The sequence below is a fragment of the Macaca thibetana genome, chromosome 16 (genome assembly GCF_024542745.1).
Source record: "Macaca thibetana thibetana isolate TM-01 chromosome 16, ASM2454274v1, whole genome shotgun sequence".
NCBI classification, from domain to species: Eukaryota; Metazoa; Chordata; class Mammalia; order Primates; family Cercopithecidae; genus Macaca; species Macaca thibetana.
The window spans coordinates 2573366-2697753 of NC_065593.1; the positions used below are offsets into that span (position 1 = coordinate 2573366).

Here is a 124388-nt window from a genome sequence, read left to right on the forward strand (position 1 = left end):
TCAGCTCACTGCAAGCTCCGCCTCCCGGGTTCACGCCATTCTCCTGCCTCAGCCTCCCGAGTAGCTGGGACTACAGGCGTCCGCCACATCGCCCGGCTAGTTTTTTTTGTATTTTTTAGTAGAGACGGGGTTTCACCGTGTTAGCCAGGATGGTCTCGATCTCCTGACCTCGTGATCCACCCGTCTCGGCCTCCCAAAGTGCTGGGATTACAGGCTTGAGCCACCGCACCCGGCCGGGGAAAAGTCTTTTAAGATCCTTTGCCCATTTTTAATTGGGTTGTTTGTGTTCTAGTATTGAATTCTATGAGTTCTTGTATATTCTGGATATGAAACCCTCACCAGATTTATTATTTACAAATATTTTCTTCCATTCTGTAGGTTGTTTTCATTGTCTTGAAAGTGTCCTTTGATGAGCAGAAGTTTTAATTTTGATAAAATACAATTTATCCTTTTATTGCTTGTGTTTTGAGTATCACATCAAAGGTTCCATTGCCAAATACAAGGCATGAAAATGTACCCCTACGTTTTTAATTTTTATTTAATTATTGTTATTTGTTTGTTTGTTGTTTCTGGTTTTTATTCTTTGAGACAGGGTCTTGCTCTGTGGCCCAGCCTGGAGTGTAGTGATGAGATCTCTGCTCACTGTAGCCTTGACTTCTTGGGCTCAAGCAATTCTCCTGCCTGGGCTTTCCAAGTGCTGGGATTACAGGCGCAAGCTGCACACTCAGTCATTTTTTTTTTTCTTTATCAAGATTGTTTTGGCCATTCTAGATCCTTTGCAATTCCATGTGAATTTGAAATCAGCTGGTGAATCCCTTTAGTGAATGTTTTATTTCAGTTACTACACTTTTTTTCTTTTTTTTCTTTTTTTTTTGAGACGGAGTTTTGATCTTGTCGCCCAGGCTGGAGTGCAATGGCATGATCTTGGCTCACTGCAACCTCTGTCTCCCGGATTCAAGTGATTCTCCTGCCTCAGCCTCCCGAGTAGCTGGGATTACAGGCCCCTGCCACCATGCCTGGCTAATTTTGTATTTTTAGTAGAGATGGGATTTCAGCACGTTGGTCAGGCTGGTCTCGAACTCCTGACCTCAGGTGATACACCTGCTTCAGCCTCCCAAAAAGCTGAGGTTACAGGTGTGAGCCACTGCACCCAGCTATTTTAGTTACTATACTTTTCAACTTCATAATTTCCATTTGGTTCTTTTTTTATAATTTCGATTTTTTTTTTTTTTTTTTTTTTTTTTTTTTTTTTTTTTTTTTTTTTTTTTTGAGACACAGTCTCACCCTGTTGCCCAGGTTGGAGTGCAGTGGTGCGATCTCAGCTCACTGCAACCTCTGCCTCCCAGGTTCAAGAGATTCTCCTGCCTCAGCCTCCCGAGTAGCTGGGATTACAGGCATGTACCACCATACCCAGTTAATTTTTTTTTTTTTTTTAATCTTTAGTAGAGACAGGGTTTCACCATGTTGGCCAGGCTGGTCTCGAACTCCTGACCTCATGATACACCCTCCTCGGCCTCCCAAAGTGCTGGGAGTACAGTCGTAAGCCACTGTGCCCAGCAATTTCTATCTTTTTTTTTTTTTTTTTTTTTTTTGAGACGGAGTCTTGCTCTGTCACCCAGGCTGGAGTGTAGTGGCATGATCTTGGCTCACTGCAAGCTCTGCCTCCCAGGTTCACGCCATTCCTCTGCCTCAGCCTCCCGAGTAGCTGGGACTACAGGCACCCGCCACCACACCCGGCTAATTTTTTGTATTTTTAGTAGAGACGGGGTTTCACCGTGTTAGCCAGGATGGTCTCGATCTCCTGACCTCATGATCCGCCCACCTTGGCCTCCCAAAGTGCTGGAATTACAGGCCTGAGCCACCGCACCCGGCCCAATTTCTGTCTTTTTATTGGTATTCTCTGTTTGATGAAACACTGTCATCATACATTCCTTTATTTAGTTGTGGTTTCCTTTGGTTTTATGAACATGTGTATAATGGCTACTTTAAAGTCTTTTTCTGATAAATCAACATGTGGCCTCTCACAGGCAGTTTCCTTTGCCTGCATTTCCCCCCGATCTATGGGTCATGCTTTCCTGTTTTTTAAATTTTTTGCATGCTTCATATTTTTTTTGTTGGAAACAGGACATTTAAATAATACATTGTAGCAATTCTGGGTATGAGTCTCCCCTGCCCTGGGCTTCTTATTATTATTTTCTTGTTTATTTGTTTAGTGACTGGCTGGATTATTTTAGTGAAGTCTATTTCTTCCCTATGATGTTCAGCTTCTAAGGTCGTTCTCAGGGGGGCCCAGCTTTGAGTATGCCTGCAGTTACCCTGGGATGACAGTGGTTTTCGAAGGCTCTCTTCCTCTTTCCCTGACCATACCCAGCTGTTAAGCTATGCAAATTTTCTTTTCTTTTTTCTTTCTTTCTTTTTTTTTTTTTTGAGACCGAGTCTCGCTGTGTCGCCCAGGCTGGAGTGTAATGGTGCAATCTCGGCTCACTGCAACCTCCACCTCCTGGGTTCAAGCAATCCTCTGCCTCAGCCTCCCAAATAGCTGGGATTACAAGCACTCGCCACCATGCCCGGCTAATTTTTGTATTTTTTTTTTTTTTTTTGGTAGAGATGGGGTTTGACCATCTTGGCCAGGCTGGTCTTGAACTGACCTCGTGATACACCCACCTCAGCCTCCCAAAGTGTTGGGATTTTAGGCGTGAGCCACTGCACCCAGCCCTTCTTTCTTTGTTTTAATCCTTGCTTGGTTGAAATAAGCTCTACAAGTTGCCAATGGATTGCTTTATAATTTCCTGTAATGCCCCGCTGTACACACTGATCCTATCAAGTCTGGCTCCTTGGAAGGAATAGTGTGTGAGGTCCATGTCTTTTATTTGTTCTGACTTCGGGAGGGCTCCTTCTACTGGTGCTATTCCCTGTTCTCTCCTGCAAAGGAGCAGCCTAGAGTTCAGCTTGTGTCTTGAATCTTCTCCCAATTATCTCTCACTGTAATCTCTACTATTCTCAAAAGCACCTTTTGGGCCGGGTGCGGTGGCTCATGCCCGTAATCCTAGCATTTTGGGAGGCTGAGGTGGGCGGATCACCTGAGGTCAGGAGTTCAAGACCAGCCTGGTCAACATGGTGAAACCCCGTCTCTACTAAAAATTGAAAAAAAAATTAGCTGGGTGTGGTAGCAGGCACCTGTAATCCCAGCTACTCGGGAGGCCAAGGCAGGAAAATCGCTTGAACCCAGGAGGTGGAGGTTGCAGTGAGCGGAGATTGAGTCACTGCACTCTCAAACAAACCTAACCAAAATCAAAACAAAAGCAACTTTTGCTTTGAATTCCTTCATTCTCTGTAGCAAATGAGGTCAGTTGCTTTGGGAAGAGATTAGGAAGTCTTTTTTATGACCTGTTTCTTCATCAGGCAAAAATCTTTCTCGGAGCCAGGGCCCTGGAGCTGGGGGTGGAGACTTTGGAAAGCTTCTCTCTGAGTGACACCCTGCGCTAGGGGCTGAGGACTTGGTGGGAGTGGGGGCAATGGCCGAGGTCCTCGAAGTTTGCCTCTCCTGGTATGGAGTCACTTCCACATGAGCCAGGGCCGGAGTGATCAGGGCCCCAGCACCCGCAGCACACTGCACCCAAGGCAGAGCCTCTGTTCCATGAGCGGGGCTGGGTGCAAGAAGGAGCCCCCCAACTCTTGGCTACACTCACCCAGGACTTAGTCTCAGCAACAGATGGCTGGGGGTAGAATAGGAAATTGATGTCCTGTTCTTCCTGGAATGAAAACCTCCTGGCTGGGCGCGGTGGCTCAAGCCTGTAATCCCAGCACTTTGGGAGGCCGAGACGGGTAGATCACAAGGTCAGGAGATCGAGACCATCCTGGCTAACATGGTGAAACCCCGTCTCTACTAAAAATACAAAAAACTAGCCGGGCGAGGTGGCGGGCGCCTGTAGTCCCAGCTACTCGGGAGGCTGAGGCAGGAGAATGGCGTAAACCCGGGAGGCGGAGCTTGCAGTGAGCTGAGATCCGGCCACTGCACTCCGGCCTGGGCGACAGAGCAAGACTCCGTCTCAAAAAAAAAAAAAAAAAAAAGAAAACCTCCTATTGGGAGCTGGGGGCAGAGGGAGCCCTGTTTCCTTGGTCTGGAGGCAGCAGGGGACCCCATGTTCTTGCCTGCAGCTGTCCAGAGTGGAGTCTCAGCCTCACTGAGCTGAGAGGAAGGGCACGAGGGGCCATGATCTCAGTGCAAACACCATGGCCTCACCTTTTCAAACCAAATATTCATAGATGTTCACGAATCCATGTTTCTTCATTCGCATTTTCTTTTTTTCCAGACAAAGTCTTGCTCTGTCCTCAGAGGCAGGAGTGCAATGGTGTGATCATAGCTCACTATAACCTTGACTTCCAGGACTCAAGTGATCCTCCCACCTCAGCCTCCTGAGTAGCTGGGATTACAGGTGTGAAACACCATGCCTGGCCTATTTTTGTTGTTGTTTATTTTTGTAGAGATGGGGTCTTACTATGTTGTCCAGACTGGTCTTGAACTCCTGGGTTCAAACAATCCTCCTGCTTCAGCCTCCCAAAGTGCTGGGATTACAGGTGTGAGCCACCATGCCTGGCCTGTTTCTTCACTTTCTTTTCTCTTCTTTTTTTTTGTCTGAGACAGAGTATCCCTCTGTCACCCAGGCTGGAGTGCAGTGGCATGATCTCTGCTCACTGCAATCTCCACTTCCCAGGTTCAAGTGATTCTCCTACCTCATCCTCCCAAGTAGCTGGGACTACAGGTGTGCGCCACCATGCCTGACCAATTTTTGTATTTTTAGTAGACACGGGGAGGCGGAGGTTGCAGTGAGCTGAAGTCATGCCACTGCACTCTAGTGCAGACAGTAAAAGCAAAACTCTGTCTCAAAAAAAAAAAAATTTTTCAGGGAGTTCTCTCAGGTGTTTCAGCCAATCTCTGCTAACAAAAAGTTCCCCAGTCAGCCTCTTTGGAGTGTTCCAGGGTCTAGTAGTCTAGTCCAGTCTAATAACTACAGAACTCAAACTGCATTGAAATTGCAGTTTCTATCCCATCTCAAGATCTTTAACATAATCACACCTGCAAAGTCCCTCTTGTCATATAAGGGAACATTCCGAGTTCTTGAGGTCAGGACCTGGATGTCTTTGGGGCCGTTATTCAGCTGATCACAGGGGGTTAGGGTTTCAGCACTGAGACAGTGGCTGGGTCTGCCCTGGCCTGGTGTGGCCTGTGGCCAGTGATGAGTCTTCCTCCCGTGAGCAGCTTTTGAGGGACCTCCATAAACCAAAACCAAAATCCTAAGCCCCTCAACCATCCAAACGGACTCCTTCTCTTGGCAAGGGCATTCCAAAGTTAACCTGAAAATGAGTTCAGGATATGATGAGAAGGGAGAGCTGGACATGCCTCGTTATAACCTCCTCACTTTTGGAATTACTGATAGAACAGACTCTTTAAGTCTGATAAGAAACATTTACACTCTATTCTCTGAAGCCAGCTACCTGGAGGCTTCATCTACATAATAAAACCTTGGCTTCCAAAACTCCTTATTTTTTATTTATTTTATTTTTTTTTGAGATGAGGTTTTGCTCTTGTTGCACAGGCTGGAGTGCTATAAGGTGATCTCAGCTCACTGCAATCTCCGCCTCCTGGGTTCAAGCAATTCTCCTGCCTCAGCTTCCCAAGTAGCTGGGATTACAGGCATGCACCACCGCTCCTGGCTAATTTTGTATATATATTTTTTGAGATGAAGTTTCACTCTTGTCGCCCAGGCTGGAGTACAGTGGCATGATCTTGGCTCACTGCAACTTCTGTCTCCTGGGTTCAAGTGAGTCTCCTGCTTCAGCCTCCCAAATAGCTGGGATTATAGGCACTCGCCACCACGCCTAGCTAATTTTTTTTATTTTTAGTAGAGACGGGGTTTCACTTGTTGGTCAGGCTGCTCAAACTCCTAACCTCAAGTGATCTACCCGCCTTGGCCTCCCAAAGTGCTGGGATTACAGTGAGCCACCATGCCCAGCCTAATGTATTTTTGGTAGAGACAGGGTTTCACAATGTTGGTCAGGCTGGTCTTGAACTCCTGACCACAGGTGATCCTCCTGCTTTGGCCTCCCAAAGTGCTGGGATTACAGTGAGCCACCATGCCCAGCCTAATGTATTTTTGGTAGAGACAGGGCTTCACCATGTTGGTCAGGCTAGTCTTGAACTCCTGACTTCAGGTGATCCTCCTGCCTTGGCCTCCCAAAGTGCTGGGATTTCAGGTGTGAGCCACTGCACCCAGCCCATTCCTTTCTATTGATAATAACTCTCTCAACCAATTGCCAGTCAGAACATTCTTGAATCCACCTGTGACCTGGAAGCCCCCGACACCCGCACCCTTTCTTCCAGTTTCCCACCTTTCTGTACTGAACCAATGTACATCTTACATGTATTGATTGATGTCTTATGTCTCCATAAAATGTGTAAAACCAAGCTGTGTGGCTGGGTGCAGTGGCTCATGCCCGTAATCCCAGCACTTTGGGAGGCTGAGGCGGGTGGATCACTAGGTCAGAAGTTCGAGACCAGCCTGGCCAATATGGTGAAACCCTGTCTCCACTAAAAATACAAAAATTAACCCGGCCTGGTGGCCCACGTCTGTAGTCCCAGCTACTTGGGAGGCTGAGGCAGAAGAATCACTTGAACCCAGGAGAAGGAAGTTGTAATGAGCCGAGATTACACCACTGCACTCCAGCCTGGGTGACAGAGTGAGACTCCGTCCCCCTCCCAAAAAAAGAACCAAGCTATGGCCTGACCACCTTGGGTACATGTTCTCTGAGGGCTGAGTCCTGGGTCATTGTTCTCTCATATTTAGCTCAGAATAAATCTCTTCAGATATTTTACAGCGCTTGACTCTTCCCATCAACACTTCCCATAGGAACCCAGGCTGCAGCCCTGTGATGGGGCTTGATGCTCTGCAAGCAGCTAGCTTCTTATTTTAAAAAAAGAAAAAAAATTATTTAATTTTAATTTTTTTTTTTTTTTTTTTTTTTAAGAGAGTCTCATTCTGTCGCTGAGGCTGGAATATAGTGGTGTGATCCCGGCTCACTGCAGCCTCCGCCTCCTGGGTTCAAATGATTCTCGTGTCTCAGCCTCGTTGGGATTACAGGTGTATGCCACTATGCTTGGCTAACTTTTGTATTTTTAGTAGAGACGGGGTTTCACCATCTCTACTGGCCAGGCTGGTCTCGAACTCCTGGCCTCAAGTGATCTGCCTGCCTTGATCTCCCAAAATGCTGGGATTACAGTGTGAGCCACCGCGCCTGGCCTAAGCCTCCAGCTTCTGATGGCCCCTTGTTCCAGGCCCCAGCGTCTCCCTCATTTGGGGTCCTGCATTCAAGGGTCCTCTCAGTCAAGTCCCATTTGTGGGGTCCTCTCTGGTCTCCCAGAATCAGGGCAGATTTACCCTCCAACAAAGCTTTGCTGCTTACCTCACTACACTCCCTGAGCTCACTGTACAGTAGGCAGCCCAGGCTCCCAACTCTGGCCTGAACCACCTTGGGCAGGAATCCTCCGGGTTGAGGCCATGCGGCGAAGGAGCTGTAGGCATGGTTTGGCCCTCAGGCCTGCCTGGGTTTGAACCCCAGCCCTGCCACCTACCAACTATTGGTCACTTACCTCTTTGTGAAGGACTTGGCAGAGAATAAATACTTCTAAAACACATAAAAATAAACCAGGCGTCTGTCCCACCAGCCCCGGGGGACACACATTCAGCTTCATAAGGGGAAGTCCTTCTCCCCTCATGTGGTTGGAAGCACCTCAAAACTGAGGCGGGGGCGGATCCCAACCCCTCCATTGCATCATTCTGAGGCTTTGAAACCTCAACTGCAACAAAGCCGGAAAGAGGGGCCTTGTAACATCCTGTCACCCCTGGGGTCGGGGGCAGCCAGAAGGCAGGGGTCTTTGAGTAGAGGGCAGGGTGGAGGAGCCCTGGAATGGGGCTAGGTGAGGCCAGGGCCAGCTCCATCCTGCCTGGTTGGCTCAGGGACTCCACATTGGGAGGAAAGCAGCTGTCATCTTCCATTCTTTCCTCTCAACTTTTTTTTTTTTTTTTTTTTTTTTGGAGATGGAGTCTAGATGTGTCACCCAGGCTAGAGTGCAATGGCGCGATCTCGGCTCACTGCAACTTCCATCTCCCTGGTTCAAGCGATTCTCCTATTATTGGCCAGAAGGTCAGGGTGCATTCATAGAATGATGGGTCCATGTCAAAAGGATAAGGAGCCAGCTTGAAGGAGACCCCACTGGCCTAATCAGGGGCATTTTGAGCATCAAAATAAATGTGATAGTAGTGGATTATAATCCACTGGCTAAAATATGAAACCATGAGTCCATATTAATATAAATGAAGGAAGAAAAATTTCTTTACAAAAAAAAAAATGTGACTTCACACTGATTCATCCAGTGTCCATGCAACACCACAGGGCTCTGCTTGGTTTTCCTTCCACGTCTGTGTCTCCCTTCTTTCCCAGGGAGAACCCTGGTTCCAAACAATATAGCTGTGCTTGTCCATGCATGCTCTATCCTGCAACACTTACAAAACCGTTTCAGAATTGCTGCACCGATGCCCTGCTCATAACAAACCCATGAAGGAAAGGTAGAGATTTATTTATAATTTTTTTTTTTTTTTTTTTTTTTGAGGAGTCTCGCTCTGTCACCCAGGCTGGAGTGCAAGGGTGCAATCTCAGGCAGGAGGATCGCATCGCTTGAGTCCAGGAATTCAAGACCAGCCTTGGTAACGTGGCGAAAACCCATCTCTACTAAAAAGACAAATAATTAGTCAAACATGGTGGTGAGCACCTGTAGTCCGAGCTACTCCGGAGGCCAAGGTAGGAGGATTGCTTTGAGCCTGGATGGATCCTTGGCTCACTGCAACCTCTGCCTCCTGGGTTCAAGTGATTCTTGTGCCTCAGCCTCCCCAGTAGCTGGGATTACAGGCACGTGCCACCATGCCAGGCTAATTTTTTGTATTTATAGTAGAGATGAGGCTTCACCACGTTGGCCAGGCGGAATTCGAACTCCTGACCTCCAGTGATCCGCCCATCTCGGCCTCCCAAAGTGCTGGGATTACAGGCATGAGCCATTGCCCCAGCCCACAAGTCTTATTGACCTTAGAATTTAAGTTACACCTAAGGTGCCCGTGTTTAAACCAGAAGAGGTACATTCTGAGCTGGGCTTTGATGGATGAATATGAGTCTCCCGGGAGCAGAAAGAGGAGAGCACCAGGCAGAGGAACCGCATGTGCTAAAGTCTGTGGTTGAAATGAGAGTTTGGTGTAGCCCCTTGCTGTGGCTGAAGCCCCGGGTTTGTTTAGAGTGAAGGGGATGACAAAGGATGAGAATGGGGGCTGTTTGTAGGGGCAGGTGGAGGTGGTGGCTTGCAAGGGCCTTGAGTGCCAGGTGAAGAGCTTGGGATTGAAGGAGCAGGAGGCAGGGCATCACAAGAGGCACCAGGGTTTAGGAAAAGATGGAGGGTCATTGGCAAATTGGTGAAGTGGGGCCAGCATCTGGTGCCATGAGATTCAGTGCCTGAGCCAGCAGGACAGCTTCGGCACTTCTCCTCCAGGCACCTCACTTTTATGGAGGATAAAACATGGGCACAAGGGGGCCCCACTCCCAGAGCTTCAGGGAGACTCCCCAAAGGCCATTCCTGGCACCTGGGGTCTGAGGTAGGGACCCAGCTGGCTCACAAGCCCTCCCTGTTCTCTGACATGTCTATTTCCTGTTTCTCCCCCATCAGGAGCAGTTTCAGTCTCAACTTCAAAAGAACAAACACGCACTCAAAACAAAGGAAGACGGTCCTCGACTGCAGAGGAAGCAGGAAGCTGTCGGCCCAGCTCTGAGCCCAGCTGCTGGAGCCCCGAGCAGCGGCATGGAGTCCGTGGCCCTGTACAGCTTTCAGGCCACAGAGAGTGATGAGCTGGCCTTCAACAAGGGAGACACACTCAAGGTAGGGGGGCTGGAGCCTGCTGAGTTGGCCCCACACGGGGTGGGGGTGGATTTAGAAACCGGGGGCCTGGGATTGTCCCAAGCAGACGGTGGCCCCTGGAAGACAGGCCCAGCCTCTCCAGTTATTGGCTGTGTGACTCCGGACAAGCCACCTCTTCCCTCGGAGCCTCAGTTTCTCCATCTAGGAAATGGGGAGATAACTAATGACCCTCCTTTGGGGCTGCTGTGAGGATTCGATGAGATATTACCACAGTGTCTGGCAGGAGTTAGTTCAACCCCCAGTTTTCCAGGAAAAAGTTTGAAAAGAAAATTGTTGAGAGAGGGAGAGAATGAGAGCTAGAGAGAGAGACAGAGTATGGGAATGGAGAACAGAGGGAGAAAGAGGGAGAGAGAGAAGGTCTTAGGAAAGAAATAAGTACACATGCTAACCTAGTAGGGCTAAAATAGCTGTGATGAAGGCATCAAGGATGAGCTTCCCAGTAGTGTGGAGTAAAGGGAAAATAGGGTCATACCACAGTTCATTTTTCCTTGTCTGGGCCGCTTTTTGACAGACATTGCAGCCTTCCAAGACAGTCTAGACACATGGGCCTGTGGAATGTGTCTCTGGAAATGTCCTTGCTTAAAAGTTTGCATACGAAAGCCATGCCCAGGATTCTGGGAGTAGCCATGCCAAGACATGTGCACTGGAACTGCCAGTAAACCACGCTAGGGAAGTGACTGCCCTTCCCTGGGGCTCAGTTTCCTCACTGGAGCAATGGGTGTTAGTTAGACTGAACGCTCCTCTGCGCTGAGCCCTGGGCGCTGCTCTTGACCACAATCTTCAAGCACAAGACGGGAGAGCTCCCTGTGCCATCACCCTGCTATAGCCAGGCCTTGAATTCAGCAGCACACCCCATGTTCCATTTAAGCAATGGGGACTGGCACCCCCATTTCACAGGTGACTAAACTAGGCACAGGGAGGCAACATGACCTGCTCGGTATGGAGTCCTTTTGTCCCTTTGACTGTATCCCTTTGACTGTGGAACCTGCACTTGGTCTGAACAGGCTGGGCTGGGGGTTGGGGTCCAGAGGAGGACGAGCAATTCCTCCTTCTCTATGTTGGGGTGCTGGCATCTGGGGTCACTGCAGTGCTGGCTGTGGGCCTCGTGGACAGGGCCAGGCTGAGCACTGGGGCTGTGAGCCCAAGGCATGACCCTCTGCAGGGATCCAAGTCTTCGTTTCTCATCTGAGAGCACTTGGAGGTCTTTAGACCCAGGTGTGGTGTTGGGAGGGAGTGGGGCAGTGATGAAATAGGAATGGGGTGCGCGGGAGGCGCTGAGCCAGGCATGGAGGGATCAAGTGGCTGGGGTGGAAGCTGAGCTCCACGACCAGCCTGTCCTCTTGCCCAGCAAGTGTTTTCCAGCACTCCCTGTGGGCCAGCCCCTGCCACGGCACTGCCTGCCTACAGATTGAGTCCAGCCTGGGGGAGTGGGCAATGAAGCCCATTCTTCAAATCTCAACTTTGGTCTTGGATGAAAACTCTGGCTCATGGACTCACTCTGGACAAATGGCCCCAAACATCACCTCTCTGGGACAAAGCCTCCCTCCCTGATGGGCCAGGCGTTTCTGGGTGCACGCATCCCCCTGCTGCTGCCAGCTGGAGGGGGGCTTCACTCCCATCTCTCCACGAGCAGCCTGGATGACGTGACCCAGACTCAGGAAGCCCATGTCACCCTGCCATCTCCATGGGAAAGGGTGATGGTCCCTGGGCTCCCCGAACCTACTTTCTGCAGCCTGTCATTGTCTTGTCGGCAACTCTGGCCAAACCTACCTGAAGTCCCTCCTCTGGCCCAGGCCTCCATCGTCACTCACCTGGGCTTGTGCGGTGGCTCTCAAGGCCTCCCCCCGCCACCCCCTGCTTCCCAGCCCAGTCTCCATGCAGTGGCCATGACTCAGAGCCTGGCCCTCCCCTGTATATCTCATGACACCTGCTCCTCCCTCCTCGGCTCCAGGCACCCTGGCCTCCTTTCTGTTTCGGGTACAGAGCTTGCCCCCACCTCAGGGCTTTGGCACTGGCTGTTCCGTCCGCCTTGGACACTGTTCCCCACATTTTCTTACCGCTGGTTCCTTCTTGTAATTCGGGTCTCAGCTTCCATGTCACTTCTTCAGAAAGGCCTTTCTGGACCACCCCACCTGTCCCGTGTTGACAATCTCCCCGCTCCCACCCAACCAGACATTCTCCATCTCTCTCCTGATGGCCATTTTTCACAACACTTACTGCTCCATTAAACTACCTTGCTTACTTGTTTCTTCCCTTGTTTATAGTCTGTCTCTGCCTACTAGAATGTGAGCTTCTTGTTCCCTGCTCTGTCGTGGGGTGCCTGGAACACAGTAGGTGTTCAGTAAACAACTGTCAAGCAGCAACTGCATCAGGCTGGGATGGTAAAGTGGGGCAGCAGCCCAGGTGGAGGGCACCATGGGGGCAAAGGCTCAGGGGCAGGCCGAGGTCTGCCTTTCACCTTGAGCAGTGATACTCCTCCAGGGAGGGGTTGGCCTCTCTCCCTCCTGAGAATTCCCGGGCCTCAGAGGGTCTGGGGCTTTCGAACAATGTTCACAGTAAGAAATCAGTTAATGTGAGGTCAAGAGATCGAGACTAGCCTGGCCAACATGGTGAAACCCCGTCTCTAGTAAAAATACAAAAATTAGCTGGGCGTGGTGGCAGGCACCTGTAGTCCCAGCTACTCGGGAGACTGAGGCAGGAGAATCGCTTGAACCTGGGAGGCAGAGGTTGCAGTGAGCCGAGATCGTGCCACTGCACTCCAGCCTGCTGACAGAGCGAGACTCCATCTCAAAAAAAAAAAAAAAAAGAAAAGAAAAAAGAGAAAGAAATCACTAACTAACGTAACCAATGGGACACTCCTGGGTCCTCTGAGTGCAGATGACAAGGAGACAAAACAAAGCAGGGACTGCATGAGATATAGTGCATCCCGGCCGGGCGCGGTGGCTCAAGCCTGTAATCCCAGCACTTTGGGAGGCCGAGACGGGCGGATCACAAGGTCAGGAGATCGAGACCATCCTGGCTAACGCGGTGAAACCCCGTCTCTACTAAAAATACAAAAACTTAGCCGGGCAAGGTGGCGGGCGCCTGTAGTCCCAGCTACTCGGGAGGCTGAGGCAGGAGAATGGCGTAAACCTGGGAGGCGGAGCTTGCAGTGAGCTGAGATCCGGCCACTGCACTCCAGCCTGGGTGACAGAGTGAGACTCCGTCTCAAAAAAAAAAAAAAAAAAAAAAAAAAAGAGATATAGTGCATCCCATGTCCACACTGCTGCATGCAAGGCAGGCCACAAATACACCCACTGGACAGAAGAGGGAGGACACTGAGGTCAAAGCCACAGAGAGTCAGAAGCAGACAGAATGTTCTGGAGCCCCAGGCTTCAGGGCCTCCTCCTGGAATCCATGGCTGTGGCATGTGGCCTACAGGTCCTTGTTTTCTCCTTAGGTTGGGGGAGTTGTGTTGTTTTGTTTTGTTGTTTTGAGATGGAGTCTCACTCTGTTGCCCAGGCTGGAGTGCAATGGCACGATCTCGGTTCACTGCAGCCTCCACTTCCCGGGTTCAAGTGATTCGCCTGCCTCAGCCTCCTGAGAAAGTTGGGATTACAGAGGTGTGCCACCATGCTTGGCTAATTTTTTGTATTTTTAGTAGAGATGGGGTTTCACCATATTGGCCAGGCTAGTCTAGAACTCCTGACCTCAGGTGGTCCACCCTCCTCAGCCTCCCAAAGTGCTGGGATTACAGGCATAAGCCACCGTGCCCAGCCTGTTTTGTTTTGTTTTGTTTTGTTTTGTGTTGAGCGAAAGTTTTCCTGAGTCAGCCACCTGCTTCCGTTCGCCCCTGGGGCTGCTGACCTGGCCCAGGCTGCAGGGACAGGAAGGAAGGGGCTCAGCCAGCCTGGCCTGGTGGACAAAGCGGGGGTGGAGATGGGCGTGCAGAGGCCACCTGTGAGGGTGGGGCCTCAGGCCTGGGTCCTAGGAGGCCAATCCCAGCTACTCTTGGCAAAATGTCATTGCTGGAGTTGATGCCCCTATGTTGGCCTGCCTTGGGCCTTTGGTACCCCATGCCCATTTTTTTTCTCTCAACAAGCACCCCTGAAAGATTGAGCTGACATTGGAGCGTGCTCCAGGACTCCTCACAGGAGAGATGTCCCCTCAAGCTGGGGTCCAGAGACAAAGAGGACTGGAGGCGAAAATTGGTGGGCCAGGACCCCCTTGACCAGTGAGCCAAAAACCCCGGGCCTCAGAGTCCTAGCTGACCAAACAGGCTCCGCCTCTCCCCTGCTGTGTGGCCTTGGCCAAGTCACTTCCCCTCTCTGGGCTTCAGTTTTGTTATCTGTAAAATAGCATTTGGTGATGTTGACCTTGGGGGCTATATCAGAATCAGGGGGACACATGGAAGGCGTGCCCAGGGAATGGAGGAAGGACCCCCGGCCTTGTGCTGTGCCCCTCCCAGGCCCAGCCCCGCTCCGCCTTGGTCGCTTGATTGCTCCCCCTCAGGGACTCCCACCCCCGCTCTGGCTATTTCAGTTCCTCCTGGCCCACCTGTGGGGTGAAGAGGAGCCCGTGTGACTGAGCAGGCCACGCCGGGGCTGAGAAACAGCCTGTCTCAGACCAAAGACCCCCTTTTCTGCTCCCCAGAGCCTGAAATCCCCCCACTGAATTGTCACCCCTCAGCTGTTTAAATGCGAGGGACCCTAGGTGACCACTGGTGGCTGTGCTCAGGTTGGGCCCCCCGACTTTCACCCCAAGGCTCAGTGCATGGCATGTAGGTGCTGTGGACCCCCCAAACTCGCGGGCACAGCCCAGGAAGGAACTCAGGTCCCCAGTTCTGCTCCTGCAAACCCCATGGTCCGCAGGGCTCCTGCTGTTGGAGCCTGAGAGTCCAGCTGCAGCCACCCCAAGCCTCCTATGAGTCCCCGACTGTGCCTCCCTTGGAGTCTGTGAATCGCCTGAGGATGGGCTGTCCTGGGGCCAGAGGATGGGCAGGACTGAGGAACGAGGTGTTCTAATTCAGCCCTTGTGACCGTGGGCAAGTCCTGTCCCAGGCCCCCAGCCCTTCTCTGTGAGTAGACTCAGAAGCTGGTGCAGGCGAAGCCCACCTGGGGCCTGGCATGCAGTGGCATCTCCGGGGGTGACAGTTGTTCTTTCTCGGTGACTGAGTGGCTTTGTGTCTCCTGCCCACAGATCCTGAACATGGAGGATGACCAGAACTGGTACAAGGCCGAGCTCCGGGGCGTCGAGGGGTTTATTCCCAAGAACTACATCCACGTCAAGCCCCATCCGTGAGTGGACACCCCCCATCCCATCCCCGTGGCTGTATCTCTCCTGGCCATGGGACCCCCTCACTCCTGGGCCTCTGTCCATCTGTCTGGGGCCCCCAGGCTCCACAGAGGCCACCAGCCTGAGCAGGCACAGGAGACTGAGTTCTGAGGATTTACCCAGGTTTGGGGCAGAGTTAGGGCAAGCCCAGGCCTCGACACCGAGGACCTGAGCCAGTGGAGAATGTCTAGGAGGTCCCTGAGAGAGGACAAGGTCCTGGGCTTTTAGCTGGCTGGGCCACTGGCTGCTGTGTGGCTTCAGGCAGGTCCCTGCTCTCCGTTCCTCAGTTTTCCTATCTGTAACTCAAGGAGGGCAGATGCTCCAATCTGTTCAGACTGTGGAGGGTTCTAGAGCTCTTGCTGAGAGCTGGTCTGGCGCTGAGTAGTGACTGGGAGAGGGCTGGGCAGGAAGCAGATCCTGTAGGCCCTGCCTTTGGGTTGTGGGTGGAACTGGACATTGGCAGAGCAGAGTCTGGGACCAGGGTGGAGCAGGAACTGGGCCTGGGGCGCAGCTATCCTGGGGCCTGGGACCTGCCGGCCTAGGGATGTCCCAGTTGGGGCTCTGGGCAGGTGGCAGCCAATACTGCTGCCGTGAGAATGGCTGGAGCAGGGCCCAGCCCCAGAACAGGCATGGGGCCCAAGAAATCTATGCGAACCAACTGGATATGCTTTGAATGACAGCTGAGGCAGCCCCAAGATACAGCCACTTAGTCATTCACTAAACACTGGCCACAGCTCCAGGGGTCCCAGCCTGGGCGATGCTGGAGACACAAGGAGTCAGAGCAGCCGTGTTCTGGGGGAGACAGAGGACATGAAGGACATACTACATGGGAAGACAGTGAGCATTAAGGTGATTTCCCAGGGAAGGCTTCTCAGAAGAGGTGGCAATGAGTGAGGTTTTGAAGGATGTGTAGGAGTTGGCTAAGTAGAAAAAGAGAAAGGCATCCCTGGGAGAAGGTCAGGATGAGCAAAGGGAGAGCAATGAGAGAGAACCTGTGGTGTGTGGGACTGGCAGGAGGACCTCAAATGCCAAGCCATGTGGGGAACCACGGAGGTGTTATGTTAGGACCTAGTCAGATATGGAGACAGGTGACAGGGCCAGGCAGGCTAGAGGGACAGTTTGGGAGCTGAGATGTGTGTGCGGCTGTGGGGTAGGAAGGGAAGGAGGTGCAGGGCCAGGGTGGGGCCTGAGAGGTATTTCCTCTTTATCTCTCTTTAAGTTGGTTCCAAAGCTGCCACCACCTCAAGCTTCCTGTGCTGGGCGAGGCCCCCTCCCACCCAGGTCCTCAGCCACCTGCCTGGGCTCCAGGCACTCCCAGCCTCCCCCACAGCGGCTGCCGCTTCCAGTTGGCATCTGGGGCTGCAGCCTGGGTTCCAGGCCCCACTATGTCCCTCGTGGTTGTGTGACATTGGGCAGGTTTCTGTGGTCTTTCTGTCAATTAAGGGGGAGAGGGAAGGGGTACGTGAAGAGAGAGAGAGACAGAGAGAATCTGACCCAGGGCCACAAGCTGGAGCGAGTGCCCCAGGTCCCTGTAAGCCAACAGGCACATCCAGACAGGCCAGAGGGCGTGAATGGGAGCAATTCCCCTGGGCCAAGCTGTCAGGGAGGGGCCTTCAGGTGGAGGAAATGGCCTGGCAATGGCTGGAAGGCTGGCTGGCCTACAGCTGCTGAGAGGGTCGCATTTGCTCAGGTAGGGGAGAAAAGATGACAAAAGATGGCGGTGCCAGGCCAGGCCAGTCGGGGGGATGCCAGTGGTCAAGGCAAGACTCTAGCAGGGCAGTTGGGAGCCATGGAGGGTTCCAGCCTTCCATGCCTCTGGGGTCATCTCTGGCCACTTGTGTCTGGGACAGAGCAGGGATGGGGTCAGGCCCCTGACTAACCTGCCTGAAGTGGTGCCCAGGTGTGTCCTCGACTAACCTCAGCACCTGCTTTGCTCCCAAAATAACTACGGGGAAACTCCAACTCCACACCTGACTCAGCCCATAAAGGCCCCAGGGTGTGGGGGCAGAGAGAGAGCTGGGGCCTCAGAAATTCAGAGGTAGGCCTTGTGCCTGTGCCAGGCCCACTCCTTCCCTGGGCACCTCCTCTCACCCCTGCCAACCCTGGGAGCCCCTGGAGGAGGCACAATGTTTGCCAAGTGTTCCAGAGCCGTCCCATCAGCAGGGACCACAGCGGCACATGACCCAGCCTCATGGCCCATGGGAGTCAGGGATGGCTTCCTACGGGAAGGGTGTGGCCCGCTGGGCCTGGAAGTTCAAATGGACGCTGCCAGGGAAGGCAGAGACAAGCCTGGCAGGGGGAAGTGTGGGGGAAGCGGCAAACACCCGCATTCAAGCAGCTCCTGCATCCTCCCAAGGCCCTAGGAGCTGAGCACCGCCATCGCTGTCTTTGAGACAAGCAGACAGAGGCATAGAGTGGTTGAGTGCCTGTCCAGGATCTCACAACAGGCACGAGGTGGAGCGGGACTGCAGCTGTATGGCGTGGCCCTGGGCTGGGACACCCTGAAGGACAGCAGGGAAGGTCATAAGAACAGCTGTGGGACTGGGAGAGTCCAGACCATGCACTTGCTATGCAATCTGGTGGGGTGTGGGGGCGTCTCTGCCCCCATCTGGGCCTTGGTTTCCACATCAGTAAAACAGGGATGGTGCAAGGTGGCCACAAATGGAGTGACACTGGTGTGGGGGAAGGAGCCGGGCCCTGGGGGTTTCAGGAAGTGCTTTCTTCTTGCCTCCATCTGTCAAGCCATGGTGGGGGCAGGGCTGGCAGGGGACGTGGGAGACTCCTAGGAGGGTGTGACTGTGACACTCTCTGAGGGCAACAGCCGCCCACACACTGATGCCGCCTGAGGAGTTTTGTGGGTTCTTCGAAGAAACCTGCCCCTCAGGAAACTCCCGCCCTGGGCCGCTCTGGGCACGGTTCCAGGATGGAGCTGGGGGCCTCCTGGTGAAGAAGCTCTCTGCAACTCCCCTCCCTGGTAAGCCCAACCCTGGGCCCCCTGTGCTCTCCTCCTGCCGCAGCCTGTGGCATTCATCTCCGGCCTTGAGACACCCAGGCTGGCTGGGCACCTGCCTTCAGGTCTCCAAACCCCAGGAGACCCAGGCTGAGCTCTCCAGATGGTTGCCCCGAGCCCTGTACCCAGCGGCTACCTTCCCCACGCTCCCTCCCGGGAGGAAGCTCACTGGGACAGGGCCGACGGGTCCCCATTCGTTTGGGGGCAGCAGCGGTCTAGAATCTCATGTCTAGGGCTCCAGCTTCTCCGGAAGCTGTGCCTGGGACACGAGCCTGATCACAAGGAATTTATTTAGCAATGGGGAAGAGGACAGGGAAGAGGGGGAACCAGTGGGGCCCACTGTTGGTGTCATCGCTGCTGGGGGCAACCGGAGCTCCATCTGGCTGGGGATGAGCGCCAGCTGGAGACAGTACAGAATGCGCACCTGGGAGTTGTCCCTCCGGAGGGCTGGGCGCTGGGGTGTCTACCCCCCTGCTCCATCAGTCACTGCTGGGAGTCAGACCGTTCCTGGGAGCCTCAGCCTGCCCTGAACCCAGGCCAAATATGTCAGTCACCAGAAAAAAAGCCCCAAGGTCTGCGCTGAGCAGCCTTCATCCTGCCAAGGCCGGTGCCGGGACACGGCCAGGACACTAGCGGCATGTGCGGCACCACACGCCTTCTGCACTCAGCCCCGAGGGCTCATCAACATCTGAGACAACAGGAAAAGTCCCGCCTGGCTTCCACCACCTGTGCCAAGCTCAGTCTGACTCAGGGAGAGGAGCATTTATGGAAGGAGTGAAGGGAAACATTCTGTCATGATCCCACCATGAAACCTCTGGCTGTTCTGAGCCTCAGCTTCCCCATCTGAACAATAAAGGGGTCAGAGCCAAAGCTGGGCTAAAACACTGGAGTTAGGAAAGCCAGTCAGAGACCACGCAGCGCCTCCAGTGGTGGGTGTTTTAGTCCTGCAGGCTGCTGTCATGGAATGCCATCCACTGGGTGGCTTATGAACAACAAACATTGGTTGCTCACTGCTCTGGAGGCTGAAGTTCAAGATCAAGGTGCCGACACATTCGTGTCTGGTGAGGCTGCTTCCTGGTTCATAGACGGCTGTGTCTTTTAGCTGTGTCCTCACATGGCAGACAAGTGAGCTCTCTGGGGTCTCTTTCATGAGGGCACCAATCCCATTCATGGGGGCTGCTAGTCACCTCCCAATGACCCCACCTCTAACTACTGTCACATGGGGGATTAGGTTTCAATATTTGAATTTTGGGGGACACAAAGTCAGCCTATAGCAGTGGCTAATTCCTGAAGAGGTCAGGGGCTACCAGGAGCCACACAGCAAGATCAGCAGGACTGGAAAAGGAGTTTCACTCCCAGACCCTGGGGATCTTGCAAGAGTCTAAGCATTTACCAGGCACCTGCTGCATACCCAGTTCTGTTTGGTCAGCAGGAAAAGGAACTTGTGCCTGTGAAAAGAATCCAGGTGGTTGCCGGGTGCGGTGGCTCACTCCTGTAATCCCAGCACTTTGGGAGGCCGAGGCGGGTGGATCACGAGGCCAGGAGATCGAGACCATCCTGGCTAACACGGTGAAACCCCGTCTCTACTAAAAATGCAAAAAATTAGCCGGGCGTGGTGGTGGGCGCCTGTAGTCCCAGCTGCTGGGGAGGCTGAGGCAGGAGAATGGCGTGAACCCGGGAGGCGGAGCTTGCAGTGAGCCGAGATCACACCACTGCACTCCAGCCTGGGCAACAGAGCGAGACTCCATCTCAAAAAAAAAAAAAAAAAAAAAAGAATCCAGGTGGCCTGGAGTCTGTGGAATGGGTACGGAGAGAGATATTTCCTCACCAGATCAAAGCTACTATTATTTTTGTTGTCTAGTTTTATATTTTTTCAACTTAAAAAGTTGCTATGTTTTTTTGGCTGGGTGCAGCAGTAGTCCAGTAGTTCACGCCTGTAATCCCAGTATTTTGGGAGGCTGAGGTGGGCAGATCACGAGATCAGGAGACCGAGACCATCCTGGCTAACATGGTGAAACCCTGTCCCTACTAAAAATACAACAACTACAAAAAAAATTATCTGGGTGTGGTGGCACACACCTGTAGTCCCAGCTACTCGGGAGGCTGAGACAGGAGAATCGTCTGAACCCAGGAGGCGGAGCTTGCAGTGAGCCGAGATCATGCCACTGCACTCCAGCCTGAACGGCAGAACGAGACTTTTTTGTTTGTTTGTTTTTTGAGACAGAGTCTTGCTCTGTCACCCAGGCTGGAGTGCAGTGGTGCGATCTCGGCTCACTGCAAGCTCCGCCTCCCGGGTTCATGCCATTCTCCTGCCTCAGCTTCCCGAGCAGCTGGGACTACAGGTGCCCGCTGCCATGCCCGGCTAATTTTTTTGTATTTTTAGTAGAGACAGGGTTTCACCGAGTTAGCCAGGATGGTCTCGATCTCCTGACCTTGTGATCCGCCCGCCTCAGCCTCCCAAAGTGCTGATATTACAGGCATGAGCCACCGCGCCCAGCCCAAAGTTTTTTTTTTAGGAACGGGGTTGCGGGGGGCTCTATTCCCCAGGCTGGTCTCAAAGTCTTGGCCTCAAGTGATCCTCCCATCTCAGCCTCCCAAGTAGCTGGACTACAGTCATGCACCACCAAGCCTGATTTGTGTTTTGACTTTAAAGAATCTACCATCTCAAAGGGAAAGTTAGACTGAGGTTGGCTGGGTTGTGGCTCACTGGAGTGTGACTTTTCTGTTTTCATAAGGGTGTGTGTTTGCTGGCGTGGTTAGGTAGGCTGGCCTTAGGAGCTAAAATGCTGGGATTGTGTTCCAGCTCCTGCCTGCCTCTGCTGTGTGATTTTGGGTGTATTGCTTCACCTCTCTGTGCCTCAGTTTTCCCATCTGTAAAACGGGTACAATCACATCTCCCTTGTCTCAGACACTGAACACCTGGCACGGGGTGGGAGGCTGGCTGAGAGCCTGATCTCCCGCTGCCTTCACCGGCTCCCTCTCTCCACAGGTGGTACTCGGGCAGGATTTCCCGGCAGCTGGCTGAAGAGATTCTGATGAAGCGGAACCATCTGGGAGCCTTCCTGATCCGGGAGAGTGAGAGCTCCCCAGGGGAGTTCTCCGTCTCTGTGAAGTGAGCTCTGGCCCTTGGGGGTGTGTGCAGAGGAGGGTGGGCAGGGGATGGGCAGCATCTGAGCTGAGCCTTGGGGCCCGGGACGGGCTCACGGAGTGAGGGTGGAGGAATGGCATTCCTGCAGAGGGAGCAGCCCGGGCGGAGGCCTGGACACAGGTGATGGTCTGGGCACCCCAGGGTGCAGCCCAGAGCATTGGGGTGTGTCGGGAAAGCAGGCTCAGGCCAGCTGTGGAAGGCCTCAAGTGCCAGGCTGAAGGTCCAGGCTTCTACGAACATAGGAGCCATCATAGGTTCTTCATCAGGAGAGGGCGATGTCCAGGGTGGTGGTGTGGCAAGAGACTGAGGGCAGGAGAGTGCCGAAGTGCCCAGGGCGGGTGTCCAGGATGTGCTCCGGACAGGGTCCCACTCTATGTGATCTAGTTGGGAAGATGCATCCTGAGGCCAGGCTGCCTGCGTTGGAATGCTGGTTCTGCCACTTCCTGGCTGTGTGAGCTTGGGCCAGTCATTTACCTTCTCTATGCCTGTTTCTTCACATGTAAAATAGGCTATTGCATGGAAAAAACAAGTTAGTATATTTAAAGCAATTAGAATAGTTCCTGGCATGGAGGCAGGGTGGCCGTGCTGGGGAACATCTGGCATTGTATTAGGGCGGCCCTCAGCCGTGGTGTGGCAGCCTCTGGGCAGCACAGGACCCAATCCCAAAGGGCCACCCTGGGGTAAGGGCCACCCTGGGGGTGATCCAGGAATCCAGGCTGGAAGGTAGCAGCAGGAATGGGGGTGGGGGAAGACAGGGTCAGACTCCTGGCTGATCTCTGTCCTTCCCACTGTTAGGCCCTGGTAGAATCTAGATGATTTAATTCAAGGAATATTTACTGACTATGTGCCATGTGCCAGGATGCTCTAGGGGCTGGGGAGACCACGTGGGAAAAAGCAAAGTTGCTGCTGTCGTGGGTTTCAGTCTTAGTGAGTGAACAAGAAAACATGTAAATATGGAATGAGCCAAGGTGGTCAGGAAAGGGCTCTCTGAGGAGGTGGCATCGCAGCAAAGATCTGAACTAGCAGGTGGAGGCTTCCCAGATGCTCAGGAATGAGGAGGACCTGGGAGGAGAGGCTTCCGGGCAGAGGGATTAGCATTTGTAAAGACCCTGAGGTGGGAATGCGCTTGGGGTGTGTAGGAACCCGGAGGAGGTGACGTGGCTGGAGCAGAGTGAGCGAAGGGCAGGGGCTGGAGTTCCACCCACACATCCAGTGATCACGGAGGGCCTGAAAGGAGGTGGGGTCTTCTCTGAGAGCAATAGGGAGCCATGGAGGATCTCGAGCAGGGGAGAGATGTAATTGGACTCCATTTTTAGCAGATGACTCTGACTGCTGTGAGGAGAAAGAACTGTTGGGGGAAGAGTGTGGCGGCAGGGAGGCCTTTGGGGAGCCAGGAGGGAGATGATGGCCTCTGGGACTGTACGGGTAGGGGCTGAGGGGACACAGAGAAATGACTGGGCCCAGGCGTGGAGGTGTGCGGGGGGACCACCAGCAATACCAGCTCTCAGGGCTGCTGTGGGCACAGAGCCCAGAACAGAGGAGGCACTTAACGTGCCTGCTCTTACTGCCACCAGCAGAGCTAGCACTGGAGTGGCAAAGAGGCCAGCGGGGAGGAAGGGATGAAGGAAGGGGTGGCCCCAGAGGAGGGCAGCGTGGCCTCTCATGATCTCCTAAAGGATGAAGAAGGCCAGGTGTGGTGGCTCACACCTGTATTCCCAGCACTTTGGGAGGCCAAGGTGGGCAGATCACTTGAGGTCAGGAGTTTGAGACCAGCCTGGCCATCATGCTGAAACCCCATATCTACTAAAAATATAAAAATTAGCCAGGCATGGTGGCGAATGCCTGTAATCCCAGCTACTGGGAAGGCTGAGACATGAGCATCATTTGAACCTGGGAGGCAGAGGCTGCCATGAGCCGAGACTATGCCACTGCACTCCAGCCTGGGTGGTGGAGTGAGACTCTGTCTCTAAAACTAAAAATAAAAATAAAGGACAAAGAAACACAGGCCTGGGTTGACAGCTAACACTGGGGCTGGGTGTGGAGATGCAAGCTTGATGGGGCTTGGGGTCCGCAAGAAGCAGACAAAGGCAGACTTCAGACAGGCTGGGTCATGATGCCCCATGAGGGCTCCTGCTGGGGGAAAAGCATCCCCACCTGATGCCTTCCAGGCTCTGCCGGGTCCCTGTGGCTCCCGTGTGTTCAGCCAGCCCGTTTCGAAACAAGCTCAAGCTGTTCACTGTGTGGGATCAGCACATCTGCTGCTAGCCCTGCAGGGTGGTGAGCTCCCCTGGGCCTGGAGGCACCTGCAAGGGGTAGGAGCCTATGGTCAGGAGGGTGGCTCCAGGGGTGTGTTCGTCCCTTCATTGTTGGGATAAAGGAACACGTGAGGCTGGGTAGTTTATAAAGAAAAGGCGTTTATTTGACTTGGTGTTCTGCAGGCTGTATAGGAAGCATGGCACTGGCATGTGACTCTGGTGAGGCCTCAGGAAGCTTTTATGCATGGCGCGTCACATGGCGAGATGGGGGCAAGTCGGGGAGGGAGGTGCCAGGCTCTTTTCTTGTCTTTTTTTTTTTTTGAGACGGAGTCTCGCTCTGTCTCCCAGGCTGGAGTGCAGTGGCCGGATCTCAGCTCACTGCAAGCTCCGCCTCCCGGGTTCCCGCCATTCTCCTGCCTCAGCCTCCCGAGTAGCTGGGACTACAGGCGCCCGCCACCTCGCCCGGCTAGTTTTTTGTGTTTTTTTAGTAGAGACGGGGTTTCACCGTGTTAGCCAGGATGGTCTCGATCTCCCGACCTCGTGATCCGCCCATCTCGGCCTCCCAAAGTGCTGGGATTACAGGCTTGAGCCACCGCGCCCGGCCGCCAGGCTCTTTTCAACAACCAGACCTCATTCATTACTGCAAAGAGCCACTGATGAGGGTCTGTCCCGTGACCCAACACCCCCGACCAGGTCCCACTTCTAACACTGGGTGTCACATTTCAAGGTGAGATTTGGAGGGGACAAATCAGGGAGGCAGATCCTACGTGTTACGGGTCACAGGCCCCGCACCCTGAGCCTGGTCCCCCAATTTGTGGAACCAGCCATCAGTCTTGTTCCCTTCCCTCTTCTCCAGGGGGCAGGCTGGTGATCCTGAGGGGCAGGAAGGGCGCATGCCCCCTTTGAGCCTCTATTTCCCCATCTTAAAAATGCGAGTGCTATCAGCGTGTGTGTGTGTGTGTGTGTGTGTGTGTGTGTGTGTGTGTGTTGGGGGGTTACTGCGCGTACTTGGCCCTGACTGCCCAGCCCCGCGATGGTGTGGGCACCTGGAGCCTGGAGTCCCCGCGGGCTCACCTCCCAGCCCCCAGCCCCCAGCCCAGCCCCCACTTCCCTGCAGCCCCGGGGAGCTGCGGCTCCTGCAGAGGCAGGACGTGGCAGTCTTCCAAGTGTCGGCTGTCCAGGGTCTGGTCATCTCCTGGGAGTGGCGTCCGCCAGGCGGGCTGGCCTGGCTGAGTGGCTCCTGGAACCAACCCCAAAGCCCAAGGTCACCCAGCAAAGTGGGAGCACAGGGGACTCAAACTACGTCTGGAGCCCGAGTTGAGGGGGAGGGGCTGGCCCTCCCTCCGCTCTCCCTCCGCCCTCCGCTTCCTCCTCTAGCAAATCACGCGGCCTCACGCTCCAAGTTAGCGCCCCAGTGTGCTGCCCTCTTCAGGCGTCTCTCTGTAAGTGCAGCCACCTGCGCACACGCACATGATCAGACCTGAACACCCCAGCCGTGTGAGTTTGTTCAGCACGCATTTACTGAGCATCAGCTGTGCAAGAACCACAAGGCAGGACTGGAACAGGAGACAAACCAGAGGCATGTGAAGGGGAAATGGTCACAGCCTGGCCCAGGGGTCTCTATGATAAGCAAATGAATAAATGAAATTCAATGACAGTGGATACATTCCACATAGTGTAGGCACCAGGGAGGAAGTGACATCTGAGTTGGGCTCTAAAGCATGAGTAGGAGTTTGGTGTACAAGAAGAGTAGATGATATGCCAGGCACAGGAAACAGCGTGAGCAGAGATCTAGAGGTGGGGAAATGAGGGGTGTGTTTGGATAACAGGTGTTTTCTGACCAGGAGGAAAGATGAACAGTTTTAGGGAGTTCTTGAGCAGGTGAGCCAGGACTGGTGTTTCCTGGGAAGGGATCTGGAAGCGACCCTCAGAGAAATCCTGGCCTGTGCCCCCCAACCCTTTCTCCAAGGCACACTGGCCAAGTGTGCCCAGGTCAAAACTGTCAGGGGCTTCCTGGGCTTGGCTGGCTGTGGTTTGCACACAGCACCAACAGGTGGCGCCCTTGACCCTTGGTTTCTTCCTGCCTGGGCCCAGGCTCCTGGGTCCTGCTCCCACTGTCCATCATCTGTCATGGGGCCTCTCAGTGGTCCTTGGACAACCACCAAGCAGGGGTCAGAGTCGGAAGCTGAGGCTTAAATGGGGCATGTGGCTAAGAGCATGGTATTTTGAGCAACAGTCAGCTCTGACACCTGCTGGCTTCTTGCTGTATAATCCTGGGCAAGTTACCCCTCTGAGCCTCGGTTTCCTCATTAATAAAATGGACAGCTTTGTAACATGTTTTGTATGATGACTGGCACATGATAAGTGCCAGTTGTCATAATTATATTAAGCCCTAAAGGACCGCACACCAAGCTGGGGAGGAATTAGGGAGGCCCTTCTGGCCTGGAAGGCTGCCCCCCACCCCCTGCCCATGAATCCAACACTCTTAGAGAAGAGGCAGCAGCACAGGGAGGCAGGGAACCCAGATGCTGGGAAGCCGGGTGACCCGATGGCCATCTAGGAAAATGACAACCTGGCAGATTTGTGTGTAAGAGCTCTTCCGCCCTTGCTGGTTGGTACTTGTGAACTCTGATGCCACTATGCATGGCATCTCTGGCATACTAACACCAAGCCCCGTAAAGCTGTCAGAGGTGGGGTTTATGGGCCTCATGCTGCCTCCCAGAGCAACCATGGCCACAGCTAGCTGCCCTTTACGAGTTTACAAAGGGCTGTCCCCCTCCTCCTCCGGGGAGCATGTCTGAGCTGGCAGGCAGCGGGCCAGGGGCCAAGGCTGGCGTGCAATGTCTGGGCTGCCTACCTTTTGCCCCACACTCCTATCCAAGTTACTGTGGACTCTTCTGCCATAAATGACAGTTTGTCTCCAAGTGACATATTTGCCTCCTTTCTAGCCAGAGGTACCCTGGAGTCAATGCACATGTGTTTGCCCTGCCCAACTGGTCACTGAGCCCCTGCTGTGTGCCAGCCCTGTCCCAGGGCCTGGGGATTCAGCCACCAACAAAATAGGACAAAGCTCTCTGTCCCTCAAGTGCTCATATGCTACTGGGTGACAGACAGTAAGTGATTAGAAAATTATATAAAATCTTACACAATGACCAAGGCTTTGGAGAAAACGAAGCAGGGAAGGGGTGGAGGGGGGGTGCAATTTTAGGAGGAAGGGACTGGCTGCAGGCAAGGATAGGGAGGAAGTGAGGCAACCTGCATGATCCCCAGAAGTCCAGCTTGCAGGTAAAGGAAACTGAAGCCTGGAGAGGTACAGCAACTTCTCCAAGGTCACACAGCAAGGAACTTAGAGCTGGTGCCCACCGACCTCTGTGCCCTGACAGACCTGGTCTGTCCTCCACCCACCCTCCCTGAGCTCCAAAGACCCAGCAGGAGTCTGTATGCACCCGTGTCCTGCCCCTCCCAAGGTCAGCTTGACTCTGGTTCCTGTCTGCTGCCGGACAGGTTGTTCCGCCCCTCCTTTTCACAGATGGGCAAACTGAGGCCAGAAAGGGGCCATGCCTGATGGAGATCACCCAGCAGGCAGTTAGCATCCAGGTGGGCCCACAGGTCCACAAGCCCTGGTTGGCGTGGTTGGCGGGGTCGGGGGGGTCCTAGGGCTCCTGCCCCCACTCCAGCCTTGTTTTTCCTCTCTGGGCTGACACTGTTACCTTTGCTGCTGCTGCTGCTGCTGCTGCCACCAGGCCAGAAAAACTCGCTGGGCAGGACTGGCTGCTGCCAGCATTAGGCCTGACTTGGTCCTTGGGGCTTTTCTGACAGCCCAGGGGCCAGCCTAGCCCCTTGTTCCCTGGGTAGGTGGAAGTAGGGGTCACACAAAGAGACAAAGACACCCATGATTGCTCAGTGAGAGACTCACACATAGCAGTCACTCCACAGAGTGGGAGACACGCACAGACACACACACGCAAGCATCCCAGGAATGCACGCTCAGACATAATGAAGACGCTCTCACACCCCAGGCACTGCCCACTGGAGTGAATGGCTCCAGCAGCCTCTCCTCTCACCAACTCAGGCCCACAATCCCAGTGCCCTCTCCCTCCTCTGGCTCTGGGAGGCTCATGCAGCAGAGCTGGCTGCACTGGATCCAGCCCTCCTCGTTCCGGGGCCATCTGGACTCAGATTCAGTTCCTGAACCTGGGCCTTGAAGGATGGCTAAGGCCAAGACTAGACCGAGAAAAGGGAAAAGGCATTATTTCTGGTGAGGGCCATGAGCAAGAGCCCAACCACGTTGGGGAAAAGGGCCAGGCTGGGAGAGGGAGTGACTGCTGGGGTGCTGGGCTGTGAGACGGAGACAGCACCGCTTGGCCTCAGGCAGGGACTGGCTCAGCAGGAGGGGCTCCACCCAAGCCTCACTGTCCTCTGCTGTAAAGCAGGACGTTTGGACCAGGTGGGAGAAGGGACAAGATTTGCCATTTGCTGAGCACCTCGTGTGTGCCACACACAGACTAGGTAGGGACTGGCACATGCACATTTCCAGATTTGAGAATTCTTCAATTCCCAGGTTGGAAAGCCGTAGAATCCCTGGGTCCCTGGCTCCCTTTCTCTTATCTCCTGTTCTCCACTCCTTGACTCTACTACATGGTCAGAGAACTGCTCCAGATAACTTTCCAAGTATCTAAAGATGACCTTCAAATACCATAAAATTTAGCCGGGCGCGGTGGCTCACGTCTGTAATCCCAGCACTTTGGGAGGCTAAGGCAGGTGGATCGCGAGGTCAAGAGATCGAGACCATGCTGGCCAACATGGTGAAACCCTGTCTCTACTAAAAATACAAAAATTAGCCAGGCATGGTGGTGGGCGTCTGTAATCCCAGCTACTCAGAAACCTGAGGCAGGAGAATAGCTAGAACCCAGAGGTGGAGGTTGCAGTGAGCTGGTACCACTGCACTCCAGCCTGGCGTCAGAGCAAGAACCCATCTCAAAAACAAACAAACAAACAAAAACAAATACCATAAAATTCAAAGTTGTGGTCGTTTGGGGTTGAAATCCTTTTCAAACCCACCACACCCGTTCTGTCCCCTCACTCAGAGGAGTGAGGCCACCTGTACGCAAGCCCTTCCTCGGGGCCAAGAGAGTCAGGGCCTTCTGCCTGGGTACCCGGTGCCCCAGAGGTGGAGTCATTGGGATTCCTGTCTTCAGGCTTCTCGCCTGCCCACCTGTGCGTCACTGTCACTCCACTTCTTGAAGCACCGCTCCTCCCCGGGCACCACGACCAAAGTCCAGTAAACCCTGGGCTGGTTAGCACGTGGCACTAGGGAGTCATGGGGCTCAGAGGCTGCCTCTCGGAAGCCTCTGGGAGGCTTCGGCAGGTCAGACAGGGCGGGAGACATCCATCTGCCTGCACACCCACCTCCGCGTCACGAGCAAATGGACACATATGTCCCACAGCTGGCAACACAAGTGGCTGAGTCACTGGGAACGAGGTCCTCTGACGGCACGTGAGCACCTTTGTCTGAGGTTTGGGGACCATTGTTCCACCTGTCGAGAGCCTCTGTTCTCATGGGGAGAGCTGGCTCCCCATCTGGCTTTGTGACCCTGAGGGCTGGATGCATCTTAGAGCAATGGGTCGGCTACCAGAGCCTGGGTTCAGGGTCAGAACACCTGGCGGGCTGCCATCCCAGTTCAGAACCAACAGAAGAGGGTTTCAAGAACAAAGCATCGCAATGAGGACCTAAGGCCTGGGCAGTGATGCTCTGTTCGCTGAGTCCCAGCTAGACTGGACCTTCACGGCCCACTCCTGCCTCCCTGCCTTTTTAGTGTCTCATATGCAAATCATTATGAATAGCAAGTTACAAGAAGGGTGTGAGAGGGGCTGAGGGACCCAAGAAGGCCCTGACTCTGCGTGATGGGATCTGATGCAGCTCTCAGAGGATGGGCCATTTTACCTGGGCCTTGAGGCATGAGTAGGAGTTCAAGAAAAATTCCTTCCAGTTGGAGGAAATACTGTGTGCAAATGCCTGGAGGTGTATTTAGAAGTGGTTTGGGGCTGGGCACGGTTGCTCATGCCTGTAATCCCAGCACTTTGGGAGGCTGAGGTGGGCGGATCACCTGAGGTCAGGAGTTTGAGACCAGCCAGTCCAACTTGGTGAAACCCCGTTTCTATTAAAAATACAAAAATTAGCTAGGCGTGGTGGCGGGTGCCTGTAATCCCAGCTACTTGGGAGGCTGAGGCGAGAGAATCGCATGAACCCAGGAGGCAGAGGTTGCAGTGAGCCGAGATTTCGCCATTGCACTCCAGCCTGGGCAACAGACCGAGACTCCGTCCCAAAAAAAAAAAAAAAAAGAGAGAAGTGGTTTGGACCCCTTGACTGTGATGGAGTAGGAGGAATCCCATTTTGCCCTATGCCTCATATAGACCAGAGGGTGGGAACCTTGAACACATCTATATCTTAAATCTTTAATCTTAAAACATCAATAAGGAAGTAAGCCGCCCCAGGGATGACTGGTAGAGAAACTAAACCACAGGCGGGGATAGGACAGATGGAGCAGCAGATCCGGGCAGCTGGGGTGACAGGCACCACCCTCTTGTCCAGGATAACCATAGACCTGAAGGAATTCAGGCTGTGGGTGAATCCCAGCTTGCAAATGTATTGCAACCAAATTGTTTAACCAGATTTTAATTTACAACCCAGGAGGCGTGTGTGTGTGTGTGTGTGTGTGTGCGCGCGCATATGTACCATCAAGTCATCAAGTGCTTTGGACTGGTGGTTGGATCTCATTTAGCCCAAATGTGAACAAAAAGATCCCTAGCCTGTGGCTTAGGAGGCTGAGGGGCCATCTACCTCCCAGTGGCCATCCTGTGCCCCTACCCTGCCTCACCCCACTCACAGGGCCCCAGGCTTTCCCAGCTATCAGCTCTGCCAGCCACCTGAACAGGTGCCCTCCCTCGGGGTCCTAAACTGTCTTCTTTCTGGTTGGGAGCTGGGACTGTTCTATGTTCTCCCCACATCCCCTAGCCCAGCCAGGTGGGCCTAGGGCAGCTCTGTTGGCAGCACCCGCACAGCCCCCAGCGTCCCAGGCCTCTCAATTCCCTTGAGAGTAGTGCACTAATGCCCACATTTGGCAGGCCAGGACGCGGAGGCCCAGAGAGGGGGCTGGGGTGTAAGTCCAGGCAGGCTGGCTATAGAGCTGGGAAGGGTAGCTAAGGTTTGGCCAGGCAGAGAGGATGAGGTAGGGAGGGAGGGTCTCCTAGGGGGCACAGCCCAGGTAGCAACATGGCAGAGTAGAAATGGACTTGGAATGATGAGATCTGGGACAACAGTAATATCATAATTGGAATAATTATTATTGCTATTTTGTGATAATAACCAATCGTGAGGACACTAGGCAACATTTTATATGTGTGAACTCAGATGTGGCCCCAGCTCTGACCTTTTTTGCTGCTGTGGCTCTGGGCAGGTCGTGGCTGCACTCAGGGCCTCAGTTTCCCCACTGAGGCATGAGGAGTTCAAGAAAAATTCCTTGCAGCTGGAGGACACACTGTGTGCAAATGCCTGGAAGTGTGTTTAGAAGTGATTTGGACCCCTTGACTGGAATGGAGTAGGGGGAATCCCATTTTGCCCTACGCCTCATACAGACCAGAGGGTGAGAACCTTGAGCACATCTTTTTTTTTTTTTTTTTTTTTTAGATAGAGTCTCGCTCTGTCACCCAGGCTGGAGTGCAGTGGTGCGGCTCACTGCAAGATCCACCTCCTGGGTTCACGCCATTCTCCTGCCTCAGCCTCTGGAGTAGCTGGGACTACAGGCGCCCGCCACCACACCTGGCTAATTTTTTTTTTTTTTTTTTTTTTTTTTTGTATTTTTAGTAGAGACAGGGTTTCACCGTGTTAGCCAGGAAGGTTTTGATCTCCTGACCTCGTGATCTGCCCGCCTCGGCCTCTCAAAGTGCTGGGATTATAGGCGTGAGCCACCTTGCCCGGCCTTGAACATATCTTTATCTGAAATCTTTCATCTTAAAACATCAATAAAGCAGCAAGCCACCCCAGGGATGACGGGTGGAGAAACTAAAACACAGGGCCCAATTTGCTCCTCCTGGGCCGTGAGGCAGGCCATGAGGCAGGCCAGCCACCCCAGCAGCACAGCGGGGCAGCGCCGTAGTCATGTCTGCCATGATCTTGACCCACAGCCGCACCACCTCCAGTCCCAGCCCCACGCGGCCTGTCCCAGGTGAGACATGCCGAGTGTGAGAGGCTCCAGTTAGGTCCCTCTGCCTGGTCCCAGCCAGGACAGGCTCTGCCTCTGGCCAGTTTGAAAGAGCAGGCTCTCTCCTCCACTGGGCCAGAAGGTACTTGGGGTGATTTGGCGGTAATGGACTGGAAGTCTGGGCACAGACTGGGAATAAGAGAGAAAGGGGCCTGTTTGCTTCATCGGAGAGGATATAAAGTAAATGAAGCTGGACATGTAAGTAGAGCCGGATCTTGAGTCTGAGGTGTTGAGAATTTACCCTGAGGCCAAGGGAGAAGCCATAGAAGGTTCGTGGGAGGGGGAGGACATGAGACATCCAACAGGTCTGAGCTCCTCTCATAGCAGTAGGCTTTGGTCTGAGTCAGGATGAGTCTAGGACTTGCTCCCCAAGGGACCATGGGGACTGGGAGGAGCAGGGGAGCAGGGAGAAGGTCCAAGCTGAGGCGAATGGCGAAAAGATGTGAAGGAGACGCTCTCTGATCACGACGCACTCAGAGGTACCTATTTCACGTTGCCAATATGCCAGCCACTGTGCACTTACCCATAATGGAGATGTTATCACTATGAGGAAACTGAGGTTCAGAGAAGTTAAGAGACTTGCATGAGGTCACACAGTGAGAAAGTGACCTGGTTCAGAGCCCACACCCTTAACCCCATATTCCACCGCCAGATGGGACTCCCCAGACCCCATGGGGAGCTGGCTCAGTGTGGCCTCTCCCACTTGCACCTTATCTGACTCCAGGTCCCACCCTGAGACAGGCTGGTTCCAGGTGGAAGTGAGACGGGAGCCCCTGGGACCATGCCAGGCTGGGACGGCCACCATCTGAGGTGGCCCCATGTCCTTTCCCCTAGCTATGGAGACCAGGTGCAGCACTTCAAGGTGCTGCGCGAGGCCTCTGGGAAGTACTTTTTGTGGGAGGAGAAGTTCAACTCCCTCAACGAGCTGGTCGACTTCTACCGCACCACCACCATCGCCAAGAAGCGGCAGATCTTCCTGCGCGACGAGGATCCCTTGCTCAAGGTAGGAGTGGGTGGGGGCTGGCCTGTGGGAGCCTCTCTGTGTCTCCTGCCATCTGCAGCAGAGGAAATGCTGACACCGAGGCCAAGCACGGGCCTGATCTCCCTTCCCCAGCAGCCTGGTGTTGTAAGAGGGGTCCAGCCCAGGCTTCAAAGTTATATACTGGTGGTGGCTGTGGTGAGACTTGCAAGGGTGGGAAAGGAGAAGAGGGAAATAAAAGCAAGGGACAGAAGGAGAATCCCATGGGGACAAACTGTCTAGCTTGTTCTCAGCTCCTAGAATAGTGTGTGGCACACAGTAGGTGCTCAATAAATGTTCATCGAGTGCAGGAAGGTAGAGACCCCCGCTGAGTGTACTGCGTACCATGCACTGAACTGGTCTCTATACTCTGGGAGCCTCATCGTGCCCATTATATAGATGAGGAAACCAAGGCTCAGAGAGTGCAGTGACACATCCAAGGACACTTACTCAGTAGGCTCAGTCCTGGTTTCTGCTCGCAGAAAAGTTGACCTTGGGTGTGGGGCAGCGGGAGTGCTCGTGGGCGAGGTCCTGGCTAGCCACGGGGTGGGGGGTGGGGGTCGTCCACCCCTTGACCTCGCAATAACAGCAATTTGCCAGCCAGCCCTTTCATCAGGCGGCCCCAAGGGCCAGCTCTGAAGCTGATTAGGATGCCGACAGTAGCCACTGGGGTTATCAACCCCAACAGGCTGTTTTCTTCAGGAGCGGGGATGCTGGCAAGGCCTGGGGCTGGAGGTCAAGACCCTGGGACACTTGAACTTGGGCTCTGCAGAGGAGATGGGGAGTGTAGCCAAGGCCTGGGGAGAAGCTGATAACCGCTGCAAAGAAGCTCCAGCCATGTCTTGTTCCCAGCACCCGCCCCCTGCCACCTTTGCATGTGATCAGAGGCCAGTTCATCCCCTCAGTGTCCCCTCTGTTCAATAGGATGAGCCCTGGGGTCTGATATGCCAGGAGAGTCAAACAGTGCCTTGAGAGACCCCCACTAGTTTCTCTTCTGTTGGCCTTCCCTGCCTGACCGAGTGCCCAGGTCACTGTGAGCTCCCAGCCTCTGGGGACTTTTCTCTCCAGCTGGGCCCCTGCCTGCCAGATCTCCATCCTCCTCCCTGTTCACTGCCTGGACCAGCTCTGCCCTGGGAGAGTGTGAGGAAGCCAGGATGGAGCTGGGGCAGGGGCAACTGAGAGTTCCCCTACACCCACCACCTCGCTCTAGCCCAGGCCATGGGGTCACCTACCCTGTGGCTCGACTCCAGAGCTGCCTCAGGCCCCTGGGACCCATGACGCCTCCTCCTTCCTGGGCAGACAGTTGCTAATTACAGCTTCTCTGCTGATCCTATCACCCGCCCTGGATGAGATTCTGCAGGTTCAGAGCTGAGATCCTGGTGGGCAGGCAGGGCCAGGGTGCTGGGTGGAATAGTCACAGTGCCGGGCAGACGTGCTGCCGAGAGCTCCTGTCCAGCTGCCACGCACAGGTGGGGAAACTGAGTTCCACAAAGGGCAGGGACCTACCCAGCATCACACATGGGGCATGGATAGGACTGGAACCCAGGCCTGAGAGCTCAAAGTGACAGTTCTCTCCCTCAGTGGCTGACCAAGGGCAAAAGCAGTAAACATGGCTCTTAGCTGCATATCACTTTACAGTTTATAAGGCCCATTCTCATGGCTTTGTGACCTGGAGTCAGAAGCTACCATGGCTACTGCAGAGTCAGGGAAATAGGATCCCAAGAGAAGCAGGGACCTAACCAAAATCCCACCCTAAGGACCAGGACTCAGGTCCCCTGGCCCACCAGCCCTATGATCCCAGCTGGGCGGCTGGGAAAGCCGTGTTCTAGGTAGATGCAGCATCTGCACAGCAGACAGGCAGGGGGTGTGGGCAGCAGGAGGTCCAGTGGTGGCATCACCACTGATCTGGACTTAAAGTTCAACTTCAGTGCTGCCCCAGACCCCTCCTCACCTGTGGCAAATCACTTCTCTTGGGTGCCTCTGAGGGAGGGTGGGTTGCAGGGCTTCTGAAGGCGCCCTACTAACCACCTCCTCCTCTCGCAGTCACCTGGGGCCTGCTTTGCCCAGGCCCAGTTTGACTTCTCAGCCCAGGACCCCTCGCAGCTCAGCTTCCGCCGTGGCGACATCATCGAGGTCCTGGAGCGCCCAGACCCCCACTGGTGGCGAGGCCGGTCCTGCGGGCGCGTTGGCTTCTTTCCACGGAGTTACGTGCAGCCCGTGCACCTGTGAGCAGCCCGGCGGCCGATCTGGCCGACGGGCCATTTTACAGGAACTGAGGTCCCGAGAGGACATGGACACCCCCAGCCCGGTCAGAGTCACACGGGGCTCAGTGGACGGCCTTGGACCGAATGTGGGCTCCCAACTGCCTCCAGCCACTTTGCACAAATTGGGATGGCCCAGGTTCCCCAGCAAGGGTACCCTGTAAGGGTAGCTCTGGGGCTTCCTGGCTGGTTGCTTCCCATTGGCTGCCAGCTGTGTGACACGACAGGGCGAAGTCTGTGGAGGCCCCACCCACCTCCTCTGGTCAATGGTCCCATCTGCCAGGAAGGTTGAGGACTCCCAGGTTTCACCCACCGGAGGCTCAACCTGAGGAACCCTGGCCATGGTGGGTGGGTACACCTTGGGCTGACCACCCACTGGGCCTGCCTGCCCCTCCCTCAAAAGGCCCCTTGAGTTGTACGGGCTGTTGGGAGGTGGCTCAACCTGGAAGGATAGACTGCACACCTGTTGACCTAAACTCAGTGGACAGACTCCAGGTGGACACCGCTCCTCAACAGCCCCATGACTTCAATTCCACCTGGGGCACCCAGCACCCGCACCCCGCCACAGGACTAGAGGCCCTGAGACCCTGAAAAAGGGGCTGGCAGTAGGGAAGGTGGAGGCACACTCCTCTCCTGTTGGACAGATGAGCTCTGAGGGCAAGCCCTGGGCCCAGCCACGCAGAGACCCTGGCTGCCCCGGCTCTTGTTTGTTTAGGCCCAGGTCTGCCCAGACCAGGGCCCAGGAGAGCTCTCAGGAGGCTGAGAAACCTCCAGGCCAGACAGAAAGTTGGTGCCAGAGCTGGGTTTTAGAGATCTTACAGGATCCCAATGGGACAGCTACCTAGGTGGGGCATGGCCCCTACCTGAGAACAGGAGGGTCCTCCAGAGAATGTACCACCATCAGGGATATGAGCAGGGCCTGCCCAGAGCCTGGGCACCTTTGGGAGCGGGAAAAGTGAGGTGGGACTTGGAAAGGCTTTAAACGCCAGGCTGATGGTTGAGGGGATGGTGGGCAGGGAGGGAGGGCAAGGAGGCTCCCTCTGGCATTTGGGAGCAGGTGGGTGGAGGGAGGAGCCCCTGGAGGTGGCTACAGTCCCTTAATGGGAGGCCTTGTTCTGGGCATGTGGGGCTCTCCCTTTATCCAGAGATGGCCCAAGACCCTAGAGCCCTGAGTGCTGGCAAATCTCACTGCTCCTGACCTGGCCTGTGTATTCAGAACAAAGACAGTAAAACCAACATCAGGATGTCCATCAGAAATCTAATTTTCTTTCCAATGATGACTGCTTTGGCGCTGTTTTTGAAATGTCACATGTTTTTCTCCCATTTCCCCCCTAAGTTTTCAGGGCTCCTGCTTTGCTGGCTTGGCCAGTTCTTGGGCACCGAGCCGCTGTGCAGCCGTGAGGGGAATCTGCCCCTCTTGGGGCCTCGCGATCCCCATGAGGGAAAAGGGTGGACCTGAGGACTTGGAGCTCCTGCCTTCCTGCCCAGAGCGGCAGTGTCAGGCGAAGTAGGCGTACAAGAAGATGTTGACACACATGAGGAGGATGGCATTGAAGCCACAGACACGGGCCCAGAAAGCGTGTTTCTGGGGCGTTTGGCCATCACCTGGAGGGGATTGCAGAAGGAGAGGGACAGATGTGGGACACAAGGCTACACCTGGTGCCCTTGCCTCCAGCCCAGGGTCAAGGTGGAGGAGTGTCTAAGGTCACCCACTTACCTGCTTTGGTTCCCAAGGGCAGATCCCGAGCCAGGGTCCACCAGGTAAGGTTCTCAATCTGTAAGAAACGAGTGGGGATAGGGATGGGGGTGAGGCTGGCAGGGTAGGGGTGACCCAGACAGGATCAGAGGTTGGGGATGGCAAGATGGCAGCTGAGTTCAAAAAGGGATGGGGTTAGGGAGTCCAGGGCTAGAAAATTCTGAGTCAGAGCGGGTCGGGGATCAGAATAGGACCAGAGTAAGAAACTGTTAGGGGTCAGGGTCAGGGGTCAGGGCTGGCTCACCTGGACACCCTGTGGGGGTGGGGTCAGCAGGCTTCCAGCCACCACAACAGCACCGCTCAGTACGAAGAGGGCAACAGCGAAGTGCAGGTAGTGGATGCTCCCCAGGACGGCCGGCCTCGTGTCTGGCTCTCCGCAGGGCGGGGCTGGGTTCAGGAATTCCAGGACCAGCCTCGTGGCCCCCAACACCAGCCCTGCTATCAGGCCCCAGAAGGCCCCCTGGGGAGGAGGGAGACAGGGCATGTGGGGCTATGGGAGGAGGACCAAGGATCCCCTGACAGGCAGCAGGGAAGAGCAAACTGTGGCATGTCCCTAGGGAGAGCAGACCACCAAGTCCTGTCCCCCGATACCCACCTGCTCGTTGGCACGTCGCCAGAAGATGCCCAAGACAAAGACTGCAGTCACTGGTGGGGCCAGGGAGCTGGTCACTGACTGCATGTATATGAAGAGTTGCCCACTGTTGGAGCCCTGCAGGACGGGGATCCAGGCCACACTCACGCCGATGAGCGCCACTATGACCAGCCTGTGGGCAGGTGGAAGGCAGGCAGCGGTCGTCCTGGGAGGTTCTTCCTCAGCCCTCTCCCACCTCCCCTGGTCACTAAGACTTGCTCTCTAATCGTTCCCCTGCTACCCCAGCTCCAGCCCCTCCCTGGCCTCTGGTCCATGCCACTGGTGACCTGGCCAGTCCTGCCCTGCTCCAAACCCTTTGGCAGCTCCCTGGCTCCTGCAGGTGTAGCTCCTGACTCTAAGTGCTGTCTGCTCCTTCCCTGCCCTGGGTTCTCTGTGGAGCCAGCCCTTGGAGCTCTGCCATAGCCACCCAGCCTCTCCCTCTTGTCTCTCCTTCAAAGCACCTGTCCCAACCACTACACGCACATTTACCTGGGTGTCTACTTGTTTACTGCCTGTCTTCCCCTCCCGACTGGAAGCACTAGGAGAGCAGGAGCCTCATCCCTTTAGTTCATTGCTGTGTCTTCCAGCATACAGTAGGTGCTCACTAAGCATTTGCTGAGTGCATGAATGACCACTGCCCCCACATCCGGGCCAGACTGACTGCCTGGTGGTTCTTTGAAGACACTAGGCTTTTTCACACCGGCCGGCCTTTGCGGGAGCTGGGACCTCTGGCTGGCACATCCCCACCCCTACAGGCCTGTGCCGCACATCCTTCACAGGGCAGCCTCCCTACTAAGGATGCAAGGTTTGGAGCCAGAGGTGTGGGTTGGGGTTAGAGCCTATACTCCCCAGCTGTGAAGCTGGAGCTCTGCTGGGCCAGCATGAGCCTGTCCCCTCCTGTCCCCTGCGTGTCAGCTCCTGCCCGCCTCTCCCCTAGGCCAGAGCCCCTCCACAGCAGGCACATGCTTCACTTGTTCATCCAACGAGCCACTGGCGAGGTGCCCACCTGGGTAGGACACTACCCTAGGATCCCCAGCTGGGCGATGAGTGGGACCTGGTGCCTGCCCAGCACTCAAGAGTCCAGCAAAGAAAACAGATGAGCCTGTTACCTACACTCAGGGCTGGGCTGGAGCAGCACAGGGGAAACATCAATCTAGGAGGGCTTCCAGGAGGAGGCCCCCCCCCCAAGAGCCTTGAGGGGCATGGGACCCAGCTAAGGGGACAAAGCTGGGGCAAGGCATCCATCTGCTCCTTCCTGGCTGAGCACCTCACCCCTGTGTCCTGGGTCAGTTGTCATTCCTCACCCCCAAGGTGGGTGGTGGGTGACCCGCTGGAACCCTGGCTGTGGTGGCAGGGATGACAGAGGCTATGTGTTCAGCTAGGGTGGGTCCTCTCTGCGCCTGTTCGTCTTCCTCCCTCCCTTTCTTCCCTTCTAGGCCTGAGGGAGAGGGTGGAGGAAGGAGGTGCCACCTTGATTAAGGCTAATTAACCCCTAGCCAGGCAGGCAGGCGGGCGCTGCCCTCATCAAAGGCCGAGGGGGGCCTCCATTAACGCCTGCCCACCCCGCCCTCTGCACACAGCTCTCCCGCCCAACACCAGGCTCTGCATCTCTGTGCCAGGACCCGGGCCACTCCAGCCAGGCCCTCGCCTTCTTATGCAGCCTTCTTACCTAGTCTGCCAGAGGACCCCCAAACCCAGAGGCTGTTCCTTCTGCCTGGAATGCTACCCCCTCCCATGCCACCATCAGGGTGGACAGTGCCCTCCCGCATCTCTCTGGGCTGCAGCCACAGTTACCGTGGAACCTCTCAAGGAGGGGTGTCTGAGATCTTTCTGAGTGCTGTACAGGGTTTCCGGGAGGCCGTGGGCCCCATTTGTGGACTGAACAGCCAGGACCACAGACAGGGGAGAGTGGGGAGGGCAGTGGCAGAATGTTGGACTGGGGTGTGGGGGCTTGGGGCAGGCAAATAGCCGGGGAGTGGTCATCGTTGTTCCCCAACCTGTGACAGCTCCTCCAGCCTCTGCTTAGCTGGACGGAGCCATCATGGCACTGGCATGGTCCTGTACCCGGCCCTGCAATGGCCTCCTCTCCAGGCCTCTGGACTGTTGGTCTTCTCTCTCTAAGCCTTGCCTCTCCCTGACGGAGGCTCTTGTCAGGCCATTCACCCTACCAGAGATCCATGACCCACGGGGGCCTAGGAGATACCGCTCCAATGGTAGTGGTTAGGGCAGGAGGAGGCTGAGACGACTTTGAGGGGCTGGGGGTGTTGAGGGTATCCCAGTGCTGTAAGAGGGAGGGGAAGTCGAACTGGCCAGCCTGACACCTGGCACAGGGCCCTTTCTGCTCTAACCAGCTGGCAGCTGAGAGAACTGGGGCCCAGAGAGGGTGAGCAACCTGCCCCGCACCACACAGCCTTGTGCCCTGCTCCTCAGGGAGGCTGAACTCCAGGCTTGCAGGGCTGGGGGCGGGGGGTTGACTTGGCAGAAGAGGTGGGAAGGAGAGTCAAGGGCCTGGGCAGCTGTATGGGTGGGTGAGCTGGCACAGCAGGAGGCCAGGTCAGGATTTTGGTTGCAGGTGGGAGTCTGGGTGAGGAGACCAGGAAGTAGTGGGCAGGGGACATGAGGGCCACTGGGCAGGTAGAGGGGCTACCAGTGTCACACACTGGGCGGCAGAAGGGCATCCAGGTCCCAGGGCCCAGGATGCTGGAGCATGGAGGGGCTTAGAGCAAGGTCTGGCCGCAGAGGAGACGCATGGTCAGAGAGGTTCAGGGTCTTCCCCAGGCCACATGGCTTCTGAGGAGAGGCAGGGGAGCCAGAGGGGGAGAGGAGGTCAAGGGGCCAAGTGCCCAGGACACAGGGACATGGAAGTGTCCTGCCCAGTGAGAGGCGGGAGGCTCCTTGTTTTGGAGGATCCTGTGAGCCCGTGGATGAGCTCACTCGCACCCGCCTCTGACATGTCCCAACAGGGCCCTTCCGACAGAAGTCTGACTGCTTTGCATCCCCAGGACGGCTGCCTGGAGCTCGGAAGGAGACCCCACCCCCAGGATGGGTGCCCTGGGCTCCTGACCAGGGGGTTCACTGTTGGCCAAGCTAAGTGCCAGAAGGCTAGAACCCTGACCAGCAGAGTGTGGGCCACACTGCTCAGAGGACAACAGGAGGGAGGGACTAGAGGGGCAGGGAGGGTGCAAATAGACACACACGTGCACATGGGAGCTAACCTCTGAGGATGTAAAGGCATAAGAATGATAGAATGGGCTGGGCACACTGGCTCATACCTGTAATCCCAGCCCACTGAGGTAGGTGAATAACGTGAGGTCAGGAGTTCGAGACCAACCTGGCCAACATGGTGAAACCCCGTCTCTACTAAAAATACAAAAAGTAGCCGGGCGTGGTGGTGGGAGCCTGTAATCTCAGCTACTCAAGAGGCTGAGGCACGAGAATCTCTTGAACCCGGGAGGTGGAGGTTGCAGGGAGCCAAGATCGCACCACTGCATTCCAGCCTGGGTAACAGAACGAGACTCTGTCTCAAAAAAAAAAAAAAAAAAAAAAAAAAAAAAAGAATGATACAATGTACTTTGAGGACTCAGGGGAAAGGCTGGGAGGGTGTGAGGGATAAAAGACTACACATTAGGTACAGTGTACACCACTCAGGTGATGGGTACACCAAAATCAAAATCTCAGAAATCACCACTAAAGAACTTATTCATGGAACCAAACACCACCTGTTCCCCAGACACAGCCCTGGTCCGCATGAAGAGCCCAGATATGTAGAGAAGGGTGTCGGGGAGGTCTCTTGGCCTATAATGGCCACATGTGCTGTGGGAAGAATCTGGCAAGAGTTCCTGGGGTATGAAGGGGAGAGGGGCTCATTCCTTGGTTGAGGGTCTCAAGGAGGACTGCATGGAGGAGGGGACACAGGTAGAGTGTAGAAAGATCAGCGTGAGTCATCAAGGTGTAAAAGGAGGGGACAAGCTGGGCTGGGAGGAAACAAGCCAGAGCTCAGTGGGGCCAAGGCCATGGAGGCTGAGGGATGTGGCAGGTCAAGTGTGGCCAGCCCTGAGTGCTAGCACGGGGGCCCTCTGTGGGGCAGCTGGGAACCACAGGAGGAATGGGGGCCCAGGTTTTGGGGAAGATAGAGAGATCTGTAGCATGGCTGGGGAGAGAGGGCTGGCCCCTGCAGAGGGAATCCAGCTCGGGGGTGGAGACGCATCCCAGATGAGGGCTGCGATCACACAGAGGTGGACAGGAGAGCAATGTGAGAGGTGGTATGGACGGGGTACACTGGGCCCTTCTCTTCACTCCTCCCTGGAATCCACCTTTCTCTAAGTGGCAAACTCCCGCTCATCCCTCAAAGTCAGTGCCGGCGCCCACCCCCGTACCATTCCCCCACCCCCATACCGTCCCACCAGCAGCAGCTCTCGCTCGCCGGAGCGGGGCCGCAGCCGCCTCCAGATGTCCATAGTGAAGAGGGTGCTGCTGCTGTTGAAGATGGAGGTCAGCGACGACATAAGCGCGGCCAGCATCACTGCGATCATCAGCCCCCGAAGACCTGGGGTGGGACGGGGGATGCGTGACCCTGTCCGGTAACAGCCCCGGGAGCCCCTCCAGCCTGAGGTCTACTGCCTGAGGCCTGCCTGCCATTCCCATGCCCCTCCAGGCAGAGGGCCAGGAGGGAGAGAAGCTGAGGAGGTTTGAGGTGAGCAAGACCCAAAATGAGGAGACTGGGGAGGCCAAGGACAAACCGTGGGGACTTCGGAGCTGGCTGCTTGAGCCCTAGGCTTGCTGGCAACCCTAGGCCCGACCGTAATTACTCATAATGCTGAGGCCGCGATCAGACCTCTCCTTTCTGCAGAGCCTGGCGTTGACAAAGCACTTTCACACCCATGCCTCCGTCTGAGGAAAGCGTGATTAACCCGCCTGACAGATGAGGAAATGGAAGCTCAGAGAAGGGAAGAGATTGCCCAGGGACTCACAGCAGGCCAGAGGCAGAACTTTGGGGTGCAGTGGGGTTGGTGAGGAAGGCTTGGGCGGGGCCTTTGCTTGAAGGTCACACCCTGGGCAAGATGCACACCTTACCCCAGCATGCAGTGCCCCAGTATCTGGAATTTTCCACCACTTCCTGTGCATGGCAGGACCCAGCAGGCATAGTGGATCCCCTCTCTCCTTGGCTCTGTGGTTTTCCAGAGTGGGAGTGAGGGCTCCCCTAGGAGGTGTGGGTAGCATTGCTGTGAAAGGCCTTCTGGGAGTTGTAGGCTCAAGAGGGCCTGGGGGTGAGGAACCCTAAAGAAGGTGGAACGATGCTGAACTGCCCGCTCTCTGCTGTGTGGCTTCAGGCTGGTCACCTCCCCTCTCTGGGGACAAGTTCAAGTCTGTCTACAAGGACTCCTACAATTTTAAGCAACTCCTTTACCTCTACAAACTTTTGCCCGTCTGTCCTAGGATAAGCCTGGCATTGGCCTCCCTGTCCCGAAGGCACAGCCATTTATTGCCTGGCTGGGTTCTCTGGCCTCGGTTCTGCGTCTGATTGGCTGTGTGACTTCCAGGAGTCTCTGGGCTCTCTGTTCACTTGTCAGAAGCTGACTAGGATGGAGCCCAAAGGAAAATGAGTCAAATCACAGTTTTCCCCAAAACATTTCTCCACCCGCCCCCTTGTCTTGCTCATGGAGATGGATGAACTTGGAGCTTATTCCATCCATTTCTGAGAGAGGGAACTCAGGGCCTAGAGAGGGATTGTGGCCCAACAATGGCTCAGTGTCAGCCCCGGGGGACTTAGCAAGTCCCTTTGCCCAGAACAGAAGAGAAAAGCGAAGCCCTTAGGTGGGAACCACAGCGTGGCCAAGCCTGCATTTTCCCAATGTCATTATGTTTAATCCCAGCAACAACGCTGAGGGCTGGGTAGATGCCATTATCTCCAATTTACAGATGAGGACACCCAGGCTCCAAGCAGGGAAGTGACATGCCCCAAATTTCTTGGCCAGCTAGTGGCAGAGCCAAGATCTGATCCTAGGTTTGTGTACTCACTTCCATTAGGCCTGAGCTCTGCAGGAGGGAGGGAGGGAGGGAGGGAGGGAGGGAGGGAAGGAGAGGAAGAAAGAGCAGGGTGGGGCTCACCCGAGGGACTGAAAGCTTCCAGGAAGAGGGAATTAGAGGGAGGGGGTCAGAGGGAGGGGGACCAGGGAAAGCTCCAGCACCTGAGAATCTGTACAGGAAAAGCTTGGGCTGCCAAAGGCTCAGGAAACTGTTTCTGCTTTTTGCTTAGGGTTGAACCTCCCACACCCCTTGCCATGTTGCTTCCTCCACCTTGCATACCTCCTGTGATGGGGAACTTGCATACCTCCTGTGATGGGGAACTCATCACCCCACATTAGAATAGCAGGGATGCTGCTACCACGAGAAACATGGAAAAAGCCAAAACCTGCCCACTAGTTCTACCTGTCGGCTTGCAGTGTCTCAGGGCGGGGCGGTGCAGAGGATAGGCACTCATGCCTGCAGATGTAGTGGGGGGTCCTGATCCCAGCAGAGTAAGCAGTTTGTGTCTTGGGTTTGTGTCTCAGTGACTATATAACCTCAGACAAGTCACTTTCCCCTCTCTGTGCCTCAGTTTCCCCATCTGTAAAATGGAGCCAATAACCCTATCTCATAGCATTTAATGAGAAACTGTTAGTAAAGGGCCTGGCGCCCAGTAGGCATGCAAGAGGAGAGAGTGGGTGGCCTTTCTCAAGAGATGGTACAGCAAGAGATAGGAGGTCAAGGTGTGCAGGCAGATGCGTCGGGTCAGAATCCCAGCTTTGCAGCTTACTTGCCATGTGACTTGGACCAGGTCACTTAACCTCTCTGGATCTCAGTTTCCCTGTCTTTAAAATGGGGATGATATAGGCCAGGTGCGGTGGCTCACGCCTGTAATCCCAGCACTTTGGGAGGTCGAGGCGGGTGGATCACCTGAGGTCAGGAGTTCGAGACCAACCTGGTCAACATGGTGAAACCCCGTCTCTACTAAAAACACAAAAATTAGCCAGGTGTGGTGGCACACGCCTTTAATTCCAGCTATTTGGGAGGCTGAGGCAGGAGAATAGCTTGAACCCGGGAGGAGGAGGTTGTGGGGTGCTGAGATCACACCATCACACTCCAGCCTGGGCAACAAGAGCAAAACTCCATCTCAAGAAAAATAAAAATAAAAATAAAAATGGGGATGATACTAACAGCACTAGGGGTTCCCGAGAAGAGGAGGCCAGTGCATCACCTGGGAAGCCCTGGGGATGGTGGTGGCATGCAGTGGGTGTTCGAGTGTTTTCTATTGTGAGTGCTTCTGTTCTCCTCTCCTAGGAGCAGAACAGCCCACCTGGATGTCACCCAGCATCATACTGGATCCACAGTGGCCTCCACAGTCCCCACACTCATTGGGCCCCAGGTCCCAACCCATGCCTTCCACCCAGACCCCCACCCACACAGCCTCACCGATGGGCATCAGTTCCATGACCAGCTTGGGGTAGGCGATGTTGGAGCAGCCGACCTCGGCCCCACAGGCCCGCAGGCACTCGGATGGCACCACGCAGCCCACGTCATCTGTTTGAGAGAGGGACACTTGGTGTCTCTCCCCATAGACATGGGCACCTGGGGTGGGCAAGACAGGGCTAGGGGCAGGAGCCTGGCCCAGACCTGCTCTGTCAATGCCTCTGGCCTGTTACCATTTGGCCCTGGGCCTCAGTTTCACAGGGGAGTTTCACTGTTTCACAGTTTCACCGTTTGATCCAGCTGCCCTACCCTACCATCTCTACCCCCATTAGCTTTTCAGGAGCCATGGGGAGGGCATGGCCTCTGAAAATTATTTTCCCTGCTGTTCTCCATCATAACGCTTCTCCCTGATCCCACTTCCCCTTGGCCAGGGGGCTCACCTGCCGTTGGCTCTGCTGTGTGAGGTCTGCCATTAGAGTCTACCTGGGGCCTGAGCCTCCCTTGTTCCCCTCGTCCCCAGCCATTCTCCCCAAAGGGGGAAATGGAGGCTAGAGAGGAGAGAGCCCTGCAGGATGGGCCCTTCCCCAGGCCCTCAGCCTGTCCCCTGGGCTTTGTGTTCACTCAGCAACAAGTCGACAAGTGGCGTCCGTCCATGGGCAGCTGGCTTGAGTGTGCTGTCACACAGCTGCAGCTCAGGCAGCAGGGCTGTGGTGAAAGCTCAGGGACTGGCGAGGCCTGCCTGCTCCAGCTTCCTGGCTTAGGACGTGGGGTCAGAGCCCATCCATACCTCTGTCTCCAACCCTGGGGTCCAAGCTTTAGGCCAGGCTATTTCCTGCTGCAGATTGCTGAGCTGATGCCCAGGACTCTCTAGCTGCTCAGCCTCTCAACAGTCTGCAAGACCCTGGGTGATCCAGACCCTCAGCCCCTCCCCGCAAGTCCCTCTTCGCTCCCACCCCAGGCCTGCCCCAGGCCTCCCCTGAGGACTGCCTCCTTCCTGAATTCGGGTCTGTCCTCCCCACCCCATTCTCCCATCTGTCCCCTTGCCCCACATCACTTTCCCTCATCCCTTGTCATCCCTGGGAGGACTTGGACATGTTTATTCGGTTCTTGCCACTTCCCTGTGGCAGGCGAGTCCTGAGAGGATGGGATTTGCCTCGTGCTATCTCCCCCATGGCTGGGGTGGTGCACACGGCTCATCTGTTGAATGAATGAAGGACTCACGAATTTCCCAGGCTCAGGCCAGATCCCAACTGAACCCTAAATCCAGGCATCCCTCGGCCTCCTGCCCTGTGTGGGGCAGAACCCCGACCCGCATCCATAGCCTTGATGACGTGTGGGGCTCCCCTCACTGCTCCGCTCAGTGAGATTTTGCTGGTGTTGGCAGTCGCGGGCCTGACTTTGGTCTAGTGATGTAGGGATGGAGAGAGTTGACCCACATTCACGGTTTCCTTCCATAAAAGACTTTCTAGAAACCTTTGGCCCCTGCTCCCGGGGGTTTTCAGCAGGGCCCAGAGTGCAGAGCTAACCGGGAGACGATGATTATGGGGGAGTTCAGAAACAAGTTGACTGACAGCACTGCGGTGGCCTGTTAGGGGCAGGCCGAGTTGCAACACAGCAGCTGCAGGGGCGGCCGGCATTGACACTTCTGTCTTAGTGCTCCCTGTGTAGGCTGCACCCTCCAAAGCCCCTTTCTGATATGTCCCTTCTTAGATGCCCAGCCCATGGGGGAAGGGCGGGCCTCAGACCTCTTCCTCCAGGCCAGCTGGGCTGGGGCAGTGTCCTCTACCCTGGCACCCTTGACTGTGTCCCAGTCTCCAGCCCAGCCTGTTTGAGCTCCAGGCTTCCTGGACACCAGGTTCCTGTCATCCCCCAGGCACCTCCCTGGCTCCTCCCATCAGCCCCCAGGCCCGTGGCTTCTTTCCCCCTCCCGTCTGCGGCCCACCCTGCCCAATCCCAAGCTCCTCCCCAGCTTCCTGTCCATCTTCTCCACACTTTGGAATCACAGCTCTCAGCATATCACTTATTTCTCAGGAACCTCCTCCCTATCTCCACCTCTCAGCCCATGGCATCCTGAGGAAAAAAAAAAAAAAAAAAATCCTTTCTATGGCATTCGAGGCCCTTGACAATTGGTCCCAGAACCTCCCATCCCAGCACCGTGCACCAGCCACCCTGACCTGCTTGCATTTTCTCACACACACCCAGCACTTGGACGCCTCCATGCCTTTGCAGACGCAGTCCCTCCTCCCAGGGCACTACCGTCCGTCTAACACCCACCCCCACCCTTGTTTACCTCCTGCTTCAAGGCTCATTGCAAAGGGCTTGTCCTCTGAGGCCTTCCCTGACTCTCCCACCCCCCCAGGCAGTAGCAGCTTCCTCCCAAGGGCTCCTAAGGCCAAAGATTGAATCACGGTTGTTTGTTTACATAGTCTACCTTCTCCACCAGGACTGAAGCTCCCCAAGGGCAGACACTGGGTTTGAATCATCTCCAAGTCCCAGGTATGGCCCAGAACAGACTTTCTGGGAACACTGGTTGAATGAATGAATAAGTGACTGCATGGTGGGGTGGAGGGAGGAAAGGCACAGGAGGAGAGGAGGAGTGGGAGGAGGCATCCCAGAAAGAGCACTGTTTGATCCAGCTGCCCCATCCTACCACCTCTACCCCCATTAGTTTTTCAGGACCAGAAAGGACATAACTTGCCTGGGGGACACAATCAGATCCAAGACAAAGCCAGGGACCCCATGGCAGAACTCTGAGGCCACTGGGGTCCAGGATTCACAGGACAGGGGATGGGCCACTGCTGATGGGCTTTGAGCCTAGGCAGGCGGATTGGCACTCAGAGGACCCAGCCCTCCTGGGAGGGATAGGTGAGGTGTCGCAGCCATATAATGGTTCAGAAAGCCGGAGTCAGGAGATTCTTCGTGAGCTTCTTCAGGCCATTCCAGGCTCTCGGCATGGGAAACCGCCCTGAGTACCACTGGTTTGACTAAGTGTTTGTGCTGAGCAGCAAGAAAGAACAACTTCTCCTTTGTGAGAACAGTGGCAGTGGTGTCACCATTGAAACACAGTCCCCCAGGACTCCAGAGTAAGCAGCCCCGGGGAGGCGGAGCGGGGGGGCAGTGAGAGTTGGGGAGCTGGCAGGGGTCTATGGGTTTGCCAGGGTGCTGGCTTCTGCAGGCCTAGGAGTTCCCCACTGGGCCCCACTTTTGCATCAGCCCTCCGTCTAGCCAGGGCCCACACCAGAAGCTGGGGTTTGCCTCTCCTCGTCCCTTTGTCTTCCCTCCCCATGGCCAATGCCCAGTCCTGTTTGATTACTGCACTACCTCCTCGTTGTGCCTCCTAATCCACTCCCACTGCAAGCAAGCAAAGGGAACTTCTAAACCCAGCAATCCGCCCATGCTCCTCCCTGCTCACAGCCGCTCCGTGCCTCTCCAGCCGCTGCAGGGGGACCACAGGCTCTAATCAAGGCCCTCCCACACCCCTTGCTATGGCCGCCTCGCTCAGCCACCCTCTCCTTGACTAATTTCACCCAGACTTCTGGCACCCCAGGCTTTCCTGGACACCTCTGGGTCTCTGTGTTTGCTGTTCCTTCTCCTCGGAACACCCTTCCCACCTTCTGCCCTTCCCTGGGTTTATCCCAGGGAACTTTTTTTTTTTTTTTTTTTTTTTTTTTTTTTTTTTTGAGACGGAGTCTCGCTCTGTCGCCCAGGCTGGAGTGCAGTGGCCGGATCTCAGCTCACTGCAAGCTCCGCCTCCCGGGTTTACGCCATTCTCCTGCCTCAGCCTCCCGAGTAGCTGGGACTACAGGCACCCGCCACCTCGCCCGGCTAGTTTTTTGTATTTTTTAGTAGAGACGGGGTTTCACCGTGTTAGCCAGGCTGGTCTCGATCTCCTGACCTCGTGATCCGCCCGTCTCGGCCTCCCAAAGTGCTGGGATTACAGGCTTGAGCCACCGCGCCCGGCCCATATCCCAGGGAACTTATACTTATTCTTCTCAATTCATTATGGATGTCTGAGCCCTTCAGGCTTTGGGGCTATATCCTCCACGGCACCAATAACTCTATGCCCTGTGACTGTCCTGCCTCCCACCCAGGCTATGACTATGGGGCCTCAGGGAAAAGTCTGGGTCTCAACAGTGCTTAGCACAAGCAAACATACGGCAGCTTCTGCCAGTGTCTGTTGACTGAGTGAATGATTTTCTCCCAAGGAGGTCACTGGACAGAGTCCCTTGAGGGGTAATCAAGGTGCTCTCCACTCCCTAACCAGGCCCCGACCCATTCCCAGGAGCCAGTCCAGACACTGCCATTGCAGGAGGGAGCAGGAGAAAGGCTCCCAGACCTGAGTTCAAATCCAGTTATCAGCCACGCAGAGTGGCTTACATCTGTAATCCCAACACTTTGGGAGGCCGAGGCAGGAGGATTGTTTGAGGCTGGGAGTTCAAGACCAACCTGACCAATATAGGGAGACCCCATTTCAATTAAAAAACAAAGCCTAAGGCCGGGCGCGGTGGCTCACGCCTGTAATCCCAGCACTTTGGGAGGCCGAGACGGGCGGATCACAAGGTCAGGAGATCGAGACCACGGTGAAACCCCGTCTCTACTAAAAATACATTAAAAAAATTAGCCGGGCGCGGTGGCGGGCGCCTGTAGTCCCAGCTACACGGGAGGCTGAGGCAGGAGAATGGTGTGAACCCGGGAAGCGGAGCTTGCAGTGAGCCGAGATCGCGCCACTGCACTCCAGCCTGGGCGATCCCAGCACTCTGGGAGCGAGACGGATCCGTTCAGGAGAAACTAAAAAAAAAAAGCCTGGTGAAAGCCCGTCTTTCTTTTTTTTTTTTAATTTTTTTTAATTTTTTTTTTTGAGACGGAGTCTCGGGCACCTGTCGCCCAGCTGGACAGTGGAGGCTCAGGCACTGCAAGCTCTGCCTCCCGGGTTTAAGCGGAGCTTGCCTCACTGTGCTGGGACTACAGGCGCCCGCCATCGCGCCACTAGAGACTTCACCGTGTTAGCCAGGATGGGCTCAGATCTCCTGACTCGCGTCTCAAAAAAAAAGGCCTCCCAAAGTGCTGGGATTACAGGCTTGAGCCACCGTGCCTGGCCGAAAGCATGTCTTTCCCAAAAAAATTAAAATTAGCGGGGTGGTTCGTGCCTGTAGTCTCAGCTACTCAGGAGGCTGAGGTAGGAGGATTGCTTGAGTATGAGAGGTCCAGGCTGCAGTGAACCGTGATTGCACCACTGCACTCCAGCCTGGAGGTGACAGAGCAAGACCCTGTCTCAATCAAACAAACAGAAACAACAAAACAAACTCAGCTCTCCCAATCCCTTGCTGTATGATCTTGAGTGATTAAGATCTCTGAGACTGGCCAGGCACGGTGGCTCATGTCTGTAATCCTAGCACTTTGGGAGGCTGAGGTGGATGAATCACTTGAGGCCAGGAGTTTGAGACCAGCCTGGGCAAGATGGAAAAACCCTGTCTCTACCAAAAAATACAAATATTAGCCAGGTGCAGTGGTGCGTACCTGTAGTCCCAGCTACTTGGGAGGTTATGGCACGAGAATCGCTGAACCTGGGAGATGGAGGTTGCAGTGAGCCGAGATCAGGCCACTGTATTCCAGCCTCGGAGACAGAGCAAGACCCTACCTCAAAAAAAAAAAAAAAAAAAAAAAAAATCTGTGAGGCTGTCTTCTCCTCTGTAAAAACTCTTCTGAGAACATCTATAGGTCAAAAACCGACCCTCAATCTAAACTTCACACCTTATACAAAAATTAACTCAAAATAGATCACAGACTTAAATGTAAAATGTTAAAAAAAACTATCAAACTTTTGGGGAAAATAATAGGAGAAAATCTTTAGGACCTAAGTCTAGGCTGTAAAAGTTGATCATACGTATTGGGTCATTCTTGTCTACAGAACTAAAACAGAGGTAAGAGGCCAGTGGGGGAAAGCACCGAGGGTACATAACATTATTCCAAAAATGCAATTCCCTGTGAGCCTGGCTGGTGAAAGCAACGTCCTGTTACAACCTGAAACCAGTTTTATCTATAGCTGCTGAGATAACTTGCTACAAATCTAGGACTAATTTTGCTTACCACTGTCACTCACCAATCAGAACTCTCCAGGTCCCCAAACCCTTACTAGTGCCAAGGAACTTTCTCAAAGAGCACTAAGTAACATTTCTGCTTTTTAGAAAACCTCTAACCTTCTTTGTGGGCGCGACACATCAAAGACCTGTAATCCCAGTCTTTGTGGATGCCTGAGGCAATTTTTCGGATCCAAGGTCAGGAAAACGTTAACAGTGAGATTCGTCTACTAAAATTTTCACAAAAAATTAACAAAGTGAATGGTTCTTAGACTGTGACACCAAAAGCATTTGGATAAAAGGAAAAATTGAGGTCAAACTCGGACCATCATCTAACATTTAAAACTTTAGCTCTGTGTACTAAAAAATATGAAAAGGCAAACTACTAGGGCGGGCGCGCGGGCTCAAGCCTGTAGTCCCAGCTACTTGGGAGGCGAGACGGCAGGGAATGGGCGTGAACCCGGGAGGCGGAGCTTGCAGTGAGCTGAGATCTGGCCACTGCACTCCAGCCTGGCGACAGAGCGGGACCCGTCTCAAAAAAAAAAAAAAAAAAAACCTCTAACCTTCTTTGTGTTCTCCAGACACATCAAAGACCACCCAGTCTTTGTGTATGCCCTGAATTGCAATTTTTCTTCCCGAATAAAACGTTAAATGTAGAGATTCGTCTCTACATTTTCATTTTGACTTCAACAAAGTGAATAGTTCTTAGACTTGACACCTGCACTCCATGTATGGGCGAAAAATTGCGAAACTGGACCGTCTCAACAAAAAAAAAAACCTGCAAAAAAAGAAAAGGCAAGCTACTAACTAGGAGAAAATATTTGCAGAGCACATACCCAACAAAGGTCCTGTATCTAGAATATATAAAGAACTTTTGAAACTCAACAGTATAAGCCTGGGCAACATAGTGAGACCATGATTCTACTGAAAATAAAAAACAATTAGCCAGGCATGGTGGTGCACACCTGTAGTCCCAGCTACTTGGGAGGCTGAAGTGGGAGGACGGCTTGAGCCCAGGAGTTTGAGGTTGCAGTGAGCTATCATCATGCCACTGCACTCCAGCCTGGATAACAGAGCAAGAGCCTATCTCTAATAAAACAAAAGAGTAAAAAAGTTAAAACTCAAGAGTTAAAAAACAGACAATCCAATTAGAAAATGTGCAAAAGTGGCCGGGCGCGGTGGCTCACGCCTGTAATCCCAGCACTTTGGGAGGCCAAGGTGAGCGGATCACGAGGTCAGGAGATCGAGATCAACCTGGCGAACACGGTGAAACCCCGTCTCTACTAAAAATACAAAAAATTAGCCGGGCGTGGTGGTGGGTGCCTGTAGTCCCAGCTACTCGGGAAGCTGAGGCAGGAGAATGGCGTGAATCCGGGAGGCGGAGCTTGCACTGAGCCGAGATCGCACCACCGCACTCCAGCCTGGGCGACAGAGCGAGACTCTGTTTCAAAAAAAAAAAAGTAAATGGGCAACAGACATGAACAAATGTTTCAAAGGAGAAGACAAACAGATGGCATATAAGCCCGTGAAAAGAGATTCAATGACATTAGCCATCAGGAAAGCACAAGTTTAAACCACAGTAAGATATGACCTACCTATCAGAATGGACAAAAAAAAAAAAAAAAATAATAATAATGGTAACACCACATGTTGGCAAGGATGTGGAGAAACTGGATCATGCACATGTTGTTGGTGCAAATGTGAAATGGTGCAGCCACTCTGGAAAAAGTTTGGCAGTGTTTGAACACACGACTACCAGGACCCAGGAATAACACTCTTGGGCATTTATGCCAGATAAATGAAACCTGATGTTTATATACATATGTATATGAATGCTCATAGCAAGGTTATTTGTAATAATTAAAAGCTGGAAACTCCACATATCCTTTAATCACTGAAATGGTTAAGCAAAGTGTGGTATATCTGTACCGTGGAATACTAGTCAGCAATGAAAAGCACAGACCATTGATCCATGAAACAACTTGGATGACTTGCTGGAGAACTATGCTAAGTGGGAAAAAAGGCCAATCCCAAAAGTTTATATACGACATCTTCCATTTATATAGCATTCTTGAAATAGCAAAATTGTTGAATTGTAGAATAGATTAGTGGTTGCCAGAGGTTAGGAATGGTGGTGGGGGGAGGTGTGGGGATGGCTATAGACAGGGAGATCTTTGTAGTGATAGAACAGTTCTGTATCTTGACTGTAATGGTGGTTACACAAATCTCTATACATAGTAAGGATGTAGACACACACACACACAAATAAGTGCATGTAAAACTGGTGAAATCTGACTGGTGCAGTGGCTCATGCCTGCCTGTAATCCCAGAACTTTGGGAGGCCAAGGTGGGAGAATCACTTGAGGCCAGGAGTTTGAGACCAGTCCGAGCAACATAGACAGGCCCTGTCTCTACAAAAAAAAAAAAAAAAAAAAAAGAAAGAAAAAAAATTAGCTGGGCATGGTGCCTGTGGTCCCAGTTACTCAGGACCCTGAGGCAGGAGGACCGCTTGAGCCCAGGAGTTCAAGGCTGCATTGAGCAATGATTGTACGTACCACTGTACTCCAGCCTAGGTGACAGAGCAAGACCCTGTCCCAAAACAAACAAAAAACTGGTGAAATCTAAATAAACTCCGTGGATTGCACCAGTGTCAATTTTTCTGGCTGTGATATTATTGTATTATAGCTATGCAAAACGTCACTACTGGGGAAAACTGGGTGCATACAACCTTCCTGTTCATCAACTGCAGAAGTGTGGGGGTGGTGGAGGGGAGGGTGAGACCTTGGACTCCCTTCCTGAACTCCCCAGCCTCTGTGCATTGGTAAGAACACAGTGAGAAGCTGAGGCGGCTCAGAGAGGGTCTTGCAGGGGATCCACAGTGGCAGAGGGGTTATAAATGGGTCTTTGGGACCCTCAAAGCAGGGCTCCCCTGCTGGGACCACCTCCCCTCTCTGGCCCTGGGGCAGGGGAGGGATGCAAATATGTGTGCCTGTCCCCCCAGGGCCACTATGTTCAGTAGCATAAAGCCCTTGGGGGGGGCCTGTATGGCAGAGTGTAGGACTTCAGGCTTGAGGGGTCAGTGATGGGGACCACAAGGATGCTGGGCCTAGGAGGCCAGTCATTGTCCAGGGCAGTGGACTCAGAAGCAAGGAGTCCTGATGGGCCATGAATGGTGGAGAAGGCCTTGGAGGAGGAGGATTTGAGGGCGCAAGGCCTAGAGATGTCACCAGCCTACCGAAGCAGCATCCTTAAGGGCCCCAAACCAGCCCCATCCAGATCCAGAGCAAGTATGGGGGATGGGAGGAAGGGCTGGGCCTGGTGCCTGGCAGACTGGCTGCTGCACGCGATGGGGTGGGGGCTGTTTGTTGGGCCAGGTTTAATGGGCTTTGCTGTCCCACTCTCAAAGCCTGCCTTCAGATGTGGTCTCCACGCTCCCCATAACCAGGGTCCCAACCCCAGGGGACGCTCAGCAGAGAGCTGGGCCTGACCCCAGCCCACAGCTGCCCTCTTGGCCCCTCCCTGCCCTAGGGTTCAGGTCGGGTGCTGCCCGCCACGCAGAAGCAGTCCGGGGACCCCTCCCAGAGGGGATCAGGGCTCAGGACTGAGAACTAGGTACCTGCTCAGGAAAGGCCAGAGGTTGTATCAGTCAGTGCTCTATCCCTGCCTGGGGGCTCCCAGTCCACTACCCTAGACCTATTTCCACAACTGGACAGCTGGAAATCTACACAGCCGCACGGACTTCCCGCCACACCGGCGAAACTGGGCACAGCCAGGGTTGATCCAGGATCACCAACAGACCCTGGGGGCACAGGGGGTGCCAAGGCTGTTGACCCGCTGTGTGACCTCAGGAAGAACACTGTCCCTCTCTGGGCTGGGTGTTCCAGGAGCTCTTGGGCTTAGGCCTCTGAGCTTTTCGGAATTCGGGCACCAGAGAACAGTGGGCAGTGCGCCCTGCCCCAGGTCTGTCTGCCTGTGGAGGGGTGAATCAGCTTCCGGCCCCGCCCCGGGCGGCACGTGACTGCAGGTGGCGACGGTGGGGTGGGCGGGGCGGCCCTGAGTCACCAGTGCTCCCCCGCCCGGCCTCGCGCCGCCGCCGCCGCCGCCGCCGCCGCGTGTGCGCCGCGCTCCGCCCGTGCCCACTCGGTAAGCAAGTCACAGCCGCGCCCCCGGGATCCCGGGTCTTGCGGGGCGCCGCCGCCCCACAACCGCACTTCTGGCTCTCCTGGACCCCTCCCAGAGCCCTGTCCTCTTCAGGGCAGGCCTCCTGGGTTGCCGGCACCTGGGAATTTTAAGACCTCTCCCTTACCCGGAAGCCCTCGGTTTGCGGGGCGCCGCTGTGCCGGGGCCGCCTCCCACTCTAAGAAGCTACTGGGAAGTTCCCCGGCTGCCCTAGTTTCCCTCAGAAGTTGCCAGGACTTCAGGCAAGTCCTGGGATGTGGGTTCCCTGTCCCCTGCACATAGAGGCACGCTGAGCCCTGGGACGTGGCCCACAGCTCCCTCCCTGCTGTTACGATCCCTTACTTTCTTCCCATCCTCGTCCAGTGCCCCCACCTCATCTTCCCAGTCCCAGCCCCAGCCCCGTCCTTCCCACGCCCACCTGAGTTCCCGGCCCCGCCCCCCGCCGCCCCTTCCCGCGCGGCCCGCCCTCCGCGCCGAGCCGGGCTCATCAGGTCTTTCCCGCAGGTTGCTCATGGGCAGAGGAGCAGAGGCTGCTGAGAGGCCCCCGAGCGCGCGGTGCCCCAGCCGGGCCGGAGCTAGGAGCCGGACCTTGCCCACCCACCCGCGGCAGCAGTGCCCGGGCAGGCGGCACCATGGCCTTCTCCCAGGTGCAGTGTCTGGACGACAACCATGTGAACTGGCGCTCCAGCGAGTCCAAGCCCGAGTTCTTCTACAGCGAGGAGCAGCGGCTGGCGCTGGAGGCCCTCGTGGCCCGCGGCCGGGACGCCTTCTACGAGGTGCTCAAGCGGGAGAACATCCGAGACTTCCTCTCGGAGCTGGAGCTCAAGCGCATCCTGGAGACCATCGAGGTGTACGACCCGGGCTCCGAGGACCCTCGGGGCACGGACCCCTCCCAGGGGCCCGAGGACCACCGGGTCGGCGACGGAGAGGAAGCCAGCGGGGCGGATGGGGTCCCCACCGAGGCTGAGCCGCTGCCCTCCCTGGAGTACTGGCCCCAGAAGTCGGACCGCTCCATCCCGCAGCTGGACCTGGGCTGGCCCGACACCATCGCCTACCGCGGCGTGACCCGGGCCAGCGTCTACATGCAGCCCCCCATAGACGGGCAGGCCCACATCAAAGAGGTGGTGCGGAAGATGATCAGCCAGGCACAGAAGGTGAGGCAGCGTGGGGACTCTGGGAGCCAAGGCCCAACCAGCGACCGGACCCCTCAATACAGGCTCACTCAGGGCCCCAAACGGGAGCCCAACATGGCCTTCTAGGGATTTCTGCTGTTTCCCTGGCTGCCTCCTAGGTGGAGGTTTCCTCCCCACCTTTGTGGGGATCCGCAGTTTCCTTGCAGGATAGGGTTCCCAGGTCCTAGCCGGTGACAGTGGGCTGCCCTGTCTCAAAGGGCCTCTGTATTGTTGCGGGGTGTTTCTGGTTCCCCAGAAGAAGGGACCAAGATAGGGTGGAGTGGGGAGGGGAGGAACCCCAGGGCTTCCTCTCACTTTCCCTTAGAGTGTCTCCGATTGGCTGTGAAGGCCCCCACACACCGTGAGCTCTCTGGTGGGGAGAGCTTTTGTTGCGGGGTGAGGGGATAGGCATGGTCCGAGTCCATCTGAGACTGGCCTGGAGGTCCTGGTTCAACACTGCCTGTTTCCTAGCTGTGCTGAGCAACTGGGAGCAGATTGCGCACCCTCTCTGACTCTTTATGAGCTTTGCAATGGTGGAAACTTTCCAGGCCAGGATGCACCGGTGAGGACAAAGCCTTCTTTGGCCCTCCCATTCTCCACCCCTTTTGGGCTATGCAGTGCCCTAGCTGTGGGGGCCATTCTTGGCTGACACACCATCACACATTCTCAGAAGGGGTGCTTGCCACTTGCAGAGATAGCTAGGCCACTGCTGGACAGCTGTGACCATGAGCAGGTGCTAATGCCTGCTGCACGTAAGTACCTTCTCATCATTGCCAAGCACATCTTGACTTGATAAATAAAGCTTACCTAGTGAGCTGTGTTGAGAAGGGGATTCTGAAGTCAGGTCTGGGCCTCAGGTTGTGGGATGAGGTCTTCCTTGCTGGGTCTAATCCCTTTATACTTCCAATCCCAGAGCAGAGCAGCCAATTGCACAAGACCAGAATGCTGGCTTCAGAGACCATCCTGGCTAACTGACAGGGCCTTGGGGAAGTTTGTAGGCAGAGAAACCAGAAGTGGGTCAAGAACTGATGAGGTGACCCCGGTGGCTCCTGGCCCTGGCTCCAGTTTCCAGGAAGGTGGAGTCCCTGCCCAACAAGGGGACCAGCTGGGTCAGCTAGCTGGGTCGGGGTGCCTGGTCCCCAGCCTGACTGCTCTCAATTCACTGACTGACCCTGGGCAACTTTGAGGCTTCGGGTTTTTGGTCTATAAGATGGAGGTGGTGCAGATAAAAGCTGCATCTTTGGCTATTGTGAAGATGGAATATCGGGTGACAAAAGTAAGGAAGGAGTTAGAGGAAGAGGAGGAGGAGGGGGAGGAGGAAGGGACTTTCATAGTTTGCAGGCTGAGAGACCCGCCCCACACCTGCCATGGTGTGTGGGAAGTGCTGCTGACGTCTGTGACTGGTGGAGATGACTGGCTGGAGGCTAGAGAACCCAGTCTTCACAGAGAGCCTGCTGGGATCCCATTACCCAGCCTCCACTTCCATCTTGAAAACAGAGAAACCGAGGCCCTGGGTAGGGGGACTTGCTGTGCCAAGGTTCCCACTCCTCTGTGCCTCCCTTCCTTGTCAGAGACAGGAAGGAGGCAGATGGGAACAGCCAGAGGGTCTGCTCTCTCACAGACAGACAGATCCCCCACCCCGTGATGGGCCAGATAGGGGCTCCCAGGGCCAGGGCTTCCCCTGCTGACTCCAGGTTCTTCCCTGAGTCTCTGGCTACAGCTGTGACCCAGCCACTCCATACAGTCTCATGGGCCACCTGGAGCTTCCTTTGCTTCCCACAAAAGCCCCACAAGGTTATTAGTGTCACCTAAGGTGACATTGCCTTCCTTTGCTTCCCACAAGGCTATTGCTGTCACCTGTCTAAGGTGACATAGCCAGGAAGAAGCTGGTCTCCAGTTTGGGTGCCAGTCTGTCTACACGGCCCCACAGTGAGTGATGTCCTCGAGCCTCGGACAGATGGGTCCTGCTCTCTGCTTTTCCAGCCCTCAGGAGGGGCACTCACTGCTGAGACTGCTCCCCACTCTCAGACCTCAGGGAGTCCTCAAGTGTCCCACAGTGGGGGCCTCAGAGGCAGTAGAGACTAAGCCCCTCATCTGACAGACAATGACACTGAGGCACAGAGAAGGACAGGGATTTGTTCATGACTCCACAGCATTGTGGTGAGCCAAGCCCCTGCTTTCTGCCCCGGGCACGTCCTTACCTGCCACATCTGTCCTGGGACCCGTGGCCAGCATGGCATATGTGGGCGGGGATAATAACAATAGCAAGTGCTGATTGAGTGCGAGGCGCTTTATAATCTCAGCTAGTGTTATCTGTCCCATTTTTCAGATGTAGAAACTTGTTAGTCCCTGCCCAAGGTCACCTAGCTAGTTCTTGGGTGGAGGGGTGGGGATCAGGCCTGTGTTTCCCTCAAACTCTAGGCTACCCCTTATGCCCTGGCCCTGGCAGGACAGAGTGACAGGCCGGGGCTGGGAGGGGCAGCTCATCCAGGCCACTGCAGTCCTCCAGCTATCCTGCCCCGGCTGCTTCCCAGGCTCACAGGGGCAGGGCCGGGACGCTGACGGATGCTGACGGTGCTCTTTGTCTGCTCGCCTGCCTGCCGGGAGCGCTCCCTGCCTTATCTCTCCCCATGAATCATCTTTCGTGCCCCTGCTCCCGCCTCCCCTTCTCACTCTGGTATCGTGTGGGGAGAACTCTGCCTGCCCCCTGCCTGGGTTGGGGATCCCTCTGCCTGGGCCCCCGCGCCACACACTGGCCCCTTCCCACCGGGGGCTTCAGGCTGGGGCTGCTAGGGCTGAGTCAGGACAGCCCAGCCCGCCGCCTCCTCACTCACCTTACCTGTTGTCAGCACAACAGGCAGACCCTGGGGCAGGGAAGTGACACAGCACTCAGGGGAGCGGCTGTGTTCCCGTCAGGACTGCTGTCAGTCCCCCCTTCCTGCCCACCCCCGTTCCCAAATGATTAGAATGGAACTAGCGGACGGCAGGACTAGGAGCCAAAAGTCCGTGCTCTGCCTCCGCCTGACTGTGTGACCTGGAACAAGCCCCAGCTCCTCTCCAAGCCCCGGCCATCCCATCTGTAAAATGGGTACAGGTCTTGAAGACTGTTAGGGGCCCCTTCAGCCCTGATACCTTGCTGCCCTGCGATCCTAGACTCTCCTGGGACAAGAGGCGGGTGGGTCCCGGGTCTCACTCCCAGCACCTTGTGCCCTCCGAGCCTAACCTCCAGCCCTAGTGGGCTCCAACTCCAAGATGGAAGGTCACTGCCTGCCCCTCCCCCAGCCCCAGGAGCCATGATTTATCTGGGGAAAAACCTGCTGTGGGGTTCCAACTGCATACCAGAGGACGGGCCTGTAGGATCACGCCTGGGAGGGGCGAGCCCCGGCCTCGCTCGGCTGCAGCCTGAGAAGGGGTGAGGCTGGGCTGGGTTGGGGCTCCCTCAGAGAGAGCTGGATGTAGATGTTCCAGCTGGTTCCTCCAGCAGGTGCTGAGCCCCCCTCAACCTGACACGGCATGGGGGCCCTAGCAGGATCCCTCACCAGCCCCAGGAGCAGGGATGGATCACACCTTCCTTATTTCACAGCTGAGGAAACTGAGGGAGGGTGAGGCGCCGGTGGCCAGGGCCAGAACGCTGATCTCTGCATGCCAGGCCAGGGCTTGGGAACAGACCCAGAGAAATAAAGTCGAACCCAGGTTTCACGATGCCTGATTCACCCCACATTTTTTCTGTCAGGCCCCTGCCTTCACACGCTGAAGTCCTGGCCCACAGTTTGGCTCTGGGAGAATAGAAGCAGCTTAATGAGGCGCTTACTAAATGCCAACCCCGTGCCAGGTGCTGAGCGGGCACTTTACCGTGCTGTGTAATCCTCCCCACAACTCTGGAAAGTAGGTGTTGTCGCCATTGTGCTGCAGATGAGGAAACTGAGGCTTGGTGGGGCCCAGAGGTGGCAAATAACTTGCCCGAGGTCACAGAACTGATATCTGGAGGGACTGGGCCCAGATCCCCAGTCTGCAGGCCCTGAGCACCCCCCATTCCCTGGAGAAGCAGTGTCACTGTTCCTTCTGAGCCCTACCCCTGCATGGGAGCACCAGAGCCTCGCTGCTGGATCCTGTTGTTTACTGATTCAGGACAGTAAAAGCGTTTTTTTTTTTTTTTTTTTTCCTTTTTGAGACAGAGTCTTGCTCTGTCGCCCAGGCTGGAGTGCAGTGGTGCAATCTCTGCTCACTGCAACCTCCGCGTCCTGAGTTCAAGCGATTCTCCTGCCTCAGCCTCCTGAGTAGCTGGGATTGCAGGCGTGCGCCACCATGCCCAGCTAATTTTTGCATTTTTAATAGAGACGGGGTTTCACCATATTGGTCAGGCGGGTCTCGAACTCATGACCTTGTGATCCACCCGCCTCTGCCTTCCAAAGTGCTGGGATTACAGGCATGAGCCACTGTGCCCGGCAGTAAAAGCGTTTTCATGAGACTCCTTGGCAGCTAAATACTGGGCTCTCTGGAGGAGAGCTGGGACGGGGACTCACAAGAACAGGGTGAGCTCTGTGGCCTGGGGACCAGGAGGAAGGCCACTCATTGCATCCTTTAGCGGGGCAGTGCCAGGACAGCTCCCCACACTGCCAGAGGCCACAGGTAGCCCAGTTGGCTCCTTGGGGGGCCCACAGGCTGGCCCAGGCTCCCACCACAGGTCAGAGAGTGGGTGGGGAACCATCTGATAAGGGAATCCCAGGTGTTAACTCCTGTGCGCTCCAAAGTCTCCCTTCCCTGCGGCGCTTGCGTCTTAATTAAGAGTTTCAGGATAGTCGGGAGCAGCCCTTCGAGGAAGGAGCTCTAAGGAGAGAGTGCCTGCCCGTCTGGGCAATCCAGTGGGAGAGGCAGCTGCTCAGCCACCGGGTTGGCCTCCTTCCCACGACCCCAAGAGCCAGGGCCTACCGTCATGTTCATATCACAGCTGGGGAAACTGAGGCTCAGAGTTGGCTGGGGCCTTCATAAGGTTACACCAAAGGTCTTAGGTGTGGCTGAACCTGGATTGGGTCTCGCTGGTTGGAGAGGGTCTCCCTAAAGCTGAGGGTCCTGGCCCCTGGGCCAGCAGAGGGTACTGGTCCCACTTAGCCACTCGCATGCTGCAGGACTCTGGACCTCAGTTTCTTCACTTGTAAAATGGGGATCAGGCCTTGTCTTGAAGCAGTGACAGACAGGAGCATCCAAAAGCACTGAGCTACCCTCTGCCTCGTGAGCAGCTGGGGAGAAAGATGGGGTCTCGCCCTGTGCCATGGCCCACGTTGGCCCCAGCCTGGCAGGCCCTAGCCTGGGTGGGCTGTCCTAGTCCCCTTTAAGGGTCTGAATGACCCCTGGCCTCGAGTACCTTGCCAGGTTAAATGCCACGTGGGGTCGTGGGAAGACAGGCGTCCATATTACTGGGACCCAGGCATGAGCCCCAGCTCTGGTGTTATCTTTAGTGGTTGCTCGGAGATAGTTGCTTGGCCTCTCTGACCTTCTGTTCCTTCCTCCTCCGTGTCATGGTGGTGCTAACAGCTAACACCTGCCTCATAAAGTCATCGTGAGATTTAAATGGGAAAAAGTGGGGTGTGTAAAACACTCTGTGTCTGGCATGGAGCTGGCATTGGTAGATGCCAGATCTCTCCCCTCACCTCCTCCACCTTCACTCCTCACTCCTGTCCTGAGAGCTTCTCTCTGGGAGTAGTCTGGGGGTGGAAGTGGTGAGCTCGCTGTCCTGGCAGAAGTTCAAGCAGGGGCTCAGTGGAATGCAGCAGAGAGCATGTGGGCACCAGGTGGCCTGGAAGCCTCAACCCTGCTCTGGCGTGCTTTGTGACCTTGGGCAAGTCCTTTCCAAGCCAGGCTTTCTGGGGCATTAGGATGCTTGATGTCCCCAGTGTCTGTTGCTCCTGGACCCTGAGAAGCTGAGGTTTTAAAGGCTTTTGAATCGGTGGTTCTGAGATTTTCCTGTTTGAAAATTCTCAGCTGGTGCCATTTGCTGCCCACATGGGATGGTCTGGTTGGCTGGATCCTGTGCCTGCAAGCCTGGAAGCTCTGAGGATTCTGAAGCTCCTTGCGGCCAGCGGGAAAGGATCTTGCCTTTTTGCCTCATCCACAGGGAATAGCCTTGGTCACCTCATGGCCTTTCTCCAAGCTCTGCCAGCCCCTTGTCTCTGCAGTATTCCTGAGCCGTGGCAAGGAAGCTGATGTCCGTCTGGGGGAGGTAGGAGACTCAGGGTAGTGCCTCCATGCCACTGGGCTAGGCAGAGCCTCCTGGTCAGAGCGCTCTGGGCATGACTAGCTTGGGCTTCTTGACCCCGACCCACTGCAGCCATTTGGTGCTCAGAAGGCCTGATCTTCCTTTAATTGGCCTTAATGAGGCTTCAGTCTTAATAGTCGGTGGGGAAGGTGTTCACAGAGCTGATGAACGTCAGAGGGGAACGGGACCTCAGAGTTCATCCAGTTTCACTCCCCGTGTTACCAAGAAGAGAAACTGAGGCTTAGAGTGGGAAGTGACCCGCCACAGACCACCCAGGGGAGGCATGGCAGAGCCAGGGAGGCCCAAGCATTGACCTTCCAGACAGTGCTGAGGGTCAGGTATTTGTTTCAGGAGCTGAGGTGGGCTCTGGGAGGCTGTGGGTGGGTTCAGAGCTTGGAATGGACACAGGGTCCCCCGTTAGGAGAAAAGCCTAGGAACAGGAGGCCTCTGCCACTAGTTGACAGGGTGGCACTGGGACAGTGACACCCCCTCTGGAAAACGGGAGTGGCCATCACCACCCCTCCCTGTCTCCAGAAAAGGGACACCTGTATGCGTGCCAGCTGGTTGACCTAATTATCCTTGCTCTGGCTGGGGTCAGCATTTGTTACCAAGTACACAGACTCCCTTTACCCTGGGAGGCAAGATGAGACTGTTAGCTAAACTAGTCCTCTCGGTGACAGGCTTTCAGAGCCACTGTATGGGCAAACTGGTTTGGAGATTGCCAGGAGGTGGCAGGGAGCACCACCCAGGGATCCTAGGAGGCCTTCCTAACCCAGAGAACCTCCTTGGGCCTCTTCAGATGGCATCTCACTAATCCTGCCAGCCGCCTGCAGGGGAGGAGGAGGGGAGAGGGAGTAGGATCATGTCATGAGCATAGAAAAACTGAGGTGCTGCAGCCAGGTCTGTCCAAACCGTGCTGCTGGAGGACGGGGTTGCGGCTGGAGGAGGGAGTGCAGGTCTGCTAGTAATGAATTCTCTCAGCTTTTTTGTATCTGAAAAAGTCTTTAGTTTGCCTTTTGTTTTGAAATGTATTTTTGCTGGGTATAAAATTCTAAGTTGATTTTTTTTTTCTTTTTCCATTTAGTGCTTTAAAGATATTGCCTGTTGTCTTGTGGCTTGCAGTGATTCTGATGAGAAGGCCACTTACTTTGTTCCTTGACATGCAGTTGTCTTCTTCTCTGGTTGTTTTTAAGGCTGTCTTTGTTATTGACTTTAAGTGATTTGATTATGATGTGCATTGGTATAGTTTTTTCATGTCTCTTCTGCTTGGCAGTCATTGAGCTTCCGAGACCCGTGGATTTAGTCTTTTTTTTTTTTTTTAATTGAGATAGAGTCTTACTCTGTTGCCCAGGCTGGAGTGCAGTGGCACAATCTCGGCTCACTGCAACCTCCACCTCCTTGGTTCAAGCAATTCTCCTGCCTCAGCCTCCCAAGTAGCTGGGATTACAGTCACATGCCACCATGCCCTGCTAATTTTTGTATTTTTAGTAAAGACAGGGTTTTGCCATGTTGGCCAGGCTGGTCTCAAACTCCTGACCTCATGTGATCCACCTGCCTCTGCCTCCCAAAATGCTGGGATTACAGGCATGAGCCACTGCGCCCGGCCTTGGATTTAGTCTTTAATCAAATGGTAGAAGTGTTTTGGCCATTTTTTTTCTATTTATTTATTTATTTATTTTTGGTCTCTCCCTCACTCCCAACCCTTGTACCTTCTGAGACTGCAATTACACACATATTGGATGGCTTGAAGTTGACCCACAGTTTGCTGATGCTGTGATTATGTTCTTTCAGTCTTTCTGTGTGTCATCTTGGATAGTTTCTACTTACATGTCTGCAAGTTCACTAATTTTCTCTTCTATAGTGTCTAATCAGTTAATTCCACCTATTATATTTTTAATCTTAAATGTTGCATTTTACCTCTTGAATTTCGATTTGTTGGCTAAAAAAAAAATCTTCCACATCTCTACCTAACTTTTTGAACACATGGAACACAGTTTTAACTGTTTTCATGTCTTTGTTTGCCAATTCTAACATCTGTGTCATTTTTTGGTTGATTTTGATTGTTGTTTTTTTTTTTTTTTCTCATGTGCATCATGTTTTCCTGTTTCTTTGTATGTCTGGTAATTTTTAATTGGATACCATGCATGTTGGATTTTATGTTGTGGGCTGCTTGTAGTTTTTGTTTGTTTTGTTTTCTCCTTTAAATATTTTGGATCCTTGTCCTGAGATGCAGTTACGTTACTTGGAAACAATTTAATGCTTTTGTGGCTTCCTGTCAAGCTTTATTAGGCAGGTCCAGAGCCGACTTCACTCCAGGGTAGGAGTTGCAAATTATGGACCCTGGGCCTGTTGCCGGCTTTTATAAACAGTAGAACACAGACATTTATTTATGTACTTTGTTTGGCTGCTTTTGTGTTACACCAGCGGATTTGAGTAGTTGTGACAGAGAACATATGGCCCTCAAAGCCTCACATATCTACACTCTGGTTCTTTAGGAAGTTTGCTTATGCCTGGTCTAGGACTTATTTGTCCACTGCTGAGGCAGTATCCTTCTGAGGACCCCCCTGCAGGCCCTGTGTGTTAGGAGGGGTTTCTATTCTGGCTGGGGGCACATACACTATTCCTGGTCCTGCGTGAGCACCAGCGATTGTTCCAGCCGCCCCCTTCTGGTGGTTCTCTGCTCAGCCTCCCCTTTCCGGTGGTTCCCTTCTCAGCCTCAGTAGTTTCCTCACGTTCGGGTGCTGCTCGGCCATCAGCCGAAGACTCCAGGGCGACCCTCTGCAGGTCTCTGGAGTTCACTCTGTGCAACTCTCTCCCCTGTGGCACTCCGTCCTGCAAATCCTAGCTGCCACACTCAGAGTGAACCCTGTCTCCTCAACTCAGGGAGACCACGAGACGCCACAGGGGCGCCCCTCCCTGTGCTGCAGCCTGGAAGTAGTGGGGCAATCCTGGGGTTCAGCTGGTTTGTTCCTCTTCTCTCAGGGATCGCTGTGCTGATTGAAGCCTGTTGTCCGTGGCATCATAGATTTTATCCGGGTTTTTTATTGCTAAGGCAGGAGGGTAAATTCCATCTCTGTCATTCCATTATGGCCGTAAGTGGAAGTTGAATCCAAGGTCATCATGGCCACCACCTCAACCTTTAGGACAGTCTGCTGCATTCCTGTGAGCAGCCCTGACACGTCACTTATAGCCTTTCAGCTGACCCGGAGGGAAGTGAGATGCTCCTGGCCTGTTCACCCCAGAGGGAGCCGTGGGTCTGGTGGGATGGGACTTGGGTTAGTGGGAGGACGAGGAGGGTCCGTGCAGCTGCTGTTTGTGCATCCCATGCTGGGCCTTCACCTGCATGAATTCACTGTAATTTCCAACAACCTTGTGGGTGGGGATTGTTACTGTCCCCGTGAGGAAACAAAGGTACTTGCCCACGGCCATGCAGCTTCCCAGGAGGAGCTGAGATTGGAGCCAGCGGGTGCGGAGCCCGCACTGCCACTGCCTGGGCATCTGCCATCAGAGCTGGAGAATATCGAGCCCCAAGATGAGAGACTGTCTCCACCCCCTGCACTTCTCAGATAGGCCTAGGGACTTGTCTGCAGTGTGCACAGTGTCTATGGCTGCTTCAGGGCTCCAGGCTCTGGGGCAGGCTTGGGGGTATCTGTCCTCCACCTGCCTGCAGCATAGTGAGGAGGGAGAATATGGCCACCTCTCTGCTCTCTCTTTGTAAGGCTTGTCATGTGCAGGTTGGAAACTGTCCCCTCTTACCCACTCTTGGGACTCAGTCCTTGGGGAGACTCCATTGCTGTGCCTGAGAAGAAATTCGCAAGTGATACACGCTCAACCCAGACGGGTCAGAGTGACGACACGGGAGGCTGGGGCTGCACTGGAGCTGGGATTTGAAGGACAGGTAGGAGTTGTCTGGGCAGATGCAAAATGGGCAGGTGGCAAGGAGAACAGCATGTAGGAGACACGGTGGCTTGAGGCAGGATGTGTCAGGGAGAGGGGTCAGGACACGTTGGTCAGGGCCCCCCTGAAGAGGTGCTGCTGCAGAAGCCGGGCCTGCGCACCCATGATTTCCCACCATGTTCGGAACCAGGCCAGCCCGTCTTGCCCCTCCCCTCCTCCCCAGGCACCTCTGTGGAGACCTGTTCTACCCACTCGCCCTGCGAGGCCACTTCTGCTTTAAGAGTGGTTCTGTGGTCACAGGAAGGCTAGGAAACAGCTGTTGTGGGTGTCAGGAGCCACAGGCTGTTGTCGGCACCTGTGAGGCAGGAGCCCTGTGGGGAGGCAGGGAGAGGGCGGCCACCAGCACTTCCTCTCCCAGACCCGTGGGCACAATGAGATGTGCTAGCTGCCCAGACAGGCTCTGCCGGGCACCGGGCAGGGAACAGGAGTTGGGGTCCCTGGCAGGAACATCAGAGACAAAGGGCCTTGGACATCTTGTCCACCTTCTCCTTTGGACAGATGAAGAAACTGAGACCCAGAATGCAGGTGTGGCTCGCCCAAAGCCCAGCCTAGAGCTCAGGCGCCGGGGCTGGGCCCACTCCGCCCGCTCCACCCGTGCTCAGGGGGCTCCGGCTGGGGCTGAGGGAGATTGAGGAGGCGCATGCCTGTGCTCCCTGCCTCTGTGACCTAAAGCCCTGTCCCACCCGCAGTGCCCGCAGCCAGCGTTATGGGGCTTCAGGCCGTGTCTGCTGGGGGTCAGTGGCCACAGGTGGGGTACTCCTTTGTGTGAGATGCTGTCACCCCTCCACCCCAGCTCAAGCCGCTCTGGTCACTGCCTGGGTGATGGAGGTGCTCCTGGCAGGGCACTGGGGATCCCTATGCAGCACCACCTTGGACCAGTGCCCTCCCCTCTCCCAGCCGCAGTTTCTGCATCTCTCACATGGAGGCAGATGTTCACCTGTCCCAAGGACACAGAGGGACATGGGGGATTCGAGACATAGGCAGAAGACAGGGTAGAGAGGGCCGGCGGATCCACTGGGCAGGGGGGGTACAGCATGGGAGGAGGTGCTCATAGGGCGGGGCGCTGGAGGGCTCACGCATATGGACGCCCCTGGACAGACATGCAGGAGGCGTTTGGGCACCAGGAGCCCCCAGGGAGAGGCCTGGGCTGGGGCAGGCGCAGGCTCGCTTTTGGCTCACTGGAGCCCAGTGCCCATCCCACATCCCTGCTGGTGTCCCAGCACCTGCAGCCTGCCTGCCTCTGCCCCCCAGGTGTGGCCGTCCTCCCACACCCTGCCATCTTGGGTCATCCTCCCACACCCTGGCAGGAGCCAGATGGTTGTCTTGGGCATTGCGCCTCCTGGGTTCTGCAGCTGCATCTTTGAGGCCTCAAGGCTGCCCAGCAGAGGCCTGTCCATCAGTAAGATGCACAGGGACCACTGGGCTCCCTCCTTCACCTGGGAGCTGGGCTGTGTGGCCTGCGCGGCCTGCACAGATTATAGACTGCTGGGCTGGGAGCTGCCCATCGGCTCTGACAATGGGGCCTGGGGTGCAGGACACGCACGTGCCCGCCCGCCATGCCTGCCCCTATGCCAGCTGCTCACATGGACGTGGCTGGTTCCTGCCTCAGGAGCGGAACAAGCTCAGTGCTGGGATGCAGGCCACCCGCCTCCTGCCCAGTATGGCCCCTGACATACAGCAGGCAGAGCTGGTCTTTGGAGTCAGCCACCCCTCTCATTTCCACAGCCCTTGCCCTGCCCAGGACCTCTAAGAGGACGTGCGGGCTTGGGGCCGCGGGAAGCCTCTGGTACTTTTCTTGACTTGGGCCAGCTCTGCCAATGTGTGAACTGGATGGAACCACAGGGGCAAGCCAGGCCCATATCCCCACTTGACAGATGGGGAAACCAAGGGCCCAGGAGGGGCTGTGGTCCCAGGTGCCCTGATTCCAGCAGTCGTTCCCAGACCAAGCCAATTGGTCTTGTTCTCAGTTGATAACAGCTCTCCAAGACCTTCCTTAAACCAGGCCCCATCCTGGGCCCAGACAAGGGCTCTGCTCTTGCTGAGCTCACAGTGTCACGAGTGAGCTGGGCCTCCCAACAGAGTTAGGCAAGGTAGCGAATGCCTCTGTGCCTCAGTTTCTTTATCTGCAAGATGGGAAAAAGAACCACTGCCTCCCGGTGTGCTTGTGAGGACTGAACAAGGTAACAGTTGTAAAGTCTCCTTATAAACCATCAAGCAGCCCAAGGGCCCAGGACTGGCGCCCAGTCGCTTGCGCAGAAGGTGCTCTGGGTGGGGCAGGGCCCTGGGTTCTAGCCTCAGTCATGGACTGTGATCCCAGCTTTCCTGTGTATAAAATGGGAAAGGGCATGACAGGACTCAAGAGCCCCCAAGAAACCTTTGTGACTCCATGGACAGGCCAGGCTATTGGGGGTTGCCTGTGGAGCACCAGGCACCCCATCCCCATCCCCAGCATAAGCTCGCACCTGTTACAAACCCGTCTCTGACCACGCCAGGCACTGAGCCCAATGCCTGGGGGGAGCCAGCACTGTAGGGGGATCCATTTTGGGGTGCAGGCCTCAACATATCCAACCTGACAGCAGATGGTCCCTGGATCAAGCACCCTGCTGGCTGAGGGCAACGTGGGGAATGGCGCACATGGCGCAGGTCCTGCTGGAGCACGTCCCCCAACCCAAGCCCAGGGCAAGTCCCCATCTGCCATGGTAGGCAGGCCCTGGAGCTCTCCCGGGAGAAGCATGCCTGCTGCGCCCTCATTAGGCTCTTTTCCAGGGTGGCACGTGAGGCTGTTTGCCTGCTCAGAAGTGGCTTAACCAAGGAGATTCCGGGGCTGCAGTGGCTTTGGGTCTGGGAGATCCCAGGCAGGGAGGACCCTGCTACCATCACACACCCCTGCCCAGTGTCGCATACCCTTGACTGGTGGCTCAATCCAGGGTCATGGTGACCAGCCCGCATTGTGTCTCCTCTGCCCTCTCATCCGCCCCCTCTCCAAGCAGTCTCTGGCCTTCCTTGAACATCTCCTGGGTCAGGGAGTGAGCTCCCTCTCAAGATCCCTGTCTAACCTGGGGCAGCCCTGGGGGCAGCAAGTTCTTCCCATCTGGTGCCAATTCTGCCTCCCCTGCCAGTCGTAGACCCTGCATCAACCAGCTACTCCCTCTGCCTCAAAACAGCCCTTCAGAAACAGAGAGATAGGGAGCAGTCATCTCCGCAGAGGACAGAGAGAACCCTAGGCCTGGGAGTTCTGTGAGTCTCAGCTGGTCGCACACCTCCGCTTCTGAGCCCCCACTGTCTGGGGGGGGACCACTGTCTCGCAGGCCCTCCAAGACTAAACATCCAAGGCAAAGGGCTGGAGATCAACCCTGACCTGACTGGAGGTGGGTCTAGGCCCTGGCCCAATTTGCTTTGTGACATCCAACAAGTCTTACGACCTCATTGAGGCTCAGTTTACCCGGCTGCATGCTGGGCTGTCACCACCATGGTGCCTGTGAGAGGTTGCAGGAGTCAGACTGACAAGATCCCCTGTAAACGGTAACGTGTGGGGTGACTGTGGGAGAAAGGCAGCAAACAGGCGTCACCAAGCCCCCCCCGCACCGCCCCCAGTCGGGCTCTTTGCAGGTGCTGCGGTATTCAGGTGTGCTCAGTTCTCCTGAGAGATGGAGCCTGATGTAGTGATGAGAAAACTGGGTCCAGAGAAGCCAGGTGTCTTGCTCAGGGTCACACAGTGAGTCTGAGGCAGGGCAGGTATGGAGCCCTCCCCTCTGCTGGAGTTTGGGCTTTGGTGCCAGATGAACGATGGGTGTCAGCAGGGGCCTGAGGCCCAGGAGGAGCCCAGATGGGCCTGCAGGGGCCAGCCTGGTGAGCTCACTGTGGGGCGTGCACACACATCCCCAGCAGGCTCCAGACCGCCTCCATCACCCTGAATCTCCACATCCCAGTAAGGCTGACTTCTGTTCCCTGGCAAACCTGGGTAGTCTGTAGCCTGACTCTGTCCCCAGCGTGCTGTGTGACCCAGGGCAGGTCCCTCGCCTCTTCTCCAGGGGGTCCTCAGACCTAGGACAGGGATGGTGGTGCCAGCCTCGGAGGGTGGGAGGGGTGGGGCCGCCCAAAAACGGGACATATGTCTGCATCAGCAGTGTGGACGGCTGTGGCCAGGCACAGGCCCTGGCCTGACTCCCTCTTCTTGCTGCCCAGGGACAGGGAGGGGACTAGGTGTGAGAGAGGCCTGACAGTCACTGAGCCCCACTGGGGCCGGGCCCATATCACCTCATCCTGTCCTTCTGCATGCTCCACCTCACACCTTCACCCACCCAGGATCCCTGCCCTGTTGGTGGTGCTTGGCTGGGCTGGGGGTAGGTAGGTATACCCTGACCACTGAGGCCCCACCCTGAGCCAGGTCCAGCAGGTCACCTGCTGTGGGGACAGATATTGTCAGCTGACGGGAAGAGCACCTGGGTTTAGGCACTGGCCAAAGTCCACACCAGCCCAGGAATGCACGGGAGGCCCCAGGGAGCCGCCACGCCAGCTGCTGCCCTTCCGGTCATTGACACATCAGGTTCATCTCAGCATCCCCAGGCATTACAAGGAGGGCAGAGTATAGCCGGCCCTGGCCTGGGAATGCACCGACACAGGGCCCCTGGGCTGAGCCCAGAACTGGGACTGCAACTAGAACTTCAGGGCAAGAGAGGCCCCTGGTCCTGGGCCTGAGGCTCCAGGAGTGGGGTCAGAGTGGGCACCCATGAGAGGCTGGTGGCACAGGAGGGCTGTGCATTCTGCCAGGGCACCCTATCCCCACTGCTGCACCATCTGACAGGCCCCAGTCTCTCTTCTTGCTCCCAGGTGATAGCTGTGGTCATGGACATGTTCACCGACGTGGATATCTTCAAGGACCTGCTGGACGCCGGCTTCAAGAGGAAAGTGGCCGTGTACATCATTGTGGATGAGAGTAACGTCAAGTACTTCCTGCACATGTGTGAGCGGGCCCGAATGCACCTGGGACACCTCAAGGTGAGCACGCTCCTCACTTGCCTGGGTGACTGGAGGGCAGGGGTCATTCAGTCTGTCAACAAACACTTGAAGTACCTGCCTGCCCAGGACGGAGTCCTGTGCCAAGCACTGAGAGTCCAGTAATTCTAGAGCCTCCTGCCAAGCAGTCACCTAGCCTCTGCTTGAATTCCCTGAGGGACAGGATACTCACTACCTCCAACGTGGCAGAGATAAGATATGCGTTGATGAGTTGCTTGCTGACCAGGTGCTGGAGCTCATGGCAAGTGCTGCATCATGTTATTTCAGAGCAGCCCATGCCACATCGGTTATCTGTTTGCTTGCATACCTCTGGTGATAGTGTGCTCACTCCTTCCTCAGGTAGCTCGTGGCCTTTCTAGAGAGCTTCAACTCCCAGAAAGAGCTTCAACTCCCAAGTCCTTTCTTGGGTTGAGCCAAAATCTGTCTCCTTAGAATGTCCATTTACTTGTTTTAGGATCTGACTCAGACGGAGGAAGCTCCCTGAGGCTGAAGTCAGGGAAAGCTTCCTCGATGGCTGCTCAGTTGAAGTGAATTTGAGGCACAAGAGCAGAGGAGAAAGAACCTTTGGGGTGGGGGAAACCACGGAACAGAAGTGGATCAGAGAAGGCTGCCGATGGGGTCAGGGTGGGCTGTGGTTCTCAGCACTGCTTTGCTCTGTGTCCTTGGGCATGTCACCTCCCTTCTCTGGGCTACAGGATCTTATTGGTCCAACGCTCTTCTGCCCAGACACCCTGGCATTTGGTGTCTGGAGCGCTCCTTCTGCCAGCCATCGCTTGGCACCTGCTGTGTGCAGAGCGCTTCCCTGAGAGCAGATCAGCGTGCGTGATGACGGTGAATATTTCTTTTGCATTGACCGTGCGCCAGGCCCTGTCACAGGCACTTTGCATTGGTTAATTTAATCCTCACAACATCCTAGTGGGATAGGGAGTTGTTCCCATTTTGCAGATGAGGGAATAGAGCCACATACCCTGTGTCACTGCTAGTAAGTTAAAGATAGTGGGGTAGGGGCCAGCACCAGACCCTTGGGCTCAGCACCAGCGTCTGACAGGTCAGAATTCTGCAGGTTTCAGGCTTGTGGTCCTAGGAGAAGGGGCACCACCAGTCTGGTTAACAAGGGGCCGGGCTCCATGACTGTAATTTGTCAGCATTTGTCAAGCGCGCCCACCCCGCCCCTCCAACCCCAACGCCTCCGGCTGAGTCCTTTCAAGTGGTTGTGAGCACTCCGTGGTGAGTCTCTAGCTCTTGGGACATTTTTAATGTGGTGTCCCTGGTGGGTTGGCCCCAAGCCCCACGCCCACCTCACTCCCCGCCGCGTAATTAGCGCAGGGAATCGATTCCAGTGGCAGACAGCTCATGCTGGAGAGAGCCACAGTGTGGAAAGGCCACTTTGGAAACCTGACTGCAGAAGGCCTGGCCCTGCCCGATGCCCAGGAAGAGACCCCAGTGGGGCCCCACCAGCACCGTGCCCCTGCCCCAGGCCCAGCGAGTGCTTTGCTCTTCCCCCAGTGTGCAGACGCAGGCAGGGAGCAAGCCTATCGGTTTGGAGCAGGGACCCTAACCTGGGACCAGCTGCTCCAGAGACCTCGCCTTCCACCCAGTGCCCCCAGGCCCCTTCTCAGCAGAGAAGCCCTGGCTGCTCCTCTGCTTGCAGAGTTCTGAGTTTCCAGGAAGTCGGAGGCAATGGGGCAGGTGGGGGACCTGGAGTGCCTGGGACTGAAGGGGCCTTGAGGTCATTCAGATGAGGCTCCCACAACACAAATGGGGAAACTGAGGTCCGAGGGAGGCCATGCCTTGCCCAAAGCCATTCCCAACAATTTAGGGGTGGCGCCTAAAAGCCAGTAGTGAGAAATCAGCTCTGATAAGGAGGATGCAGATCCCTGGTACTCAAACAGCAAATAATAATAACTGCAAATAATAATGCAGAGCATCAAAGGATGAACTTGATCCCTCATACTAATTTCTCTCATCCTTTTTATTGTCTCAACCAATCTTCTAGGACTCCCACCCCACTCATTCACACCAACTGCTCAACTATCAATAAACCTAGGAATGGCCGTCCCACTATGGGCAGGGGAGGTCATCACTGGCTTCCGTTATAAAATCAAAGCCAACTGCCAGCGCAGCCTGCCCTGGTGCTGCCCGCACGGCTCACTGGCCATTGACCTGCCATGGGACCTGGGCGTGTGGTTCTACCTCTTGGGCCTCGAGTGCCCCATGACCATAGTGATACCTCACGGGGTTGTGTGAGGGTGAAATGAAAGGAGATGGTGGTTGTAAAGTGCCCTGTGTGCTGAGGAAAGTTATACAGCTGCTGGCAAGAACCATACATTCTAAACCCCAGGCCCTGGACTGGGGCAGGGGCTTGGGTATGAGGCCTGCCCTGTCCCACCCCCAGCCCTTCCACTGGCTGTGATCAGCCAGGCAGGGGAGGGCAGCTGGCACTGCAGGTCCCTGGCCCAGCCTGCCCTGCTCGGCTGTCTCGCTTCCCCAGGGAAGGTGGCAGGGTCTGTTAGGTGACGTATCCAGGAGCTAGACGCCTCCATGGGAAAGTGTGTCCTGGCTTCCTCATTCTCGCCTCTGAGCTTGCCCTTCCACAGCCCTGGGCGGGTGGCCAGAGGCCCTGAAAGCCCAGCCCAGTCTAGTGTCACCCTGTCGGAGGGCCTGCCTTCCCCACCTACCTCCCTCGCCTTGGGCTAGCTGGGCCCAGACCTGTCCCAGGAGCACTTCCTTTGCCGATAATCCCTGGGCCTGCCCTCAGCTGCCGCCACCCCTGCCCAGCTCTGCACCAACCTGCCCCAGCTCCTTCGGGCCCAGGGTACAGGTTTTCTGGTAGGGTCATCCTTATGACCTTGGGGTGTCAGGTGCCAGTTTGGGGGTGATAGCAGGAGCCAGTCCTGAGCCCCAGCTGTGCCACTTGCATGGTAACCTTGGGCAGAGTCACTGAATCTTTCTAGGCCTCCATTGTCTTGTCTGCAAAATGGGGATATGGTCATGTACTTGTCAGGGCTGCTGTGAAGAGTGAAGGAGGTCATTTGTGTGGTGGGCCTTCAGTCATGAGCTGCCTTCCCATCCTGTCTTTGGCTGGGGACAGGCACAGCTCCGCCATGAGACGCAGCTCTGGTCTGAGTGCTAAGCGGCTTTCTTTCCCTCTGTGCCAGGGTCTGGCCGTGGTTCACCCTGACTCGGCTCCTTCCTCCTGAGCATGGAGCACACACCAACACACTCTCAAAACTCTGCCCTGTTGCTTGGGCCGAGCCCACTCCTGGTCCCCAGGTGAGGCGGGAGCAGTATGCACCAGCGTCTCCCCAAGTGTGGGGCTCCCAGCCATTCCTGAGCACCTCAGCCAGTTGCCCTGGCCGGCCCCTGATGGCCTTCCAGGTGGGAGTACAGAAGTGATCACCCCAAATGACAAATGGGGAGCAGGCCTTGGGAAGAGGGCCAGACCTTTCACTGCCACCCGCTAGGGTCACAGGACCAGGCCGCATGACTTGGCTGCTTTTGGGGGTGATACTGGGTGTGGGGGGATGCTCCCGGGCTAACAGGAGACAGGCTGGGCCTGAGGCTCCCAGCTTAGGACAGACAAGAGCCATGAGATGCCTGGGCCATCTGAAAAGCTAGTTGGCTTCGTACAGCCAAACTGGAAAAACTAGCAGCCCCTGGGCAAAGGCCAGACTGTTTCCCATTTCTGGTGAACAAAGAAACATCGGCTGGATGGCCATGGGAAGGCACGCGGCGAGGACGTGAGGATCACTGCCGCTCAGGCCGCACGCTGGACACGCCCGACACAGCCCTTATGCTGCCCAGGCTCCCCCGGTCCCCGGGGATGCCTGGGTCTTGCTGTCTCTACTTGGGCCTGGGTCTGTGATGGATTCAGGGTATAAGGCAGGGGTTCTCGAACGGGGGGATTCACTCTGCCGAGGGACATTTGGCATTTTTAACTGTCACACCTAAGGGGTACTACCAGCATTGAGTGGCCAAGGATGATGTTAAACATCCTACACTGCTGGGGACAGGTCCCACACAAAAGGGGACATGTATCAGTTGCGCAGAGGCTGAGCAGCCCTGGCCTAGGGGAGAGAGGAGCTCCTCAGACCAGGGCCTTGGAGCTAGGCTGGCCCTGCCCCTTCATGCCGTCACATACTTCGGGCCAAATGTAGTTCACAAAGGGCCCACCAACCCAACTTCACAACAGCCTGGAGAAGGCCAGGGTGAGTGTTGACCGCCCTTCCCCACCCTCCCCAGAGAGCGAGACAGGCCCTGTAGAGGAGAGCGGAGGCTGCTGGGGGCCAGCACCTCAGGCAGCCAGGCTCCCGCCGCCATATTGGGCTCTGTTCTTGCATTCCTCACACTAGGCCTGGCCTGGCCTCAATGTTCCCAGCTCAGACCTGGTCAGGATGTGTCTCTGGGCCTCCCCACTCCTCTGCTGGGCCAGGAGATGCCGACAGGGCCCTGAGGAGGTGGGTGATGAAGAAACCCTGTCCTCAGTCCTGGCCCAGCCCAGGGCTACTGGGAGACAGTGGGCAGGTCACTTCCCCTCCCTGAGCCCACCAACCACCCACCCCATATGGCTGACAGTCTTGGCCTCCCTGGGGAGTCTGTGCCTTCCTGAATATTTTGTGGTCCTCTGTGTTGGTCCCCCACAGCCCACTGTGCCACTTCCAGTTCATGGGGCACCCACTGGGAGCCAGACACTTTCCCTGGGTGGGCCCCGCCTATACTGTGGCTCTATTCAGTCCTCACAGCAGCCTTGCAGCACACAGATGAGTAGGCCCTTTCACAGATGAGAAAACTGAGGTGTGGAAAGAGAGGCCTTGGTTGGCGTCCGTTTGGTGCTAGGACTGGAGCCTGTTTGACTGGAGCTCAGGAATGCCTAGACCCTAGAGCCACTCTGCTCCAGGGACACCTGGGCTCAGCCCCCTCTGCGTCCCACCAGCGGGTTTGGTACAGTTGGATCACGAGTCCTTTAAGCACATGTGGCCTAGAGGCCTGCGGGGATTGGGGGCAGGGTGCTGTAGTTTGCCCCAGCCCTGGAGTCCCCACCTTGCCACCCTCTGAGAGCAGATGAAGCACCGCCCGGCCATCCTCTCCTGCCCTGACTCGCCCTTGACGTCCTCTCTTACGTATGAGGAAACTGAGGTCCCAGAGGGTCCAAAGACTTGCCCAGGGCACCCCTCTTGGGTCAGCCCCGGCGTCCCTCCACCCATTTGCTGTCCTCTGCCGGGGGTGTCCCAGGAGCTCAGAGACAATACGGCTTTGTGGGATCCTCCACCTCTGCACACGCGAGCCCAGAGTCTTGAGACGTTACCTCATCCAGGCCAGGCCCCGTGGGGTGGGGCCCATACAGGCACAAGCGGGGGAGCAGGTCATGAGGCAGGAGGTGGGGGGCTCTGCTGCAGTCCCCCACCTGCTGCTGAGCCCCAGGTAGAACGGGCCTAAGAGTTGGAGGCCCGCCCTGCTGTGTGCTAAGGGAGACTAAGGCCCAGCAAGGGCCCGAGACTTGCTTCGAGTCACACAGCGAGTCAGCGGCCCAGCCAAGGTCTGCGGCTCACATGGAGTCTGAGTCACTCTGAGATGGAAGTGGTGACTTTCCGAGCCCTCATCAGGACAAGGTTTGGGATGGGTGGGGACAGACACTGTCCAGAGGGGTCCTGATGCTGGTGGCCGATTTTCCAGGCTAAGGAGGGGCCTGTGGCTGGGCCAGGAGCCCGCAGGAGACGATGGAGCTGGGCTTGGTTGGGCTCAGTGACAGGGAAGGCCTTGTACCACCTCCAGGATCTTTGTCTGACTTCTCAACCCCGAGCGTGCTCCGTGTTGGGTACAAAGTCACGAGTGCTAATTGTCCTGGGCCGTGGCCAGCTTCCTGCTGAGCTGGCTGTGTGCAGACCTGCAGCCTGCGGGGCGGGCGAGGGGGGAGCCAGCGAGGGCGGCCCAGAGCAGATCTGCCTTCTGCACTGGGCCCTATGACAAGGTGATCGTTTATCCCACGGGTGGGCATCAGACAGGGACTCACCCATGGCCCACACCTGCCTGCCTCTGTGGTTGCTGGCCTGGGGCCACCCCAGCCCCACGGGTCTGGGACACGGAAAGGACTGGCGGGGCAGGAGGCTGGATGGCATGGCGGGCGGCTCTGCTCTCTCAGGCTCCGCTCCTCTCCCATAGCATTCGCTTCACACACCCACTCCCTGATGCCAGAACTGCTCCTGAGATGCACACCCAACCCCATCGCTTTTGCTCTAAATCCTCCCATGGCTCCCTGTTGGCCCCAGGGCCAAGCTCAGGCCCTTAAGAAGGTGCAGGGTGTTTTACCAGGAGCCCGCCTCTGCTCGCTCTGCAGGCTCCGTCACCCACCCCTCCTCCCCTGAGGTGCTCTTGTATAAAGGCCTCTCATGCCTGGCCTTTGAGTCCCTTCCCTGGAATGCTTCCCCACCTCCCCCTGTGACCCATGTCGTCCTTTCCTGGGAGCCTCCCGGCCAGCCCTTCACACTTCGGGCTACTCCTCTGCAATCCTGGGCATTCAGCTCGTTTTCGTTTACCTCCTGCCTCCCCTTCACCTCCCAGGGGGGATCCTCATCACAGGCATCTCTGCCTGCAGCTGGGGGCCTCGGCAGGGGTTGGTGACTGTGTGAATGAGTGGAGTGAATAAGCTGGGGCCAGTGAGTGGGTGAGGGGACAGACCAGTAAGTCACAGCTCAGCCTGACTAAGAACACGTCATAGCCGAGAGCCAGAAGCCGGCACAGAGCCCCTCGGGAGGGAGTGAGACTCCCATCACAGGAGGCATGCAGGCAGACCCGTCAGGAATCCCTGGAGTTGGTGTTAAAACTGAGATTCCCCGCCTGACCGCAGGTCTCCTGAGTCAGACCCTCAGGGCACCCAGGAGCATTTCTTACAAACTGCCCTGGACATGGGCCAGATGAGCCCCAGATCCCCTTTACACCTGAGATTCTACTTCGGGATGCCCTTGGCCATCCTCGACACCTGGGTTCCATCCAGGCTCGCCCTGCCCTTCCTGGGGTCTGCCGTGCCCAGCACCAGCCTTTACCATGTGCTCCTCCCTCACAGCAGGCCCTGCTGCCGGGGAAGGGAAGTCAGCACCTGGAACTTGCAACACACAGGCCCTTGGCAGCTCCAGAGACTCCACACTGGGACAGAGGGCCCTTGTGTGGCCAGGGTCCAGGAAAAGGCTGGTGACAACCTGGCCTTGGAGCTGAGGCAGTTGAGGGACCCGCTGTGCTCCTAATGCCCAACGAACCCTCTTCTCCTTGGGTCGCATCTCCCTTTGCCACAGTCTCTTGAGGGCCTTCCTGGTCTGCTCCTGGGCCAAACCGTGTAAGCCGGCACCGAATTGAATCTCTGACCATGTACAGGACCTGGCCTGGGTGCTGGGTGGTGTCCTGGCCATGGGGAAGGAGAAAGGTTTGCTGTGAGTCCTGCCCTCCAGAGACTGGGGTGTTGAGAAGCACAGGGGAGCGGCCTGGTAGGGCCACGCACCCTGGAGGGCCACAGACTTATTGGAGTGTAAGGGCCAGATTCCGAAGGGCAGGCCCCCTTCCTGCCCTCCTCTGGCTGCATCACCCCCTAGCCATCCACGAGACACTTCTAAAACATGTGCACATCACCCTCCCGCTCAGGACCCCACCACAGCATCCACCACCCATGGCAGCATTTCCCAAACCGGCTGGCTGTGCAAGCCTTTTCCTGCCTGATGCTGCTCTTCAGACACCTTTGGGGCCAAAGCTCAGACCATCTAATCCCACCCGTTTTGTACCAGTGCCTGCCCCCTTTGCAGCTTCACGGCTCAGCAACTCCCTCCTTACCCCGGGGCCTGCAGTCCCAGACACACCAGCTCCTTCCTCCAGTCCTTATAGCCTCTTCCTTCCCCTCCTGACTACCCCAAAGTCCCCTTTGAGCCCTGGGCAGCTGCCGTCCTCCCCTCGCCCTGTGTGGTCGGGGCTGCAGTCGTGTAATTCTGTCTCTTGGTTCCCAACACAGAATCTCAGAGTGCGGAGCAGCGGGGGAACCGAGTTCTTCACGCGGTCGGCAACCAAGTTCAAGGGTGCCCTGGCCCAGAAGTTCATGTTTGTGGATGGAGACCGGGCAGTGTGCGGCTCCTACAGGTGACTCTCCAGCTTTCAGGGAAGTTGTGGGAGCCAGTCTGGTTCCCAACTGGCTTCTGTCCTTAATGCTAACTTACGACACCCTGGTTATTCCAGTTCATTGATCCCAAGGCTGCCGAGGTGTGCGCAGGGCTGGAGCACACCTGCCTGCTTGTCTGTCTCTGGAGGCAGGCAGAGAAGGGCTTTGTCTGAGGACACTGTTGTTCCAGCTTGGAGATGTCACCGGCCTGGAGGTGGGGTGTGGCCAGGCTGTGCCTCCACAGTGTATGGGGGTCACTCTGAGAGCTGTCCTCAGGGATGGGGCCAGCTCTGTGGGCACCACCACATGCGGCATGGGGTGGGCACTGCCCATGGTTACATGGGGGTTGGTGGCAGCATAGACACATGGCAGCAGTGGCCACCACGTGCAGCAACCCCCACGGTGTCCAGGGCCTTCCTGAGCTGCTTAGTGAATCCTGTACCAGCCTGAGAGAAGTACAGTGCCGTGCCGTTTGCAGAGGTGGGAACAGGCTTGGTGCGACCAACTTGCTTGACATCCCAGACTCAGTCTGACCCCACAGCATGCACCTGCTCTCTGCCCCCATTCACTTCTCGATCCCAGGGCCCTGTGGCCACAGTCTGAGGCTCAGCAGCTGTGGGTACACAGGGGCTGCTGGGAGAAGCAGGGTCGTGTGCCTGACCGGCGCCCCCTCCCTCTGTTGCAGCTTCACGTGGTCGGCCGCGCGGACGGACCGGAATGTGATCTCCGTGCTGTCTGGCCAGGTGGTGGAGATGTTCGACCGGCAGTTCCAGGAGCTGTACCTCATGTCACACAGTGTGAGCCTCAAGGGCATCCCTATGGAGAAGGAGCCGGAGCCAGAGCCTATCGTGCTGCCCTCTGTGGTCCCCCTGGTGCCCGCGGGCTCTGTGGCCAAGAAGCTCGTCAACCCCAAGTATGCGCTGGTCAAGGCCAAGAGCGTTGATGAGATTGCCAAGATCTCCTCTGAGAAGCAGGAGGCCAAGAAGCCCCTGGGGCTGAAGGGCCCAGCGCTGGCCGAGCATCCAGGGGACATCCCCGAGCTGCTGCCACCCATCCACCCAGGACTGCTCCACCTGGAGAGGGCCAACATGTTTGAGTACCTGCCCACGTGGGTGGAGCCAGACCCGGAGCCTGGCAGCGACATCCTGGGCTACATCAATATCATCGACCCCAACATCTGGAACCCCCAGCCCAGCCAGATGAACCGCATCAAGATCCGTGACACCTCCCAGGCCAGCGCCCAGCACCAGCTGTGGAAGCAGAGCCAGGACAGCAGGCCCCGTCCAGAACCTTGCCCTCCCCTAGAGCCCAGTGCCCCCCAGGACGGCGTCCCAGCTGAGAATGGCCTCCCCCAGGGGGACCCTGAGCCACTGCCCCCTGTGCCCAAGCCCCGGACAGTCCTTGTGGCAGATGTACTAGCCCAGGACAGCAGTGGTACTGGCTGGGCCCTGGAGCTCCCCAAAGAGGAGGCTCCCCAGAATGGGACAGACAGGCTACCCAGGATGGCAGGCCCAGGCCACGCCCCACTCCAGGGGCAGCTATCTGTGACCCAGGATGACCCCGACAGACTCGGGGTGGGGCTCCCCAATGGGCTGGATGGGGCGGAAGAAGAAGATGATGACGACTACATAACCCTCAGTGACCAGGAGAGCCACTCAGGCAGCTCCAGCCGTGGGCCTGGCCCCCGACGGCCCTCAGTGGCCTCCTCTGTGTCAGAGGAGTACTATGAGGTGAGAGAGCACTCAGTCCCTCTCCGGAGGCGCCACTCAGAGCAAGTGGCCAACGGGCCAACCCCACCACCGCGCCGGCAGCTGAGTGCCCCCCATATAACCCGAGGGACCTTTGCTGGACCCCAGGGTGGCTCCCCGTGGGCCCAGAGTCGGGGGAGAGAAGAAGCAGATGTGTCGAGGAGGGTGCAGGCCCAGCGCTCCCCAGACAAGGAGGCACAGGTGAGTCAGGGTCCCTGCACACCAGGGGTCATGAGTCCCTCCCTGCCAGCCACCCAAGAGCCCGAGCTGCTGTCTTCTGGGCTACGGTGTCCCTAACTCTGATGACTTCAATTCCCTTGTTACAGATGGGGAAACCGATGAACAGGCAGGGGTGGGAACCATACAGGGCCGTATGGAAGGCCATCGTTAATGCTGGGGACTCTTGGTCCCAGAGTCCTGAAAAGGCAACCTAAGGAAATGACGTTTCCCCACCCATACGTCTCCAATGCCTGTAGTTAGAGGATCTTGATGGCACCTTCCAGGTGGGTGACACAGTCCCTAGTTTGCAGATGAGGAAACGGCGGGGCACAGGGACATTCGTTTACAGCCTTGAGGTCACGCATCAGTAAGTGATACCTGTCCAGACCTTGTACCAAGCCACATCCATGTTAATCCCTTTGATTGTGGCCCTGAGGACCACTCTTCCCCACTCCCCAGGTTGGGGAACAGTTCACATCTATCCTTTGCCTCTCCTCCTGGTGACCTTTGCAGGACAAGGTCTCAGAACCCTGGGTGCCCTGCAGCCTGGGCTTAGTGCCCGGAGCCCGTCCTACCTGGGAACAGTGCGCGGCTAATCATGCCCGGCATGATGATCAGGCCCATGGGGAGCATCTTGAGGTAGCTGGCCAGGATGGAGCCTGCCTTGGCATGGTTCAGGTCCCTGGCTGACAGTGACCGCTGCACGATGACCTGGGGGTGGAGTGCGAGACGGAGTGAGTCCAAGCCTGAGGGACGCTTGTGTCAGGATTGGTCCTTGATGGGCCTCAGGGAGTGGGCATGAGGCACGATGATGTCCCATTAGCCCCCGACCCGCCCAGAACAGCCACACTCAAAGCCCCAATACTGTCAGCAACCAACCAGGAGAGCTCGCTTCAGCAGGCCAAGCAGCGAGAGCCGAGGTACACTCATTCCCAGGGACTCAGTCCCCTGACCTGCCAATAGGGGAGGTGTGGATCCTGCCCAGCCCACCACCCAGGGCTGGAGGAGACCCTGGGTGGGGTGGTATGGGGACACACACCCCTACCCTCATCTCCTGGACCCTCATGACAGCAGCTGGCACGTTCATGATTCTAGGAGCAGACATTGGCACCAACTGTATTTGCATGGCTGGCAGAGTTCAGGCGCTTTAAGACCTGGGGTTTGGAAAGCTTGCAGTTCAGTAGCAGAGGGAGGCTAGAAGCTACCTGAGGGCATCGGCCCTTCTGAGCGCCTTCGGCAAATCCTAACCAGGCCTTTCCAGATATGCAGAATGGGAGGAGGGAGCAGTAATGTGGACCCATAATGTCTGAGATCCCTCCCAGCACTGATATTATGATTCTACTTCAAAAGAGTTACTTTTTAAACAGCTTTATTGAGGTATTCACAGACCGTATAATTCCCCCAGTCACAGTGTACACTCCCATGGTTTTTAGTATGTTCACAAAGCTGTACGACCTATGACTCTGAAACGTAAGTATTTTTCCTTTGCAGTTCCACAGTTTAAGTCACCACCTGCGACTCAGCAGCAGGAAGCCTCCATGATTTTAACTTACTTTCCAAGCTTGCTAGTTTAACGGATAGCTCCCAGCATCTACCCCTAAGCTGTGGATGTCACGGAAACATTAATTACAGAGGCTAGGAGTGTCTGCGGGCTGCAGCCTCCGAACGCAGGGCAAGCTGCTGTCCTTCCTGCTTCTCTGCCAGCTTTCTGTGACTTGGGAGAAGTCCTTGCCTCAGACTGGGCCTCAGCTGTCCCATCTGGACAATGAGAGAGTTAGATGCTGGTTCTGTCTAGGTGCTTGGGAGAGAAGCATTTCCCTAAGACCCTGCATGTCGTTCTGCCATTGATGGGATATTTGCCTCTATATTTCCATCTGTACTTATGGCAGTTGGCCCTGGGACAGGTGCTGTCACCCCAGGTGGAGAAGCTGAGGCTCAGAGTTCCCATGAGCTGTGAGGCCTGCCAGTCCCCCTGAATAGGGCAGGGTCTTTCCCCACCCCTGACTGTCAGATAGCAAGTCTGGCCCCCCTACTCAGATGTCAGCAGGCCACTGCTCACCCCCACCTCCCAGCACTCGTGTCCAGTCCCAGCCAGACCCCCTTCCCTGAGGAAGCTCTCACTCCCTGAGTGGCCATTTCACCTTGGACTCCTCGTCTGCAAAATGAGGAGAGTTGTTGCAACGACTTAAGTGAGGCTGCTAGTGTAGCCGGCCAAGCCTGTCCCTGGCTCCTTAAGGGCTTCCGCTGAATGTGAGTTCCCTTTCTCAGTGAGTAAGTTTTGAGGTGTGGCCACTGGAGTCAGCACGCTGCCCACGAAAGCTGTGGCTGCTGTTATGACTGAGGCGGCTGCTGCTGACTAAGGGAGGGCACCCGGCCTGGAGCTGCAGCATCAGCAGGTGACAGAGCTGGCAGGACCCTGGGAGGCCTTCTGGTCTGTGCACCGCCCTGTTTCACAGACAGGGACACCAAGGCCCAGGGAGGGGCAGGGGCAGAGCCCAGATGGGAGCCCAGACCAGGGCTCTGTCCACTGGACCCTCTGCCTCTTCGTTACTGGTTTTGTTTCTGGTTAGAAAAATGCCACCCATTTGTCATGGATGAGCCAGAAGATAGTGAACGGCTCACGCCTGTATCCCAGCACTTTGGGAGGACAAGGTGGGTGGATTACTTGAGATCAGGAGTTCGAGACCAGCCTGGCCAACATGGTGAAACCCTGTTTCTACTAAAAATGCAAAAATTGGCCGGGCACAGTGGCTCATGCCTGTAATTCCAGCATTTTGGGAGGCTGAGGCGGGTGAATCCCGAGGTCAGGAGATTGAGACCAGCCTTGCCAACATGGTAAAACCCCGTCTCTATTAAAAATACAAAAATTAGCTGGGCATGGTGGTGCGCGCCTGTAATCCCAGCTACTCTGGAGGCTGAGGCAGGAGAATTGCTTGAACCCAGGAGGTGGAGCTTGCAGTGAACCGAGATGGCGCCACTGTACTCCAGCCTGGGCAACAGAGCAAGACTCCATCTCAAAAAAAAAAAAACCAAAACGTCCCATGGTCTCGGCACACAGAACTGCTGCCTCCCTTCTGACTAGACCGTGGGTGTCTTCGAGGGCTACCCTGGCCCCACAGCAAAGTGGAGTCAGACCCCTAGGTGCCCCTAAAAGTCCCCAGTGTCAGTGAGAGCCACGCAGAGACCAGGAACCTCAAGCAGGACTAGTGCCTGGGCTTCTGGACCGAGGCCCCGCATCCAGCAGGCAGATCCAGCCCGAGGGGAGGAGGATAGGGAGATAGGGCAGAGGCCAGGCTACAGCCCGATGCTGGTTGGTGCCCTGAACCACCTGGGGTCAGCAGTGTCCCTCCTCCACCTCCCTGTGTGATCCTCTCTGGGTCTCGGGCTCTTTATCTGTGTAGTGGGGCCCGCCCAACCCTGACCCCAAGGCCAGGACGTGTGCAGATTCATTTGGCTTTGATGGGAAAATCTCCTGACTGATGTTCCACCCAGAGACGCCCGTGCCATGCCAGGCCCATGCTGCGTTGGGAGGAGGTGGGATGTGGCAGTTGTAAAGGGGCTCAGCCTGGCAGGGTACCACATGCCTACTGTGCCCTCCACGGCCAACCTTTCACCAACCCCTGGCCCACTGGGGCTGGCCCTCAGCCCTCCCAGGAGAACTGGGCAGATGCCTGCTGTAAGCCCACACGTTCCCTGGAGAGCCCTCCCATGAGGCATGGAGGATGTGAGCAGCTTGTGAGCACAGCATGCCGGAGTACAAGGGGCCCTGCTTGAGGACCACGTGTTACAGATGGGGAAACTGAGGCCCAGCCTTCCAGAGCTTCTGATAGCTCCCAGCTGGGGTCCGTTCTTACTGTTGGAACCCAGGGAGGGTCTCTGGGCAGATTCTGATGGAGCCCGTGCTGCTTGGGAGAGGAAGAGCAGAGCTGGGAACCACGGAAAAGTCACTCCACTCTGGGTTCAGATCCGTCTCTGTCTTTGGCCTCAGTGCTCTGTCCTATGAATGGAGCTGGCGAGGCCTACTCCCAGGGGAGGCCCCATGGGAAAGGCTTGTGTGAGCGCTGTCATCGTTCATTCCACAGAGGCTGCCTTATCCTATGGTGGACCCCTGGGGCTGGGTCCAGAGGCATGGACAGTCGTGGGGCCTGTGGCCACTGCTTCCCAGACCTTTTCCCACACACATGCTCCCTGGAGCTGCCCACGGCCTTTGGGACAAGCAAAGCAAGGGTACCATCTGCTTCTGTCCAGAGACGGGAAGCAGTTCATCTGAGGTCACCTGGAGGGCTGGTGACAGGGTCTTGGGGGCAGGGCCAGAGTCACCCCCTGCACTCAACACAAACTCCTGCATTGCTTTCGACAACCCCATTCAGCCCATTTCCAACCACGTCCAGGCTTGCGTCGAAATAGAGGAGGCTGGTGGGGGTGAGCTGGGAGGAAGCTGCCTTGCTACACCCACAAAGGGCAGGATTATTCCTATTACAGACAGGGGAACTGAGGCATCGAGTGATTAAACCAACTGGCCTAGGCCCACTAGCTGGTGAATGGCAGAGCCAGGAGGTGAACCCGGGCCTGCTGGCTCCTGTGTGCCTGAGCAGGGTCCTGTGCTGGGGCGGGGTTGGCCCTTCTCGCTCAGCCTCACTCTCTGCTCTCTCTCTTCCAGGCCCAGCAGTTTCATCATCACAGGGCCCCTGCCTCAGGGACTAGGGATAAAGACGGCTTCCCAGGACCCCCTAGGTACCGCTCTGCTGTTGATGGCGTCCAGAGCTCTACCAGAAACGCGGGCCCAGCCGTGGCCGGCCCCCACCGCTGGCAGGCCAAGGGAGGCCAGGTACCCCGCCTGCTGCCGGATCCTGGCAGCCCAAGACTGGCCCGAAATGCCCGCCCCTTGGCCGATGGCAAGGCCACCGAGGAGCATTCGAGTCCCTTCGGAATCCCATACTCCAAACTGTCTCAGTCGAAGCACCTAAAGGCCAGGACGGGTGGTAGCCAGTGGGCCTCATCTGATTCTAAACGGAGGGCTCAAGCCCCCCGGGACCGCAAAGACCCCTAGCAGCCTGTCCCAGCCTGGAGCCACACCTTCGGAGGCCCCAGCCCGGACTCATGATGCGGAGGGCAGACGGGCCACCTGGGCCTACCGGAGCCCGCTGGGACGGCAGGAAGGTGGGATGGGCGGGAGACGTTGGCACTCACCTGGTCGGTGCACCAGTACCAGGTGGCCATGATGGTCAGGCCAAAGGTCATCCCGGTCCACGGCAGGTCCCCTGTGTGGGGGTCTCGAAACATGTGCATGGCGTCTGCACGCGGCAGGTGGCAGGTGGTGTTGGCAATGGTCCTGGAGGGAATGGCCCGGGCATAGGCTGCCTCCAGCTGCCCGTAACCGCCGATCTGGTCGAAAGCTGGAGGGGTCAGGGTGGGACAGGGACAATTTGGTGGTTGGGGGCCCTGACTCCCCGGGCTCCCCCTACCTTCATCTCACAGGAAACTTCCTGATGCACCAAACTAGGGTTTTTTTCCACCTCATCTTTCCCAGTGTTTGGAAAGGTGTGAGGGTAGAGGGGTTTTTTGTTTTTTTTTAAAGGTGTATTTGAATGACTATTTTATTTGTATTTAAAATAATACTATTAAGTGAGCATTTTGCACATGGGCACCCCAGTGTCCTGCTGGCCCGGCAGGAGTCACTGTTGGCCTCTGGACACCCATCAGCCTTGGGCAAGAGGTTCTCAGCCAGGTTTCTGATTGTCGATTCAAGGAAGCAACAGTAATTTTTCTTGACATTTGAGGACCTTCCTGAGGCTTCTAAAGTGTTCATCCTGATCACCTGAAGGGTGTGATTTTAGCAGAGCTGAGAGTGGCTGGTGGTGACGTGGCCCCAACCCCCTGAGGCACAGAGAAGAGGGAGACAGAGGTCCAGAGAGGGAGGGGGCCTCCATCAAGACCACACAGCCCATCTGGTGGCCTCAAGCTGGGCCTTTTTCCTCTCCAGTCCGGAACGCCTCACTCTTCCTGTCTACCTCGGGGTCAGGGCCTGGCATGGCCAAGCCCTGGCCCGTCAGTGTCTGTCACTCCCCTCCCTTCCAGACTGGGCCTGGCTGCTGAGATCCCTCTCATGAGGTGGGTCCTAGGGACCTCTCATGAGGTGGGTCCTAGGGACACTTCCTCCCTGGTCTGAGAGGAAGAAGCCGGGATGTAGGAAACTAGTTTCCACCCCAGGCCCCACTCCCTAGCCTTTTCCAAGTGGGACATGGAAGAGGCAGCCTGCTGCCTGGATGCTGGTCCCCCAGCATCACCGTTTCCATGGAGCTCAGGCCAGGCTCTGTATTCAGACCAAGGGTTCGTGTGAGGCTCAGAGCAAATGAACAAGTGCCATTCAAGGGTTAGAAACTGCTCAACCACAGAGTCCCAGTGTCTGAGTCTGGAAGAGTCTTTAGACATGTGTTCACTCTCTGCGGGGTCCTCCTGGCTCTGCTTACATACTTCCAGGGACGGTGAGCTCTGTCTCTCTCCGGGCAGCCCTGTGAGCTTCCTGTCTGTTCCAGACTAGTATTGCCAATATCTCCAAGCTCTCTTCTTTCCTCCTTGGCCTTTGTCCTGCAGGAGGTGGCATCACCTCTTGGGATTTTGTACATGCTTTTAAACAATTGGAGGAGCCGCCCAGGCAGTTTTGTGGTCTCCTGGTTGTGTGCCTTCACACCCGCCTACAGCCCCACCTCACTATCGAGCGCTGAGCCAATGTGGGTGTGGCTGGTCCTGAGTTCCTGAGTCAGCTCCTTGCCAGGGCCAGAGCTGGTAACAGCGGGGCAGTAGGGTGGGCAGCCTCTACCAGCCAGGGCAGTCACTGAGGGGCCAGCAGTGGGGCTGACTGTCTAGTGGCTCAACCTCCTGAACCCACCCACCCCCAGCGATGCTACCCAGAGCCCCAACAGCATGAGTCCTGCAGAGTGCCGGGCGGTGCCAGACTCCACAGGGCTTGCTGTGGGGATAGCCCCGCCATGGCCACAGACCTTGTCCTCACCTTTGATTGTCAGGATGACAGCCCCCACCACCATGATGAGCGTCTGCAGGGCATCCGTGTAGATTACAGCGGCCAGGCCCCCTGCCAGTGGAAGCAAGGTTGCTGGAGAGGGCACTGGCCCCAGGGAGGAAGGACACAGGGAGGAACTTCTGGGGCTCCTGCTGGGGCCACTTCCTGGGCTGCTCCCTCGGGCCTGTAGGAGAAGGTGGCCTTCTGCCCCTTTTACACGTCCCCTGGGTGGATCTCCCTGCTGTGGGCGCCATACCTGCGATGGTGTACAGGGCCGTGATGCCGAGCGTGAGGATGGTGGAGAGGTAGAAGTTCCAGCCCAGGCAGATGTGCACAAACAGAGCCCCCGCATACAGGTCCAGCTGCGGAGGGAGAGAGGCTTGTGTGGGTGGCTGAAGTCGCTGTTAGACCCAGGGCTCCAGCAAGCCACTCCCTAGGTGACCTCAGGCAAGGCCCTCTCTGGGCCTCAGTGGCCTGTGGATGAGGAAGGGAGACCCCCACTCGCCTGTCTGCCTGCATCACGGGGGCCATTGTGAGGTTGGGGGAAGAACTGGCCATGGAGAAGCTGCAAGCTTGTGTGGATGTCAGGGGACGTTACTGTTACTAATAAAGTCCAAAGTGGCCAATGCCCTTCCTGAAAGCAGCGTTGTTATTGAATCTGGCCCCTTCCCCAGGGGATAAAAGGTGGAGCCCTGTCCCCTCGGTTCCCAGGGGGACCTTGATGAGGAGTTTGTGAGGAGTCCGTGAAGACCAGTAGGCCTCAGGAAAAGTGTGTGCTGGGCGGGCCAGGAAACAGAGGGTCAGCCTTGCTTCCTGCCCCCACCCCCCGGTGGGTTTGGAACTGAAGCCTGGAGTGGCTCAGAGGCTGGGTCTCAGGCTGAAGCTGGTCTCCCACTGACTGAACACAGCCCCTGCCCTCGCAGAAGCTGGGACTGCTCCTCCTAAAGGCAGGAGTGTTAGCCTGGAGGCCAACCTCAGCCTGGCATGGGCCTCACAGACCAGAATCCCACCTTCCACCTGGCAGTGGGGGCCCAGAGAGAGGGAGGGCAGGACCCTGTTGTCTGGGACATGGGCTGGTAACAGGCTTCATCTTGCTCCACCCTGAGTTCCTAAATCTATCGCTCTGCTTTGACTCAGGAGATGCGAGATGAGCCAACACACAGCCTCTGGGGCCAGGAGCTTCCTGAGAAGGCCGGAGACCTGCGCTTCCTAGTGTGGGGACACATCTGCACGAGGCTCAGGAAGTGCAGGCCCCAGGCCCCTTTGAGCTCCCCCAGGCAGGGATCCCTGCCTCCCCCAGTCCCAGGGACACAGGGCCCAGGCGGGTTGGGATCTGGCTCCAAAGCCTGTGCTTCCTGTACCTCTCCCTCCAGGCGCCTCTCAACCTGTCTTAGAGAGACCAGCCAGTTTGGAAACTGGCCAGGGGCTTTCAGTAGAACCTCGGCCCCTTCTGGTCCTTATCTTTGGTTCTCTCTCTGTGTGTGTGTGTGTGTGTGTGTGTGTGTGTGTGTGTGTAGGAAGGGCAGGTGGTTCAGGGGAAGGTGTGGTGGGGGGTGGGGGCTTGATCTGCCTCCAGCCCAAGCAGAGAAGTGCAGAGGTGCTGAATATCAGAGCAGGACGGACTCTTCAAGCCGCTGCCCCATCAGACTAGAGGAGAAACTGAGGCCCCAGGAAGGGAAAGGACGTCCCCAAAGTCAGCCCCTAGTAGGTATCAGAGATTGGAGTTGCCAGGAGAGGGAAGGTCAAGAGGGACCAGGAGGCTTCTAGAAGGCCCACTACAGCAGCCTGCAAGCTTCTGTCCTAAAGTCACCGCTCCAGACTCCCGCTGGACCCTGGCTGCCTCTGGACAGAACCCAGGTCTGTGTGCCCGGCCTCTGGCTCTAGCCACGCCAGACATATGGCCCTTCATCCCATGCCCAGAACTTAGCTGCCTCCAGGTCTTTGCTCACCGGCTCACCAGATTCCCTCTGCCCTGGAACATCCCAGCCTCTGCTTCTCATCGTTCAAAACACAGCCATGCCAGCCCCTCTGCTCCTTGAGTTTATTGTTCATGCACCCTCCCTCCTGCCTGCCTCCCTCCTTCCTGCCCTTCCTTCCACGGTGGCAGGCCCCAAAGACTGAAGAGAAGTCCCGCAGGTGCAGGAACGGCAGGAGCAAGGGTGTGCGGTGGGCCTTTCACTGCTGTCTCCCCTATAGACTGGACCCTACATGGCATCCAGTGAAGGTTTGCTGCTGCTGCTGCTGCTGCTAGAGGCCCAATAGGTGTGCAGTTGCCTGTAACTCCCAGGCAGCCCCCGGGTGAGGAAGTCAGACAATACCTAGCCCTATCCAACCCCTCCTGTAGCCTGAGCACTCTTCTCTGTGGGCCCGGGCAAGCTTCAGCCTGACAGACGCCAAGAGCCACACAGCCCTGGCTCTGTGTCCCTGGTCTGCTGTGTCCCAGCCGCATGGCTTTGAGCAGGCCACTTTACCCCCTGAACCTCAGTGCCCCTGATCTGTGACATGGGGAAGTGGGTGTGGAGCACACATAGCCAGCCACCCAGCCCCTCCATACCTGCCGGCACCCTGCAGCCCCTCCACCCCCTCATCTTGGCACAGGATGGCCCCTGGGACCATCTGAGATAGCCAACTCTCCTCTGTGCCTCCCTCCCCAGTGACCCAGGAGCAACTGCAGCCTTTTTTAATTTTGAGACGGAGTCTTGCTCTATCGCCTAGGCTGGAGTGCAGTGGCGCGATCTCGGCTCACTGCAACCTCTGCCTCCCAGATTCAAGCGATTCTCCTGCCTCAGCCTCCTGAGTAGCTGGGACTACAGGTGTGCGTCATCACGCCCGGCTAATTTTGTATTTTTTTTTTTTTTTTTTTTTTGAGGCGGAGTCTCGCTCTGTAGCCCGGGCTGGAGTGCAGTGGCCGGATCTCAGCTCACTGCAAGCTCCGCCTCCCAGGTTTACGCCATTCTCCTGCCTCAGCCTCCCGAGTAGCTGGGACTACAGGCGCCCGCCACCTCGCCCGGCTAGTTTTTTGTATTTTTTAGTAGAGACGGGGTTTCACGGTGTTCGCCAGGATGGTCTCGATCTCCTGACCTCGTGATCCACCCGTCTCGGCCTCCCAAAGTGCTGGGATTACAGGCTTGAGCCACCGCGCCCGGCCTAATTTTGTATTTTTGTAGAGATGGGGTTTTGCCATGTTGGCCAGGCTGGTCTCGAACTCCTGACCTCAGGTGATCCACCCACCTCGGCCTCCCAAAGTGCTGAGATTACAGGTGTGAGCCACCGCGCCCAGCCCAGAGTCTATTCCAGCTCCTAGAAGGCACAGATGGGGAGGTCAAGGCCCGAAGAGCAGAGGAACTTGCCCACGGAGGCAAAACACTGAGAACAAAATCAACAAGACTGCACCCGGGAACGGCATCCCGAGGAAGGGCCACTCCTGGGGCACAGGTCAAACCAGGACCTCACTCTAGGCCGCCACCCATGGGGCTGGAGCTACTGGTCCACTCCCAGCTCTGTTCAGAGGCGCCTGCCTGCTCCTGTGATGTGGCCCCACACTCACCCTGCACAAAGTGTCCTGTCCACCTCCCTGTTCCTTCCTCCCCACGCAGGACCCCCACAGCTCCTCCCTTCATCTTGTACCCAGAAACCCTGCCGGTCCTTCACGGCCCTGGCTGTCCCCCAGGATGCCCTGCTGACTGGCCACTTTTGACAAGTGACAAATGTGCCTCTGGGCCACATGCCGCCCTGATGTCTTTCAGGTCTCCCCCATCCTACCCGGTGGGTGTGATAATCCCCTCCACTCCACCGTGGGGAGCACCTGGGCATGGAGAAGCGAAATGACTCTGTCAAAGTCCCACCGTCCTAAGAGGTGGCCCCAAGGACGTGCCCTTCCTGCTGGCTGACCCCGGGGCCTTCAAGGTCCTGGGGAGGAACCTCATGGCAGGGGCCCTCCCAGAGAGCGCATGCTGTTGGCAGAAGGCCGCTCCTCTCCTGGCACCATCTAGCCATCACTGGGGGCTTGCAAGGGCGGAAGCCCCATACACAGGGAGGGAGCAAGGCTGAGAGAGGACGTGTGGGCCATGTGGTGCAGGATGGGGCTGATCTGGTGGGCTCTGCACAGCTGAGAACCCCAAGCTCCCCATGTGCATGAAGGAGCCTCACTCCATCTCCCAGTCGATGGAAACTGTTCACTCCAGGACATGTCTGAGGCCGAAGAAGGCTGGAGACCGGCCCTGGTGCTCCGGCTGCCCTGTCCTGGGCCCCTGCCCTGCCCCCTCTTGGCTACCTTCCCACATGGAACTTTTTTTTTTTTTTTTTTTGAGACAGAGTCTCGCTCTGTCACCCGGGCTGGAGTGCAGTGGCCGGATCTCAGCTCACTCAAGCTCCGCCTCCCGGGTTTACGCCATTCTCCTGCCTCAGCCTCCCGAGTAGCTGGGACTACAGGCGCCAGCCACCTCGCCCGGCTAGTTTTTTTTTTTTTTTTTTTTTGAGACGGAGTCTCACTCTGTTGCCCAGGCTGGAGTGCAGTGGCCGGATCTCAGCTCACTGCAAGCTTCGCCTCCCGGGTTCACGCCATTCTCCTGCCTCAGCCTCCCGAGTAGCTGGGACTACAGGCGTCCGCCACATCGCCCGGCTAGTTTTTTTGTATTTTTTTTTTAGTAGAGACGGGGTTTCACCATGTTAGCCAGGATGGTCTCGATCTCCTGACCTCGTGATCCACCCGTCTCGGCCTCCCAAAGTGCTGGGATTACAGGCTTGAGCCACCGCGCCCGGCCAACCCGGCTAGTTTTTTGTATTTTTAGTAGAGATGGGGTTTCACTGTGTTAGCCAGGATGGTCTTGATCTCCTGACCTCGTGATCCGCCTGTCTCGGCCTCCCAAAGTGCTGGGATTACAGGCTTGAGCCACCGCGCCCGGCCCCCACATGGAACTTGTATCTCCCATCCTTGATGGGACAGCAGAGAAGCTGGGCTGAGCCCTGCACTGGCAGTAGGAGTTGACTATGATTTCTCCCAAATCTTTTTGGTGTCCCCTGCCCCTGAGCCTTGCCCATTTCCATGGAGGCCATCACCGTCCTCCGGGGCTCCCCCTTGCCACACTCCCCGCCTCTGACCCACAGGCCGCTACTGTGGATTCCCTCTCTAAAACACATACCCACTCCCCGAAACCTCTACTGACCCCATCCTAGGCCCAGTCCCCTTGCCAGCCCCTCACTGGTCCCTCCTGCACTTGGCTTGTGCAAGGAAAACCTGGGGCTCTGCATTTCTGTTTTGTTTTTGTTTTTAAAAAAACCTCTGCCTCCCAGGTTCAAATGATTCTCCTGCCTCAGCCTCCCTAGTAGCTGGGATTACAGGTGTGTGCCACCACGCCTGGCTAACTTTTTGTATTTTTAGTAGAAACAGGGTTTCACCATGTTGGCCAGGCTGGTCTCGAACTTCTGACCTCAGGTGATCCCCCAGCTTGGCCTCCCAAAGTGCTGGGATTACAGGTGTGAGCCACTGTGCCCGGCCAGGTTCTGCATTTCTACCATTCCAGGAGTAAAGTAAGGTGCACCCCCACCCGGCAGAGGCCCTGTCCAGAGGCTCTGAGTGGTCCCCACTGCCTCTCTGCTCTTGGTCATCGCTACCCCTCCATATCCCTACGCAGCCCCAGCCCCACCAGCTTCCTGCTCCTGGACTTGCCAAGCTCTTTCCCTGAGGCTGCAGCAAGGCTGGCATTTCCACCCCAGACTGCGCTGTCTCCAGTGAGCCCAATCCCTGATCCTGTCTCCCCATTTCTGCCCCACCCCCCTACCGTGTTTACTTCTTTTATCACACTTTTACCATTTCTTATGATTTCCTTGGTCTGTTTCCTTACCCCATCTAGATGTCTAGAAAGCATCTATGGCTGTGGGGGGCTCACCCAGGGCCTGGCACACAGTAGGTGCACAGTAAGTAGGCGCTTTCCATAGGGCAGGGAGTGGCAGCCCAGAACCCGCAGGCCAGGCCCAGTCATGCCTTGCAGTATTGTCTGCAGGCACTTTCAGGCCCCAGGGGCAGAGTTGAGGAGTGAGGACAGAGACCATGTGGTCTGTGAAGCTGAAAATATTTCCTCTCTGGCCCTTTGCAGAAAAAACGAGCTGACCCCTGGCACAGATTCTCTCACCTAGACCCACGAGGCATGCGGGCCACCCTGGGGATGTGCCAGTGAGCAAGGGAACCAACAGAGCACACAGCCAGCAGGCATTCCCGGCCCATGGGGGTAGAGCGAGGTAGGGGGCTGGCCCGCGGGGACGGGGGTGAAGATGGAGGGAATGGAAAAACTTGAGGGACATGAGGGAGCCACGTGGATATCCAGGCAGAAGGTTCCAGGCAGAGGCCACAGCAAATGCAAAGGCCTCGAGGTAGGAACATGCCTGGTGTGTCCATGGAAGCGCAGAGGCCAGTGTGGCTGGAGCGGGTGGGGGCAACAGGGCGAGGGGGGGTGAGGTCAGTGAGGGCGCAAAGCGACCCCGTGGAGGACCTTTACTGCAAGTGGCGTGGGACATCGCGCCCGGTTCCAGAGGCTAAATGACTGGCTAGAGCCCCACAGTGATGGAGCTGGATTTGGGTCCCTTCGTCTGAGGGTCAGGGTGGTGATTCTCCATGTCCTGCCATCGCGGGTCCTCCTGTGGGCCAGTGCCCCTGCCTGAGGGATGGCAGCAGGCACCCTAAGATCTCTGTCTACACAGGCAGCGGCTGGGACAGGTGCTGGACGCGCAGACACATGAGGCATTCCTGGGGCACAGCCCAGTGAGGTCAGGACCTCTGGGGACCGCCTGGGCGCGTGCACTTCAAACAGCCAGGGTACCAGTCCTCTTGCAGCCAAGCCCAGCAATTAGCGTTCCTCAAGCTTCGTCCTCTGCTTCATCCAGGCAGCCCCAGCATTGGTTCTGAAGCCCAGCCTTGATGTGAGTGGGTGCTCACTGCTTTATAGTTGGGTACACTGAATCACTCCCATCACAAAGTGGAGTTTGAAGGGCCATGTCCTGGCTGCTTCAGGGCAGCAGGGCCGAGGTTGGGCCTCTTGGCCGGGAGGCACAGGCCTGGGTTCTAACAGTAGTCCCTGCCTGACTCGCTGTGACCTGGACCTCAGTTGTGTCATCTGTAAACTCGGAGAGCTGGACAAGATTGTCCCTAAGATCCTCTCACTTCACTGAGCTCTTCCTTCTGCTTTTTTTTTTTTTTTTTTTGGAGACTCAGCTCACTGTAACCTCCACCTCCCCAGTTCAAGTAGTTCTCCTGCCTCAGCCTCCTGAGTAGCTGGGACTACAGGCGCACGTCACTACATGTGGCTAATTTTGTGCATTTTAGTAGAGATGGAGTTTCACCGTGTTGCCCGGGCTAGTCTTTAACTCCTGAGCTCAGGCAATCCGCCCGCCTCAGCCTCCCAAAGTGCTAGGATTACAGGCGCCAGCCACCGTGCCAGCCCCCTCTGCCTCCCAAAGTGCTAGGATTACAGGTGCCAGCCACCGTGCAGGCCCCCTCTGCCTTTCTAGAAGTCCCGCCCAAGCCATCCACTTTCAGGACCCTCCGAGTGTGAGGTATAAGCTCCACCGCAGAGAAGCCAGCAGGGTGAAACCCTGTGCCCGCGGCTCAGCCTCCCTCCCTCACCAGACCTACCTGGGGCCTCCTCACAGGCCTGGCCTCCTCTTGTCTCTCTCCCCTCCAGTCCACCCTCTGGAAGATTCCAGAGAGCACAAAGTACAAACACGACCATGTCACTATCCTACTTAAAACACCACCCCTGTTCCACTTGGGCTCCCTGGATACTTCAACCTCTTACAATTAAACCTCCCTCACCTGATCTCTCACTGCAGGCCAGACGCTGAAAGCTGGCAGCTAAGAGGCAAATGTGGCAACGGGCCTGTCGTGTGTGAATGCTGAGGCATGTTCTCTGGTTTGCTTTTGTCCCCACTACTGCCTGTTACTCACTCCCAGCTTCTCCCCACACTGTTCTTTATCTGGTCCCCAGAGGTGTCTGACTTAGTGATCCCTACAGTCTAGGGCTCCAGACCCGACCACCCCGAGACACATCCTGCCTCTTCTCACCTCTCTGTCATTTGCTCCTGTCCCCCATCGGCATCCCTGTTTCCATCAGAGCCCAACTCAAATGCCACCCCCAGCAAGCCCCACTGTGTCCTCTTCTGAGCTTCATGCCTGTCCCATGCATCCATCTATTTCTCACTGCAGTGCGAGCCCCTGGCAGGCCGGGGCCAGGTCTTGTTTATTTCTGTATCTCTGGCTTCCAGGGAGGTGGCTGGCATGGGGGTGGGGTGGAGATCAAGAAATGTGGGAGAGGAAGGGAGAATATGAGTGGAAAACTCTAAACTCAGCCTTAAGGGCAGGCCAAGGCCAAGTCCCTCCGGACTCTAAAGGGCTCCCAGAGAAAGCAAACCTCTTAGAGTACACCAAGGGCATCTGGCGAAGACTGTGGCCCAGGGTTTGCTGCTGGCCACCCCTGAGACCTGCCCACAAGAAGGATGAGACACTCTGGGAACCCCCTCAGAGTCACCCAGCAACGCCAGTGCAGATGGAGGCCCAGTGGGGGCTCTGGATGGACCCTTTCAGGGTCCTCTTTCCAGGTAATCCTGCCCACAGCTCCTGGTTGACCAGCGAGGCCTCTACCTCTCCTGCGCCTCCATTCCCTCCACTAAATCGACGCCTCTTCTGGGCTTTCCTAGTCCCAGAGCTGAATGAAGACGGCCCAGGAGGCCGTTTGCCTCTGAGGGAAAGCCGGGCCTCACAGAGCGCTTCCCACAGACACAGCAGCCCTCACCAGCCTCACAGGAACCCTGGGAGACAGGGTCAGCTGCCCCTCCTTACAAGGGAGGAGCCCCAGGCACAGGGACGCTTGGGGGTCTCAGGGGCTAGTGTCGGCCCCCTCAGAATCAGGCAGCCCCAGGACTCAAGCCCCTTCAGAAGCCTGGGGCTGGATGAAGCTGGCTGCCCCCAGGGACTTGGAGTGAGAGCGAAAGGCCTGGTGTTGCCACAAGGTCACCAGGAGGGTTGGGATAATCTTCCCCTCCCTGGGCCTTAGTTTCCCTCTCTGTAAAGTCAGAGGCTTGGACAAGATGAGCTCTATGCTTCTGACATTCGAGGTGTGTTCCTCCTCTTAATATGCCAGTGGGGCAGGGCCAGGCCCCCAAGGATAGGTGTCAGTGATGGAGCCCAACCAGCCTTGGGGCGAGAGGCAGGTCAGCTCAGTGCAGACCAGACAGGGCCAAGACCACGTGGGCTTTTGGCGCCCCCTAGTGGGAGGTCCTGGCTCACCCCCGTGTCGGCCCCAGTGCTGACCTCAGACCATCCTAACACCCTGCGTCAGAGCAGAAGTCAGCAGGTTGTGTTCTGTCCCTGACTAGGGAGCTCTGGACCACCTGTCCAGACTCGCTGCGTGACCCCAGGTAAGTCATTGCCCCTCTCTGGGCCTCAGTCTGCCCAGCTGTGAAACAAGGCAGAGATGAATGAGAAGACGTCAGGTCCAGTTGAGGGGCTCACAGATTGAGGGTGTTTCCAGGCTATGCCAGCAGGGAGCGGGGGGCAGCTCACCGATATCTTGGTGAAGACAGACAGTAGCAGGGACAGGACAGACAGGTACATGCGGATCCGCTGGCCTCCATAGCGCTTCTGAATGTACTCAGGTAAGGTGACGATCTGGGGAGGCACATGGGTAGGGGCTAAGCATCCCCCAGATGATGCCCAGCGCTCCAGACAGGGCCTGTCTCAGTCACTCTGCCTCTCCCACTGCCACAAAGCAGCTGTGAGCCTCTCAAGGGCAAGGCCCAGGCACTGACCCCTTGCAGCCTCAGCACCCGGTCTTGAAGCCCAGGCTGCTCCAGCTGCGTCCCGAGGGTGTCAGGCAGGGGAGTGGCAGGCTGAGATCCCAAGACTGGCTCTTTAGGGCCGAGACGAGGAATGGATTGGAGGGGCCGTGGCTGGAGACAGAGGGACAAGTTTAGAGGCTGTTTTGACAAATCCAGGTGCACTATGATGAGGCTGGATGAGGGAGGTGGCTGCGAGGGGCAGAGCTGGGGACAGGCTGAGAGACATCTGGGAAGTGGAGTTGACTGGACTTAGTGGCTGCATGGCCAGGGCTGAAGGAGTGGGCAGAGTCGAGGATGGTGCAGCCAGGTGTGCCATTCAGGCATGCCACCCAGGTGTACAGCCCAGGTATGCCACCCAGGTGTGTGGGCCAGGTGTGCAAACCAGGTGCATGGCCCAGGTGTGCAGCCTATGTGCCCTGCTGGATGGGACATTGTTCCTGAGATGCAGCACTCAGGGCCATGGAAACCAGCCAACACAGCACCCAGGCTGAGGTCCGAGGGGACCCACCTTAGTGGGTTGATACAAATGTTAGTTGGGCTAATAGCAAACCCAGCCCTAAGAGTTCACCAAGTCCTGATGTGAGGCCACGGTGGTCCTGTCCATTACTACCATCAACTTGGACCAAGGCCCAGCCCCCCGGTTGGAGGCCTCATGAGTAGACTCACCTCTGAGGAGATGTAGATGGGCACGAACACCCACGCCAGTGCCAGCAGCACGTACGTGGCCTGTGGGGACAGAGGCAGGTGAGGACTGCAGGTGCAGCTCCCACAGCTCTGCTCCAGAGACACAGCAGACAGAGCCATCTGGTGGCCTGGCTTCCCCCCGCCCCTCCTGACTTGCCATGAGATCCTGGGTGGCTTCTTCCCCTCTCTGAGTCTGGGGAAAGGCCCACAGCTCCCTGCCAGTCATGCCATCCAGCACCTTGGTATTCTGAAGACAGGATTTGGCCCAGAGCCCACCTGGACATGGGCTGACACCAGCCACTGGGAGCTGCCCCCCTCCAGGGCTGTGGCCGCACCTTGTGCCCTGGCTCTCCCACAGGCTGCCCGTCCTCCAGGACTCACATTCCACTCGAAGCCTGCCACGGCCAGACCTCCTGCCGCGCCTGAGCCCGCCAGTCCAATGAAGAGGCCAGAGCCCTCGCTGCTGGCGAAGAGGGAGGCTCCGATCTGGAGGAGAGAAAGGGAAACGCATCAGAGGCAAGCTCCCTGCACCGGCCCCATCCTGGGCCTGACAGCTTCTCCTTCATCCTCACAAACCTAAGCGGCATCCTAGCCTCACCTCATGGATGAGGAGCCCAGGGTGTGAGTTCTACCCATGACTAGCTGCACAGCTAAGGAGTGGATGTAAGTTTCACACTCCAAAGCCCCTGCCCCTTACACAATTTCTAGCAGCTCAGACCTATGCCCCTCACTTGGGGACCTCCTGCCCGCCTCCGGCCTGTTCCACTGAATTGGACTGGCTCAGAGATGCAAGTGCCAGGTGACCTAGAGATCAGACACAGCTCCACGGACAAAATGGGGTATGTGAGAAGTCAGGGTGCACTCACCGGCCACCACGTCATGTCCCGGCCTGCTAGGAAGTAGCCATTCACCGTGTTCCTGCTGGCCCGACAAGAGGACTGCAAGAAGAGAAAGACGAGACAGCAGTTGGAAGCCCGTGCACTGCTGGTGGGAAGTAGAATGGGACCGCTGCTGCGGAAACGGCGTGGCAGCTCCTCAAAAAGTTACGCACAGAATCACCATATGACCCAGAAGTTCCACTCCTAGGTGCATGTCCAAGAGAACTGAAAATACACATCCACTCAAAAACTTGTACGCGAACGTTCATAGCAGCATTATTCATGATAGCCAAAAGCGAAAACAACCAACATTTCTGTTGACTGATGAGTAAACAAAATGTGGTGTATCCTATATAAAGGAATATTATTCAGTCTTCAATAGGAATGAAGTTCTGCTGGGTGCCGTAGCTCATGCCTGTAATCCCAGCACTTTGGGAGGCTGAGGCAAGTAGATCACTTGAGCCGAACAGTTTGAGACCAGACTGGGCAACATAGTGAGACCCTAGGTCTAAAAAAAACGCAGGGTGTGGTGGCACACGCCTGTGGCCCCAGCTACTTAGGAGGCTGAGGTGGGAGAATCACTTGAGCCCAGGAGGTGGATGATGCAGTGAGCAGTGACTGTGCCACTGCACTCCAGCCTGAGCAACAGAGTGAAATCCTATCTCAAAAAACAACAACAGATATCTTGGGAATGAAGCTCTGATGCATGCCCAACTTGGATGGACCTTGACAACACGATGCTTCATCAACAGAGACAGACACAAAAGGCCACGAATTGTATGATTCCATTTATATGAAATGTCCAGAACAGCCACATTTATAGAGATAGAAAGCAGATGAGTGGTTGCCAGGGGCTGGGGGGCAGGAAGAACGGTGCTTGACTGCTTATGGGGACAGGGTATCCATTTGGAGTGATGAAAATGTTTTGGAGCTAGCTACAGGTAATGGTTGTCCAACATTGCAAATGTACGAAATGCCATGAATTGCACACTTTAAAATGGTTAAAATGGACAGGCACGGTGTCTCACGCCTGTAATCCCAGCACTATGGGAGGCCGAGGTGGATGGATCACGAGGTTGAGATCGAGACCATCCTGGCCAACATGGTGAAACCCTGTCTCTACTAAAAATACAAAAATTAGCTGGGCGAGGTGGCAGGCGCCTGTAGTCCCAGCTACTCGGGAGGCTGAGGCAGGAGAATTGCTTGAACCCGGGAGGTGGAGGTTGCAGTGAGCCGAGACTGCGCCACTGCACTCCAGCCTGGCGACAGAGTGAGACTCCATCTCTAAATAAATAAACAAATTAAAATTGTTAAAATGATGAATTGTATATTATGTAAATTTCATCTCAACTTTTATAAAAAGAACAGAAGCAGTCAGTTCCTTACCCACGTATTCCCACATGCCTTTGGTTTCGGGGGAGTGTAGAATTTTGTCCTCCATGTAGATGGAATAAAAAAATCTGCAATCAGAATGTCTGGGAGTAAAATCCTGTCTTCTCTGCTTCCTGGCCATGTTACCTTGGGCAAGTTACTGAACGCATGTGCCTTGGTTTCTTCCTCTGTAACATGGTCCTAAGAAGTTCTTCCTTCATGAATTTTGTTTTGTTTTGTTTTTTGACAGAGTTTCACTCCATCACCCAGGCTGGAATGCAGTGACAGGATCTCAGCTCACTGCGATGTTCACCTCCGGGGTTTGAGCGATTCTCCTGCCTCAGCCTCCAGAGTAGCTAGGATTACAGGTGCACACCACCACACCTGGCTAATTTTTTGTGTTTTTGGTAGAGAGGGGGTTTCGCTATGTTGGCCAGGCTGGTCTCTAATTCCTGACCTCATGTGATCCACCTGCGTTGGCTTCCCAACGCTCAGAGGGTTTTTATGAGCTTTAGTGGGTTAATACATGTAGCATGCTGAGAATGGTGCCTGGCATCTGGTAAGTGTTCGATAAGGGTCAGTGAGTACATGGATTTTTCTTTTTTCTTTTTTTTTTGAGACGGAGTCTTGCACTGTCGCCCAGGCTGGAGTGCAGTGGGGTGATCTCGGCTCACTTCAAGCTCCGCCTCCTGGGTTCACACCATTCTCCTGCCTCAGCCTCCCGAGCAGCTGGGACCACAGGCGCCTGCCACCACGCCCGGCTAATTTTTTGTATTTTTAGTAGAGACAGGGTTTCACCATGTTGGCCAGGATCGTCTCGATCTTCTGACTTCGTGATCCGCCCGCCTAGGACTCCCAAAGTGCTGGGATTACAGGCATGAGCCACTGAGCCTGGCTGGTACATGGATTTTTCAAGCCCCTCCTTAGTGCTATTTGGATGGGAGAAATTGAAGTTAAATCATCTGGGCATGGTGGCTCATGCCTGTAATCTCAATACTTTGGGAGGCCAACGAAGGAGGGTTGCTCAAGCCAGGGATTCAAGATCAGCCTGGGCAACATAGTGGGACTCTGTCTCTATAAAAAGTTTTAAAATTAGTTGGACATGGTGGTGCATGCTTGTAACCCCAGCTACTCGAGAGGCTGAGGTAGGAGGATCACTTGAGCCCAGGAAGTCAAGGCTGCAGTGAGCCGCAATGGCGCCACTGCCCTCCAGCCTGGGCTGCAGAGCAAGACTGTGTCTCAAAAAAGAAAAAAAAGAAAAAAGAAAGAAAAAAGGAAAAAACAGAAGAATTTGAAAAGAGGGGCACAGGACAGGTATTTAGACATAGATTTTATATTTCTTTTCAGAACATACATAAGGCTGGATCACAAAATATATCCATCAATATGCAGGTCTCTTTCTTCCCGCATTAATTGCCCTGCCCTATACTCAAGATGATTAGGCTTCATTGTATGGACTCACCATTCAAAGTTTTATTTATCTATTATTTATTTATGTATTTATGTATTTATTTTTGAGACCGAGTTTCGCTCTCGTTGCCCAGGCTGGAGTGCAATGGCGCAATCTTGGCTCACTGCAACCTCTGCCTCCTGGGTTCAAGTGATTCTCCTGCCTTAGCCTCCCTAATAGCTGGGATTACAGGCATGTGCCACCACGCCTAGCTAATTTTGTATTTTTAGTGGAGACGGAGTTTCTCCATGTTGGTCAGGCTGGTCTCGAACTCCCAACCTCAGGTGATCTGCCTGCCTCGATCTCCCAAAGTGCTGGGATTACAGGCATGAGCCACCGCGCCTGGCCTATTTTTTTTTTTTTTTTAAGACAGGGTCTCATTATGTTGCCCAGGCTGGTCTTGAACTCCTGGGCTCATGTGGTCTCCCCGTCTCAGCTTCCTGAGTAGCAGGAACCACGTGGACACCACCACACCCAGTTCAGAACTTTTGATGTGGCTCCTGAATGTTTCTCTCCAGCTCCAGCTCCAGCTCCAGCTCCCACCACTTTCTCTTTGTGTGCTGTGATCTTGCCATACTACATGCAGCATAGTCTGAAGGCTCACCATCTTGGCCCGGATGGCCATATCCAGATGTGTACGGGGTGCACTGCACAACTTCAGAGCATCTATGGTTACGGCCAGTGCTTTTTCCTGACACTTCTCATCTTTCAAGCCTATAGTGGGCATTGTCAGTTGCCTTCTTATATACAGGGCTCTGGGGGCTGCTGGCAGTTGCTGGGGGCCACATGTACCCATTTAAGGCTCCCCAAGGACCCCCTATGCCAGAGTTGGCTTCAACTGCTTGAGCTGTGTGGAGTTCTTAGTCCTCGCAACAGCTCTTATGAAGTAGGTGCCATGTTACCAATGAGGAACCTGATGGTGTCAGAGATGAAAACATACCCATCTAGCAAGTGGCGCAGCCTGGATTTTAACTCAGGCTCAATCACTGGGCTGGTCATTTCACATCAGGAAATGAGGGGAGCTGGCTTAGGACAGAGCTACACATGGATGGAGGCTAAGAGAACCACAGTGAGGTGTAGCCGTATCCTTAATAATGCTGTGAACCTGGATCATACTGCACCTGAAGCCCTTTCTGTTGCTGGACGCAATTACATTTCCTGTATTTTTTTTGAGACAAACTTTCACTCTTTTGCTCACGCTGGAGTGCAGTGGTGTGATTTCAGCTCACTGCAACCTCTGCCTTCTGGTTTCAAGCGATTCTCCTGCCTCAGCTTCCCGAGTAGCTGGGATTACAGGCACCCGACTAATTTTTGCATTATTAGTAGAGATGGGGTTTCATCATGCTGGCCAGGCTGGTCTCGAGCTCCTGCCCTCGTGATCCGCCCGCCTCAGCCTTCCAAAGTGCTGGAATTACAGGAGTGAGCCACTGCGCCCGCCCTACATTTCCTATAATCTTCGAGCTCATTTGAAGGTAGTTTTCTGTCACTTGTTAACAGATATTTTAATGAATGCAAAGGCTCAGCTCAAAGTCCCCTCCTCCAGGAACATTTCTTCCTTAAAGGCTCCCGCCGCAGACTCTCCCAGGCCCACCATCTAAACATCTTTGCAGGGCTGCACCTGCCTGGCTTGCTCTGTCTGCTTCTCCCTGTGGGATGCAGCTCCAGCATCCTCCCTGTCTGGTTCTGATCTTTTCTGGATGTGCTCACTGCTCTCTGGCTAGCCACTCCCCACCGGGCCAGCCTGGCCTGCTTGGAGGGACAGGGCAGAAATCCTACAGCCCTACTGCCAGGGGCACCAACCTGCAAACAGCAAGGCTGAGCTAGGAGAGGTGGGTCATGGGCAACAAGGACTGGTGACCCAAGTCACTGCGCTACAAAGGGCCTGGCCTCAGGTGCCCAGAACATCTTTCTTAGACGTGCACTTCTGACGAAATACCCCACCTGTGCTAGCCAGGACAGCCTTGTCTCCCCTCCTCTTTCCCTCTCAGATCTTACCTGGCCCTTACCTCCCCTCATCCAGAAACCCTCCACTGACTGTTCTGCCCCACGTGGGCACCTCTTCCACTGAATTCTAGCCACCAACTCTCACAGGAATATAGCACATTACAGTTTGCAACAGATTTTCACTTCTATTGGCCCCTTGCTCCTTGGAACAGCCCTGAGATGTGGGCTGCACAGAAACCCACATTGCGTGTTTGAGGAAACTGAAGACCACAGAGGTTAAGTGACTTAAGTACACAGAGCAGAGCCGAGACTTGAACTCGGCTTTGCCGATGGCCAGCACTGGGCTACTTGTAAGTTAATATTTAATCACATACAGGTTGAGGAGCCCTTATCCGAAATACTTGGAACCAGAAGAGTTTTGAATTTCAGACTCTTTCAGATTTGGGGATATTTGCAGAATACCTGCCCGTTAAGCATCCCCAACCCAAACATCTAAAATCTGAGATGCTCCAATGAGCATTTGCTTTGAGCATCATGTTGATGTTCTAAAAATGTTTCAGATTTTGGGATTTAGATTTTTGAAATCCAACCTGTGATAATTCATTTTAATGACTGCGGCTGCTACTATTATAATCACCACTGCTACAACCACCACCACCACCACCACTACCACTGTAGAACCAATGGCAGCAGCAAGGTCTGGTCCTGTGCGGGCCTCTTGATAGCAGACCTCACCCCAGGTAGGTGGTGTCTCCATGTCACAGATCAGAACATTGAGGCCCAGAAAACTAAGGGGACGTGACCAGTCTCCTGTTTGCCAGGCCTTTGTGCTTAGGCCAGGGGTTATGGTAGATAAGAAGGGATACTCGGCCGGGTGCGGTGGCTCTCGCCTGTAATGCCAGCACTTTGGGAGGCCAAGGTGGTCAAATCCTGAGGTCAGGAGTTCAAGACCAGCCTGGCCAACATGGTGAAACCCTGTATCTACCAAAAATACAAAAAATTACCTGGGCGTGGTGGTGGACGCCTGTAATCCCAGCTACTTGGGAGGCTGAGACGGGAGAATTGTTTGAACCCAGGAGGTGGAGGTTGCAGTGAGCCAAGATAGCACCACTGTACTCCTGCCCGGGTGACAGTGCTAGACTCCGTCTCAGTTAAAAAAAAAAAAAGAAGAAGAAGGAGTACTCATTCTCCCCAGGAGACTGTCAGGGCTCAGGGATGCCAGCCTGGGGACCTCTGGGACTAAGGAAGGGAGCCCAACCTCCAGGCACTAAGCGTGGAGCAGGTGACCTGGACCAGGCTGTGGCCACCTTCCCTCAGGAAGGCATCCATGATAGACCAAAGGGGAGCCCTTCCCTTGCCGCAGGGCCAGAGCCTTGGCTTCTCCATTGGCACATGAGACAGCCTGTCTCCAAGGGCCCCGCTGCGCCTGGAATCTGTGCGTGGGGTCAGATCACTGCTCACTTCTCACTCTTATGAAAGGAGAAAGAACCGGCTTATGATCTAGAGCTAGGCCACAGGATGTGAATCCCAGGGAGCTTGTTAAAAATAAAGACCCCTAGCTCCCAGGGCCCTCCCTTCCTCCGGATTCTGATCCAGCAGCTCTGGGTGCAGCCAGGGAATCCCTGGGAGCCTGTTGTTCAAGCAGATGGGAGTCACTGACACCATGGAGACTGGGACCAGGAGGCTGATGGCCACACCCAAGGACTCCAACTGGGCAGCAGCACAAAAGCCCAGTTACCTGTTCCAGAGACCTTCCTTCTCCTCACTTTACAGATGGAGACGCCATTACCCAACTAGAGAAAGGGGCTTGGTCAAGGTCTCCAAGCAAATCTGCTCCAGGCTGGGAGGAGGACCACAGGATCACCAGGCCACCAGGTGGGACCAGTGCTGACACCATAGGGACATGCTGGACCCCGGTTCCCATCCCAAGCACCCGCCCTGAGAGCCCAGTTGGCCGCCACCACCACAGTTCCCCTTACCCATATGCCCACGGCCACATTCAGAGCAAAATACACGGTGATGACAATGATGTCAGCCACGCTTAGCTGCGTCCCGGGAGCATGGAGGTCGCTGGTGGAGTTGGCGGCCATGGCTGTCCTGCCGCAGGCACTAGGTCCAAGCCCGAGGGACTGAGGGGCAAACCAGGTCAGAAAGGACTTCCTGGCAGGGAGCTAATTGATCATTAAACCGAGCGGACAGTGGCATCTCCAGCCCATGGTGTGGCTGCGTGCAGGGCAGCTGCGTCACCATGCCGTTCGGCTTCCTCATCCCATAGTGGGGAGCAGATCTCAGAGTGTAGGAGTCAGGGAGGCTGGGAGAAGCGAGTGGGAGGAGGAGGGGAGGGAGCCTCCTTTGAAGGGGTGGCCTGCCCCTCCACACCTGTGGGCGAGGTGGAACGAGAGACTTGAGAAAAGAAATAAGACACAGAGACAAAGTATAGAGAAAGAAAAGCGGGGGCCCAGGGTACCGGCGCTCAGCTTACAGAGGACCCACGCCGGCACCGGCCTCTGAGTTCCCTTAGTATTTATAGATAATTATCTTTACCATCTTAAAGATAAGGGAGTGGCAGGACAATAGAATCCTTTTTAGGGAGGAAATCAGCAGTAAGACGTAAGAACAAGGATCTCTGTGACATGAATAAGTTTAAAGGAAAATCCTTTTAGCAGCATTGTTTCATCCTATCACATGGGGATAAACCTTGGACAATACCTAGCTTTTCTAGGAACAAAGACGCACCCTGCACGCCCAAAATCCATTAAACCTTGAGTTACCACAGCACATGTCTCTTGCAAGGACAAGGTTGGGGGTAGGGTCACAGATTAACAACATCTCTAATACAGAACAAAATGGAGTCTCTTATGTCTACTTCTTTCTATATAGACACAGTAACAGGCTGATCTCTTTCTTTTCCCCACATCCTTGAACTCGGAGGGGGCTTGGGGAAAATTAACTGTGTTTAGTGGACCCAGGGGCAAACCAAATAGTCCCAGAAAGGCTGGGTTGCTTAATGGGTGGCTTCAGCTATATCTAATTTGTATAAGAAGCATAGAGCATCGGGACGAATGCCTTACCTCTGAAGACACTGCCGTGGTGGGCAGCCATGTCCTCCCTTGGCCATCGGGCTGTGAGTGGACTGAGCAAGGCTTAGGAGGGTGACACCTGCATTATGGCTCACTTCCAGCCAACACAGCTCAGGCTCAGAGACAGCCCTGTGTTGGACAATAAAGTCCTGCTGCCAACGTTTCTGCTGTCTTTTTCTAGACCGGTGAAACAGCCCCAAGCCCCTCAACTTGATCATCCATTCTGCCCCCGCCCCCAGTGTCTGCTTGGGACCACAGAGGGACCCAATGTCTATCAAACACCAAGGACCATGCGTGGCTGTTCTGCACATGATCCCATTTCACGCTCCCAGCAGCCACGCCGAGTAGGCAATGTCTCATCCCACTCAAAGAAATGGCCATCCGCCGTTACACAGCCGTTGAAGACACAGAGCAGGTTTCAGTGCAGATGTGGCCCCACCGTCTCCACCGCAGTGACAGTGACAGTTCCATTTGGATTCCATCAGAGTGGGATGCTTGCTCACTAATTCTATCAGTGTACACAGCAGGGCTGGCTGGCAGTCTCACACCTCTGCTCAGTGACATGACTTTGCAAAGCATTTGCAGTTTAACCAGACAAGCAACACTTCCAGAAGTGTTAATGAGTGAGCGACTGCCACCAGGAACACGCTGGCCTGCAAACCCAGCCAGCCTGTTACTGGATAACCCTGAGGTGCAGGTAAAAATTAATCACCTCGGCCAGGCGCAGTGGCTCATGCTTTTGGGGGGCTCATGCCTTTAGGAGGCCAAGGCGGGTGCATCGCCTGAGGTCAGGAGTTTGAGACCAGCCTGGCCAACATGGCGAAACCCCGTCTCTACTAAAATTACAAAAATTAGCCGGGCATGGTCGTATGTGCCTGTAATCCCAGCTACTTGGGAGGCTGAGACAGGAGAATTGCTTGAACTCAGGAGGTAGAGGTTGCAGCAAACCAAGATTGCGCCATTGCACTCCAGCCTGGGTGACAGAGGGAGACACCATCTCACAAAACAAACAACAACAACAAAAAAACCCAGTTAATCCCCTCACATACAGGGCTAGGTAGAAGAAGGAAGGGAAAAAGGAAGTCACTGCTGAGAGAACCCACAGGCAGGCTCAACTGCCTGCCATCTCCCTTTGCCTCCGGCCAGCCAGTCTCAGATGGTGTTTACTTCCCAAGCCATTGCTCGAAATGTGTTATAAAATAAAAGACTGCTTTGCACTGATCAGAAGGACCCAGCTGGAAGGATCCACACTTATCCAACCTATCTCATTAAGATAGAGTAGTTGTACCAGCAGCATTGGCTCTGAGAGCCTTGGCTAGGTCTCAGAAGGAAATAAACCACTTAGTGATAATTGCCGTCTTTGGATCAAAAGTCCTAGGGATTTTTGCCCCTGAGTTTAAAGGGAAAAAAAAAACAATGAAAAAAGAGAAAAAAAATGCCTGGGGAAAGAAAGCACCAGTAAAGGTGCTCTTTTTTTTTTTTTTGAGACAGAGTCTCGCTCTGTCACCCAGGCTGGAGTGCAGTGGCCAGATCTCAGCTCACTGCAAGTTCTGCCTCCCGGGTTCACACCCTTCTCCTGCCTCAGCCTCCCGAGTAGCTGGGACTACAGGCGCCCGCCACCTCGCCCAGCTAGTTTTTTGTATTTTTAGTAGAGACGGGGTTTCACCGTGTTAGCCAGGATGGTCTCGATCTCCTGACTTTGTGATCCGCCTGTCTCGGCCTCCCGAAGTGCTGGGATTACAGGCTTGAGCCACCGTGCCCGGCCAAAGGTGCTCTTAAGGGCCTGAGACTGATTTGTTGAAGGACGGGAACAGGAGGAGGGTGGTGGCGGAGGACATGGAGGGAGAAGTACCAAACAAGCCCAGCCATGTCTGCGGAAGATGAAATGCCACCTGGAACCCAATCACACCCACATTCCCACCCCACCTGACCCAGCAGGGTCACCTTTTCACTCACCCCAAGAAAGATGGAGACCGTTCTAGCTGAGAAGTCATCCGTACCACCCCCCTTTAAGCCGCTTCCATCCCCAGAAGAAGTCCCTCAGACTCATAAGAACCAGGAACGGGACGTGGAGGGGTCAGCGGAGCCTAAGCGGGATGACTGGAGCCATTTGTATCTTGTGTATGGGGGACATCTATGAGTTTATGAGTTTCTTTCTTAAGTGTTTCAGAATTGTGACCAAGGCGTGACCAACCGTGGGATGAGCTGGGCAGCACTGGAACGGACCGCACGTGAGTGAAGGGAGCCCACGGTCATCTGTGGCAGCTTGCAGCGAACCCCTCCAGGGCCTCTCTCTGCCTGCCTGCCAGGTCTAGTTCCAGCTTATCTGTTTCTCCTGCTTTTGCAATAAGCACAAGACTGATCATTTATTCCTGCTAAGTATTGTCTGCCTGTCTGCCCTGATGGAAACACTCCCCAACAGTCCCAAGCTGCAAGGGCAAGGGTGCTCAGGGCAGCCAAAAAGTTTGGAAATTTCCTACATAACCACCCAGAGAAGGTGGTGAGTGAATTATGAGACCTCCAAACCATGCAACACCATGACCACTGAAAAGATGAGGTGGCTTTATATAATGGCATGGAAGGATGATATACTTGTTTTTTTGTTTTGTTTTGTTTTGTTTTGTTTTGAGACGGAGTCTCGCTCTGTCGCCCAGGCTGGAGTGCAGTGGCCGGATCTCGGCTCACTGCAAGCTCTGCCTCCCGGGTTTACGCCATTCTCCTGCCTCAGCCTCCCAAGTAGCTGGGACTACAGGCGCCCGCCACCTCGCCCGGCTAGTTTTTTGTATTTTTTAGTAGAGATGGGGTTTCACCGTGTTAGCCAGGATGGTCTCGATCTCCTGACTTCATGATCCGCCCGTCTCGGCCTCCCAAAGTGCTGGGATTACAGGCTTGAGCCACCGCACCCGGCCAAGGATGATATACTTGTAAGTGAAAAAAGCAAGCTACAGAATATAGATCTATATCCATGTTTATCCTCTCATTATGTACAATGTAAGGTGCTGAACAGTCACAGTGTTTTGAAGGACACACACCAAACTGCTAAGAAGAGGAGAAAGGAGAATTATCACTTTTTTTTTTTTTTTTTTTTTTTTTGAGACAAGGTCTGGCTCTATTGCTCAGGCTGGAGTGCAGTGGTGCAATCACAGTCTCAGCCTCCTGGGCTCAAGCGATCCTCCTACCTCAGCCCCCCAAGTAGCTGGGACCACAAGCATGCACCACCATAGCCAGCAAAGTTTTGTGTTTTTTTGTAGAGACAGGGTCTCACCATGTTACCCAGGCTGTTCTCAAACTCCTGGGTTCAAGCAGCCTTCCAAAGTGCTGGGATTACAGGCGTGAGCCACTGTGTCTGGCCCAAGTTATCACTTTTTACGCTCTGGTGTGGGTTGGGCTTTTTTGTAAGACCTCTGACCTTGGCCTTGGTTTAGACCGGCAAGCTGATCCCCAGGGGTGCCCCCGATGCTGCCTGGGCTCCCCTCACCAGCCAGGTCAGGCAGTTTCCTGCCACTGACAGGGAGGCTCAAGGACAGTGTTGCCAGGTGCTTTGTGAAGGGCGGTGGGTCCTGGACAACCATTTCCTGAATGCTCACCTGCCCACCTGTCCTGGGCACCTGCATCTGCGTTGGTTGGTCACCTCCCAGCAGCCCTTCCAGGTGACCTTCACTTCCCTCCACGCCGCTGCTCTGCTGGCCGAGTACCACGTTCTCACATCCAGGTACCCTCTTGACTACTCCCCTTGAGGGCTTCAGGTTTGAGAGTCCACCCTCCATCACTCCCCATCCACCCCCCCCACCTCCCAAAGCTCAGTGGGCTCGGCTGGGACCCCAGGGGCCAGCCCACCGCCTCATCTTTACCACGGTTACGGACGCCTACTGAGCGGTCCCATGTGTGCACGCATGGTCCACCCTCAACTCTCCCAACTCTTTGAAGGATGGAAAATCTGAGGCACAGAGAAAGAGAGGAACTTGCTCGAGGTCACACAGCAACTAAGAGACAGAGGAGGACTTTGAACCCAAATTGTCCAGCTCTTGAATCTGCCCTTTTAATATTAAACTCCAACACCCAGCATGGCTCATGACAGGTATTCAGTGGGAATGAATGACTGCCCCCCTCAGCCCCTGGGGTCCCAGCCAAGCCCAGGGAGCTTGGGGAGAGGGTGGGTTTGGGCCGGCAGTGATGGAGGTTGGACTGTCCAGCCTCAGGCCCTCGGGGGGAGTGGTCAAGCGGGCACCTGGATGGGAGAACCCGGAGCTCAGCCAGCAGAGTAACAGAGTGGAGGGAAGTGAAGGCAGCCGGGAAGGGCTGCTGGGAGGTAACGGAACCGATGCAGACCAGGCGCCCAGCACGGGCGGAGAGGGACGGATCACCGGCCTCCAGTCTTATTCTTTTGAATCTGCCCGCCATGCACAGGATGTCAGAACACCCTAAAAGCCTAACCCTGGACATGACACGCCTGTTTCAAACTTACCTTCAACGGCCTTTACTGCTCCAGAGATTGAATGCAAGGCCTTGGGCTCGGCACCAGGGGCCCTGGAACCTAGCCCTGCCCCCACCCAGCTCTAGTTCCTGCTGCCCCCAGTTCCTCCCTGGGTGTCCTCAAGTCCCCCTACCTCTCAGTCTGCTTGGTGAACTGGTACTTATCCTTCAAGATGGAACTGAGACGTCACTGTCTCTGTGAAGGCTTCCTTGGCTCCTCCCTCTTCTGGGCCTCCCCGGCCCTGCTGGGCTCGTGGCTGTGCCACCACATGACACAGTAGTATCTGCCCCTACCCCCCCGCCACCCCGCTCCTCTGGTGACCGACACAGGGTCTCCCCTCACCACGTCACTGCAGGAGGTCCAAGGAGCCCAGGGAACTGAGGAATCTTCAGATGCTGGGGCCGCTGAGGCCCTTCAATCCCAGAAGCCTCTTTTCTTTCTCTTTTCTTTTTTTTTTTTTTTTGAGACGAAGTCTCGCTCTGTCTTGCTCTGTCGCCCAGGTTGGAGTGCAGTGGCACTGCACTGGGCTCACTGCAAGCTCCACTTCCCGGGTTCACACCATTCTCCAGCCTCAGCCTCCCAAATAGTTGGGACTACAGGCGCCCGCCACCACGCCCAGCTAATTTTTTATTTGTATTTTTAGTAGAGACCGTGTTAGCCAGGATGGTCTCGATCTCCTGACCTCGTGATCTGCCTGTCTCAGCCTCCCAAAGTGCTGGGATTACAGACGTGAGCCACCATGCCTGGCCCGCCTATTCTTTTTTTTTTTTTTTAAATCATTATCGAGGGAGAACACTAACATAATGTTTTTATCATTATCGAGGGAGAACTTAACATCTGTCATTTTAATCCCTTTAAAGTGTACAAGTCTGTCGCTTCCAGCACCTTCACAATGCTGTGCATGCATCACCATTACCTATTCCAACATTTTTCTTTTTATTTATTTAATTTTTTCGAGACGCAGTCTTACTCTGTCACCCAGGCTAGCGTGCAATGGCGCGATCTCGACTCACTGCAACCTCCGCCTCCTGGGTTCGATCAATTCTCCTGCCTCAGCCTCCCAAGTAGCTGGAATTACAGGCATGCACCACCACGCCTGGCTAATTTTTATATTTTTAGTAGAGACAGGGTTTCACCTTGTTGGCCAGGCTGGTCTTGAACTTCTGACCTCAGGTGATCCACCCACCTCAGCCTCCCAAAGTGCTGGGATTACAGGCATGAGCCAGTGCGCCCGGCCTATTCCAACATTTTTCATCCCCTCCAATGAAACCTTGTACCAATTAAGCATCACTCTTCATTCCCCCTCCCCAAGCCTCTGGCAGCCACCAGTCTACTTTCCCTCTTTGTGGATTTGCCTTTCTCTGGTGTTGTGGTATCACAGGTATGTAGGAGTTGCCTTCTCTAGTGTTGTGGTGTTGTATATATACATAGGTTTCCACCCAGGGTTCCTGACTCAACTCCATAGCCCTTGCTACATTCTATTGTTATCACATCTGGCATGTCAGGCCTCAGGAAACAGAATCTCTCTGACCTTCTCCTGCCCTCCTCTCACCTGCCCCAAGGCGGCCTCTAATCTTCCCCTGCCTTTCTAATTACAGGTCATACAATCCTCATTCCAGAGTGGGTCCTGCTCCACACCCTGGGGGAAGGAATGCTGATCTCAGGAAGCTTTCATAAAAACCCAAGAAGACTAGGTCCAGAGAGCTGCCAGATGGCTGAACACGTGGAGGCAGGCAGGAAGGTGAACGAGAACTCATCTCCAGTGCTGGGAGGGTGGCACTCCCCAAATGCAGGGACAGAAGCTCCTGTGCTCAGGACCCTTCCAGACCTCATCCTGTGTATCTCTTCATCTGGCTGTCTTTGTATCCTTTAAAATACCCTTCCCAATAAACCAGTAAGCCTCCTAAGTAAGTGTTACACTGAGTTCTGTGAGCCGCTCTAGCAAATTAATTGAATCCAAAGAGGGGGTTGTGGTTACCCAACTTGAAGCTTGTGGATCAGAAGTTCCAGAGGCCCGGACTGGTGGGAAGGAGGAGTCAGCCTTGGGAACTGAGCCCTCATCCTGGGTATGTTGTGTTAGAATTGAATTGGAGGGCACCTTGCTGGTGTCTGCTGCAGAATTGATTGCTTGTTTATTGGTGGGGAGACATCTCCACATTTGGTCACAAAAGTCTTCTGCGTTTGTTGCAGTGTAAGAGCAAAGGTAAAACCCGGTTTGGAAGTTTTTCCGAAACAGATATATATATATATATATATATATATATATATTTTTTTTTTTTTTTTTTTGAGACGGAGTCTCGCTCTGTCGCCCAGGCTGGAGTGCAGTGGCCGGATCTCAGCTCACTGCAAGCTCCGCCTCCCGGGTTCGGGCCATTCTCCTGTCTCAGCCTCCTGAGTAGCTGGGACTACAGGCGCCCGCCACCTCGCCCGGCTAGTTTTTTGTATTTTTTAGTAGAGACGGGGTTTCACCGTGTTAGCCAGGATGGTCTCGATCTCCTGACCTAGTGATCCGCCCGTCTCGGCCTCCCAAAGTGCTGGGATTACAGGCTTGAGCCACCGCGCCCGGCCCGAAACAGATATATTATGTAAGTGGAATCACACGTTACGTGGTCTTTTGTGTCTGGGTGCTTTCGCTTAGGATGTTTTCACAGTTCATCCATGTTGTAGTGTGTGTCGGCGCTTTGCTCTGTCTTCTCACTGAATAATTATCAACTGTACGTGTATGCCATAGTTCGTTTATCCATTCATCGATTGCATGGATATCTGAGTTTTTTCTACCTTTTGTGTATTGTGAATAAAGTTGCTATGAACACTGGGGTGAAAGTATCTCTTGGAGACCCTGCTTCCTTTTTTAATTTTTTTTAAAATTAAAAACATTTGCTTTTGTTTTGTTTTGTTTTTGAGACAGAATCTGACTCTGTCACCAACGCTGGAGTGCAGGAGTGCAGTCTCGCCTCAAAGCAACCAACCTCCACCTCCCGGACTCAGGTGATTCCCATGCCTCAGACTCCCAAGTGGCTGGGATTACAGGCTAAATTTTGTATTTTGAGTAGAGACAGCGTTTTTCCAGGTTGGCCAGGCTGGTCTTAAACTCCTAGCCTCAAGTGGTCCACCACCCCAGCCTCCCACGGTGCTAGAATTACAGGTGTGAGCCACCTCGCCCAGCCGAATTTTTTTTTTTTTACTTCTAATGGTACTTTGGAAGAAGCCCTGCTTTCAATTCCTTTAGGCATACACTTAGGAGTGAAATTGCTGGCTTGTGTGGTAATTCTATGTTAAACTTTGAGGATTGGCCAAACTGTCTTCCAGAAGAGCTGCACCACTTTACATTCCCACCAGCAAGGCACCCAGTTTCTCCACATTCTCACGATTACTTGTTATTGTCCATTTTTACATATTTTTTTTTTCAGGCAGAGTTTTACTTTGCCGCCCAGGCAGGAGTGCAGTGGTGCGATCTCGACTCACTGCAAATTCTGCCTCCTGAGGCAGGAGAATTGCTTGAACCGGGACCCAGGAGGCAGAGGTAGCAGTGAGCAAGATGGCGCCACTGCACTCCAGCCTGGGCTACAGAGTGAGACTCTGTCTCAAAAAAAAAAAAAAAAAAAAATAAAATCCCAACAAAGTAGCTATACCATTTTGCATTCCCACCAGCAGTGAATGAGAGATCCTGTTGCTCCACATCCTCCCCAGCATTTAGTGGTATCAGTGTTCTGGATTTTGGCCACTCTAATAGGCTTGCAGTGGTGTCTCACTGTTGTTTGAATTTGCAATTCCATGATGACATGTAATGTTGAGCATCTCACATGCTTATCTGCCATCTTTATATTTTACTCAATGATATGTCTGATAAGATCTTTCACACATTTTAAAATTGTTTTCTTATTGATTTTTTTTTCTTTTTGCTTTGTTGTTGTTGTTTTGGTGTTTTGACAGGGTCCTGCTCTGTTGCCCAGGCTGGAGTGCAGTGGTGTGATCTCACCTCACTGCAACCTGCACCTCCTGGGCTCAAGCAATCCTCCCACCTCAGCCTCCAGAGTAGTTGAGACTACAGGTGCACACCACCAGGCCCGGCTAATTTTAAAATTTTTTATAGAGACAGGGTCTCCCTGTGTTGTCCAGTCTGGTCTCGAACTCATGGGCTCAAATAATCCTCCCACTTCAGCCTGAGATTACAGGTGTGAACTCCCATGCCTGTCCTAAAGTTCTTTCTATTTTTTTTTGTTTTGTTTTTTGAGACGGAGTCTCACTCTGTCACCCAGGCTGGAGTGCAATGGCATGATCTCGGCTGATTGCAAGCTCTGCCTCCCGGGTTCACACCATTCTCAAAAAATTAGCTGGGCGTGGTGGCGGGCACCTGTTGTCCCAGCTACTCGGGAGGCTGAGGCAGGAGAATGGCATGAAAAAAAAAAAAAAAAGATTTAGTGTTCCATTACCTAATCTGTGCAGAAGACATAGGTATAACCTCACGTCATGTGAATTTATTCCTTCTTTGATGTTCTTTCTTTCTTTGTGTAGATTCAAATTTCTGATCTATATTATTTTCCTTATTTCCTTAAAAGAATTTATGGCCAGGCACGGTGGTTTACACCTATAATCCCAGCACTTTGGGAGGCCAAGACGAGTAGATTGCTTGAGGACAGGAGTTTGAGACCAACCTGGGCAACACGGAGAAACCCTGTCTCCACAAAAAATACAAAAAAATTAGCCAGGCATGGTGGCAAGTGTCTGTAGTCTCAGCTATTCAGGAGGCTGAGGTGGAAGGATCCTTGCTTGAGTCCAGGAGGCAGAAGCTGCAGTGAGCCAAGATCGCGCCATTGCACTCCAGCCTGGGCAACAGAGTAGTGTGACTCTGTCTCAAAAAAAAAAAAAAAAAATAATAATAATAATAAATTTAAAAAAAAAAGAAAGAAAGAAAAAAAGAAGAAAAAAGGATTTATTTATTACAGGGCAGGTCTACTGGCAATAAATTATCTCAATTTTTGTTTGTCCGAGGAAGTATTTCTCATTCACATTTGAAGGATATTTTCACAGGGTACAGAATTCTAGGTTGGTAGTGTTTTTCTCTCAACACTCGAATATTTCACTCCACTCTTTTCCTTCTTGCATGATTTCTGAGGAGTCACATGTCATTTTTATCTTTGCTTCTCTATAGGTAACATACTTTTTTCCTCTGACTTATTTCAGATTTTTTCTTTTCCTCTGACTTCCTTCAGATTTTTTTCTTTTCCTCTGACTTCTTTCAGGATTTTTTCCTTTGTCTTTGATTTCCTGTAATTTGAAAATGTCATACTTATGTGCAGGGTTTTTGTTTTGTTTCATTTGTCATTTATCCTGCTCAGTGTTCTTTGACCTTCTTGGATCTGTGGTTTGGTGTCTGACATTGATTTGAGGAAACTTGCAGTGTAATATTTCTTCTCTTCCTGTCTCTCTTTTCCTTCCGCTATTCCCATTTACATGTATGTTACACCTTTTGTAATTGCTCCACATATTCTGTTTTTTTTTTTTTTTTTTTTTTTGTCTTTGTTCTCTTTGCTTCTCAGTTTTGGAGGTTTCTATTAAGATATTCTAAAGTGAGGCCAGGCGCTGTGGCTCACACCTGTAATCTCAGCACTTTGGGAGGCCGAGGCGGGTGGATCACATGAGGTTGGGAGTTCGAGACTAGCCTGACCAACATGGAGAAACCCCGTCTCTACTAAAAATACAAAAATTAGCTGGGCATGATAGTGCATGCCTGTAATCCCAGCTCCTTGGGAAGCTGAGGTGCAAGAATTGCTTGAGCCTGGGAGGTAGAGGTTGCAGTAAGCCGAGATCACGCCACTGTAGTCCAGCCTGGGTGACAGAGTGAGACTCCATCTCGAAAGAAAAAAATATATATATATTCTAACGCTCAGAGGTTCTCTGCTCAGTCATGTTCAGACTACTACTAGGTCTATCAAAGGCATTCTTCATTTCTGTTAGTGTTTTTATCTGTAGCATTTTTTTATTGTTCTTAAGATTTCTACCTTTCTGCTTTCATTGCCCATCTGTTCTTGCATGCTGTCTGCTTAATGAGAACCCTTGGCATTTTAATCATAGTTGTTTTAAATTCCTTGGCTGGGCATGGTGGCTCAGGCCTGTAATCCCAACACTTTGGGATGCTGAGTCGGGCAGAAGATCACCTGAGGTCATGCATTCGAGATCGGCTTGGCCAACATGGCGAAACCTGTCTCTACTAAAAATACAAAAATTAGCCTAGCATGGTGTCGCATGCTTATATTCCCAGCTACTCAGGAAGCTGAGGCAGGAGAATCACTTGAACCCGGGAGGCGGATGCTGCAGTGAGCCAAGATCATGCCACTGCACTTCAGGCTGGGTGACAGAGCAAGACTCCGTCTCAAAAAAAAAAAAAAAATTCCATGTCTGGCCAGACACAGTGACTCACGCCTGTAATCCCAGCACTTTGGGAGGCAGAGGTGGGAAGATCACATGAGGCCAGAAGTTCAAGATCAGCCTGGGCAACTTGGTGAAACCCCATCTCTACTAAAAATACAAAAATTAACTGGGCATTAACTGGCACACGCCTGTAATCCCAGCTACTCGGGAGGCTGAGGCACAAGCATCATTTGAACCCAGGAGGCAGAGGTTGCAGTGAGCCAAGATCATGCCACTGCACTCCAACCTGGGTGACACAGAGTGAGACTCTGTCTCAAAAAAAAAAAAAAAAAAAAGGCCGGGCACAGTGGCTCACGCCTGTAATCCCAGCACTTTGGGAGGCTGAGACAAGAGGATCACGAGGTCAGGAGATCGAGACCATCCTGGCTAACACGGTGAAACCCCGTCTCTACTAAAAATACAAAAAATTAGTCGGGTACAGTGGCGGGCGCCTGTAGTCCCAGCTACTCGGGAGGCTGAGGCAGGAGAATGGCGTGAACCCGGGAGGCAGAGCTTGCAGTGAGCCGAGATGGCGCCACTGCATTCCAGCCTGGGTGACAGAGCAAGACTCCGTCTCAAAAAAAAAAAAATCCGTATCTGATAATTTCAGCATCCCTTGTGCCAGGTCTGGTTTGATGCTTGCTCTGTCTCTTTGAACTGTTCTTTGCTTTTTAACATGCCCTGTGTTTTTTTTCTTGATAGCTGGAAGTGATGTACTGGGTAAAAGGGACTGCTACAAATATGCCTTTAGTGATGCGGTGGTGAGGTGTGGGAGGAGGTCCTACAATTAGGTCTCAGTCTTTTCTGGTGAGCCGGTGCCTCTGGACTGTGAATGTCACTGAGCTTTTCTCAGATTTTCTTCTCTACCCTTAGGTAGGAAAGGATGGCGAGAGTGGGCTGGGATTGGATACTAGCCTTCTCCCACATGGTTGGCTAGGGTGAGCTTTAGTTGAGTATTTCTCTTCTCCCACATGGAAAGTTAGAGCTGGCTAGAATTAGGTTTTACCCTTCTCCTAGTTCAGTTAGGCTCTGATAAAACCCCAGAATGTTAGGCTCTGGTTAACTAGCTTCTCCTGAGGGCAGAGTTTGTCAAGAAGAGCACAGTGCTCTGAAGCTTTCAGAATGAGTCCTATTTCCGTCTCCCTGCTGGAAGCTCAAGGGGATTCTTCTCGAGAAAGTAAAATTCACGGCCGGGAGCGGTGGCTCAAGCCTGTAATCCCAGCACTTTGGGAGGCCGAGACGGGCGGATCACGAGGTCGGGAGATCGAGACCATCCTGGCTAACATGGTGAAACCCCGTCTCTACTAAAAAATACAAAAAACTAGCTGGGCGAGGTGGCAGGCGCCTGTAGTCCCAGCTACTCGGGAGGCTGAGGCAGGAGAATGGCGTAAACCCGGGAGGCGGAGCTTGCAGTGAGCTGAGATCCGGCCACTGCACTCCAGCCTGGGCGGCAGAGCGAGACTCCGTCTCAAAAAAAAAAAAAGAAAAGAAAAAAGAAAGTAAAATTCACAAAAGTATGGGGTCCCCATATGACGGGGTCCTCCTGAAGTTTTTTGTTTTTTTTTTTTTTTTTTTTTTTGAGACAGAGTCTCACTCTGTCGCCCAGGCTGGAGTGCAGTGGCCGGATCTCAGCTCACTGCAAGCTCCGCCTCCCGGGTTCACGCCATTCTCCTGCCTCAGCCTCCCGAGTAGCTGGGACTACAGGCGCCCGCCACCTCGCCCGGCTAGTTTTTTTTTGTATTTTTTAGTGGAGACGGGGTTTCACCGTGTTATCCAGGATGGTCTCGATCTCCTGACCTCGTGATCCACCCGTCTCGGCCTCCCAAAGTGCTGGGATTACAGGCTTGAGCCACCGCGCCCGGCCCCTCCTGAAGTTTTTAACTCTCAGACTTGTTCTCACCTAGCCTCTAACAATTTGTCAACTACAGTTCAGGTTTCCTGACTCTGTACCGGTTCCTGTAAAGACTTCTGTACATTGTTCTCAGTGTTTGCATTTCTGTCTCTTTGATTATGGCAGCAGTGGTTTGCCCTGTGACCTCACTTCTCCTGTGGATCTAACTAAGTAGCGTTCAATTTTCAGTTTGTTGAGCTTTGTACTTGTTGTTAGGATGGAGTCACAACTCCCAAGCTTTTTACAAGTGGAACTGAAATTTATTAAGAAGAAATTCACAAAACATAAAATTAACATTTTAAAGTGAATAATTTAGTTAGGCGCAGTGGCTGCCACCTGTAATCCTAGCACCTTGGGAAGCTGAGGCGGGAGGATCGCTTGAGCCCAGGAATTCGAGACCAACCTGGACAACATGACAAAACCCTGTCTCTACTAAAAATACAAAACTTAGCTGGGTATGGTGGCACATGCCTGTGGTCCCAGCCTCCTGGGAAGCTGAGGAGGGAGGATCGCTTGAGCCTAGGAGGCTGCAGTAAGCTGTGATTGCATCACTGCACTCCAACCTGGGTGACAGTGAGCACCTGTCTCAAAAAATAAATAATAAAATAAAAAGTGAATAATTTAGTGGCATTTAGTGCATTCACAATGTTGTGCACTCACCACCTCTGTCTAGTTCCAAAACATTTCTGTCACTCCAAGAGAAAATCCTGTGCCCATTAAGAAGTTTCTCCCTGGCCAGGTGCGGTGGCTCACGCCTGTAATCCCAGCACTTTGGGAGACCGAGGTGGCCGGATCACGAGGTCAGGAGTTTGAGACCAGCCTGGCCAATATAGTGAAACCCTGTCTCTACTAAAAATATAAAAAATTAGCCAGGCGCGGTAGCATGTGCCTGTCGTTCCAGTTACTCGGGAAGCTGAGGCAGGAGAATTGATTGAATCCAGGAGGCAGAGGTTACAGTGAGCCGAGATCACACCACTGCACTCCAGCCTGGGCAACAGAGCAAAACTCCATCTCAAAGAAAAAAAAAAGAAGTTTCTCCCTATAACCCACTATATCCCCTGGGTCAGGGGTCTCCAAACCCCAGGACCATGGGCCGCACAGCAGGAGGTGAGCGGCAGGCAAGCCAGCATTACTGCCTGAGCACTACCTCCTGTCAGATCAGTGACAGCATTAGATTCTTATAGGAGTGAGAACCCTATTGTGAACTGTGCATGCAAGGGATCCAGGTTGCACACTCCTTATAAGAATCTAATGCCTGATGATCTGAGGTGGAGCAGTTTCATCCCCAAACCATCCCCCACCGGTTGCCCCAATCTGGAAAAATTGTCTTCCATAAAACCAGCCCCTGGTGCCAAAAAGGCTGGGGACCACTGCCCTGGATAACTACATCGCTGCATATCTATCTACTCATCCCCTGGTAACTACATATCTGCTTTCTGTTTTTAGGGATTTGGCTATTCTGGATATTTTATATAAATGGAATCACACAATATGTGACCTTCTGTGTCAGGTTAATTTCACTTAGCATAATGTTTTAGAGGCTTATGCACATTGTAACTCACACAGTAATCTGTTTCTTTTTATTCTATGTAAATACTAAGTTTTTTTTTTTTTTTTTTTTTTTTTTGAGACAAGGTCTCACTGTGTCGCTTAGGCTGGCGTGCAGTGGTGCTATTTTGGCTCACTGCGACCTCTGCCTCCCAGGTTCAAGTGATTCTCCCATTTCAGCCTCCCAAGTAACTGGCTACAGGTTGGTGCCACCACACCTGGCTAATTTTTTTTTTTTTTGGTAGAGACGAGGTTTCAACCATGTTGTCTAGGCTGGTCTTGAACTCCTGAACTCAAGTGATCCGTCTGCATTGGCCTCCCAAAGTATTAGGATTACAGGCATTAAATACTAATATTTGTTTATTGATCCATTGATGGACATTTGGGATTGCACAATTTGGTGATGGTGAATAGTACATCTGAACATGTATGTCCATGTACTTATTTGGGTATCTGTTTGTAATGTGTTTTGGAATATACCCAGGAGCAGAATTGCTGGGTCATCTGGTAATTTTATGTTTAATTTTTTGAGGAACCATCAGACTGTTTTCCACAGCAGCTTCATCATTTTCCCTTTCCACCAGCAGTGTATGTATGAGAGCTCCAATTTTTCCATATTCTTGCCAATACTTGTTTTTGTTAGTTAGTTTGTTTTACAAGGCAGGGTCTCACTATGTTGCCCAGGCTAGTCTCAGACTCCTGGGCTCAAGTGATCTTCCCACCTCAGCCTCCCGAGTAGTTGGGACTACAGGTGTGCAGCACTGCAACTGGTGCCGACACTTGTTATTTCTGGTTTTGTTTTGTAGTACAACCATTCAAATGGGTATCAAGTGGTATCTCATTGTGGTTTTTGTTTATACTACCTATAATGACTAATGATGCTAAGCATCTTTCCATTTAGATGTATTTTTTGTATGAATGCCTGTATATCTTTTTTTTTTTTTTTTTTTTTTGAAACTGAGTTACCGTGTCTTGGCATAATCTCGGCTCACTACAACCTCCGCCTCCTGGGTTCAAGCGATTCTTGTGTCTCAGCCATTGAGTAGCTTCAATCACAGGCGTGCACTACCATGCTTAGCTAATTTTTGTATTTTTAGTAGAGATGGGGCTTTTCCACATTGGCCAGGCTGGTCTCAAATTCTTGGCATCAAGTGATTCACCCACGGCCTCTCAAAATGCTGGGATTACAGGTGTGAGCCACCACACCCGGCCTGTATATCTTTTTGTATATCTTTCTTTGTGGGAATGCCTATTCAAATCCCATTTAAAAAATGTTTTTGGGCCGGGCATGCTGGCTCACGCCTGTAATCCCAGCACTTTGGGAGGCCGAGGCAGGCGGATCACAAGGTCAAGAGTTCAAGAACAGCCTGACCAACATGGTGAAACCCCGTCTCTACTAAAAATACAAAAATTGGCCGGGTGTGGTGGCACATGCCTGTAATCCTAGCTACTCAGGAAGCTGAGGCAGGAGAATTGCTTGAACCTGGGAGGTGGAGGTTGCAGTGAGCCAAGATTGCGCCACTGCACTCCAGCCTGGACGACAGAGTGAGACTCAGTCTCAAAAAAAAAAGAAAACAATATATATATATGTGTGTGTGTGTGTGTGTGTGTATGTATATACAGGCATGGTGGTGCATGCCTGCAGACACAGCTACTTGGAAGGCTGAAGTACAAGAATTGCTTGAACCCGAGATAGTGAGCCGAGATAGTGCCAGTAAGCTGAGATCGTGCCACTGCACTCCAGCCTGGGCAACAAAGTGAGACTCCGTCTCAAAAAAACAAAACAAAACAAAATGAAAAAGAACCCCCCCCTCCAAAAAAATCACCATTCTTTTTCCTGCTGAGAGATCTTGGCAACTTTGTCGAAAATCAATTAACTAGAGATAAAGTGTTTATTTCTGAACTCTTGATTCTACTCCATTGACTTCTATGCCTC

General features: G+C 54.8%; 3 protein-coding genes across 6 annotated transcripts; 2 read left to right on the top strand and 1 right to left on the bottom strand.

Moving 5' to 3' along the window:
* Positions 1-9710: 9710 nt before the first annotated feature.
* GRAP (GRB2 related adaptor protein) lies at positions 9711-36555 on the top strand. 2 transcript variants are annotated; one of them, XM_050763945.1, is made up of 5 exons: positions 9711-9976; positions 15194-15291; positions 21328-21450; positions 32837-33005; positions 35064-36555. In XM_050763945.1, exons 1-5 carry the CDS (start codon positions 9899-9901, stop codon positions 35247-35249), a joined length of 654 nt encoding a protein of 217 aa, XP_050619902.1. In that variant the 5' UTR covers positions 9711-9898; the 3' UTR covers positions 35250-36555. The 2 variants fall into 2 exon arrangements, with proteins under 2 accessions (XP_050619902.1, XP_050619903.1); XM_050763946.1 differs by lacking the exon at positions 32837-33005.
* SLC5A10 (solute carrier family 5 member 10) lies at positions 36529-107325 on the bottom strand. Of its 3 annotated transcripts, XM_050763895.1 has the most exons (15): positions 107028-107325; positions 100272-100343; positions 99787-99891; positions 99388-99447; positions 98447-98551; positions 89150-89255; positions 88885-88965; positions 87063-87268; positions 82448-82583; positions 45121-45228; positions 42064-42214; positions 37633-37801; positions 37282-37497; positions 36999-37056; positions 36529-36886 (listed from the first exon to the last, which is right to left on the bottom strand). In XM_050763895.1, exons 1-15 carry the CDS (start codon positions 107136-107138, stop codon positions 36780-36782), a joined length of 1791 nt encoding a protein of 596 aa, XP_050619852.1. In that variant the 5' UTR covers positions 107139-107325; the 3' UTR covers positions 36529-36779. The 3 variants fall into 3 exon arrangements, with proteins under 3 accessions (XP_050619852.1, XP_050619853.1, XP_050619855.1); XM_050763896.1 differs by lacking the exon at positions 99388-99447; XM_050763898.1 differs by lacking the exon at positions 98447-98551.
* Positions 55884-87366, top strand: FAM83G (family with sequence similarity 83 member G). The gene is made up of 5 exons (XM_050763878.1): positions 55884-56527; positions 71586-71753; positions 79762-79886; positions 80591-81854; positions 86533-87366. Exons 1-5 carry the CDS (start codon positions 56006-56008, stop codon positions 86920-86922), a joined length of 2469 nt encoding a protein of 822 aa, XP_050619835.1. The 5' UTR covers positions 55884-56005; the 3' UTR covers positions 86923-87366.
* Positions 107326-124388: the final 17063 nt, after the last annotated feature.

Bases quoted from the DNA above. Each gene is read 5' to 3' on its own strand.
- GRAP (XM_050763946.1), top strand. From the start codon at position 9,899: ATGGAGTCCGTGGCCCTGTACAGCTTTCAGGCCACAGAGAGTGATGAG. The intron at 9,977-15,193 runs GTAGGGGGGCTG...TCCTGCCCACAG, and splicing joins ACAAGGGAGACACACTCAAG to ATCCTGAACATGGAGGATGA. The intron at 15,292-21,327 runs GTGAGTGGACAC...CTCTCTCCACAG, and splicing joins ATCCACGTCAAGCCCCATCC to GTGGTACTCGGGCAGGATTT.
- FAM83G (XM_050763878.1), top strand. From the start codon at position 56,006: ATGGCCTTCTCCCAGGTGCAGTGTCTGGACGACAACCATGTGAACTGG. The intron at 56,528-71,585 runs GTGAGGCAGCGT...TCTTGCTCCCAG, and splicing joins TGATCAGCCAGGCACAGAAG to GTGATAGCTGTGGTCATGGA. The intron at 79,887-80,590 runs GTGACTCTCCAG...CCTCTGTTGCAG, and splicing joins GCAGTGTGCGGCTCCTACAG to CTTCACGTGGTCGGCCGCGC.
- SLC5A10 (XM_050763895.1), bottom strand. From the start codon at position 107,138: ATGGCCGCCAACTCCACCAGCGACCTCCATGCTCCCGGGACGCAGCTA. The intron at 42,215-45,120 runs GTGAGGCTGTGT...GTCCCACCCCAG, and splicing joins CATGGAACTGATGCCCATCG to GTCTTCGGGGGCTGATGATC. The intron at 37,057-37,281 runs GTGAGCCAGCCC...CGTTTCTTACAG, and splicing joins CACCCCCACAGGGTGTCCAG to ATTGAGAACCTTACCTGGTG.